Below are 129,407 nucleotides of genomic sequence, written 5' to 3' on the forward strand. Positions count from 1 at the left end.
TCAGCCTTAACCCACACCTTTCTAAGCCTGTCTCATGCGCTCCAAGCCAGCCCATTTACCTCCTCTTTCCACACATCCCTCATCAGCTATTCCATCCACAGTGCTTGCTTTGCTGCTCTGGCCCTCAGGCATTGCTTCTCCTGCATGATTTATTATACTCCCTTGCTGCGATCAACACCCCATTCCTTGTTCCTCCGCTCTCCTCCCAGGTCTCCTGACAATAGGAATGAGTAAACTTCCACTGCTGGGACATCGCTGCACAGTTTGCTGAGAGGGTAAAGCATCCCGCTGTTGACTCTGCTGACGTGAAGGACTTGAACTACATCTCATATGGGCTTTAATGTTAACTTGGCATTTTTAAAAGTTTTGTTTTCCTAATAAATTAACAACTCATAATAATGAAACATTCACTAATTCAGATATTGTTGGGGCTACCCTGGTGAGATTTGACATCAAGTTATTCTTTGAGTGCATGAGAGGATGAGAAAATAGCATAATGTTCCTAGGGAGGGAAGATAAATTAATTAGAGGAGCACCATCCCAGCTCAATAGCTTGGCTTGCCAGCATGTTTAAATCACTAACAATATAATTAGGAAGGAACACAGTGAGGCATGGGAGGGTTCTCCAGAACTAAGGGACGAGAGCAACTCTGCATTTTAACTGTAGAATACACCGGATATGGTCTTTGATGCTACATTGATACTATATGTCCAACAAGAAGATGTTCTCTATACAAGATGCTTTTTTATTTTTATTTTTTTTATTTTTTTTTAAAAAAAGAACAAATGGTTAATAAAACTTTTTTCAGCCCAGTACCTGGCAGGTATGAGTGTTACAAAACATAACTCTCTAATGGATAGTTATTAGTCTTTATCACCGGAAATAAGTAAGTAGTAAAGAAGTAAAACAATATCTCCAATTTTATTGCCGAAATGTGAGAGCATAAAGAGGGAAAGCATGCAAGCAATTAGGCGTCTTGGAAACACCACAAACAGGATAGTCAATATAATTATAGAGGAAAATAAACTTCCGATCCTCAGCGCTACCTGCCACCTGCCTACCTTATACTAATAATGATGAGAGCAAGAAACACATGTCATTGAAGATTCAAGATCAGTGAAATACCTTCTGAATGTTTACTAGATGTGAATGCATTGCGCATTGAAAACAATCCCTATGGCAACCATCATGAGACCATGAGACAAGCCAAGATACACCACAGCAACAGTACTCCTTGAGATGCTTGGCTAGAAGAAAAGCATCAGTATCTTCCATGGACAAATATGTTGGGAGCCAGTATTAAGATATCACAGAGAGAAGTTGCCTGCAGAAAGGTGTAATGAGGAAAGGGAATGGCAGAAGAATGGCAGGCTGTCCATATGCGAGTTCTTGGAGATTGGCAAGCAAACACTAACAGCCCCGGTTACCCGGCTGAAGAGGTACACTTGAGAAGAAGGAGCCAGAAGAATAAATAAGACATTCTCCATGGAGCAGATCTTAAGTGTACTCTTAGTGGTAGGGTAGCAATATGAGAGCAGACCCAGAAAGGAGAAAGAGGAGTAAGAGCAGAAACCATTATAGGAAGACAAACCCCTGGGATCTTCTAAGGGTGTCCTGTGGTGACTTTGTGGTTGAAAGGAGGGGCCTCTATGGATCATCCTGTCACGCCTGCCGATAGGAATTGGACACTCTAATTCAGTCACAAACCAAGAGCCAGTGGTTATGGTGATTAGACCGGTTTATTGTCAAGACAGGTGGGAGCAGATTTGCAGGTAGACGGAGATGGACCAGAACCAGGTTTGTGGGGAATCCAGGAAAAGCATGGGTGAAAACACAGGGAGGAAGGCTGGCGGACTGGTGGAGCTGGGTGAGGATTCCAGGGAGAATACGACAGAGCTGGTGAGTAGATGGATCCAAGAGCTGAAGACAGGTAAGACCAAAATAAGCAAATGCAACAGTAGTATTTACTACTACTTGAGCCACAGCACTATACCACAAAGGTAAGCAGACGATCTGGCGATGAGTGGAGGACTGAAACAGGATTTTATGGACAAGGTGAGTAGATGGCTGATGAGGCTCCATTGCTCGCAGGTGTGAAGGCAGCTCCGCTTAGCACCAGACCAACCTCCAGTGAAGACAAACACAGAGACAGACACACCCAACAAGAAACATACAGGAGATCCTGACACATCCCATAGATACTTAATCTGTTTGAGATCTAGGGAGTTCACACAGCAGACACTGCAAAGCCAGCTGTAGGATGTTTGAAATAAGAAGTCTTCTTTTGGTATTGCACTGCATTCAAAGAACACAGTCTGTCAGAATGCTGCATTCATAACTGTCTGGTGTACAAGGTCGCCAAAGACTTTAGAGCTCAGCACTTGTTATGTTCTCCAGTGTCTTACAGAAAATAATCTCTTCATGTCACCGTTCATACTTTTTGTTGTCAACATTCAGACTAGTCATTCCAAGAGTTTTAGCTTCAGGCTCACTGGTTTATGTCATTAAAATATCCACATTCACTTAAGATAAATTTAATAGTGAGATGCACAAATGTAAAGTAAACAGGTCATGAGGTCTAGAAATTACATATTACATACCTCTATCACCACTCAACCTCTGCCTCTGTACACCACTATACAAATACATTTGAATAATAAGAGTGGGGGACAAAGACATAAAATGGCTCATTGAATTTCCTTTTAATTACACACTTGTACCTCACAGAAGGACATTTTCACAGTGATTGAATTGTTGATTCATTTTCCCAGAAAGCAATTAGAGCAAAATTAAATGTCTCTAATAGGGTAAGGAAAATGTAAATGCTTTTCAATTGTTAGAATGTTAGACTGGGATTTTTGCTGAAAAATCAAAGGCCAGAACTGAGTGTCATGTCCTATGTATTCAGGGGAGCCGTCCTGGCTAAGTACAGGGTACCCATGGCTCACTAAGAAAGCTCATCTGGTTCTAGTTAGTTTTATGGCGGTTGCACTAAAAGAGCTTTCTGTCTTCTTTTAGGTGCCGCCCCCCCACCTCTGCCTCATCTTTGTTTTCTTTTGATCCTCTTTTACCTTTGAGCATAAAATACCTTACACATCCATGCAATATTTTAGCCTAGCACACTTTTACACAGCAGTTTGTGACAAACGGCTCATCCAGGATTCACCGAAGCATTTTGGTAAGATGTTATCAAGTCATGTTGGGGTTTTAGTAGCGTTTTATGTAGCCATGAGATTCGATCAGTCCAGCTGTACTGTCTTGCTGCAATTAAAAAAAATAAAAAATGGTAAAGACATTCTATTAAATAAAGTGTAAAGCTTTGAGTATGAAGCAGCAGCTTTGGTTTGGTTGGTGTTGTGACTGAAATAAGAAGTTGTTTAGTTTGTTCAGTTATGTTTGTGAGTATGTACACAAGTTTGTATGTGCATGTGTATATTGTGTGTACGATTTGATTTCAAGAATTGCAATGAATGTAATTATTCTTATAAATAAATAAAGATATTCAATGCTCTATATGCTGAACATTGTGTGACGGCCACAACACTCAGTCTTTTGATATGAACCTGCTCATATTTCCTGTGTTTTTTTACTTCTGGTGTGCATTTGAGCAGGTTAAACGTACAGACATGTTTATTCACTGTAACTAAGCTGTCCGGAGCTTATTTCCATTCTTATTTTCTCTGTTTGATGTATGTAAAACAACATGGAAGTGTTTGCATATATCAGCATTTGCCGTTAATATATATCTTCTCAACAAGCTATGTCACTGTGATAATGGTACCTTTCTGTGGTTTCTGTAAGCATGATGGAGAAAAATGCAGGCAAACCCCAAATAAGCAATATTCCTACAAGTGGTACAAAATAGTTTAATTATTTTTACCTTCAATATCCATTATTGCCCTGAGGCATCTGTAGACTACTTTCTTCTTTACCGCTTCTTTGAGTGTAGCAATCACAGCTTGCCGTGGAAATAGAGTTATGGAGGCCAGGAAAGGTTCATTGATTGTTACAGGGGACCGCTGCTTCTCCTTCTCTTTCCTGCACGTACTCTTATGCCTCTTTTAACGGTAATGGTACTTGTAATAAATGTAGTTTATTCCTAGCATTGGAGGTGAGGCTCTCTGAATTGGAAGCACAGCTCCGCACCATGGAAAATAAACCAGTAGCTCGCCAGGGCCCTGTGGGAGGTGTGGACCGACTGAGAGTACCTCCTGTTGCCATAGCTCCTGTTAGCTGTCCCCTGGCAGCTCCCGAGCAGCCGGGAAACCATGGCGGCTGGGTGACGGTACGAAGGAAGCATATTCCTACCCGGCCTGTGGATCACCACCAATCTTTCACGTTTCGAACCGATTTTCCCCACTCAGCGACACACCCGCGGAACATGAAGATAGAGAATCCAGCGACCATAGTTAGATGTATTCCAGTTGCCAGAGCGGGCGACACTGAATCTTACCATAAACTGCTGGCTAAGGCTATGGCTAAATATAGGAAAATTGTCATTCATGCTGGCAGTAATGACACCAGGTTACGTCAATCGGAGGTCACTAAACTTAATGTGGAATCAGTGTGTAAGTTTGCCAAAACTATGTTGGACTCCTGCCCAATATGACCAATGGTGTCGTCATTCCATCGCTGGTTATCTAGGTGGTGTCGAGCAAACGATGTGTCCTTCATTGATAATTGGAACACTTTCTGGGGAAAACCTGGTCTGATTAGGCGAGATGGCATCCACCCCACTTTAGCGGGTGCTGCTCTCATCTCTAGGATATGGCCGATTTTATTAACCCCCCGAAACCATGACAACCCAGAGTTCAGACCAGGAGCCAGAGTTGTATATACTTCTCTGCTGCTTCTCTAGGACTGTCTCACACCCAAAATTCTCTAAACTCCATAGATGTTGTGTCAGCTTCCAGATTCTTTCAATCAAAAAACAAAAAAAGACGAGTTATTCATAGGAACCTCATACAAATCAATACAAATTCATTGGTAGAACAGAAGAATAGGAAAATTTAATCTGGTCTTTTAAATGTCAGATCTCTCTCGTCTAAATTTCTTTTAGTGAATGATTTGATAACTGATCATCAGAACGATCTTTCTAGTTTGACTGAAACGTGGCTGCAGGATGATGAACATGCTTGTTTAAATGAGTCTACGCCGGGGCGTGGTCGTGGTCCTTGGGAATGTGCCTAGTTTTAATATAATTTTAAGTTTGTCCACTGTCTGCAACTTCAAGGTGATTGAAGGTTTTTTAAGGAGCCCTGCATCTTGAGAGTCAAAACTACACTAATGTCGAGCTGTCAGGCGAAAAATTAGCCCGCCAAGTCCGGGCGAAACAGGCCGCAACATCAGCCCTCGGAACCCGAGTCACCAGAGAAACCGAGTGCTAATGAAGAGATGCCCCCAACTGGGATGATGAGTCCATTTTCAGACAGGTTTTCCATGTATGATTTAATGTTACGTGGGGACCTTAACTGCTGGATGAATCCTTCCTTGGATCATTCTTCCCCAACCTCAGCTGCTCAGTCCAGATCAACCAAAGTGATTCAAGCCTTTATGAATGAGTTTAATGTTGCTGACCCTTGGCAGTTTTTAAATTCGGATAAAAGGGAATGCTCATTTTTCTCACATATTCACCGTACCTATACACGAATTGACTTCTTTTTAGTGGATAACAAACTGTCATCCTCCATTTCTGGCTGTAAATATGATTTGATTGTTGTGTCGGACCATGCCTCCATTTCTATGAATGTTCATTTTCAGAAGTGTGTTAACACAAGACCACCATGGTGCCTAGATACACATTTGCTGTTAGATTCAGACTTTATTAAATTTGTTTCCAAGCAGTTAGATTTATTTTTTCAGGTTAACAAAACTCCAGAGGGGGAGATTATATTAAGGCTCATCAGAGAAAATCCAGAAGAGAGAAGTCAGCCAAGCTATCTCAACGCATCACACTCTTTGATTCTTTATATGCAGTCTCAAAACTGCCAGACACTTATAAGAAGTAAATGACCTTACAAGCTGAATATGATCTTATCATGTCACAGCACACTACTGAACTTTTGCTACATTCAAGATCCAAATTTTATGATCAGGGCGATAAGACTGATAAGCTCTTGGCCCATTGACTACGTCAAATATCTGCATCTCAACTAATTCCCCAAATTGAGACTGGCTCAGGCGTAACATCTGACCCTTTGGAAATCAATAAAACTTTTATGGAATTCTATAATTGCTATATTCATGTGATTGCTAGAATACCTCTGCGGATATGATTTCTTTCTTTGATAGGTTTGACACTCCCACTCTGAATCGGATTGCAGCTGAGGAACTGGAACATCCTATCACAACAGCTGAACTTGAGGTGGCAGTTAAATCATTACAAAGTGGTAAAAGCCCGGGCCCAGATGGCTATCCAGCCGAGTTTTATAAAACATGCTTTAAACAACTGGCCCCACACCTGTGAGAACTGTTCACTGAGTCTTATAAGTCAGGCACACTTCCCCATACCCTAAACCAGGCTTGCATTTATCTGCTTTTAAAGAAAGGTAAAGACCCACTTACATGCAGTTCATATCGACCCACTAGTTTGTTGAATATCAACTTCAAATTACTGTCCAAGTTGCTAGCCAGACGCTTAGAAGTTGTCCTACCTTCAGTTATATCTTTGGATCAAACTGGGTTTATTCGTAATAGACACTCATTTTTTAATCTGAGAAGGGTGTTTAATGTGGTCTATAATCCTGCTCCAATTGCTCTCCCAAAAGCTCTGATAGCTCTGGATGCCGCGAAGGCGTTTGACAGGGCAGAGTGGGATTATCTTTTTTTATTTTATTTTGGGGAAATTTGGATTTGGGAAGAATTTGTTTCATGGGTTAGGTTATTATATGCTTCTCCTCAGGCCATGGTCAGGACAAATGGCACAAATTCAGAATATTTTCGTTTGCATCGTTCTACTAGGCAGGCTTGCCCTTTAAGCCCGCTCTTATTTTCTCATTTATTGCAGTGCATTCTGATCTTCCTTCCTCTTTCATTTTTCCACAAGGTAGACAGTCTTATTCTAGATTTCTGGGCGGAATGGTGTTACCAAATTTCCTTTACTATTATTGGGCAACAAACATTAGAAACCTGAACTATTGGGTTAATTATGGAGATACTGAGGTCCCTCCGTCATGGCTGATCTTAGAAGCAAATTCTGTTCATCCAGTGTCACTGAAAGCCTCACTGTACTCACCCTTGTCTTTTTCTATCTCTGGTTATACTAACAATGTGATAGAGGCCTCCAGTTTTAAAATATTTGAAATATTCAATTCAGATATCATTTTGGCCTGCAAACACTTTCTACTGGGGCTCCACTTGCAACAAATCCTATTTTATCCCCATCGTTATTGGACAGCACCTTCTCTATATGGGCTAGGCTGGGCATAAAAACGCTCAGAAACCTGTATATTGATTCTATTTTTTTTTTGCTTCTTTTCAGCAATTGGTAAATAATTCTTTTGCTTCCATTCTTTTTAGATATCTTTAAGTTCATTCCCAGAATTCCCTGCTCTTCCCAGGGCTTCAGATTTTGAGATATTTCTGAATCCTCTCTCTTCATTCAAGGGGGCAATCTCTTCTATTTGTTCAAATATTTATAACCTTGGTCCAGGCTCTTCTACTGTACTTAAGACAGTGTGGGAGACAGATCTAGGAGAGGTGATTCTAGATGATGTTTGGGAGGAGATTTTAAGGAGAGGACACAAGTCTTCAATCTGTGCTGGTCACAGCTTTATGCAAAAATAAAGCAAAAATATTCGATCAGTGTCTCTCCTATGCGAACCACAGCAAATTACTCACATATGTTTTGGAGCTGTTCTTCTTTGTTGTAGTGTATCACCCTCCTTACTCTAATTTTTTAGCTGAATTATCTGAGTTTTTATGTGATTTAGTGTTTAGTAGTCAATACAGTAGGTGACTTTAACATCCATGTTGATGTTGTCAGTGACAGCCTTGTGTATAAGTAGAAGAACCATTGTTGACATGGATAAACTGGAATCTGTCTGACAACCGTAAGAAGGTTATGAATTGGTATAATTCACAGTTGCGCAGTTCAAAGCAGGCAGTGCAAAAGCTGTAAAGAATTTGGCATTCCACTAACTCTGAAGAAGCTCACATAGCCTGGAAAGATAGTTTAACAACTTATAAAAAAGCTCTCCGTAATATTAGAACAGCATATTATTCATCATTAATAGAAGAAAACAAGAACAACCCCAGATTTCTTTTCAGCACTATAGCCAGGCTGACAAAGAGCCACAGCTCTGTTGAGCCATCTATTCCTTTAGCCCTCAGTAGTAATGACTTCATGAGCTTCTTTACAAATAAAATTGTTGGCATTAGAGAAAAAATTCAAGGCACGCTTCCAACAGCTGTCAAAGATGTAAGCACAGTGGCGTTAGAAACTTCTGTAAAACCTAATCAATAACTCCCCAATAGATCTTTCTGAGCTCTCTTCAACAATTACAGCATCTAAACCATCAACTTGTCTTCTAGCTCCAATCCCTACTAATTTTCCCAAAGAGGGTTTTTCATTAATTAACACCTCCATATTACACCACATAAATATATATTTATTAACTCAGTCTTTTAAGATTGCTGTAATTAAACCCTTCCTGAAGAAACCCACTCTAGACCCAGGTGTTTTAGCCAACTATAGACTAATTTCCAACCTTCCTTTTGTTTCTAAAATTCTAGAAAAAGTTATTGCTAATCAATTGGGTGACTACTTAAACAAGAATGGTTTGTTTGAAGAATTTCAGTCAGGTTTTAGATGTACAGAAACAGCTCTGGTTAAAGTTACCAATGATCTCCTCATGGCTACAGACAATGGACTTGTCTCTGCTCGATCTTGGTGCTGAATTTGACACTATTAATCACAATGTATTACAACAGAGACTTGAAAGTGTGATCAAGATTAAAAGAACCGTATTAGACTGGTTTGAATCCTATCTGTCAGACAGATTCCAGTTTGTCCATATCAACAATGGTTCTTCTACTTATACAAAAGTAAGTTATGGAGTTCCTCAGGGTTCTGTGCTAGGACCAGTACTCTTCACATTATACATGTTTCCCTTAGGCAATATTATTAGAAAACACGGCATAAACTTCCATTGCCATGTAGATGACACCCAACTATATTCATCCATGAAACCGGAAGAAATTAATCAGCTGGTTAAACTCCAAGCATGCCTTAAAGACATAAAGGCTTGGATGACCTGTAATTTCCTACTCTTAAACTCAGACAAAAATCATTGTATTTTGCCTTAAACATCTCAGATTCACTTAGTTTCTTTGGATGGCATTACCTTGGTTTCCAGCACTACTGTGAAAAACCTTTGTGTTATATTTGACAAGGATATGTCCTTGCACCCAGTATGCATAAACAAATATAAATAAAATAAAATAAAATAATGGTTGTCTGTCTCTGTGTTAGCCCTGCGATGGACTGGCGACCTGTCCAGGGTGTACCCCTGCCTCTTGCCCGATGACAGCTGGGATAGGCTCCAGCAGACCCCCGCGACCCTTAACAGGAATAACCGGGTATAGAAAATGAATGAATGAATGAATGAATAAAATAAAATAATATAGTAAATATGGAAACTCAGCTCTCAAGTAACCAGGACTGCCTTCTTTCACCTTGGTAATATTGTCAAAATTAGGAACATCCTGTCTCAGACTGATGCTGAAAAACTTCATGCATTTGTGTCTTCCAGGCTGGATTGTAATTCATTACTGTCTGGCTGTCCAAATAGCTCTTTAAAAAGCCTCCAATTGATTCAAAATGCCGCAGCAAGAGAATTGGCAGGAATTAGCAAGAGCATTCTACATAGAAGTAGAATGGGAGGTAGAGCCTTCAGCTATCAGGCTCCTCTCCTCTTAAGCTTATAGTTAGGGCTGGACTGAACCATCCCTTAGTTATGCTGCAATAGGCCTAGGCTGCCGGGGGACGATGCACTGAGCACATGTCCTCTACTCTCTTCTCTCTCGCACCGAGCTCCTATCCTCCACTTTCTTTTCTCTGGCACCAAGCGCTTGTCCTCTAATTTCTTATCTATTACTAGTCATGAAATTCCACGCTAACTGTATAGCATGTTAACTGCTGTGTGTCCCTCTCTCCCCTCCCCTCCTCATCCATCTTCTTGTGAGTGACTCTGGCCTGGAGTTGTGTGTTTCCTGTGGAGCTCCACACTACATCTGTTGTCGTGGTCTCATCAACCTGCCCAGTCTTCGTGACCTCCTGCAGTTATCCACTCCTACCTGAATGAACAAGTCTCCAACCTGCCTGTGATTCCTCTTATATTCTCAAACTGTCATGTAACATCATCAGCTATATGTTGTATTTGTATCATCATCAGATTCTTCATGTGCGCTTTAGTCAAATGTATGTATCCATGACAGATGTATGTTTATCTTGTATGTTTATCTGCACTTTATAATTGTCCCAAATTTAGACGATTTTTTCCATAGAGAGCATCAGTTTACTGTTATCAGCTAGGGGAATCCATCTGCTTAAGGTTAGCCAGGTAGAAAGACAGAAACAGAAGAGCGAGATGGATCAGAGAAAAGGGGAGGACAATACAGGATCAAGTATGCCTAGAGCATACATACATGATACAGTATAAACACAGCATGCATCACCTACTGCGTGATATGATGGAACATTAGTAATGGAACAAATAATAAAGAGTGAGAGATGATTGTCTTGTTGCTTTTTGCATTTTCTTTTTTTTTTTTTTTTAATTGACAACTGGCATGAACACATCTCAAGATATCCTTCACATAATACTGCCCATTGTATGTACAGTTCTCTAAGTGATGCTCATCATTTGGTAAAGAACACTGTATTAGCGTCAAACGTAGGAGCATCCTGTCTCAGAGTGGCGCTGAAAAACTAGTTCACGCATTTGTGTCTTCCAGGCTGGATTACTGTTATTCATTACTGTCTGGCTGTCCAAATAGCTCTTTAAAAAGCTAGATTCAAAATGCTGCAGCAACGAAATGTTCTTTCCTTGCCGCTCTTGCCTTGGTGCTTTCTCGTGGGTGTCAAGCTCTGGGTTCTTTGGATTATTACTGACGCTATATCTTCATCTTCTTCTTCTTCTGTAATCGCTTGTCCTGTGAAGGGTTGCGGGAGTTCTGGAGCCTATCCCAATTGTTTGAATATTTGAGCAGTACAAGAGTCTAATGCCAGTTCAACATTTAAAACATATCTGACAAGATTGGAAGAAAAACTGAATAATCTTCAGAGAGCATCTGTTTTATTCAGTTAAAGACTAAAGGTCTTTGCTTGGTAATGGGATCACAGAAATCGGAATGTCATTTTGTGTTTGTATGTGTTTTTTTTCTTTTAGTGTTTTTTGGTTCTTTTTTCTCTCTTCCACACACTCAGCAGAGTTACTACAAATTGGAGTAACTTGGAGGAAGTCACAAACTCACTCTGATGTCTCTTCATTTAGTTACCCTGCGTGAAAGCAATCTAGCGATCCAGCCAGGAAAAGAAGAATGTATATAGACGCGGTGTGTGGTTAGACATCAAAAACCTCATTTTCAGCTATAGTAGATCATCTGTTAGGTCCCAAGGAACAGAGAATCCCACTCTGTAGGTGCAGATTGATTTTTGTGGTTACAGAAAAATTGCAATAGAAATTGTGTTTGTTTTATTCTATTGATGTTTTATGTATTGCTGTTTTTTTTGTAAGGTGACTTTAAGTGCTCAGAAAATAAAATGGATTATTATTATTAAATAACCTCACTGCCATGGTGACATTGTGGTATCTACAGTGATTTTCAAGCAAAATGATTTTGGCCCATTCAGTAAAAACCATCTCCCTCTTATGTAGTTTCATATTTTTTACCTGATCAATCAATAATCTGTTAATTGAATTTGGAAGTGGTTGGTCAGTTGTTCCATCTGTCTCTCTTCAGTCCTTCATATGGCAAATGGCGATGGTATTTTTCTAGTGCTTTTTTACCTGTCAGTACTCAAAGTCCTTTACAGTCACAATGTCACATTTACTCACTTGTTCACACAAGGGCACACATATTCACACACCAGTACACACACAAGGACTGGGAGCATCTTGCTCAAGGACACCCTTAGTCAATGTCATGGGTATCAAACTCGTTAACCTACTAACCCTCTCATTTGTGAACAACCTGCTCTACCTACTGTGGCTCAGTGGGCAGGTGACGGATGGAGCTCGATGGATGATGGATTTCCAAAGTATCTTACAACATACAGTGCCGCTTAAAAGTATTTGGAACCTTAAGAATTTTGGAAAGTAGAGTCCTGACAAAGAGAACCCAATCAAACAATTGAAACAGAAATATTATGCCTTTGTTCGTTCGTTCAAGAAAATGAATCTATTGTACATATCTGTGAGGTGCAAAAGTATGTGAACCTTTGTTGTTGTTTTGTTTTAGTATCTCGTGTGAACAGCTACTAAACGTCTCTGGTATTTTCTTTATCAGTCATCCACAGCAACTTGGAGATATTTTAGCCCATTCCTTAGTACAGAACTGCTTCAGTTCTGAGATGTTGATGGGTTTCCTTGCATGAACTGCTTATTTCAGGTCCTTCCACAATATTTCTATTGGATTAAGGTCAGGACTTTGACTCTGCCATTCCACAATATTCATTTTGTTCTTCTTTAACCATTCTTTTGTAGAATGTGTGCATGGAGCTGTTGTCTTGCTGCATGACCCCATTTTTCTTACGATTCAGCTCACAAAGAGATGTCCTGACCTTTTCTATTAGAATTGGTTGGTCTCATTCAGAATTCATTGCCCCATCAATGATCAAAAGCCGCCCTGGTCCAGATGCAGCAAAACAGGCCCAAACAAGGACATTACCGCCCCCATGTTTCATGGAGGGGACGAGGTTCTGATGCTGGAATGAGAGTTATTTCATCTCCAAACATAAGCCTCTCATTCAAACCAAACCACCAACCAACCAGGAAAGAAAGCCCCAACCTCTTGGGGAAAGCAGTAGAATCAGTTGCCCAAACTGTACACAGTACACACACACTCACTCTCAGCCACAATCATATCATAACCTATATTTAGCCCTTTGCACACATCTTTGCGTCTTTTGCACACACTATGGTGATAACTCATACTCTGTTAGTCTGCTTGTTAGTGAGCGCTGCTCTCTGTTGTTGTGTAGTGTACACAGTTTTTGTATTGCCTGCAAAAACTTGGGTATACTCGTCCATGGTCCTGGAGGAACATCCTATCATCTCATTATGTACTGCACCTGCTATACATAGATCCACCACAACAATATGACCACTGACAGGAGAAGTAAATAACACTGACCATCTTGTGACAATTCAATGTTCTGCTAGGAATCTTTTTGGACCTGGCATTCGTGTGGATGTTACTTACACATGAAGCTGGTCACTGGATCAAGCTGGAACAAAAAATTCCATTTAATCAGTGACTGCATTTTAATGATTAGTGCCAGCTTGCATGACTTCCTGCAACTTCTCAGGAAAGTCCCTCCAAAATTTTAGGAAATCATGTAGAAAGCAGCAAAAAATTTGTTACGCCACCTCATTCAATGGAATGTTTAATATAGGGCAGCTGTGGCTCAAAGGTAGAGTGGCTTGTCCACAAAGCAGAGGGTTAGTGCTTCAATCCCTGGCACTTGGACCACATGCTGACATGTCACTGAGAAATCCACTGAACCCTGAGTTGTGTGAACAAGTGGGTAAATGTGACATTATGACTGTAAAGCGGTATGAGTACTAGGGGTTGTATCGACTGGTCGACTAGTCGATTTTTTTACGCTTCAAGCAGGAAGGCGACTAGTCGCCTATCACGTGACAGTAACAACACGTCGTCTTGGAGAAGACAGGTGAGGAGCCCAGTGGGTTATTGCAGCAAACTAAAGTTATTAGACCTTTAGCTGCTATACACGGCAAATATTTCGGAGATATACTGCTTTTATTTTTTTATCCCGGCTAATTTATCCTATCATACAACACGCTGTGAAGTACTATTAAGCTATTGGCGGCCCTGATTAGGCTTTATCTGCAGTGTACAACATTGATGAGCTCATATGCGAGAGCCACATATTACAAGTGTCTGACGGTGTTTATGATGTTGACGCCAGCTACAGCTGACAGTAGGCCGTGTCGTAGAAAGTCACAGAAAAGCCTAAATAACTTCTTTTGTGTGAGACGCTATAGTATATATTCGTGTCAAGAATATAGATGGCATTGTTGGAAAGCATTACGTTCTACTGTGTTTTTATGTGTGACGTCATCGACCAGTTGACGTCGATTTGACGCTTTTACCGCATTAGTCGACTTCAAAAAATCCAGTCTTTTTGGTGGTAAGTTGTTCAACCCTGAATGAGTACTAATAAAAAAAAAACACTATATAAAATACAAGCATTTACATTCATCATAAGCCATTAGTTGTAACAAATGATAATTGTGATAATGACAAATCATCTTCTATCCATCACTTATAAGTAACAATCACAACTTGTATGTGTAAAACTCTTTCTGGGTAAAGATTAAGGCAAGCCATTTGTAGTTACAGGGTTAGAGTTAGTTATGAAATATTTAATTGGAATTTCTTTATTTTAAGGAGTTTTGTTCTCCCAGGCCACACAACTCCAGACCATGTCAATTTAGACCATTTTTTTTAGTCGTTGTATGTTAATTTTGACATGATTATAAAATAAGCCTTAGTTATTGAAAGGCGTCTTTTGATACCGTTGGACAGAGCAAGGCTAACTGTCTCCAGTTTCCAGTGTTGATGACAAAGAAAGTATTTATTTTAACTATTTTATCATACAGGATGCATGACAGAGTTCGCCTCTCAGCTCCTAAAACCATACATCAGTAGGTAGTTTCAAATAATAAAACAATCTTTTGTTAAGGTGACTGTCTCTAAGATGACTTGAGAATTCTCATGTTGTGCACATAAGACTATGGTGACCTTCTGTATTTGCACTGTAACTGCTCTGCAGGGACAAGTAGGATGCTCTGCAGCATGATTAAGAATTCCTCGCTGGCTGCTGCTTGCTGCATTAGTATGGATGCTGAGTAAGCGAAAGTCCTCTCTTGATGCCGCGACCCTTGGCTGCTGTCAGGTATGCGAGGCGTCTTCATCCAGACAGGGAGTAACTGAAAACACTTAAGGATGATAACAGACAGGAAGCTCAAAAGTAATGAGACCACAGAGAGTCCAGAAGTGCTTCCTCATTGTCTAGACACCTTATAGGGCCTTTGCGCCCACCCCTCCAAATACACATAATCATTCTCCCTCACACACTCTCTTTCAATCACACTATCACTTCATTGGCAAGTTCATTTCCATTCTGAGCGCTCAGTGCTGGTGGGTCAAAGCCCTGATTGTGTGTTTAGAGCTGATGGAGGCTCTCACTTCCCAGTGCCTTTATTATGGAGGAGGAGGCTCCCCTATGGCTCTCTCTTCTTACATCACACCCTCCCGGCTCCCTCAGTAAGGGGATAAACATATTCATAGCAGCCACAGCAGCCCCTGGATTGTTCGAAATGAGCTCCCTAAGGGCGATGCAGATAAACAACTGGTAGATCTGGAAGATGCGGGGGAGTAGGAAGTTTCTGGGTTAGATTCAATTCAGCAAGCTGGGCACATTTGTTTTTGAATGCAAAATCCATTTATCCTGTGGCAAAATGCGAAACAAAATCATGGTTATTTTCCATCCAGTATGTATCACGAGAGCCAAAGAGAGGGAACATTATCACAGCCTCACTACAAATCAATACTCATTCATGTGCTGGCAGTAGAAAATGTGAGGCCTTAGAGGTGCTGAGTTACTTACTAGAAAATAACATAAACTCCCTTTCTGTTTTTTATTGTTATGTAACATTATTCTATCATTTAAATCATCATTGGTGGCTCATTGAGCAGTTTTGAAAGGGTGGCAAGTGCCCTGAGTGAAACAAATCTCTAGAAATAGCATTTGAATGTGTGTGCCATCAAAAAGAAAGGTGGGATTTACACTCACCAAGCACTTCGTTAAGAATACCTGTGTAATATAACACAATGCAATACATGAAAAGGTGTATGTTTATTATTGAGGTTGTGGATGATGATGGTTTGCTAAACTGAATTATATTGGAAATACACAAATCAGGCATAAAATTATGAAAAAAATTATAACCTTTCTAATATTGTGCAGGTCTCCCTTGTGCCTCCAAAACAGTTGTAACTCATCAGACAACAAACCTTCTGTGTCCAGAATGTTGTTAGTGGAGGCCTTTGGGTCCTATGGGTTGAGGGGAGGGGCCTCTGTGGATCATCCCACAGATAATTTATCTGTTTGGGATCTAGTGAATTTGGAGGCCAGGTCAACACATTGTGCTGTTCTTCATGTTTTTTGAGTTGTTCCTGAACTGTTTTTGTGTGTGTGCCTGTGTCAGGCTGCATCCTGCTGGGGATGGCTGCTGCCATCAACGAGTGTCATTGCTATGGGGTGGGGGTGTCTGGTCTGGTCTAGGTGGGTGCTACATGTCTAAGTAACATCCACATAAATGCCAGGTCCAAAGGTGTCCCAGCAGAACACTGAATTGTCACAAGATGGTCAATGTTATTTACTTCTCCTGTCAGTAATTTAAATGTTGGGCTAATCAGTGCAGCATCAGTCAGTACAGTTGTCTACATAAGTTTAACCCAACTACATAATCTTTTTTTAATCAAAGTTCTCAGAGTTTTGAGGGATTTCCAAAGACTCTATGTGATACCCAGATTTTCGCCATTTATGACCTTAAGGTAGCAGATTGATCTTTGTTTTTGACCTTTGAGTGATGGTGATTACAGACCACCAGACCACTGTAAGCTGCTTACAATAGTAAATGCCCTGTTACTGATGAACTCCATAATGCCAGAAGCTTAGTCAGTGTCATCACAAACTCATAGTAATGAGTACACAAGGTAGCATAACATTAACAGAATGTTGTAGTGCTCAACTAGAGCACCTGGCATCCCCTAACAGACTCTTGTCGCCCCTCTGGAGTTCAAGAAACAAACTCAGCCTTTCAGTCTTTGCTCTGATCCTGAAGCTGGTGCTCCATGAACTTCAGATAAGAGCTCTCAATTCCAGTTGTGGGCACCTGGGATGCTGGATCATCATTGCTCAGGGATGCATACACTCTGTCTGATCACACCCTCCGTGGATCATGTGAAGGTTGCAGACGTGACCTGACTCGGAAGCTCGGATTTGTACTGAGACAATGTTTGGCATCACTATGCGTTGACATTTCTGCCAGGGGGAAATAGTGATGAGCAGGTCAGTGATGGAGAATTGTCTTGCTTGTTTGTTTTTCATGGGTTCATGGTAATGTCACTAAATGATAGCGCTGCGGGACGAATGACAAGCCATCTCATTTCTTTTTCTTGTGTAGATGAAATGGAAATGATGTGAGCAATAAGGCAAATGATGGTAGGCATCTGATATTCCGACACAAATGTAACACTGGATTTATATAAAAGCTTCCAGAGTGATGGGGTGACACTGAGGCTCAACCCCTCTTCATCTGTCCCTATTTGTCTGTGTTTCCACCTGCCACCAGCCAGTGCCTCTAATCTCATGTTCTGGTGTCATAGTTTATTTCCATACTACTTGCAGCTTTAGTCAGACATTTAGTCAAATGTTAAAACTATTTAGAATTACTGTTGTATCCTTGAATCAAAACTAATGTTAACTCTCAGATGCACAAGTACTCGTTTTGCAGAATGGTCCCTTTCATTATGTTTTATTACTGTATTAAATTAGTTCAGTGAGCCTGCAAAGTGACAAACACTTCAAAAACCCATTTAGTGTGTGTGTTGCCTGCAGTCATCCTGGCAGCTCCATAAACCTGTACTGAGACTCAGTGGTGCATTCAGTTGAAAGCGAACATCAACATGCCGACGTGCTTGTAATAGCCATGCTAAAATAGTGATGTTTAAAACGTAGTGTTTACATTGATCACCCTCTCAGTTTACTGTTTTAGAATGCAGGATTTTTCTCAACCAAAAATATCAACAGTATTAGGTTACAGCCTATAAATGACTGCCCCATTTTTTGACGTTAAATTGGGAGATGCATTAAGCATTCCTTTTTTTCTTTTCTTTTTTGAAGATTTGCTATGTTATTGTGATTTTTAACACATTTTCAAGAGGGATATTTCACTATCAGGCTTCCCATGAAAGCAACTAAGGTGTGTGTAATAGAACACATCACAGCTTTGAGCATTTCAGGTCAAAAAGTGATAAAGAGGCTCTATGACTAATCATGGATTTCCCTAATCCCTAGATTTCCCCTCTGCCTTTAGCTTTTTTATCCCATTGTTAAGTATCAGCTAGACCTAAAATAGTTCTACCCCAATCCTGATTGATCGTGATCGGCGATCACTTAAACGTTTGTTGAAATCAAATTGAAGAAAAATAACAGCAGAACTCAGGGCTATGTTTAATAGTGAAAGTAAGAGCATTTTCACACGTACAATGCAAAGGGAACACAGGAGATTGGGACTGAACAGCTGTGTAGCCTTAAGAAAACCACTAATCACTGAGGCTAACTGGAATAAAAAAGGCTTCAGTTTGCTAGGAAACATAAAGATTGGACTCTGGAGCAATGGAAGAAGGTCATGCGATCTGATGAGCCCGGATTTACCCTGTTCCAGAGTGATGGGGGCATCAGGGTAAGAAGAGAGGCAGATGAAGTGATGCACCCACCATGCCTAGTGCCCACTGTACAAGCCTGTGGGGGCAGTGCTATGATCTGGGGTTGCTGCAGTTGCTCAGGTCTAGGTTCAGCAACATTATGTGTCCAAAGAATGAGGTCAGCTGACTACCTGAATATACTGAATGACCAGGTTATTCCATCAATGGATTTTTTCTTCCCTGATGGCATGGGCGTATTCCAAGATGACAATGCCAGGATTCATCAGGCTCAAATTCTGAAAGAGTTTTTCAGGGAGCATCATTTTTACACATGGATTGGCCACCACAGAGTCCAGACCTTAAACTCTGTGCTCTGTGCAGTGGTCAGACTCTCCCATCATCAATGCAAGATCTTGGTGAAAAATGAATGTGACATTGCAGAAGCTTATCGAAACAATGGCACAGCGAATGTGTGCTGTAATCAAAGTTAAAGGCGGTCCAATGAAATATTAGTATGTGACCCTTTTCTTGGTGGTAACTTTTTTTTGTTTTTTTTGGGGGGGGGGGGGGCAGGCAGTGCACTTAGAATAGAGAATAGAATAGAATGTCCTTATTGCCATTTTACAGGTGCAGTGAAATTAAAGCGACCCCCTTAGGTGCTGTAGAAGTGTTGGAATAAAAATAAATAAAAAGTAAAAGAAATGTAAAGAACTAGAGGGAAAAAAAAAATGTACAAAACTATAAACACTCACATGCCATAACAAGTCCATTCACACATAATAAGAAGACACATTATTGCACATCACTTGAAGTTATTGCACTTGTTTGTGAGAAAGTATATTGCACATTTGCACATCTGAAATTGAGATTATATGAAACATGTGAAATTATTGCACGGATGTATTGCACATTATGAAAATTATTGTATGAGTTATTGCACAATTCATATTATTTTTCTTTAATGTTCGAGTTGTGATTATGGCTCTTTCATAGAAGCCATTCCTCAGTCTGTTAGTACTGGCCTTTAGTGTTCTGAACTGTCTGCCGGATGGTAACAGTTCAAAAAGTGAGTGTCCAGGGTGGGCTGTGTCCTTGAGTACTACCTGGGCCTTCCTCAGGCAGTGGGAGTTATATAGTTCCTGTAAAGGGAGGATGGGGCAGCCGATGATCCTCTGGGCTGCGGTGACGACCCTCTGGAGCGCCTTGTTGTCTGCTGTGGTGCAGCTGAACAACCACACGCAGATGCAGTAAGTGAGCATGCTCTCTATGGAGCATCGGTAAATGACACCAGCAGCCTCTGAATGTACCATGCGAGAGACGGAAGTTATGGTAGACCTGAGAGTTTGCTGAGCGAGAGCAGCATATTAGTAGTGTCAGACTGACGGTGTTTATGGTGTTGACGTGGGCTACAGCTGTCAGTAGTAGTAGTTCAAGCTTCAGTTACCTTGCAGAAAAGCCTCCATAGCTTCCCTTGTGTGAGATGTTCCAATATGTATTCAGGTCAAGAATATAGATTTCATTGTTGCAAGTCCAGTGTATATATCCTATAGTGTTAATAATGATTTTTGCCAAAAATATGGTTTCCTCATTATACACCTCTTATGACTTTCCCATTTTAAACCAAATGCATTTTGTGCTACCTGGCTATCAGTCAAGAGACAGAGAAGTTAATAGCAGCGTTCTACTGTATATTTATAGCATGCAGAGGCAAGGTGACATTGTAGGATGGTTGCAGCAGCAGTGAGTCTGTTTCACTGGGAATACAATCTTCAAATGTGATATCTCCAAATAAATGTTTCCCTGCACACTAGTTTAGTTTACTATGTCCAGACATCAAATGTGACATCAACAAGCAAATATCCATTTCACGTGGTGCTGTATATATTTTTGTGATTGTGATATCAATCAGATGTATAGTTTTGAAAGCTGAGTTCCACACAGAACATGCCCACCGAGAGTACAGAAACACAGCATGTTGGCTCGGGAATGCTAACACATCACATCAGCTGTCAGTTGCTTCTTCGTATTTATTCCTCTCAGGCACAGTGATGGAACCTCACGAGACAGCTGAACATGTCACGATGACATATAGTAACAACATATAGAATACTGAGTATGCTAGGAGTAGGATAAGAAGTGACGGTGTTTTATGAAACAGTGTCATTTTTGCTTCTTTTTTCCGTCATCTTCTGCCGTGGGGCTCATGCTTGAATGTTTTCTCTTATCTTTTCTCTGTTTGTTCTTACTTGTGCAAGTTATTCTTATTCTTATTGCTGTTGTTATTCATTCATTCATTCATCTTTTTGTCCTGTGAAGTGTCGTCTAATGTCTTTTTGTTTTGTTTTTAGTTGGAAGTGATCAGTGCTATTGATCAGTGTCTTTAATTTTAGGACTACTAACTTAAAGAGACTGCACTATGACGTTTTAATCCAATCTAAAATTTAAATTCAGTAAAACAGCAGCAAAAATCGTGGAGTAGTGGTTAGAGACGCAGCTTTGTACCAAAGGCTCCCAGGTTCACCTCCCTCCCCGTCCACGGCTCAGGTGCCTTGAGCAAGCACCCGACCCCCAAATTGCTCCCCGGGTGCAGCACCTTACAAAGAAATGTAATGATGTGATTAGCCGGCTGACAAAATATCCACTGATAAAATGTTGTTTTCTCCTGGTGCTTTAATATAGGTAATAGAGTAATTAAAGGAGAGAGGACAAAGTCAGAGCATGTATTCAGTTAATGATATATTTACTGTAAACACAAACCGCTGAACCGGAAAGTCACTCAAGTCTCTGTTCTAGTGGGAATTACTACTATTAATACTGAGTATTATACTACCTCTACATTCCACCATCTCTGGAGATTAGATAATTTATACAGTGTGCCTCAAAGGCTATTTAATAGATATCTATTACATTTGCAGATATCCAGAAAGTGAATAGCACTAGGAGTGCATGTTAGGTTAAATGTTGATTTTTAATTGGTAGAGATTTGTGATTTCCCCTCACTTTTCCTCTACAGTACAAGGTTTCCATTTACAGTGTCTCGCTGTATCTTTACAACTAATGGTCCCATGCAGTTGGGTTTATACCTTCATTTGCTCATCAGAATGAGTTGATGGTGCGTCTCAAGTCAATTCCCAAGTTGTAATAAAACTGAGCTGAAGATTGTTGCTTTTGCACCATCTTCGGAAGCTCCTTATTACTTATATACTAATGTCAGGTTTGTGAGTCAAAGCAGAAGTCAAAGATGTACAGAGTGAAGAACAAACAATACTTCTTTGTAGTGTGGTTGCTCCTTGGTATGTCCTACAAGCAGCATAAAAGCCTAAAATATTCACACTTACCAAACATAATGACCTTCAGGCTCAGATGTACTTGAGTATGATATGGAGTTGCATGTGTGGAAGCACCCTTGGTCTGTGGAGTCTATCTAAAGGCAAAATCCAAAAATGGACTCTCCTTGAATCTTAGGTTTGTGAGAAAAAATGGCTAAAAAGAAATCTCTGTGGGATTCATGAAACACGCACGGCCCGTGAATTTTATGCATGCTCCGGGTGTATCAGTTAATCAATGCCAATTCATTCTAAATTCTATACGCCACCAGACCACCTCATAAAAGTTCTTCACAGGCAAACCATGTGCAAAGCATCAGTCATGCTACATTTATAGTAGCCTATGGTGTTGGCAAGAGTCAGTCAACACGTCTGTACAGCCTCTAAAGATGTTCTAACGTTACCGTTGTTCAAGTGATCCAAAAGCCAATTAAATCAAGCCTCAAGCTTAACTTGTTTTCCCGATTGATTTGCTGTAACATGCTATTAGGCTGGTTATTATTATTATTATTAGGCATCTATCAATGATGTATATATTGATGTATGTAAGTATTTGTTATTACAGTAATTGATTTTGCATAAAGAGCTAATGCATTCTAAATCGATATAAACAACAAAGCGACCATACAAGAAGAATTTGAACAAGTTTTGATGATTTTAATTGTAGATAGACTCCCTCCCAGCACAAATGCCCCTCACCATTATGACAGTCATTTTGACAGACTTTTAACCGCTAGGTAATGGAGCAGAAAAAATAAATAGATCGCGTGCTATTTATATATTTATTATCTGATCTGCTCAGGAGAGTGTCCAAATGAAAATACTTCATCTTTTCTGAGTCGTGTCTGCCACCTCATTTCATATTTGATATATGTCATTTGACATCTCACAAATAATGTGCATAAAACAAAACCTGTATATAGTTTACCCAGCATTTGTAGTTGCACACAGGAAAAAATACATACTGTGTTGCATGCATGTAACAACCTGTACAACAAGCATCATGATCTTTTTGGTTTCAACTTGCAAAAAGTTACAAGGTATGGCTGAATCTCAATCTCAAATTGAGACACATTTTGTTTATATACTGTACATACTTACTTTTTTTTTAAATTTTCTTAAATCTTCTGATTTACCAACGTTCCCTTCAGCTACATGGTTTAGTGGGTCTAGCTTGTAATGATTATTCATGCAGGGCTGTAGTCTCAGAAGGGAGCAAATGAGCCTGAAACACACCACAGTTCACACCATGACAGTGATGAGCCGTGCCTGTGCCTGTCTCGTGCAACATGAATAGAACTCATTCTTAATTTAGCTGCATAATTTGTATCTGAAATGCTAATGTTAACTGAGAGTTTGTTTGAAATGCTTTTGAATTCTTTAAAAGGTCAGCAAAAATACAACAGGCGGCGTGAGGCCCCGAACGAAATATGAATTGTGCATTAGTTTGGCTCCCCTGAGGTCTCATTAAGATTAAACTGATTTATTTACAGAGTAGTTTGCACACTTACAAGAGCACGCCAATCTCAATTAGCATCTTACCAGAATGAACCTCTGCTTTTTGTGTGCAGTATATTTCAGTATCGGGCCAGTGATCATTTATTATTACAGACACCGATATCAGAGCAAAGCTAACATACCAGTAGGTCCAGACAGAATTAGCCTCTGCAGTCACCTTACCCCCTGGATACTCGCTCTCTTCAGCAGTGTGCTATGGAACACTCAGAGGGAATGGATCCAGCGCCTGGTTACATCAGCGAAAGCCTCCCTTACCATTGCATCCCCACTAGGAATTTTCATTTTGGCTGTTTGATTTAATATCCTATGAGAAACAGAGCAGTTGCATGTGCGTGAGCCAGATTATGTGATACTGTTCGTTGTAATTACATCCCGTGGGAGCCCTCTTCCCCCAGAGATATTTGCCTCAGTAGAAAACCATAGGCAACCAGGAATTTCATCTAAATCCCATTCATTGCCAGTAATGTTAATCATATTAAATGTATGACTATCCTTGTTTTAGATTAGTGTTAAAATAAAGCACAAGGCCATAAAAAAGAGGTCATGTCCATTAGAGCGGTCTAAAACAAGAACAATGTCATTAATCATCTCAAGGTAAAGCCTTAAGATTTTACCGATCAGTGAATTTGACTTGAATGAGGTTTTATTATCAAAGATAATAAAAGAGTGTTAAGAAAAGATAAAACCAAACTTTCTTTTGTTTCGGCAGTTGCTCTGGAGCCCCAGAGCCCTGCACTGAGTTCTTTTTACTGTAGCATCAAAAAGATCAGCCCTGTATTGTGTTTTTTTTTTTTTGCCTGAATCATGAAGTCGTTCAGTGTACCGCACTAAGAAAAACATTGTGAACTGCAATTTTATTATCATTCATCATAGAATTTTATGAATTGTCATGATGAAAATAGGGCCTCTCCAGTGTCCTGCCAGAAATTGCAGCTGTGATCATCTTTCATCATGGGTGGGGCTCAGCCCTGTCTGCCGCTGTCACTGACAGTTTTAGGGTTCATTGCTTTACAGCTGTTCAGCCATCCCCAACTTCTGCTTCAGGGAAACTTTTCTGTCACAAACTCTGATTTAAAGCACCATGACTGATGCAACAGTTTCTTCCCCCCTTGCAACTCTCTGTGGCGCACCGATCTGTTATCCCTCTTAACAAACGCACACCTCCTCCGTAGCAGTCTTGCACAGTGGATTCAAGTTGCTGCATGAGACATGCTGTGGAGGGACAGGATATGAAACGATGATCATCGCATCTGTTCCTGCTGATATGAGTGGAGAGCACCTGTAGGGATCTCACAGCAGCCCTCACTCACTGCAGCACAAAATACATGTCAAATAAAATCAGATTTATTTGACATATATATATGTCAAATAAATATATATACACTGCGGTGTATATATATATCACATTAAAACCACTGACAGGAGAAGTCAATAACATAGACCATCTTGTGACAATACAATGTTCTGCTGGGAAACTTTTGGATCTGGCTTTCGTGTGGATGTTACTTAGAGATTTACCCCCCACCTAGGCACCGCCACCCCGTACCAATGACACCCCCAGCAGGATGCAAACACAGAAACGGTTTAGGAACAACTCAAAAAAACTGTTAGCCACACTTGAAGAACTAAAGACCACAAAGGACTTTAAACACCCACCAACTAAAGGATAACCCAGAAAAAGAACCGTGCCGTTCCTAAAACATTTGGCTTTTATATGATATTAATTTAAAACCATCTGTAAATTCCAATCTTTAATTGTTAGCACATATGGGGTAAGTTTCAACAACTATAATGACTGGCTTGAGTGCTTTGTATGTCTCTCCAGACTCCAAAAGCAACCCTTGTACACATGGTAAATTAACTTTACACTCTCACGCATGATAATATTGAGCAATTATATTCTATGCATGGAAATGTTTATGCACAAAACAATACTTATGAACAGTTGATGAACGAGGTTCCAAATGGGATATGCTTCATGCCCTTCCTGCTGTCACTTAAGCCACTGTTAGCCTACATCATCGATGATATCCAGTTGTGTTTCATATGAGTTGTGGGGATATTTTACATCTCTAGTTGGGTTTAAAGCTAATAACCACAATACTAGATCATATGAAGGCTTTGCTTTTTTCCCCGTTGTTATTCAGAACATTTCAAAAACATGGTAAAATTCAGTTTGACAACTTCAAGGAATCAAAGCTATATTCCAACAGCACCTCTCAGCTCTAGTTCCATGCCTGCATTTTATTAGAGGCTGAGTGTCACTTGGCCCTGCTCTTTACGTGACAGCAGCCGTAACCAAGTTGGCACTTGAACACTCTACTTTTCAAAGAATTTTTGAAGATTCTCAGTCATCCAGGTTGCAGTACATCCAAACATAAGCTGAAACAGAGGCTACAGGATCAGAGGTGTTTCTTGAAAATGTTTCGGCACTCATCCAAGTAGCTTCTTCAGTTCTAAAAAACTGGTGGGGAGTTGGGGTTTAAATTAAAACAACATCTTAAATAGTAACCCCATAATTGCAGTTGCCCACAAATCTATTTGTTATTCGGTACTTTTCAAAGAGTGTCAGCACCATTGAATTATGAGTGAGTTGTAGAACCTTTTCTGTTAGACATGAAGCAAGAGTCTCATGTGTAATGGATTTTGAATGGCGAATGATAGAACCAATGAACAAGTCTAATGATGTATGACAAAGTAATGAAATGGTGTTTAACTTGCATTAACCCTGTGGGATCCTGAACACACAGGGGGCTTGGTGGTATAATGAGGCTTTATCCCTGTGAAGTCTCAGCTTTTTCAACTTTTTTCTCCCTTTTTGATAAAAAATAAATAAATCAATATGAAATGCACCATTGTAAATGATCAAACGAGAGCGTTAAGTATTCCTGTCTGTCGCATTAGCCTTAAAAATCATCCAATAATGGCAAACCATCATTACTGACAGACAGCGTAGAAAAAAGTGCAGCTTCCTAACCCATGCTTTGATTTTGTCATACAGGGTGACGGCTGGTGCATTTTCACATTAGGTTGTTGCATTCAGATAATTAAATCTGTTGAAAATGTCAGCTCGATAGACTTGAGCAAGAGAGCGGCTCTTTTGGTGAGAAGGCTGAATGTGCCAAATGAACGAATGGAAAATGTCTACCATGATCAGTGAACAAAAGCTAGGATACACTACACACTCAAAGAAACCAGGAAAACAGTCTTTAAATAACTAAATAAATTACTGGCCTCACTGAGAAGGACGTTTGTTTTGTTGTTAGGGATATTTTAATAATTCGTCCAGATGAATCGTTTTTCCCAAGGAGCAGTCGTGTACCCACTGATTGCCAGCAACTCCAGACTCAAGGTGTGAATGAGGGTGGAACATTTTGGGGACAAATTTTAAGACTGTGTTGGAAGTGGCTGACAAGTGGTGTCTTGGTCCATGTCCCTTGTTCAAGTGGAATTCTCCAATTTTTAGATAGATGACCTTTACCCCTGTTACCGACCCTTTGTCTTCTCTGGCTAAAATGCCTGCGTTTTTGTCTTCAACAAAGTGTCCCTTGTCCATTAATGGGGCGTTAGAGTCCAGCTGCCATAGTTTCAGCTATAGTTTTGGATATATCAAATGACTGGGAGCCTTGACAGACTGTCAACAACTGCTCGGAAACTTTTGGACCTGGCATTCATGTGAATGTTACTTAGACGTGTACCACCGACCTAGTCCAGACCAGGCACCCCCACCCCATAGCAATGACACTACTTGATGGTAGCACCCATCCCCAGCAGGATGCAGCCTGACACACACACACACACACACACACACACACACACACACACAGAAAAAAACGGTTTAGGAACAACTCAAAAAGGTGTTGACCTGGACCCAAATTCATTAGATCCCAAACTGATCAAGTATCTGTGGGATGATCCACAAAGGCCCCTTCCGTCAACTCATAGGACCCAAAGGCCCCCACTAACAACATTCTGTTTCCAGACACCATGGGACACCCTCAGAAGGCCCATGTCCAAGGGAGACCTACACAACAGTAGGAAGGTGGTCCTAATGTTATGCTTGATCGGTGTCCGACACAGCAGTTTTGTATGAAAAATGGAAGAAAAAACATATAGGTGTAGAATGATAAGTAATTTCTGAACTAAAATAAGGGAAGATGTATTGGCCTAGTTTCGAGTCTCATATATGTCATTGTGTTCTTCCTGGAACAACCCCACAGGGGAGCTGCCACCAAACCTCAGTATAAAAATAAAAGGGACATTTTTAAGGTGCACTGTTCATTTTGCAGTCCATGTAGTAATGTATGGAAGCAATAGTCAATGGAATTCAGCATTTTTTTTTCTCACAAGGTGAATAGAACGCTTAGTTGTTCATTCAAACCAACATTTCATGTTTTTCTCAAAGCCAGAGTACAATCATATCTATCCAAAGACTCTTTACTTGGACAGAGAGCAGGGCTGAGCATGACGATTTCCAGGGTTAGGGAGCCCTGAGTCCATGCCAGCGAGCATTGGACTCTCAGAGAGAGGCTGCCTGCTGACACCTTTGAAAGCAAGCAAGATACCAAAAGGGCTTGGACATTGAGGTCATCATCACACAACCCAGAGCCAGGAGAAACACTTTTTGGAATCCTCTGCACCTGATTTCACCTGCTAGGAGATTTAACTGTAACCTTATTGAACTGGGAGTAAACTTATAGGAATACATGATTCAGCATGCAATAAAAAGAGACTCTAGAAACAGATTATGAATCAATGTGATGTTCAAGGCTGGGAGTGGGTTGAATAGGGGGTAATGGAGAGTAAAACCCTCCTTGGTGCAAACTCAAGCCCACAGTGATTAGATGTTTTACAGACTTAATTCCAAATTGAATTGGTTGTTTTAAACTAACCAACCCTTCAAGACACAGACAACACCAGGAAAGAAATTTGTAATTAACAATCATTGTTTGTTGAACCATTAGCCCAATCTATTAGTCCGAATGACAAAATCAGGGGCATTACGCCTTATGGTGCAGAACATAAAAGTCATGTGGACGATGTTATTCTGTATTTAAGGAAACCTGATATTAAACTACCAGAAGTGTTGAATCTCTGTAGATACATGGCACCAATCCCTCTGGCATTCCCTCATGGCATTCCCTCTGAAATGGAAAACAAATCTATGAAGTAGTTGTTTGTAACCTTGACCAAAGACCTACACCACTTGAATATTTGAGATTCCTCATACCTTGTAATCTGATGCACAACCTTGGACACATCACCAGCGTTGTTTCCTGGACTCGGGGTGTTTCGGGTCTTGCAACAGACATCCTCCTCCAGGCGACCCGACCGAGGCTGATCAGACCCTGGCCTGTGTCCAAGTGGCATACTACTGCCCCCACTGCTCTCCCTTCTTCAACCAGAGCCATCTGGATGCTTTTTCTGCTGCCTCCACGTTGTTGCTTATGGCCCTTCTTCGGTTGGCACCTGTTATGCTCAGTGTACCGTAGGCATTGCTCAGGGTGTGGCTGGCAAATGCCCGACTGCCCACTTCCACTGGCATACACCTGGTCCTCCACCCATTCGTCCCGACACTGCTACAGCAGCTCCTGATATTTCTCCCTTTTTCTCTCTTGAGCCTCCTCCATCCTCTCCTCCCAGGGCACTGTTAGCTCCAGCAAGATTAGTTGTCTTTTGGCCCCAGAGACCAAGATGATGTCAGGTCTCAGTGTGGACTGGGTGATGTGTGGTGGAATCTTCAGTTGCCTCTCTAGGTCGACTATCATGCCCAGTCTCGGGCCATGGAGAGCAAACCAGCAGAGCAGCTTTTCGATGTTCTCTCTGGCCCTTGTCCTTCCTTGACAAAGTGAATGGCCTTGGCTGTGGCTTGGCGGTATCTGCTGTCCTTGATCCCCTCACCCTTGATACTTTCAACTAAAATCATACTACAACCAAAAAGAAAAAAGAAAAAAAGAAATGCCAGAGAAGACCACACACCTCTCTAAATATTTAGAGGTGCACATAAATACGAAATTAAAAAAGGGGTTATCTCTCGACTATATTGGGCTCTTTACACTTTACACCACCATACCCCAATAAACATAAAGGACAAACAGGAAAGAAAAAGTCAGACAGTCAAAGACAATGGAAAGATGTCTGTATATTTCAATCAAAAACCACAGTTCCAAAATCCCATGCTTGGAAAGACTTCTGCTGGAAAAATATGATAAGACTCTTTATTACTCCTCAGGTGAAATCCCATTATGACAACAACAACCCTCAGTGTTGATGGAATGGTGGCTGTCAAGTTGTTAAACACCACTGTATTTTTTTGAATGCCAAAGAATACATTTTACTGGAAAGAGATGGAGAGTGAAATGCAAACAATTTTTAGTATGCAGTTTCTATTGAATGTCAAAAGCATATACTTAGGCTATATCCCCCTGAAAGAAATTTAAAAAATGGCAACAGTTTAGATTTTTTGGTCCTTAAATCTTGCCTCCCGTGTCTTGCATTTGTCTCCTTTGCATTGAACTGTTGACGACTGCAGGTCGTATTGTTGAGTTTTTATTTACAGATGAGGAGGTTATGTCATTTTATTCTAAAACCTTATTTTCCCATGGTGACAGACAAGTAATGAAATTATTCTTGGAAAGGTTTGGAAGCATTTTTCTGTCATTGGACAAAATATCTAATCTTTCACTTAACTTAATCAAAGTGATTTTCTCACCATTGACTCCAACTGTCTGGGTTGACTTGGGCACTCTGTACTGGCTTCTGCCTCAACCACCTCCTGTGACTCATTTCATAAATGCTGGGCTTGGAACATAATGCCCCCACTGATTATGGTTCATGAAAATATGATTGGAAAAGCCGTTTAGTTGTGTGGTAACATTAATTCTGGGAGATCATGTTGATTGTCTACAAAAATGAATGAATACAGAGTAGAGTGAAATTTTATGATGGGATCCTGGTGGCTGCCAGCTTCTTCCAGAAAACCCTTGAAGTCATCCACTTTCTGCAAGTGCTCTCACATTAATACCTTCTCTTCAAAGGGACTGGATGGCGTAAAACACTTTGTTCGGGCTCCAAAAGTGTTGTCACACCTCAAGAAACAGGTTGTCTATAGTATTATAGAGAAATTCAAGGAACTGTACTGTCAACCAAACTGAAGCCAGAAACTGCACCTTTTATGTCTGCTTCAACTAACCAGGCCATCAACATGGCAGCCACTGTGATCCATTAACCCTACTGCAAACCTATCATGAGCTACAGATGCCCTCCTTCTGACCATTCTTGTACTGCCTATATCAGGAAGAAGAGTTGACAATTTATCTGATTGGATTATGGTCCACCTACTGTACTTGAGCAACACAGGGGATGTAGGTTTGTGTCTCAAAGGTCTAAAGCTTCTGCTCTCTCTACCTGGCAACCTAATCTACAGCATTCCTAACAAATTAATCAGATTGACTTAGACCATTGCTGCAATACAGTAACATTCACCTATTGTGTGTATACAGAAGTGCACCTGGAAACATCTGACCAAACAACAAAACACTTGGAACTTAAATAGAACTATCACACTTTAAGTAGTGTACATATATATATGACGCCTGGTATTCATGCCAAAGAGTTCAATCTGTCTCATCAGATGAGAGAATTTTGTTTCTCATGGTCTGAGAGTCCTTCAGATGCCTTTTGGCAAACTCCAGGTGGGCTGCTATGTGCCTTTTACTAAGGAGTAGCTTCCGTCTGGTAACTCTACCATACAGGGCCGATTGGTAGATTGCTGCAGATGTGGTTGTCCTTCTGGAAGGTTCTCCTCTCTCCACAGAGGAATGCTGGAGCTCTGGCAGAGTGACTCCTCTGATCGCTCAGTTTTGATAGCCGGCCAGCTCTAGAAAGAATTCCTGGTGGTACCGAACTTCTTCCATTTACAGATGAAAAAAAAAAAAAAAACACAAAAAAAAAAATCATGTTATGGTTAGCATTATGGGGGTGAATCTTGAGGAAAAAATGAATTTAATCCAGGCTGTAACATAACAAAATGTGGAAAAAGCGAAGCACTGTGAATATATTCCAGATGCACTGTATACAGTACATATGTGCATTTGTAAGATAATAAATCTTACAAATGTACTCCATCCAGAGTAGTGGCACCATTAAATACAAGTATCATGCGTTATTCATATAAAATTTAGTGCTGCCAGGGTTCAGTCTGGGTATATATTTGATGCTGTTAGTACATTTTTCTGATAAAATAGTTCAGCCAAGTTTTGCACAGTAGCATAGCTACTTTAGCTCAAGAAGAAAACATCAGAGTAATCCCAGCACTGCTTACATTTAGCAACCTTACACACCAATGATATTCTTAAAGTTTTTGTGTGGATTCTGATGATAGGCTGAGCTATTCCAAGAATGAAATGAGGCCAATTTTCACTAAGGCTACTAATAATGAATGAATGAACGAATGAATGAATGAATGAATTAAATCTATGCAAAACTATTGCAAATTTCCTAACATGAAATACAGCTTTTTTAACATATTTAAAGAATAATTAACCAACATAAAATATGTGTTACTATGAATAGTATTATTTGTTTCATCAAAGCAGTTTTTGAAACTAATTAGTGTTGCCTAGGCCAGCTTCAGTTGTATAATGGTTTAATTTCAACTATGGTAAACATTCACATCTTATTAATATTATTAATATTTATATTTGTATTTCTTTACTATCCAACAGCTTCAAAATGTACTACATGCACTCCATGAGCAATATGCATGATAGTTTATTCTGCCTTAACTGGTACAACAAATACAGTCAGTCAGCACATCACATAAAAGTAAAACAAATCATCTACCTGTATGGACCTTTAAAAATCAGCCTCTTCCTCACAGATAACCCCATGTGTTTACACTGCATTTTGAGATACTTCTTCCAGTTGTACAACTATAGAACACTATGTAATTACACTACAGAACTCTATGTGATTACACTACAGCACACTGCACTGTCACACAATAGAACACTATGTAATTACACTACAGAATTCTATGTAATTACACTATAGAACTCTATGTAATTACACTACACTACAACTGTGGCTTCACCTTCTGAGTCCTGATTGAGCTTGGAGTTGATCTTCATCGTTAATAATAATTGGAAACAGGGACAGAATGGATCACTGTATTTTTTTTTTTCTCTTGTGAATGCTGGTGGTAGGTGGCATTAAATATTTTTGCTTTACTTACTGGAGATCTGAGTTCATATTTTGCTTCATTTTTTTCCCATGTATACACTTTTGGATGATTTCAGAAATGTATTCTGAAGGATCCAGGTTATGAACTGGATTTTAATATTGTTATATGATGATGATGATGATGATGATGATGATATTGCATAAGCCTATCATTTAAGGTTTTAAATGACTGTGAAACAATTTAATGAAGAAAAAACATCATGTTATATAGAACACTACGTAATTACAATACAGAATACAGAACTCTATGTAATTACACTACACTATGACTCTATAGAACACTAAGCAATTACAATACAAAATACAGAACTTTATGTAATTACACTACACTGTGACACTATAGAACACTATGTAATTACGCTCCAGAACTCTATGTGATTACACTATAGAACTCTATGTAATTACACTACAGAACACTGTGTAATTACACTACAGTACACTATATTATGACAGTATAGAACACTGTGTAATTACACTACAAAACACTATGTAATTAATCTGTAATACACTAGGGTTTGTACCAACACTTTCGACTAGTTGACTAGTCAACCTTACTGCTGTGCCATGACGCTTTATGCAGGAAGTCAACTAGTCGCCGATCACGTGACAGTAACAACATGGACGCCTTGGAGAAGACAGGTGAAGAGCCCAATGGGTCACTGCAGCAAACTAGCAGTGGTTCTTCAAGTGTGTGAAAATACTTCAATAAAGATGAATCCCATTCTGCCGTGACATGCAGAATATGTGAGTGAGTCCTGAAATACAACAAATGTGCTACTGCAATGCACACTCATCTGAAAAGGCATCCACAAATGCTAGCAGAGGAACGGTTCAAATCTTCTCAACAGCAGTCAATTAACAACTTCACCTGTGCTGGTGAATTTCATTGTCTAACCTTTAGCTGCTATACACGGAAAATGCTTCGGAAGATATACTGCTTTTTTTTTTATCCCAGCTACATTATCCTATTGTAGAACACGCTGTGAAGTACTATTAAATGGTATTAACGGTACCAATTAGGCTATGCATAACTGCAGTGCACAGTATTCATGAGCTTATGTGTTTATGTTCAGATATGTTGTGTTCTATTAGTTGACATTATTGCTGTGGTTGTAGAGCGTGTCTTTTTTTTTGCCGAGCGAGAGCCCCATATTACAAGTGTCTGACTGACAGTGTTTGTGACGTTGACGTCACTACAGCTGACAGTAGCTTGTGTTCTTGCTTTATTATGTTGCAAAAAAGCCTCTCTTTTGTGTGAGATGCTAGAATATGTATTCAGGTCAAGAATATAGATTTCATTGTCGCAAAGCATTACGTTCTACTGTGTTTCTATGTGTGACGTCCACTTGACTTTCACCACATATTAGTCGACTTTAAAAAATCTGAAGTCATTCAACCCTTACTGTGTAATTACACTACAATATACTACACTATGACACTAAAGAACACTATGTAATTAGACTACATATGTAATTAAACTATAGACCTCTATGCAATTAGACTACAGTACACTGCAGTGACGCTCTCTAGTTACGCTACAGAACACTGTGTAATTACAATACAGTACACTACACTGTGACATCATAGAACACTTTGTAATTACACTACAGAATTCTATGTACTTACACTACAGAACTCTGTGTAATTACACTACAGTACACTACACTATGACACTATAGAATACTGTGTAATTACACTACAGAGCTCTATGTAATTACACTAAGTTACGCTGTGACACTATAGAACTCTATGTTATTACACTACAGAACTCTGTAATTACACTACAGTACACTACACTATGACACTATAATGAAAAAATATTTCAACTTTTAATAGCTTAAGTAGCATAGTACATGACATTTAAATCTAATTTAAGGAACAGATTAAACAGTTTGAATGATTGATATGGATTTTAACTTTTGTTTAATACAGTCAGGGATATCTTCAATCCTGACTCAGTCAAAGATGAGTTTAAGGCCAAAATGTTATTTTTGGCCTTTACTGAGTGGCTCTCATAGACTGTATATAAAAGTGGTAGCTCTGGGTTTGCTTAGTGTTATGCAGACATAGTGCATATGGCTGGATAAATATCAATTCAATCACACACAAGGGCCCTAAAAAGAGGCAACAGGAGATAACCAGTGTGTCACTCTTGTGCTGATTCAGGCTGCTGAGATATTCAGTCTATCAGTCCTTGAAAACAGTCCAGTTCAGACTCCGGTCCGCTCGGATCCACTCCTTTTTACACTCCGTCCCTTCTCTGAATACAGTGCTGTGATTGGACGCTGGCTGCTCGTCAGGAAGAAAGAGCTGCTGTGTTGAGGCCGAAAACTCAGACACCACCAGTACCAGGTCCTGGACGATACTAGATTACTCAAGGGTAACGGAATACAAAGTCTACCGGACCCTTGGATGGCATTTTTACGTAGCTGAGCTTCAGCGGACCACCGACGGAGCCTGCGTGCTCTCGCTGTCTTTGGCCGGCGCAGCTGCTTCTCCACATCCGACTGTGCGTCGCTGACTGCTGGTCACAGAAATCCAGACCCGCCGCCGTTTTAATGAGACTGAAGAGGCTGTGTGGCGACGCAGCTACAACCCTGTCACATACTTAAATATTAACCCAGACCGGAGCACATATAACGGCTCAGCTGTTGTTGGTGGTAGCCGGCGCTGACAGCTGAGGCTGCCGGACAGGATTTATCAGGATAAAGCTCCAACTACACGGGACAAGTAAGCGGCGGGCAACCGTTTGCGCCAGAAGAATTGTTGTGACCGATCTGAAGACGCCAGTGTCCCTTTGAAATAGCCCTGCGGGCTCCATTGCTGTGGATTTATTTAAAAAAATACGTCTTGATAGCAGCAGTTTGAAGCCTCTGCATCAGGTGAGTGGAATCCGCAGCTGACTAGCACGTTACCTCACCAGCGTTATTTCTAGTTGCTTTAAACTGCTTTCGCTCGCCATATATTTATATATATATATATTTTGCACGATGCGCGGTTTTCACTTGTTATGATACTCTCAAAAGTGCTTGTTCATGAAGGCCTTTAAATGTGTCTGTGATAATCCAGGGTGCGGGCAACAGCGCAGAATATTTACGGTCTTGCCGTTAAACCTACAGAAAGCAGGGCAGAACGGTCCTTTAATGCCCCTTGAAGACAACACTAAATATAGGAGGGGAGGAGGGGGATTAACGGCACATGCTTTCGGTCTGCTCTCCACTTTTAAATGATGACTGAAGCCGGGATAAACAGCGCAGACAGGCTTTGCCTTATTGTCTTATTTTGAGTACGCTAATTCTTGTCCCTGTCAAGTTCTCGCGCGTTGCTGAGTGTGCTCGCGAATTAATCGACAGACACACGTAACAGCGCGCGAGCCGAGTCGCAACAGTTGTACACAGAAACATGACGACAACCGGGTAACACCGGGACCGTTACTGTGGCAGCGGCAAATGAACAAGGCTATCAGTTATTTTACTAGCAATTAATTCAGTTGTGACTGTTTAACATATTTAAATAATAATTAGTCAACATACATATGTGTTGCTACAAATACTATTGTTGGTTTATCATAACTCTGTTAAAACTGGTTTATTAATAGATTGCTTCGTTATGGGCGTATTTCAACTTATACCATACTATACAATATTTATTTCGAGCTAAAAAAAAAAAAAAAAGCCCAGTTTTTAAGGCTGTGACTCTCAATTTTACCCCTTAGTTTATATGAAACATGCACATTGTTTGTCCTGATTGGGTTCACTTAAATGCCTGCACCTGATAGTCTTGACTTTTGGACATGCAACTGAAGCATGAACAAACTCCAGAATTACTCTGACTTCATCACAGGGCAGCTGTGGTGAGAAAACCTTTAGACACACAACATCAGAAGCAATGAGGTGTATTGATCGCTGCATGCAAGATTAGGGGTTCTACCGATTATTATTTTATTTATTGATATTTTTGGCCAATTCATTGATAAGTGATTTGTTTAGTACCATTTCAGAAAATTGTAAAAATATAACATTACCAGAGCCCAAGGTGACACTGTTTTTGTTCCATAATTTAAATCAAAAGATTTTGATCAGAAATCAGAAGGAATTTTCTACTTCATGTCAGATCACTTTATGTCAGATATCCAACAAAGGTTCAAAAAAGGCAACTGGAAAAACTTGCTCAGGAGGAGTTCCTATTTAAACCTCAGACTTCCCACCAGTCCCCTAGAACTGAAGAAGCTACTCGGATGAGTGGTGAAACGTCTTCTCAAAAAAAACTCTACAAGTCCAGTTGCCTTTTTTGAACCTTTGTTGGATATACCATGACCTGGATGACTGAGAACCTTCACAGACTTTATGTCAGATAACTATTGATTCATTGACTAATCATCCGCAGGGTTCTTATTTTGTAAGTGCAACATTCCAGTTGTTTTTGAAACATAGAAAAATAGTAAAATAATAACATGTTAAATTTGCAAATGTGCTACTAGGTAATATATGGCATTTTTGACAGATCATTTACTTAAAGTTCTTTGATGATTTAGAATAAAAAAAGTTTCATTGTGGTGCCAACACTGACATCGTTTGGAAGTACATGAAAAACATCTAATGCCCAGGTGATTTTGATTCAAACTTTGATTCTTTTATCAGACCATAACAACATGAGGATGCAATCTGTAGCCTACTCTTCAATTTTGACTTCAGTGGAGATGCATAGTTCTCAATGGAGATGTCCCAATCAGTATGGGGAGATCTGTACCGTGGCTCATCCAGACATTTTTAAAATGATCACATCAGTATTGGGCTACAGGACTTCGCTGTTATAAACCCAAACTATGTCCTTGTAGTGTCAGAATGTCCTATTCCTCATCGAGGCAAGCTGACCCAGAAGAAATAATTAAAAAAAAAACGAAGAAGAGAAGGACTTATTTTCTTTTGGTGGTGGTTTGTATTGTCAAGTAAAAGAAGGAGAACCAAAATCACGTGATTAAACCTGTCTCCATGGAAGTACACTTTTCTCTGGAGAATAAAGTGAGTCAGACAGCAATGTGGATGCAAAAAAACTCGGATCAGGACATCCCTATTTCTCACCGGATGGTCCCAATAAATTCCAACCATTCTTCTATCGGTGCTATGCTTACCTGTACAGAGTCTGTTCAGTAAAATCAACCAGAGAGGATCAGACGTTTAGATTTAGACATTTACACCTAATGAGTCAATAACCTTCAGACAATCACAAGACAGTCAATATCTCAGTCTGTCCTTGAACACACAGTGTATCAGTGTTATGCCTGTTTGTCTTCATTAATGAGAGTGGAGGCCAACTCTCAAGGGGATGTATGGTGGAACAGCAAACAAGCCTGTTCTGTCCACTGCTTCATTGATTTCCTTGCTCAGGCCCGGGGGCATTAAACAGCCACATTTCAGGTGATGCTCTCATCACGATGTAATCACTAGAGATGCTCTGGAAGTTAATGCCCCTCTACTTCAAATAACCTCAGAGTCTGAAACTACTGCTCAATGACTGATGATGCTAATAGAAGGATATGATGGCATGTACAAACAAGCAGCCTGCTGGACTTAAATGGGGTATTTGTAGTGAATTACATTTAATTGCATTTGTTACAAGTAACAAATATATTTAATGCTATAGCATTATATATAATACTATTTTCAGTTTGTTATGAGAGACTATGGGAGGCTGCCGTAGTCAAGGCAATTGACGGGAAACACTGGATTGTATCATTGGTTAAAACATTAATTTTCTTTTGGTCTATGTCTTAACAAAAGCCCCTACTTATGATGCCATCCCAACTATTAAAAAATATTTATACAGTATGACACATCAAATAAGAGCATGCATTTTTTAGTCCGTCTTTAAATGATTGCAATAACGCGGATATTGGATTTAGTGACAAATAGCAGCAGTCTGTGCAGTTCATGTACATTAATACTAAACATAAGCTGTTGGAACGTGGCATTCTATAGACAAATATATGTAAGATTAAATAAAGTAGCAGCGTATTTTAAGAAAACTGTTGAATCTCAATCTAACTTTGTAAGGTCGTGCTTATAAAGTTAAGCTAGTTCACGTTATGTTTGGAGTCGTTTCCTCCGGTTTTGACCAACTGTAAATCTCTATGGATTTACAGTTGCAATGTCACATGTGCCCATGTGCCCATATATTAGGGTAGTGCTCATCCGGTTAAAAAGAGGCTTTATTTAAATCTAGATGTACACTTATCAAGAAATCCTTCAAAATTACTTAAAATCCCTCCAGACAACATAGATTGAAGGCAGAGAAAACAACCTATCTGTAAAAAAGGTGAAAGATATTTGTTGGCCAGATGTCTGCAATGTTTGGCTCAAATTTTGGTGGAAAGCTTTATTCTATTGAGACAATGCATATTGTTGAGGGAATTAAATGTTGGCCACACTTATCTAGACTAAGTTAATAAAAAAAAAAGTGGTTCGTTATTTGGTAGAGAGCATGTGCTCACAGGTCCTGACAAGGATGTTTTGTTTGTGCGATGTGGTAAAGAGTTGATTTAAGAGAAGAGAAATCCAGCAATGTGTCACACTGTGCAGTGTTTCCCCGATGCACAGATGCAGCAGGGCGACTGTTCACTGCCATGAAGAGATGCTGCTGAAGTAAACTCTGACATTCAGACTGAACGGAATGGCCCCTTTCTCTCCCACCTCATTCTGCAGTGGTTGGTCATGGAGGAGTGATTCAGAGGCTGGTTACTAGGCTGGTTTCATGCCCGCTTACCACTAACATGCTTCTGTCTCATGCAATAGAAGGTTAGCTGTCCATCAGCCTAGAGCTAAGCTTTTGCTGTAGACAGGCTGAGCTTATGACTTTAGACTGAGGTCTATGTGTGGGTACAGAGATACAAACAAATACATTCTAATATGACTCAGGACTAAATCCCCCTTCTTGTCCGTTATATTGTTCAGTTTATGTTGAAACCACATCAGAAAGGTGGTAATTCAACTCTATAATCATTTTGGAGGATGTTGTTTGTAGTGCTGTTAAAACTGTATTGAATTAAACACAAATGTGTTTCTGTTCTTTAGTCTGGCTCGACTAACTACAGTGGGGTTGTCAAAATGCAAGAAACAACACAATACAATTCAATGTATGTTTTTCTTTTCAACAAATGCTGAATTCTATACGTAACCTTCATGCAGACGAGATTTAGTGCTGGACTTCTGAATGAGAATGCATTTATTTTCACTAGTGTCTGTAATGAACTGGCAAGTGAGTATATTTGTAATAATCCCATTTTAGAGCCATTCATCACATTGGCACTGTTCAAGTTTAAGTTAAACTGACCTGGACTAAAGACACGGGAAACATGCTTCGCCCTCTGATCGTCTGTGTTGCTCTGCCCTGCATGTCAGTCATCTTTCTCTGTTTCTTCTGCGGTTAGATCTGCAGTCATCATTGGACAATACTACACTTGTGAGTCATCGAGCCTGCCATGCTGTTTTCCTGTGTTGGTCTATACACATGTCTATACACAAGGACATGGTTTAAAAATACGGCACATAATTCCATGCCCGGATGTTTTGATGCCGGGTATAAGGGCTGTTGTGCTGGTTTACAAGTGCTGGAGTTTGGCGCTCTGCTTGTCACCCACAGCTCTGGGCCATAGAAATCATAACATTATAATGAAAAACCTATGTATTTCTCAACTCTACAAAAAATATAAAATCTCTAATTTTTTACCTTGTTTTGGTATATTCCAAAAAAACTTTCACCGCTCATCCAAGTAGCCTCCTCAGTTCTTTACCACTGGTTTTATTAGGGACATCTATAACTGGTGCACACCTCAGACTACAGACCAGATACTTTCCTATCATTGAAGAAATCTGTTTCAAACCTGACTTCCTTCTCCGCTGATTGGTACTCTAATGACCCATTTAATGTCCAGAGACCCCAGTCTGTGAGTCAGGTGTGAGCGATGGTGAAACTTTTTGGGGACAGATGTTAAAACTGTGTTGCAAATTGATAGCAGATTGTATTTCAGTCCAATTCCCATGTTCAAAGAGGGGTCTTCCAATTTTACATAGATGGCTTACTTTACTCCTCTTACAATCCGTCTAAAATGTGCAGATACTTTTTGAATAGCAATTCACTAGTTGAGATAGTTATTGAGGGCGTTTGTGTTTGGGATGGAAGCGCTTGGGGAGGGACAGATGAGGAGAGAGAAGAGGGGAGGCATGTAGAGCCAAAGTCTTTGGGCCAGTGGACCGTCAAATAAATTCATAAAGTTTTAAATGGCTCTTTTTGTGTGCTTTGTCCCAGCGGGTAAGTCCAGGGCTGAATTTGTTTCCCTTACACACCTGACTGGAGGTGTTACAGTTGCAGGAAAATACACCCTCACAAAAGGAACAAAGGGGACTCAAACCCGTGAAAGACTAATGGAAAAATTAGCAGTATATGTATTAATGCAACCCATAGTACATTACATTGCATGATTCATTCCACTTCTGTTTCAATTTATTCGCATAGCATCAGTGACAATCAAAATAGTCTCAAAAAAGGTTCTAGTCTCAAATACTAATATACTAGCAAATATGTAAAATCTCAAAAAAAAGGTTAGCAAAAATTGTAGATGCTTTCAATGGTCATGCAAGTCATACAAATTGCTAAATCATATCAGTGTTTGGTGCCTTTGGGTTTAAAACAGAACTAAATTGTCTTTGTTAGCTACATTTTCAAGGTAATTGGCAGGTCGGTTGTTGAGGTTCTTGGGGAACTTGTCACATTTCTTTGGTTGTCTCAGTGTCATCTGTCTGACCAACTCCATAATGTTGAGATTGGGCAGATCAACTATTGCAGGAATCCTTGTTCTTGGAGCTTCTGGCTGGATACTTGGGAGGCAGATGGACACCGACACAGACACTTAAAGGAATCCTGTTAGACTTAGGCTTAGATAGACTTTATTCATCCACAAGGGAAATGTCTTGGTCAAAGTAGCTCAGTTGCACATAAAAAAACACTCTTAAGAACCACAACTAAAAAGAAAGATAAAATAAGATTAAAATAAAATAAAATATAAGTAAAATCTAGTAAAATAAAATAGTATAAGCAAAAAGTTTACAGAATTAGCATATGAACAAGTGTACAAGACATAGGAGAAAATATAAACGTAGCGTAATAGTGAGGTGCAGTAGTGTCCATTAACATGAATAACATGGAGATATTGTGTTGCAGAAAGATGAGTTGTTGTAAAGTTGGATAGAGTAGGGTATGAAAGAAGTCCTGAAGCGTTCACTGTGGGAGCGGAGCTGAATCAGTCTGTTGGAGAACGAGCTCCACTGCCTCTCTATAGTCCGGTGTAGTGGATGAGATGGATTGTCCATGATGGAGAGCAGTTTCATGTGTGTTAATGTGTTTTTTTTAATGACAGCAGTCAATATAACAACAACAGTTATTTTGAAGTGTACATTGAACTAAACGCGACACACTTTTCCACGCGCGGCCTCTGTCCGCTGTAGGGAGTGTGCTCACCTGTGTGTGCGCGCACGTGTCTGTGTGTCCGCACGTGTCTGCGCATCTGGGTGGAAGCCTGCCTTCAGCCTGCTACAGACAGCAGAGGAGAAATGTAAATGTGCGACCATGTAGAGACAGAAATGACATGCCGTTGTGTAAGCAAGATAAATATCAGGCTATTAGTTTGTTTAATAAAAGTACCCTAAATAACTTGCTGTGATCCTGTGCTAAATAGAGAATAAGATTAAATCAAAACAACCTGACCTTCAAGGGTGCACGGGGGTGTACATATACACTGCTATGTATGTTGTGGTTAGAATGACTGCACATCTAATTCACTATATTAAAATTGGGTATTTGGCACTGAACAGTGGCACTGGCTGTGAATCCTCCCATATAAATGTAATGTCCACATATTGATGCATTTAGCAGCATTATGTATATTGCTCAGTGCCTCATAAGATCTTTCACTGGCATATTTACATAACAGCATAATAACAGAGGCTGGGATATTGCATAGACTTTTTTTCTGCCTTAATTAGATTTGGAGATCAACTGTACATCCTCTGAAGGTTTATTGTCCTGTTATTGAGCCAGTATATTGTAAAAAAAAAATGAATAGTTTGTTTTGACACTGCCTTTTTTCCTGAAAACTCACATCACCAACTTAGTAATTACCTTGAAGTCTTCCACTAAAGATAATAGTTCAGTCACAATCTATATTTGATTGTAGATGTAAATGGTTGTTCATTATTTATATATAATTTGATCCATTCTAATTCTCCAAACATTCAATTTTGAGTCTGCTCTGAGATTTCAATTTCATTAGATTAAGACCATGACAGAACTGTCACGCCAAAAAGGAACTGTGGAAATGGTGTAGTTATGACTCTTGTTTCTCAGTCGCATTGTCAGTTACTTGTATAAGTGAACATATGTCGGTCTTTGCCTTTATGTTCCTGACGGATACTAATAGTCTATTTTTCATAGAGGAAAGTCTGGTGTAACAAAGTGACATTTTGGACAGTTTCTTTTCACCTCAAGTGTCTTTCCCAGATCCAGGGTTACTCTGGCATGAAGGCTTTCATTGCCAAAGGCATGTGCTATTGATTTCTGCAGAGGAGGCTTGATATTGACCCGGCCAGACACCTAGAGAAAACCACCATGCCCAGCTGACACCCAGCTGCAGGCCTCCCGAGCTTCCTGCCTATTTCTGATGGACTTGTTCCACTATTTAAGTTTGCAATTCTGCTGCTATGCCACAGACACAGTGGTATGTTCTTCTCTTCTGTGTAGCTCACAGCGTTGGTGAATGCAGTTATTGTGTGCTGTTAAAATCCCCAAACCTTTTTATTTCTGGCAGAGCAACATCTTCAAAGAGCCTTCAGTGGAACATGGCAACACCAGATGCTGGAATTACCAGTGAGAATAAAACAGAATAGTTTATGCCGTGTGCTGTTACAGTAGGAAAACAACAGCAAAAGATCATGTTGCTCTGAAAGCTTTTTCCAGATCACTGGACCCGCAGTGTTAATCTATTAAAGGCAGCGATATCATTAAAGGCTCATTAAGGTTCAGATGAAGTAGTTTATATATCATGTCATCTGATCGCATCTACAAGAAGTGCGTGTATCTCATCTTGACCGCCTTGTTGCTCCATCTCACTGCCTGACGGTTCTGTTACCAAGAATTATTTTGGGTGTCTACATGGCAAAGACACAGTAAATCCTACAAATGTGGATAAGGACACAGGCAAATTCTGAGATTAAGGCCAGGATGGGCACAGATCAAGGACCGCCAGAAGAATCCCATTAAGATTCCCTTATGGGGAGAATGAAGGATCAATAGTGTTTACCAGTGGAGGTCCTGCGGGGTCAGTGATTTGTGGTCTAGTGAAGAGTCCAGTTAGATGTTCTGACAGCTGGGCCATGTGATGTACTGCTGAGATGACGCCATTTTAGTGACAGCCCTGCTGGATTCTCATAATTCAACGGCTTGAGCCCACTGGCAAAGATGCTGCAGTTATAAGATCTTGGCCTGCCTAGATCCATGGGAATCTTTAATATCTTGTTTTTCTACATTTTCATATAATTTTGCTCCAATTAACTGTGGACTAAAACCAAACCGCTACGACTGTCCAGATAAGGACAATCAGACCAAGCCTGTATAAAATAAAGTGTTAAATTCCCACATATATCGTGTATTTTAGTTGTATTGCGTTGAGAATGAAACCCAGACGGAGCGGGATCCTGTTCTTCAAAGACCATAATGTCATTGCGCATTAGAAGTGTGACCCTCCACTCTGACAGCCCTCAGCTTCCATGGGGAAGACACTGATGACACCATTTCTGTTTTTAGTCTGGTGCCCTACTTAACTCCCTATAGTATGCGTTACTCAGTGATAGTTTTAACCTTGTTATTAAAGTACTTACGGCTGACCTAATGAACAAAATCATTTAGAGATATACTGTATGTTTGTTACTGGACAGCCATGGTGATTTACAGTAATGATTCAATAATTTTCAACAAAATGAGAACCTTATGTAGAACAAGGAAGAAGGGAGAAGTGTTTTTGGACATACTTGGACTTACTTATTTTACTTCTACTTCCTCACATTATTAAGCAAACACACCAATATGGGTGCTGAAATACTATCTTTGCCTGGACTGACGGCACTTGTTGGCTCTTCACAGCACAAAAGGAACTTATGGCCAGAGAGAGATGAGGAAGGATAAAAAAAAAAAAAAAACAATAACATGAAGATGAATATTTCAGAAGGGTGTATTCTTTTCTTCTGCTTAACCTTTGGATAATCGCCAGCTATTCCTGCATTGGAGTCTATTTTCATAAAGAGCAGCAGCTGCCATTGAGTTATATCCAATCACTTGACTCAGACAATGGTCTGCCACAACTGTTTTTTTTAAGCAATTAAGGGTAAGCATTTTCTGAGATTTAAGTAGTCATAAAAAATATTTTTGAGTACAGGCATCATGTTGTAGGTGACAGAGGCACCACATTTCCTATATTAAATCTTGAAAGGTGCAGAAGAAAGACACTGACCTAAGACTAACCAATTATGAAAATGAACTCAAAGACCTGAAGAAAGACAAATTCCTAAGAGACAGACAGGCCTACAAGAAGGGATACACCTACCTCTGATGTAAAAACAATAACATCTTAACACCAAAATCTGCCACTGCACTTGAGCAACAGCCAGCACACAACTGACAAAAAGTTTGGTGCAAGGACACAGATTCAAAAATTCAATACAGACATACTGTAGATTGTTGGAATTAAAATTTTAAATTAGTTTTATTCCTTATAAAGCATTGTCTGACCTTGAAAGCCACAATTAAATTGTCATTAAAGCTGCTGACAAAGGGGTGACATTGACAATGAAGTACTCAGTCAACTGCAACGAAAAACTGAAATGTGACCCAACCAAGTTATATTTAATGGAGCTTAGAGTACTACTGGAAGAAGGCTGTCTTGATGATTTACTACATTCATTTTTACCTAAAATTCACAAAGGTAGACACTGTCTGAAATAGGTAGTCTCAGCGTATCAAGTTTTGTGAATCAACACATCAGAGGTTTTGTATCTACTTTAAAGTCATTTATTAAACACTGCTCTCACTTTTTATTTTTTCTTAAGAACTCCCACTAATGAATCCAAAAGTAGTAATGTGCACTTTATCACCAGCAAGGCCTGGACACATTTCTCAACATCAGACCTGTGAGAAAACCTTCTACCACCTCCCTGGTTAAGCTGGCCTCTTTGTACTTCCTTTTCATTTTTTAATGATACACCATACCTCCAGATCTCTTGCATTGCTATGGTCACTGAAATGGCATCCAGTTGTGCTTGTTTGTTGGTTACCTGGAAGAACAACTTCTGTATAAACTAGAAAGGAATCCTTTCCTCCCTTTATTTTGCACAGCCTTGTGCATATTAAATTTCTTGACATATTTATATCTAAAAAAGTACGTCTTTTCTTATTTGAATGCCAAACCCACAATTGTAACACACTTCTCCATGCCAAATGTTTTCATCCCCTTCCTCTTAAGAAAGTCTGTGAAAAGAATATGCAATGCTCCTGAACAATATGATAAAAATAAAGCAGAAATGCTATTAAAATTTAAGGAAAAAAATCCGAAAGACTGGCTGGTAAGTGCAGCACACAAAGTAGATTTAAATAGCAGAGTGGCTTCCCTGACAGTGGCAAAAGCCTCCAAACCTAAGACGAACCTCATTTATTGTACTGCAGTTACCTCTAAAACCAAAAACATCAAAGAAATAATTATGAAACATTGGCACATCCTTCAAAATGACCCACTCTTACAAGAAACCTTCAGAGATCCACCCATGATCACATTCAAAAGAGGGCAAAACACAAGGGACAGAATTGTTAAGGCGTGTCAAGATCTCAAAGTCCCAATTGCTACCAAATCCATTCAAGGCAATTTTAAATGTGGAGCGTGTGTGAACTAAAGAACTTAAATCTTTTATCAGAATATTTGGAGATAAGTTTTCTGTTGGTCAGAATAGACAGCCTTTCCAGATCTATAGTTCTATAGTTGATGCAAATATGATAGGTATATTGAATCCAAGTCTTGGAAGTTCTCCAACTGTCAGTCTCCTTGTATAGAAAATGAACTGGTATTTTGCCCTCACAATGAAGGGACTTCTGAATGGCTATAAACATTTTGCAGCTCTATTGAGACTCTCTTCTGGTTGGCTATAAATAGGATCTTACCGGCTATTACTTCAGGAATGGTGTTTATCATTGGTCTCAATGTTGCTCTAGCTGCCTTCTTGATATTGTGCAACAAATCATAGTGGTAAATAACTGCTTGATCAGTAGCAGCACAGCAAGTAAGGGCAAGGATGCTGGACATTCTGAATAAGAAAGATGCACATCTAACTTTAAGACGGGAAATGTTCATGTCACACCCATAGATAAATATGGGCAATGCGCCCCCACTTCCTTGTATTGGTCAAACTAGAATTCCTGGGATAAGGGCGGTGCCATCTTGCAAGAATGGAGCCTAAGTCTGTGCAGTCTGTGCAGTTTTTATATTTTCCTACTCTTATGATACTACAAGACTGCTTTACGGAGAAGATGATATGGCAACTGGTAGTCATCATGAGGTCACGTTCCGCTTTTATATAGTCAAATAACTAACTAAAATGAAACTTATTAGAAAAATAGAAACTTGAGTATGCATCAGCATCATATAAACTGCCTAAAATGACAGAAACCACCCTTAAATGTATTTTAGTGGTTTAATTCGTCCCAAGTCCCATCCACTATCGTGGTGCTCTTGATACTATATTGCAGCCAGCCACCAGGGGGAGCTCTACTTACTTTGGCTTCACATTTGAGGAGATGTTCCGTTGTCCATCTTTAATATACGGTCTTATGGTCCCACCCAGGGGTCGCGTTAACCGAATATTTTCCGTCATTGACCGTTTTTTTAAAAATGTGACGGAAAAATGTGAAGGCCATCTGTCATTTTGACAGATTGCAATTCACACCCCTGACCACTTGGTGGCGAGTGACCTTATTAATTGGCTCTTGTCTCTCATCGCAGTTTGCGTTCCAAACATCGCGGAAATTTTGTCGGTGCACGATTTCCTGGTACACCGATTACACTGATGCACACGTCAGAGCTCGGCTAACCATATGTCTACGTCTATATACAGTCAGGTCTATGTCTATGCAGCTAATGGCTACCAAAATGGAATTTGCATACCACCGATGCACTTCAACACTACAGTACCGTCTAAGAGCTGTTCACACTAGCAGTCCCGTTCCGAGTACGGACAAGACGTGTCGGCAGCCGAAACCTTTGTTGTCGTTGTTGTTGTTGTTTTTGTTACCATTTAAAGTCAATACTGTTCTGAAAAAAGTACTTAAAGTTAATTCAACTTTAATGAAAATTAAATGCTATTGGAATATGTCTTTATTATCATTTAAAATAATTAAAGTGACGGGTAAAAATAGATTATGATGGGATTTTTATGACCCTGTCAGTCAAAATGACAGACAACTACTGACCTCAGCTCTGTTATAGTTAACTAAATGTAATCATATGATACTCAGATGTAACACTGACGAGGTCTGAGTTGTAACACAGTGGGAACAGCTGCCAGATAGACCTCCTCAGCATGCTAATCTGATTTCTGCAAAAGGCAGCTTTTACCCATTTTACTCTACACCCTGCCGCTGAGTATTTTTGAGCATTCATGTCAGAATTCATGTACATGAGTCTGAAGTCCCTATAACATACATACGTACAGTCTTTATTGTATATATTATATAGCAACACATGCATCCTACTATAACGGAATGCTATTGAGTTCAGCAACATGAAAGCAAAGCAAACTCCCAAAGCAACCTATGTGTCTTCTGTTCTCTGTGGTGACGAGGAAGGAGCCATTTAGTCCACAGCACAGTCCGTGCCCTAATCATGTGGAAGGACTCAGCTAGCCTTCATAGAATAGAGACTGCATTTGTGATGATGCTTGGTAGGTTTTTCTCAACTGTGGTTCTGTTCAACTCAGAAAGCCAATGAAAAGTTGGGGTCCTTCTCTCTCTCCCTCTCATCCAGTCACTTAAGTGGATAGACAGGAGGGTGGAGGGCACATTCTGCCCCCGGTGTCACCACCTCTCAGGTGAGTTACAAGGTGCTTTTGTGGCTCAGTGTTAACGGCGATCTGGGATCAAACCAGAACTGACAGGTTTAATAAACCATTCTCAGCCACAGAGTCTCAGCAGCAGAAAAGATTTCACATGACAAGGGATTTCTCTTTCTAGCCCATAGTATCAATTCATTGTACGACTTTTCAAAAAATCTCCAATCAATAAAAAGAAATGTTGAGAAAGGCTACTGAATATTTTTCATGATTTCTTTATAGGACGGTCAGGTGATCAATTGTAAATCTAAATTGTTAGTTGGGACTTCTACTATGGGTGGAAAGACTGCCCTTCACTATACTGTAGCAGTTAATGCGGTGCAGTTTTAGGGATTCAGGGAAATTAGGAAAGCTCTGATCCAGAGTCAGAAGTAGAAAGACCTTTGATTCTTTGCTGCGGACACTGAAATCAGAATTACTATGAAGGAATAAGAAAGGATATCTAGAGGTACAGTTTTTATCATTCAGTCATCCCCTTCTTATTGTGAATAAACATCAAGTTATTCACAAGTATCTGTTTGGAAATGTTCACATGGACCACTGACATGGCATAGTCTTGTAGCAGAAAAACGACCCAATGCAAACCTTTTCTCCCCATAAATGATGTATACATGAATAATGCAGCTATGAAGAAGGTCTGTGGATTAATGGAATGCATCTTACAACTCAGAGTTTTGAAATGGAATCGACCTGGGGTTAGATTAAACGGTTTTCACGCTAGGTACATTAGTCAATTATAGGTCTCTTGGATGTTTTCATTTGAATGTCCTGACTGTTTTTCACAACAATTCTGTCAGAGTCATTTCTTTTTCTTGCATCCATAAATCTACCGTCTCCGAGCGTTTCCCTGCTTCACTGCCGTTGCCTCCTCCACACACAAGAATTCAATCAGACTCTCTCAGCATGTTTCCCCATGGCCTTTTTCAGCCAATAAACCACTGCTCTCATAATCATCGCTCATCACTTTCAGTGTCAACACGCAGCAATTTACCATTGAGAAGCAGTTATAAAATTCCATTTTCTATTAACTTACTCTTGGGCCATGAGGGGAGGTTTGCCATTGACATCTCTAGCAATAACTATAAATTTGATAGTCTATGGATATCGTACCAGGGAAGATTTGAGAAGATTGATCATTGCTCATCTCTCCTTCATATCATAAATGTTTGTGAGTCTTCGGGAGAACTGGGGCTTTTATGGACCAAGTTAAGTTTTACCGAGGAGTCAAATAAAGGCTGATGCCTCCTTCAGTAGTGCAGTGGACTTTGTGTGGTCTCTAGACCCTCAGTGCAGTTGTACCAACACCTGGAAACTTTGTGTCAAAGCACTGGTGATTTTCACACACACACACCAGCATTATGGAGCCTGAAATAACTAATGTAGAGTTCAAGCATTGCATGGGGAACACGGGCCTAGTGGGCATTTAAACTCTCTAATATAAACTGTGTGAAGATGCAAGACAGATCCAAGGGGATAACAGAAGAGACAGAAGGGTGGGAACAAAGAGAGATGTGAATTACAATGAGTTTTGAATGGGTTTGCTATTCCAGCACCACGGATAGTTCCCTGGATGTATTATTAAACTGTGACCTGCTTTTATTGAAGCAGATAGGCTATTTCAGAACCATGAATTTTACCAATAATTTGCTTAAGCCTCACTCATATAAAGGATAAATAATTGAGGCAGGCTAAACTCGCGGGTAAGGCAGACGAGAACATCAGGCAAATGAATGACAACAAACTACAAATGTGCAAGAATGTCTGGGTGGGGATTCCGCAATGAATGCAATGAAAACTAAATTGTTATATAATATGGACATAGGGAAGTGGCTTCACATGTCTTCCATCACCCAGAAATGGGGCCATCTTGTTGCAGAAAATTACATTACATTAGATGCAATGTTCATGCACGGAAAGTCTGTACTGTGTCCATACACGGATCAGGCATAACATTATGACCATTGACAGAAGAAGTGAATAACATTGACCATCTTGTGACAATGTGTTCTGCTGGGAAACTTTTAGACCTGGCATTCGTGTGGTACCATGTAACACCCACCTAGACCAGACCAGGTATCCCCACCCCATAGCAATGACACTCCTTGATGACAGCAGCCATCACCAGCAGGATGCAGCCTGACACAGGCACACACACAATTCCCAAGTCCCACCACACCACAGCACAGCAAAAAGATACTAAATATTGTTGAAAATTCCTAGCAACCTGGTGAAAATAAAGAACAAAGGACCTGTGTGTTTCCAAAAAGAAGGGCATGATCCTTTTTTTTTTTTGTAGATGGCCCCTGTGCTGTCAAAACAAGTTCACATGAGTTGCACTAACCTGTTGAGTTGCACCCGCCTCAAAAATACATGTCCAGTCAGCAGGTTGGGTCGATGGAGGGCCCCTTTGAAAGAGAGAACTGTGAGTGCAGAGCAGCTGCAGTCTTCGCCCTCCTACACTGCTAGTCTCTGTTACATCTTAGTTATAAATCCAATTCTGTTTTTCACAGTAAGTGTGTCCCAGTCTGCTGTTCCCTGTCTTAGCTACTGCATTTCCCATTGTGCAACACAGTGCCTTCTCTCTGTATATTTCCTAACGATTAGATCTGCTTAATCTGTGCTCTGACACCTCACTTGGATATGGTAATAAATGTCTTCGGTGTAACATTTGCAATGTAAATTACAGTATCTAGTGGAGAGCTAATATCACAGCGCGGTCAAAGGCTAAGGAGCTGGATAAGCTGTTCATAGTGTGCCTATCAACGCTGTGTTCTACTTCAGACACTCGTTTAATCTCCTCCAGCCTCATTTAACCCTGTGTCTCTCTTCACATTGCCAGGGCCACAATAAAAAAAACAAAAAAAAAACAAGACAGATTCACTAGCAAGCTGGAAATACTTGTCATTGTGAAATCTCCACCACATTTCACTGGCTGATACTATGATAATTGGCGTCCTGGCTTTTGTATTTGCCAGCCTCCACAGTGTGTTTCATCCCGGGGCAGTCCCTGATGGAGATTATTGAAAATGTCACCCAGGCAATTGGACAAATCTGGATGTACCAGAAAGAAAATATTGACTAATATCAAATGATAAGACTTCTGTACTCTTTAGCCGGCATCGAACTAGACACTTGATAAATTACTTTAGATCATTAAATCACATTAGCAACTAGGGATGCACCGAAATGAAAATTCTTGGCCGAAAACGAAAATTAAGACCCCCTGCTGTTGTTGCTTGCGTCATCACAACATCCTGTTTCGGCTGTGTTGTTTCGGCTGTGTTGTTTCGGCGATAAAAGTCTTTCGGCCAAGAACCGAAAATGGCCCAAAAGGGCATTTTTGGTTTTCAGTAGCCAAATATTCGGTGCATCCCTATTAGCAACGTGAATTTTACTTTTTTCCCCCCATTATCAGTGTACATTATGCAGTGTCCACATACTTTAAGGAGCAAATGTGAAATTTACTACATTACAAGAGGAAGAGCCCAACGACAACAAAAACAAACTGTGACTAGACTGTGTTCAACAGAAATGGATAGAATCATGTGTTGATACTTTCTTGAAGACTGTCATTGTCTGCAAAACATTACAATTTTATTTATCACTGTGCAAATTTGCTCAGTCACGTTAGAGCTCTTGAAAATAGCTGTAATTCCAAAACTCTTTCCAATCTAGATGTAAATACTCTCACCTTGCGTCCATCAAGGAGTGTCACTGCTATAGGGTGGGGGTGCCTAGTCTGGTCTTGGGGCGGTGCTACATGTCTAAGTACCATTCACATTAATGCCAGGTCCAAAGGTTTCCCAACAGAACATAGAGTTGTTACAAGATGGTCAATGTTCTTTACTCAGTCAGTGGTCATAATGTTATGCCTGATCAATGCATATGGACCTACCTATAGATACAGAGGGTGTCATACCCTACCCAGCCACGCAAACAAGGTCATGTTAAAACATGCTCTAACCCATCCAAGCAATCACCGCTGGTTAGTGTACTTGAAGTTGAATTGCATGCCTTAACTCCCGTTTGTAATTACCTAGAGTGAATAATAATCAGCAGTCCTACAGAACCTTGAGTAAATCATTTACAGTGTTTCTTTGGCTCAGGAGGATCAGATTCATTTTCCTCAGTGCATGGTAGAAAAGGCCATGTGCTCAACTGTAACCGTGTGTACACACAATGTGAAATATCTGCTCCTTTTCTAACCTACTTCCTCTTTCTGTCACCTCTCCTCCAGTGCCATGAATCAGCCTGGACAACAGCTGCTACCCACATAGAGGTCACTCCACCTCTCTTTCCATCAGACTGGTCCAGAGGATGCTGGGAATGTGTCGTGGGCGCAGAAAGTTCCTGGCGGCATCCCTCGCCCTGCTCTTTATCCCAGCACTCACCTGGCTGTACCTGTCAGTTGGGAGCTTTCAAGGTGAGGACATTTGACAATGGCCCCTGACAAAATGGTATATTGTCACCCGCGGTAGGCCCAATATTTACCAAAGTTTTGGTTTGGTTCTGTATTGTCCATGCGCTAGGGCTGGGCGATATGGACCAAAAGTCATATCCCGATAGATTTCGGCTGAATATCGATATACAATATGTATCCCGATATGGAGCTTTTTCGGGTTGTGGATGGCTTGCGACTGGTTTTGCCACTGTTTTAGGTGGTGAAAAAGATTTGTAGTGCTTCCACCCCTGGCTGTAACTTGTTTATGGCGCAACCTACATATAACCAGGGGTCGCGTTAACCGAAAATATTTTCCGTCATTGACCGTTTTTTTAAAACTGTGACAGAAAAGTCTGAAGGCCATCCGTCATTTTGACAGATTGCAATTCACACCCCTGACCACTTGGTGGCTAATGACATTATTAATTAGCTCTTGTCTCTAATCGCAGTTTGCATTCCAAACATTGCAGAACTTTTATCAGTGCATGATTTCCTGGTACACCGATTATACTGATGCACATGTCAGAGCTCAGCTAACCATAGACATATATACAGTATATATGTATATATGTCTATGTCTATGCAGCTAAAGGCTACCAAAATGGAGGAATCGGATGAAAGCACGTTGCTAGGACTGATGAGTTTTTGTGAAAATAAAAGAGTTTGCATACCACCGAAGCACTTCAACCCTATGGTGCCATCTAAGAGCTGTTAGCGCTAGCAGTCCCGGTCCCAGTACGGACAAGATGTGTCGGCAACCCAGACTTTTTTTTTTTTCCCCTACCATTAAAAGTCAATACTGTCAATACTGAAAAAGTACTTAATGAAATTTTAATGAAAATTAAATGCTTCTGAATTGCATTATTATCATTTTAAAAAATTAAAGTGACGGGTAAAAATTTATTATGACGGGATTTTTATGACCCTGTCAGTCAAAATGACAGACAATGAAAAAGTCTAGCGCAACCTCTGCATATAACGTAATTTTGTTGCTCATCTCATACTTTGAATCCGAACCATCTCCAAATTACTGAGCCACTGCTTTTTCTTTTACTAACCAATTTCTCCTCCACACACTCCGCAGACACACTCAGTTGTGTTTGCTTTACACACTGCCTGGCGGGAAAAAAAAAAGGTCACACACTCTTATATTTCGCCTTGAGCTTTCATTACAGCACACATTCGCTGTGGCATTGTTTCGATCAGCTTCTGCAGTGTCAGGAAACTGTGAAATAGAGGTGGAACACACATCAAGTATGACTTGCCCATGACCCTCTTACACTGTCTGGGAAGCTAAACCTTTTCACATTAATTTCAAAATCAGGAGAAACCCATTGCACATCTCAGTTTTTCCTTAATTCATTGTTGATATCCATACACCGTATTGATGTCTGGTAACGTACAGCTGAAAAGGACAACGTTTGACATGTAACTACTCTATAGTAGTCTTAAGAACTATCACAGATATTTGGTTTACTGTAATAATTATGCAAATTAAGAAAGTTTAGATTACAAAAATAAATTAATTATTTTACGTGGTTTGAATTACAAATAGATGGACATTGATGTACTTGGTCAATGCACACCCTGCCCTAATATTAAACACTCAGACTTGTCCCATGAAGTCTGATGGAAGAAATTTCCCGTAGACAAAGTCACCGTGCCCCCTCGTCTTTCATCTGGAGGTGGTATATTAATGAATTACTGAGGCCTGTCCAAAGTTGATTACTTCCTTCAGACAATATAGTCCAGGAGTTCTCGGAGCCATTTTAATGACTTTGAATCACAGGATTGACATGCTGCTGCAGTGCCATTATTAATTACGATTAAATTGACAATTTTGACTCGGGGTCACAGTCACTGAAGACTGCACATGTGAATACACTCCCATAATGCAATAGTCACCAAGGTCTGCAAAGTAATTATTAGATTTGGCAGTAAAGTCCTGGCAGTGGGAAGTAGTTGCTAGGAGTGTGATAAGCTGTGAAAGGACCTGGCTGCAGGGAGCGTCCGCTGTAGGTGAGGCCTGAATGTATGAGACAGGGACAATGTGCTGCTACTGGCTCTGACTCTCACATTCACACTTTCACTCCAGCCCTCCCTTGCTGTCTCTCTCTCTTTCACTGCCTTCCTTTTCAGTTCAGTTCATTTCACATGGCTTCATTGGCATGGCCATATTCAGATCACTGTTATTTTTGACAGCCATTTTTGATTTAGTCTTAGTCTTTGTCACTGTTTTTATCATCATTTATTCTAGTTTTAGTCAGCAGCAAACTGCCTGATATCAGAAAAAAGGCAAACGTCCCTTACCTAAACAAATGACTGGGACGCACATCTTGATAGAAAGTCAGTCCGTATGAGGAGACCATGTATTTTGAATATATTGTTTCAAATAACCTCTTATCATATCAAATAACATTCTTGTCCCGTCTTGTTTTGTTAATAGAAAAAGGCATGTCTTATCTTATCTTATCTTATCTTTCCTTAGTTTTTATCATCTGATATTAGTTTTAGTTCATCAACATCTGGTCTTAGTCACAGAAAAAATGGCCGTTGACAAATGTTTTTCGTCATGGTCTACCTTGTACAAAATTGACTGATTCATCTACAATGTTACCAAGGAACTGCAGGAGGGCTTAAATTACAAGATACCTAGTTACAGAGTGAAAAGAGTAAAAAAGTGGGGGAAAAAAACAACATATTTGACATTTGACAATATTTGGGGAAAGGGGGAAATATTTGTATAGTGTTTGTATAGTAATTCAATTCAGTTCAATTCAGTTTTATTTATATAGCGTCAATAACAATACGAATTGTCTTTGGACGCTTTATACAACCCGGCCTGAAACCCCCAGAGCAAGCCCGAAGGCGATGGTGGCAAGGAAAAACTCCCTTTTAACAGGAAGAAACCTTGAGCAGAACCCAGCTCATATGGAGGGACCCATCTGCCTAAGGCCAGACGGTTAGAGACAGAAAAGAGAGAAGAGAACAGCAGGAGGACTGTGATAAACATACATCTGTCATAGATACATATATCTGACTAAAGCGTACATGTGGAATCTGATGATGATACAAATACAACATATAGCTGATGATACAGCTGGTAAATAAGGATTGAACCCGTCACCGCTTTTCTCAGTAAATATATTTCTAAAGGTGCTACTGATGTGAAATTTTCACCAGATGTCGATTACAGCCACACAAAGCAAACCGCATATGTCCATTCTTTAAGTTATGGCTAATAATGTGAAAGAACGCAGGGAAAAAGTATTGAACACATGAAGAAATCGAGGTAAAAAAGGCATGGAAAGCCTGCTCCTTGTCAGTGCAAATTAATATCAGCTTGTTCAGTCCCAACTGATGGCCTATAAAAAGCTGTCTCATTACCAAGATGTCTCACAAGAAAAATTTCATGATGAGTAAAAGCAGAGCTCTCGCAAGACCTTTGCAACCTTATTGTTGAGAAACATACTGATGGCATTGGTTACAGGATTTCTAAACTTCTGAATGTTCCAGTGAGCACTGTTGGGACCATAATCTGGAAGTGGAAAGAACCTAATTTCACCATAAACCGGCCAAGACCAGGTGCTCTTCGCAAGATCTCTGACAGAAGAGTGAAATAAATGATCAGAAATGTACAAGAGCCAAGGACCACTTGTGGAGAGTTACAGAAAGACCTGGAATTAGCAGGTACAATTGTTTCAAAGAAAACAATAGTAGTTAACCGCCATGGCCTGTATGCAAGCTCACAACGTAAAAAAGAAATGTATGTTGACGCTTGTTTAAAGCTTGCTGCACAACATTTAGACTAGCCTTATTTAGACCATGGAGATTTACAATTATTTAAAGAGAGTTGGTCAAAACCTGGAGGAAAGACATAACGTGAACTAACTTAACTTTATAAGCGCTAGCTAGCAAAGTTAGATTGAAAGCCAAAGATTTACAAATTTTATTCATTTGTCCATGGAATGCAACGTCTCAACAGCATTATGTTTAGTATTCCTGTACATGAACTGATGAATTGCACAGGCTGCTGCTGTTTGTCGCCAAATCCGATATCCGTGTTAGTACCGTAATTTAAAGATGGACTGATACAAAACGCTTGCTCTTATTTTATGTGCAGATATTTCATATACAGTATAAATCGTTTTTAATAATAGCATCATAACTAGTGACTTTTATTGTGGGAAACACTGCCAAGGAAACTCTCAAGTGGTTTCAGAGAAAGCAAATAAAGCTGCTAGAATGGCCTAGCCAATCCCCTGACTTGAATCCAAAAGAAAATCTATGGAAAGAACTAGAGATCAGAGTTCACAGAAGTGGTCCATGGAACCTTCAAGGTTTGAAGACTGTAAAAGAATGGGCCAGTATTACACCTGAACAATGCCTGAGACTAGTTTTTCCATACAGAAGGCGCCTTGAAGCTGTCATTAAGGCATGTTTTCACTATACAATTTTGTATTTTGTTCTTCAGTCATTAAACTGCCAACATTGTGGGTTTGTTTTTGTTTTTTTGGAAAAGAAGGACAGATTTAACATTTGGGTGGTATGTCAGGAAGTGCAGGTCTCCACAGTAATTCTCCACACTGCCGCAGCTTTTTACTGTACTGTGCTTCTTCAGCATGTTTTTGTTGAGGTTGTTAAGCGCTGTGTGATAGAAATATCAGTTAATATCAGTGTGTTCTTAATACCAAATAGAGGTATGATCTGTTGCTCATGTAAGCATATGCAGTACATACAAGGCTGCAGTTTTCCTCAAGTCAGTTTGTAATTTGAAGCACACACAATTTTTTTTTATGTTGAAGTTTGACCAGCTTTTGTCTAACAGCTCCAATATACACCAATCAGCCATAACATTAAAACCACTGACAGGAGAAGTAAATAACACTGACCATCTTGTGTCAATGCAATGTTCTGCTGGGAAACCTTTGGACCTGTCATTCATGTGGATGTTACTTAGACTTGTACCACCCACCTAGACCAGACCAGGCACCCCCACCCCATAGCAATGACACTCCTTGATGGCAGCAGCCATTCCCAGCAGGACATGAAAAACAGTACAAGGTGTTGACATGGCGTCCAATTTCACTAGATCCCAAACTGATCAAGTGTCTGTGGGAGGATCCACAGAGGCCCCTCCCCTCAGGCCCCCACTAACAACATTCTGTTACCAGACACCACAGGCTACCCTCAGAAGGCTCATGTACATTCTCTGATGAGTCACAACTGTTTTGGAGGCATAAGGGAGACATACACAATATTAGGAACCATAATGTTATGCTTGATCGGTGTACACTATAATGTCCAGTTACTGCAATGCTACAAAGTGACAGCCTAATTAAAGCACTCATGTGAAGACATTTAAAGTAGATATAAAGATTTTATGCCAATTTTGTAGTTGTACAATGTAGTTGCGTGAACCAAGAGGCAACAGGGGGCAAGCAGAATATGCTGGAGGCTATTCCAGGTGTTGTCGGGCCAGAGGCGGTCTCCAGTCTATCGCAGGTCTCCAGTCCATCACAGGGCTAACACAGAGAAACAGACAACCATTCACACTGACACCTACGGCCAATTTAGAATCACCAATCAACCAAACGAGCATGTCTTTGGACAGTGGGAGGAAGCCGGAGTACCCGGAGAGAACCCATGCAGACACAAGGAGAACATGCAAACTCCACACAGAAAGTCCTGGATTCGAATCTGGAACCTTCTTGCTGTGAGGCTTTGGTGCTAACCACCACGCCACTGTGCCACCTGAATGAATAAACAAATTATGGAATAAATGAGTATGAGTATGGAATAAATTAGTATGAGCTTGTATTACTTGTGTAATTTTATTAGGTCATTACTTTGACCCTCCTGCCAAATTTCTTTAAGTTCCCTTCAAGGCCAAGTTAAGCCTTCTATATCCTGCGTTTTTAAAATAGACAAAAGTCTTTCAAATTCATCATACCCTCTAGTCCGGACTACAGAGAACTCCTTCCTGAAACAAACAAAATACTGTATGTATGTTTCAGCAAGCTATGTATTGGTTCTGTGGTGAAAACGCATTCACCAACCTTCATAACTTCTTAAACACCACAAAACGTAATGGTTTGCATTTGCTGAAATGTTGCAAATGCTGTGTGTGTTAGAATGTGTGCAGTTGATTTGACAGTGATTGTTAATGTCAGATGTAATTGAGAAACTGGCTCACAGATCATGGGAGGATGTCTGGTGTTGTTCACTACCGCTGGCAAAGATTTCAGCACAAGCCTGTGATTAGTTTCTTGGTGATGATCAGAGCTGCAGCTAAGCTGAGATTAAGTATGAAATGATGTTGGTTGGTTGATTTATTCATTCATAGTATTATGTGCGGAATATTTGATTTAGACAGGGTTCAGCACATATGACAGTAACAACCGCAGAGCTTTCACACATCCTGATGTTTTCTTGTTTCGATTTTTTTATCAGACCTTGTACTTGTTCCACTTCTCCCATAACTTAATCACCTTCTTTGGAGGTGTAAGCGCACTTCACAGCACTGTAATTTGAGTCATACGGAACATGACAGTTTCAGGTCTTTGTAACTTGATTTAGCTCTGTATCAACAGGCAGAGACATATAGCCCTGTGCCTCACCATGAGGCTTCACCCTCCAGCAGAAGCACTGACTGTAGAATTCATTTTTCAGCAGGAAGGATGCTACTTAATACAAGTGACACCTTTAGTATTGGCTGTCAAAATCCAGTATGCTTCAGTATGCTATTATAAATAATTTGTACCTCTTATCAACAGTTAAAATGGTAATTTAGTAGCATCAAGAAGAACACCCACTGAAATTTATCTTTCATCTTTTATGCAGGCCCTCAGCTTAGCCTGTGTTTGAACGCCTTTCTTCCTGTGATCCCACTCTATTCTGATTGATGTGCTTTCTGGAAGAAAAAAAAAGCAATATTATTTCATTATAACTGTGTGTTTTAGTCACAGACCGGACTAGAATCTATGGCTTTACGTGCAGTCAAGCACAATTATGGTTTGAGATTATATTCCCAAGGAAGTACTGCGCTGTAGGATTTCTTAACACTTTCCACCCACACTATAGTGCTAGTGTCAATCATCGGCAGCATTTTAGAACAGTATTCTAGCTTCAGTCATTCTTTTTTTTTTCATTAACACTGGTCATTTGTTCTTTTGTTCATTTTTTCTTTCAACCTTTTAAAAAAAAAAATAAAAAATAGATAAAAACTTAACCATGCACAAATCCTTGCATTTTGGTACTCACAATACTGTTATACTGTTCTGGCTTTAAAACATTAAAGACAGGCAACTGGGCATGTAGAGTTTCTTGACGATGTTTCACCACTCATCCAAGTAGCTTCTTCTGTTTTAAAGGACTGGTGGGAAGGTTTTTGGATATAATGTTTTTGGATATACCAGTGCTTGACAAAATAGCATCTAAAACTTTTCTGTAGTTTTTTTTCTCACGCACAACCACACCATGCATTTCCTTGTGGAGAGACTTTCTGAAAGTGTGCATAATTATGCTTGTTTTTATGCCCATCATGTCGAGATTACAAAAGCACACAGAGAACACACTATCTGGTGCAGCTAGGAGGCTATAATATCCTGCACCTTCTTGAAAATCATATCTTGCTGCCGTTTCATGAGACTGGTTCGCATGACAAACCTTGCGATATATATATATATATATATAGCAAGTAATAGCTTCAAAACTGAAATAACTCAAAACTGAAATAACTCAAAATAAATTGACATCAGAACGATTCAGGAAATCAGTAGTGATACCCAGTCGATTTAAGCATACACAAGTCCTTACACCTCCATGTGCACTGATTTGAGTCTGGAAAGTTCTCTTATCTTTGACTGCCATTTTACCCACGTCTTGACTTTGCTCTTGGGCATATTCTGTGTTATTTTTAATTCAGTAACACAATTTTTATTTTGTGCCTTCATTATCTCCTTTTTCTCAAGATTATGGGACTATTTCTAAAATTACATTAATAGGTGGTAATTCTCCATTGGGTAAACAAAGAAAAAAGAAAAGAAAAGAACAAAATTTATTTATAAAATCAAGGTTCCCTTCTATTCTTTCTTTTTTTTGTTTTAGCTCCTTTACCTCCAATCCAGGCTTATGTTTATGGCAGGGTTAGGGCTAACCAGGGATAGCCTACTGTCTGTTGATCCTATTCCCTCCATCCTCTTTATCCAAGCGATTAGACAAAATGGCAGCTGGCTGGTGTACTTACTTGGAGGTGTTTTACGCTGTCTGCTAGGCGAGCAGATGCCACAGTATGATGGATGTGTTGCTAGCACCTGCAGACATCTGCCTGAGAGCAGGAGGCAGAGGAAGTGGCTGTGTAGCTGATAAGAATGAAATCTGATCAACATGAATGTGACAAGGTATGAATTGTACAGAAAGTGCTACAAGTGTCTTTGTCAACAGACTCAGACTCGACCAGCATGCACCTCGCCCCATGTCTCAAATGTTGTGTCAGCCATGATGACTCAAGTATGATTGTGCGATCTTGATTATTTGCAGCAGAATACTATAAACCTGTGGAATTAATAATGTAGGCTTCTCTCTAATGCAATCTTATTTCAGAACAACAGTCTGATGAGGTAAATAAAGGCTTATTTGAGAATTACATATAACATATAACATTTATATTCCGGGGGTTTCCCATACAGTGCATCTTCAGGCGTATATTTAATCTTACATACATTTGTCCACAGAAAGCCACGTCTCAACATTACACTGCGTGCACAATTATTAGGCAAGCTGCACTTTTGAGGATTAGTTTTATTATTTAACAACCGTGCTCAACAGTCTCAGGGGGGTTGGAGCCTGTCCCAGCTGTCATCGGGCGAGAGGCGGGGTACACCCTGGCCTGGACAGATCGCCACTCTATCGCAGGACTACGCAACACCCAAGAAAAACAAAAATATTCCCATCTCACTTCTTTATTTTCATCTTTTAAACTCAGAATAATAAACAGCTCAGACTTTACAAATAAACATTTTCTGACATTTCAAAAAATAAATCAGTGACCAATATAGCCACCCTTCTTTTCAGTAACACTGAAAAGTCTTCCATCCATGGAGTCTGTCAGTCTCTTGATCACTTGACCATCAACGTTTTGTGCACAGCCTCCCAGACACGGTTCAGAGTACTGTTTTCCTTCACTGTACATTTCACATTTAAGAAGGGCCCACAAGTTCTCAATAGGGTTAAGGTCAGGTGAAGAAGGGGGCCATATCATTATTCTTTCATCTTTAAGGCCTTTACTGGCTAGCCACGTAGTGGAGTACTTTGGTGCATGAGATGGAGCATTGTCCTGCTTTAAAATCATGGTCTTCTTGAAAGATGGCAGTAGGTATGGGAGTGGAGTGTGAGTCTATCTTCAACCCGAAAAGGTCACCTACACATCACCTAGTATGCTTAAATCCAATAGGCATTCAAGTTCATTCAGCTAGGAGTTGGAAAGTATACATAAAAATGGTGATATGGTCAAAATACTCAAATGCCTAATAATTGTGCATGCAGTGTATGTTTAGTATTCATGTATATACTACATAGGCTGCTGCTAATTGTCGCTAAATCCTGTATTATTACGGTAATTTAATGATGGACTGATATAAAATGCATGCTCTTATTCTTCGTGCAAACATTTCATATATTGTATGAATTGTTTGTAACAGGTAGGATCTAATCATAATTGGAGTATTTTATTAAGACAATATACAAAGCCCTGCAAAAAATAACAAAAAAAAGAAACCTCAGTGTCTCGTGAAAACTTGTGGGAAACACTGTTTTCTGTACTTTGCTTTGGGTGAGAAAAACCAAGAAAAACATTCAGTACTTGGCTCATTTCTTACATAAGCTGCAAATGGAACAGATAACGCCCACATGACAACATTTTCCAAAATCAAATGTTACATGGTTGATGAATTTTTATTTTTTTTATTTATTTTGTGACCCATCATTAACCTGATCAGTGTGAAAACAAATGACCTGCTGGTATATTACTTTGATCTGTAGGACGGCAGATTGTACTCTGCTAACATATTGTCATTTCCCTCCTCTGCTGCGAAAATTGGATTCATGTGCTTCGCTGAGGCTTTTGTTTGCATGTAGATGATATGACAAATACCTAAAAGCCAAATGAGTTGGCTTGGCCACATAAAGACCAGGTGCATCTGCTGCCCTGGAAGGGCCATATGCAATCTCTGTGTAGCACAAACAAATGGTCACTGAGTCCAGTTCAGTGGGATTAGACCCAGAAAATCCACTCTGCAAATTAATTACAGCTTGGAAAAAATGGAGTCCAGAAGGCGCTTTTGTTCTCAGGGAGAAGGCTTAGTGGTCCCCTATGGTTGAGAGGGTCTGTCTATATATTGTCTTGCTTTAAGGTTTATGGCCAGTTGGGACTGTATATCAGAGTAACATTACTTTACATCATTGGTAGCTGGGTTGACATTAGAGGTCTTTACATCAAATCGGAAAAACAACTGAACCTTTACATGTTGGAGTTTACTGGTAATTTTGTTATAGGCCTAACCAGTAGCCCACATCAAAAGGAGATCAGGAGTCTCTCAGACCCTGTTCTTACCTGGCATTTTCATGTGTCCCAGTTGATCTGATCACAAGTGATGTATGTTCACACCTGGAATGAGAATGCGTCTCGACTCCGGTCCCCTGTGACCGCTTGTGATCGGATCTCAGTACCACGCTTCATAGACATCTACATCATTTGGTAAGTGCAGAGGGTTCTAGTACAGTGGGAATATTGTGCAAATTGTTGTTGTCTCACAACGCTGGGTCACTAATACCTTTGTTATAGATGCAGAGTGTGTACACAGTGCAAACATGGAGTGTCAAGTGGAAAGCTGTTTGTATGCGCATAGTGCATATGTGTAGTTCTTCAAGGCTGACGGTTTTCCCTAGTGTACGCGTGAATGGAGAACCTATTGTAGCCTTTAATGATCTTGAACCAAGACCCCTCCTTTTCTCCTGTGGGACCTGAGGTTTCTAAGATATAGTGAAAAGAGAGTGACAGCTTTCTCTTCTTTCAAAGACGAGTCTCTGTGCGAGTCAAGGCCACTTTTTCATATTTGAAGCAGTCAGAAAACAGAAGAGGAAATTGTTGTTGACTTGGATTAGAGAGATACATGAAGCAGTAGCTCTCCTGCCGTTGCAATAACAGAACTGGTAGAAAGATATCCGTATACCCCTTGTCCTAAAATGAGTCAACATTCTGATATACAGTAAAACACTAGCTTCTCTTTGAAATTTACATTGTCAGATAAAACAGGATGCAATTGAAGTGTAGGCTTTCAGTTTCAGCTTGAGGGTTTAAACAAAAATACGATGTGGAAAAATTAGATATTGCAACCGCTTTTATACAAAGACTGCTGCTTTCAGGGGCTCAAGTGGAATTTGATAAATTAACCTAATCACAACTAACATGTTCATTTTAATGGTTTACCAAGAATGTTTTTCTGGGAATAACCGAAGTGTGGAACCCATGGACATCATGAAATGTTAGGATCCGTACTTTGTGATGCTTTGCCAAGCCTTTACTGCAGCTATCTTCTCTTGTTGTTTGTACTGTATGTGTGTTCTGCCTTTGGTTTTGACTTCAGCAGTCCACTGTTGATCAGGTTGAAATCAGAAGGCTGACATGGTCATCGGGGAATATCCAGCTTCTTTACCTTCAAAAACTGGGTTATTTCACAGTAGGCTTTGGGTCATTGTCCATCTGTACAGTGAAGTGCCATCTGCTTCCCTTGGCCGTCTCTGAGCAGAAAGTATATCCCAGTACACTTCAGAATTCATCAGGCTGCTTCTGTCTTCTGTCACATCATTAACAAGCACTCGTGACCCAATATCATTTGAAGCCCTTGCCTTGATTCTGGTACAGCTTGATCTTAGTTTCCACTATCTAAAAAATGCTGTTCCATAACCGGTTTGGAAAATACAGTTTTTTCAGCATGGCCTTTCTATTCCTGAGCCTTATGAATGGATAATGATCCGCCAGCCCCAGGGAGTGTTCCTCAGGTTTCTCACACTGTGAAGGTTTATTATTTATTTAAATAAAATTTTTATGAGTATGGAAAGAATGCTGCCATTACCACCGTTCACCAGGGTGTTGCTTTTTCCCTAAGAATGTACCAATCTGTATTTAGCCTAATTTTCACTCACACTGGGAGCTCACAGCAAGCTTCCAAATGCAAATGAGATATCCAGCCACAGTCATCTTCACTTGTTTGACAGTTTGAGCCCTGACTATGCACCAATCAGCCACAACATTAAAACCACTGACAGGAAAAATAAATCACATTGACATTGAATACAATGTTCTGCTGGGAAACTGTTGGACCTGGCATTCGTGTGGATGTTAATTAGACATATACCACCCACCTAGACCGGACCAGACCACCCCAGGCACCCCCACCCCACTCCTTGATGGCCATTCCCAGCAGGATGCAACCTGATGCAGACACATACACAAAAACACTTTAGGAACAACTTAAAAAACATGACGAACGGCACAAGATGTTGACCTGACCTCCAAATTCACTAGATCCCAAACTGATCAAGTATCTGTGGGATAATCCACAGAGGCCTTTACCCTCAACCCATAGGACCCAAAAGACCCCCCACTAACAACATTCTGTTGCCAGACATCATGTTGTTAAACCATTATATTGTTTTGTATTGTCACAACTCACAAATTAATTTACTGAAAGTTAAAGTTGCAACTTTTTATTTATTTCTGACTTATTTTGTCAATATTCATTCCGCTTGACACATTTCACTGTACTGCTAGCAATCACTACTATAAGCCAAGGAGCTTCTTATGTATACTCCTGAAGCATTTCACACGTAGTCTACAGCAAGTATGAAGTACAGACCTGTCTTCAGTATGTTTACACAATTTAAATTTTGATCAGAGAAAAGGCTAACTTACTGTTCTGAAAGACATGTCTTCATCATGTAATGTGTATGTGCAGTACAAGAAAAAATCCACTCCACTGGTATCTAAATTCAAGATTTAGTTTAATATTGAAAAGTGATAAACAGTTTGGCGTTTGTCCTCGTATTAATTCAGTTTCTCTCCATCCCAACCCCACAGTGAAGCCCCTCCCCCTGTCTCCATTGGAAGCCCAGTCATTAACGCCGGTGGGAGGAGCTGGCGAGCGGCAGGCCTTAGAGCTGAGGGTCCGGGCAGTGGAGGAGGAGAACCGGGCACTGCGCCGAGAGCTCAGCCGGCCACACAGGAGCCCGTCTGCGCGCCTTCCAAGCGGCGGTCACCGTGGCAACCAAAGCCGAACCCATTCAGAGGAAGGCACTGGCGACAATGAGGGCCAGAAAGCTGCCGCAGTGGGAAACAGCTCGGACTGTGTGCAGCAGCCAGTGGTGGATAAGTGTGAGGTGAGACATGTTTTATGTACATTTCTGAAAGGAGTTTTTAAACTTACAAAGAAGCCCAGTTTTGCAATTGTTCGAAGCCTTTTTGTTGAGCAATGCGGTATGACCTTGAAGATAGTTCCCAGGAAGTAAAGTACTATCAGAACATAGTGAAGCCACGTTATAGCTTGCCTTCAGGCAGCAGTGATAGAGTTGGTCTGCTGTTGGGATATCGCTCACTGTCAGAAGGCTGGATAATATGAGAGCCTTACCACAGCCAAGCTGCTATCCACACAATGCTAGTACCTCACAGCACCACAGCTCATCACCTTTATTGTGTATGTGACAATAAAGTTTGCGCTCCAATTGTCCATCTACAGCCTTTTCCGCTTCCCTGTTGTTTTAAGCAGGTTGTTATTTTCGTTTTGCATATGTTAGTGGGATCTTGCTTCAGTGTCTCATATGTGTGGCAGTTTTCCCACATGAGTTATATATTTAAATAATAATGTTATGTGTCATTAATAAATAGACACATTTTTAATCAAATGTTTTCATTTTGCCCTTATTTACTACTTACAGCACTTATTTTTTTTATATTGATAGATTGGATAAAATTATTGTAAGTGCACATCACAAATTTTACTGCAGATGCATTTGAATACACTCTAGGCACTGGTTGGAAAAGATAACTTAAGCTGATTTTTCTTCAGCACGCAAGCACACCTGGTGCTTTCTGGCTGGCAGCTGTGTGATTTGTGTATAACACTCCTAGAAAGGATATCCCCCCGGATCGTTTCTTATCACCACCTTCCACTTTCCTCCCACATCAGCTGGCACATGCAATTCTTAGCCTGGTACAGTTGAAGGAGCTTGCAGGGGAAGCAGAGCTCCTTTGGGGTTGGAACGGGAAAAATCTAGAACGGAAAGTGAGAGTTTAGCACAGCTTCCAGCAGTGCTTGAACATGACCCCTGTTCATTTGGAGGGTTAGCCCAGCTGCCTTGAGCTTTGCAGGAAGATTAGTATAAATGCTATTGAGAAGGAGGAAAAAAAAAAAAGTCCGCATGGAGTTTTGACATGTCGGTTGACATCAGGGAGAGACATTTTGAGCTGTAATTGGAGCCATAGCCTAGAACTGTGAGGGAAAAAGCCAACGTAATGTTAAAAATAGACTTCTCCATCCACCATTTTAGCAGTTATACATAGTGACAGGGAGACCGACAACTTTTACTTCCAATTCCTGTTTGAATTGCTGCAACAAGGCATTTTTAAAATAATTAAATATAAATATCTTAATAAAAATAAGCAATTAATCCTCAAAGTGTATTGGAACAATGCCATCAACATAACTTCCTCAAACAATGAGTCCTAGAATCAATAAAAGAAATTTGTTTCCACCATCAATTCCATAGCAACTTCCTCTTTTTAAAGTTGACTAATATGTGGTGAATTTCGGGTCAATGTTGACTAGTCAGTGTCGTCACACGTAAAAACTCAGTAGAAAGTAATGCTTTGCAACCATGAAATCTGTATTCTTGACCTGAATACATATTGTAAAAAGAAGCTACAGAGGCTTTTCTGTAAGGTAACTGAGGCTTGAACGTGGGCTATTGTCAGCTGTAGCCCATGCCAACACCATACACACAGTCAGCCTGACACCTCTAATATGCAAAATCAAAGTTTGATGCAGGCAGAGTTTATTCTTAATAATATAATAATATACCCGAGTCTAATTCTGGGTGCCATGCGAGTTCAAACTGATTTCATGGTGTCATACATCTGTTTTTATATTGCGTGGTACTTCATTACAATATGAGGCTGGTCACAGCCTTTTACCAAAAAATACGGTACTTTTGCCCAGGAAACAATCGTGTCTTCCTGTATCAAGTTTGCTCTCCCTACTGACAATAATTGTGTCCAAACATAGACCTTAATCCCATTAGTAGAATACAGTTCATCCATCACTTGTCACAATTATATCCACTCCTAATCGACTGTGTCCATTTCCCTATTATATGAATAAATGTTCAAACCTTACTAATGTTTCTAATAGAAAACATCCATTGATGGAATAACCTGGTCATTCAGTATATTCAGGTAGTCAGCTGACCTCATTCTTTGGGCACATAATGTTGCTGAACCTAGACCTGAGCAACTGCAGCAACCCCAGATCATAGCACTGCCCCCACAGGCTTGTACAGTAGGCACTAGGCATGATGGGTGCATCACTTCATCTGCCTCTCTTCTTACCTTGATGCCCCCATCACTCTGGAACAGGGTAAATCTGGACTCATCAGACCACATCACACCTTCTTTCATTGCTCCAGAGTCCAGTCCTTATCCTCCCTGAGGAATTGAAGCCTTTTTTCCGGTTAGCCTCACTGATTAGTGGTTTTCTTAAGGAAATGCTCTTACTTATACTGTTGATTTTCTTTGATTTGATTTCACTAAATGATCACCGATCATTTTTTTTCCTACCACATTTCTTCCTCCCCACAATTCTTCCAGTATTTTTAATAATGTGTTGGACAGTTCTTAACCCAAATTTTGTAGTTTCTACAATCTCCTTAGATGTCAATGATTTGACCCTTCTCAAACAGACCAACATCTTTTCCACTACCACTGGATGTGGAAACCTTTGGACCTGGCATTCATGTGGATGTTACTTACACATTTACCACCCACCTAGACCAGACCAGGCACCCCCACCCCATAGCAATGACGCTCTTTGATGGTAGCAGCCATCCCCAGCAGGATGCAGCCTGACACAGACAAAACGGTTTAGGAGCAACTAAAAATAAACATGATAACAAGCACTGTCCTCCAAATTCACTAGATCCCAAACTGATCAAGTATCTGTGGGATGATCCACAGAGGCCCCTACCCTCAACCCATAGGACCCAAAGGCCCCCACTAACAACATTCTGTTGCCAGACACCACAGGACACCCTCAGAAGGCCCATGTCCATTCTCTGATGAGGCACAACTGTTTTGGAGGCACAAGGGAGACCTACACAATATTAGGCAGGTGGTTTTAATGTTGTGGCTGATCGTTGTATATTAGAGATTAGATATCTATTAGATATCTATATATCTAGATAGATTAATAGATATCTATCTATCCTGAGTTGCTTTCACAGAATGTTTAATAGATATCTATTAATCTATCGATATGAGCGATATCCATTTACCTATTTTATTGAATAGATAACTAATATCTAATATTAGATATCTTTAAATATAAAGAAGCATATTCCATTTTGCCAAAAATTCCTGAGTTGCTTTCACAGAATGTTTTAGGTCATGTCTATCTGTACCAGCTGCTTCTTCCTTCTGTTACATTTCCAGGGCATAAAGCCATATATTCTTATGCCATCCACTGGGTTTTACAGATGATGTTGTAAGCGCTGGCTCGTCAGCTATAAGCCTCCTCCATATTCTTCCTTCTTGCCTTTATAGTAAAGGCTAATTTTTGTTGGAACTTTTCCAAGGAATGCTCTACCATCTCATTGATCATCTTATTTGTTTTTGTCAAATCTAATTGCACCTTGTGGTGAATCCTCTGTATTTGCTCTTATAAATGATTCTCTTTATGCTAAAAGTCTGAACTGGAGAGTGTTTCTTTGCTTGGCTTGATGTTGTGAAGGAATTTTTCTTTACTAGGGAAAGGATCGTGAGCTCATTCACCACTGTCTGTCTTCAGTGGATGCCCAGGCATTTTTAAAGCAACCAGTGTGTTCTTTTTTTTCTTTGAATATACCAAATTCTTGATGCAGCCATTCCTTGTGTTCCTGCTATCTCCTTACAGATTTGTGTTTTTCTTTTTTACAGACTAAGGACAGTGTGTTTCATCTCAGTGGAGTCTTTCTTGTAAAAGACACCACTGAGATGTGTAATGAGAAATGTAGTATCTATTTTTCTTCCAGACTTTAAGGAAGTGCGATATTTAATTATTTGTGATAGTCCAACAGTTTCACCAACAGTGAGTAGCTTCTTGGAGTTATAATTCGGTGAAAACCGAACAAACAGTCAGAATGGAATTTTGATGAAATTCAGTTGTGGTTTTATTTGAAGAAAACACCTTTAGAAATGCAAAGTAGGTGGGTCCAACACTGAGGCAACACCCAGTAGGAGCATTTGTTCCGATAAATTGACATATGACAAGCAAATGTTGACTTTGGTTCCTATCACCGACTTCCCCATGCTGCTAGCAGGCTTGGAGCATTGGGTGGGACCCATATGGATTGGCGGCATTTTCTTTTCAAAAAGGGAGCAGTGAAGAAGAACTACCTCTGTCCATACAATAGACCATTTCAGTGTTCTCCTTGTTTCACTCAAAAATGTGAAAAACATACAAGACAGTTATCCAGGCAACCATAACTTTAATGCCCACTAGAGACCAACTGTCAGCTACAAAGGTGTGGCCCAAGAGAAACTCGCTTTATATGGGGATGGACCTTGAAGGTGCCCCAGACTCTTGACAAGCCTACGTCACAGCAGTTAACTGTCCAGTGTTTGAGTGACACCCAAGGCTGAAATCTCAATTTAAGTATTTAAGTAGATTTAAGTATTTTTTATATTGTTAAAAAAACTCTAATTACTTGAACTTATTCAATATATCGAGACCTACTTTCTTAAGAATCTTCTTGTTTTCTACTTTTCTTCAGTATCAGTCATCCGATGACAGTTTTTTTTACATGCACAGGTACACTGCAAAGAGATGATGACAATTTAACCTTCTTGAATATAATTCTGTACCTCCTTTTTACAGTCATTAAGCTCATAAGTCATATTAAAGTAAATTAAATAATTCAAATAATAACAGAGGAGCTCATAAACAAAAGGATGTTTGCCAAGGCTACAGATGTTTGTGCAGATTACTGTCTCAGCTCCTGGTTACAGTTGGTGTGTTCCCTTTAGCAGTGTCGTTTTTATTGACAAGTCCAACCTCTTTTGGGAACATGAATCATTTTTTAGCTGAGATGGCTTTTAACCTACCTGTTAAGTAACGTGTGTGTGGGCTGCAAACATATCTTGTGCAGTTTTACCACTACGAGTGTGTGACTGACCTACTCTAACCTCACCCCTCAGAACACAAGGGCCGCCACCTCTTAAAGCTTATTAAATCATGTCTAATATTCCAGTAATTATAAACCACAGGCCTGTCAATAGTAATGAAACAAATGAAAGTCAGAGAAATGTCAATAATTTACTGAAGATTAGAACAAATTAACCATTTTTGGCTGCGATCAGAAACGTTTAACTGTGAATATCATCAGCATTGCCCCACACTACAGTTTTATTTTTTATGTCCTTAATGTACTAATTTCTTACCTACCATTGCCTACTTTCGACCACTCCCACACAAATAAGCTCACTCATCAGTTCAGCTCGATCTATGTGTCTGTCTGTCTCTAAACGCCAATGTGACGCTTAAGGTCAGGTCCAGGTCGGCAGTCAAAGACCAGCCTTGGATAAATGATTAAATCTACAATTGCAAAAGAGAATGTTGGAAAGCAGAACGCAGCTGCAAGAAATCTGGTCTGGTTGTTAATTTCAGTGTCATGGAGGACATCACAATATAGCGATATGACTAAGGGAGCAAGATCACATTATTTCTCCCACCTAATCTCAGTTCGTCAATGCAACCCACGTGTCGTGTTTAAAGCGACTATTATGCTGGTAAATCCCACTCCTCCAAGTTCCCAAATCTGCAAATAATGAAGATCTTGAAGTCTTTTCATCTTATTTTACTGATGAAGTGATATCATAACAAAGTCTGTTACCGGACTGTATCTACCTGACCTCACATCCACAACAGCACACTCTGGATCGGTTTTACCCCATTACTGTGGTTGAAAGGTTGTCACATAAGAGAGGGACTTAAATCCAAAGATTTTATATGTTGTGCCCTCATAGTCCAGTTTTAACAGTCTTCTGTATACTGGTTGTGTCCGACATAACAAAGCCGGTCCAATCATGTTTTTATCATCACAGAAACCTTTCCAAAATCAAGCCTCTTTCATCTTTTAAAGACACAGAGACTATTTTACAGGCTTTTATTTTGTCATGTGTGGATTATTGTAATAGCCTTTTTACTCTGAACAATAAATCTCTCGACTTCAGACTGTACAGAATCCAGCTGCAAAGGCTTTTAACCAGAACCAGCAAAAAGGGATCACATCACTCCGGGTCAAACAGCGCATTATTGGCTCCCAGAATGTTATAGAAATAAAGAGAAAGCGCTTATGATTACTTTTAAAGCTCTTCACGGCCTTGCCTCCAGCTATGTTACTGACCTTTTAGCACCACATGTGCCAGTGCCATGGCAGAGGTCTGATGTCTATTCCAGCCTCGGCTGAAAACAAAAGGGGACAGAGTATTGGTGGCTTGGGCCAACAGCTGTGGAATAATCTGCCAGGGGATGTCAGCTCACCTGAGTCAGTGATCTCTTTTAAATCTATCCTTAAACAATATTGTACTGTAGAGCTTTTCTTGAGCCTAACTTTGTGTTTTATTATTTTCATCATTGCTATTATTCTTATTTGGACGTGTTTTGAAACTTCCAATTTTAACAGAACTCGTCAGAACAGAAGAAAGCAGGTATAAAGGCTTGTTTAGACCATATGAGAAGACCTTCACAAGTAGCAGGGTCTGATTCTTCCACTTCCCCTTTTACTGCTACCTCCTGTGTCCATTATAATATTTATTTCAGGCCTTCAGGATCACAATTTCCTAACATGGTTTTTATACTGTAACTGTGACACTCATATACTGTTGTTATCCATATTTGTTGTGCCCCGGTTAAACAACACACACAAGCATATGTGACTGATCAGAATTCTTCTGTGTGAATTATTTGATGTCCCATGGTATGATGTGCTGTAAACACTGTTCTTTTTGCTGAAAACAATACTTTTGTCACCCTTTTCTGTGAAATCCCATTCATGACCATTTTTCAATCCTTCGTTCTCTTTTTTTCGTTTTCTCCACAGACAATCCATGTGGCCATCGTGTGTGCAGGTTACAACGCAAGTCGAGACGTAGTGACGCTGGTTAAGTCTGTGCTCTTCCACAGGTACATATTTTCTACTTCTAAGAATAATGGACTTTTCTATGTTTATCGATTCAAGGAGGAACTGTTAAGAAATTGTTGTTCAAAATACATGGTATTGGGTTGGGAATGTTTCATTCAGGCTCCTCTGATTGCTGGAGAAACTTTGGTTCTCATGAAGCCGATCATCACATATTTTGGGCATTAATAGTTTCTTTCTGTACCCACACGGAATGCCAAATCATATTTGGCACTAAAATTACTTTTAATTGGATGGAACTGTTACTGGATTTCTAAATTCACAAAGCATTAGTATAAAAGCAAAATACCTATTTGGTATACTGAGTGTAGCTGCTAAAAAAGCCATTACCATGAAGTGGCTTAACCCAGACCTACCCTCTCTGCATGATTGGCTCAAAATAATCCATGAAATTTTCATAATGGAAAGAATCACTGTCTGAGTGCGCACATCCATCCCATTCTCAGAAACGCAATGTCTCAGAAATGCTGTGAAGAGATTTGGCACAAACATCTACTTGGACTCAAGGATGGAGGCGTTGGATTTTGGTGAACAAAGGTGACTGTGATGAAACAGGATGTGAATGAGATATTGTAAGAATTTCTCCTGATCAGGCACAAATTTCCACTTGGACTATACAATGATGGGATTAGAATTTGGTGGTCAAACCAAACGGCCATAGCTTCTTTTTGTCCATGTATAATGCCGTACCAACTGTTATCAATTTGTTCCTGATGATAATTCTTTATGACTCTGGCTCAGAGTGCTGCTGCTGAATGGATCTGTAACAGTCACAGGCATACTGATGGATGGCTACATGATGGATGGATGGATGGATCTAAATATCTAAAATAATAAACTATATCATGGTAGCAAATGAAAGAAAGATCAAAAATGTAGAAGAGACACAGAATGGTATGTAACCTCAGATGGATTTTTTTAATTTCTTTGATGGTGTCTTAGATGTGACAGTCTTTGACGTGACAGGCATATTGAGTCATTTTTTAGATTCTAGTGTTTCCCCTTAGTCTTCATATTACCTCACCAAGTTACAGTTATTATATAAATGCTTTTTCTTGGATATTTTCTGTTTGTGAGGATCATGAGTAATCCCATGGATTTATCTAATTCCTCAAACCAAGTGATTGAAAAAATCATCTTAAAACTCCACTATAATTAAAGCTCAATTTTAACTTGAAATGTCCCACAATTTATATAATCCTTCAGTGTTACTATATTTTAGGTTTTATCCAAATGACAGAACAACTTCTGTGTTTTTCTACAGTCTCAAGTTAGCCAAAGTACTCCATATGAGAACAACCTGGAGACTATGGCAAAACCTAACCACCATGATACAGAAAATCTCCAGTGAGAAGTGAAGAGTGGGAAAGACAAGTCAGGACTCCCAGTAATTGGACACTTAATACGTGTATAGCATAATCTATTGCATATTATGTTTTGGAGACGGAGGATTCATTAGTAATCAGTCCATGTGAATTCAGTATTATGCCTTCTAAGATGTTATTTGATATTCAGCTCCAGAACTGTTCTTAAGATTAAATTGTATGCCCGCACAAAATATAATATAAATGTAACATCCTTCTTTCATACATACTTTCAGGACGTGCATTTTATCGAGTTAGTTAGCTCAGCAGCTCTCTATCGTAAAATTTATCTGAATTAAAATGTTTTTAGTAGGTGAAATATTTTCCCTGATAGCACCATGGGGAGCCATAACAAAAGCACAAGCAGTAATATTTCTGAACCTCGCAACTATCTCCGGATTACAATTTACCACTCTGTGTTTATACCCGGTAGAGATTACATTAGAGAGTTCCTTTGCATTTTTTTTCTGCAAAGGTCGCCTCAGGCACTCAGCTCGTACTCATCAGTGTGTCAAGAAAAAAAATGAAGGCAGAGAGGCCTATAAACAATGCAGTGTCGCTTTAAAGAATTGGCGCCTTTCAGAATTTTCCACATTTCTGTATAAAAATAACTCAGAACATCAGCGGATTTTCAAACAAATCCTGAATAGTTAGACAAATGAAAGGAAATATTATGCTTTGTACATACTGAAATGAGCCAATATTACATATCTGTGCACTAACTTTTGCACCTTTAGAATTCCAACTTAGTTTCAAGGCCAAATTTGACTGATCTGTCCAGAAGTGTTTCCAAGCATTGTATTGAAAGTCAGGTGTTGTTCAGTGTGTCGTTTTGTTTGGAAAAAAATTGGAGATTTGTCATAGTCTGATGTTCACAACACATGTTTGTAGAAGTGTATGAATGATCTCAAATGGTAAATGGCCTTGCTTTTATATAGCGCTTTTCTACCTATTGGTACTCAAAGCGCTTTACAGTCATAGACACATCTACCCATTCGCTCACACAAGCACACACACATTCACACACCAGTGCCACACACTGAGAGCAACTGGGGGTTCAGTGTCTTGATCAAGGACACTTCGGCATGTGGCACATCTGGTTCGAGGACAACCCACTGTACCTAATGTTACTTCATGTTGCTACAATGATGTAAATGTTCATGAATCCACCATCAGGAAAGCACTGAACGACCGCGGTAATGATTAACGATTAATTCTTCAATAATCTTTGAATAAACAAACAAGATTGCGTTCTTGTTGTCTGCTTTCAGTAGTGACAGTTTGGGGGCGTAACATCAGTGTTCTCATCAGTGTTCTGCCCAAATTAGAGTTCACAGATTCACTTCAGTTCATGTGAAGATTTGGATGGTCCCCAGCAGCATTTGTTAACTCAAAGGGGGTGTTTATTCACTGTTGTTTTGCCACTGAGTGACAAATATGCGAGCGGACAGGTGCCTGAGAGGTCAGCGTGTTGCACTGTCGTTTGATAGTGTGCTCTATCTTGCTGAATGACTCAAAAGGTGGAACAGGACATGGGACATCGATCGGGACAAACGCACTCTGACAAACACAGTCTGGCCCTGCAACAAGCTGACTGCAGTCTTTATCAAATGGCTTCTCCTGCTGTATATCATCTCTGTATGGTCGATTTCTAATGAAAAATTGCACATGCTATAAATTCCCCATGAAACGAGACTAAAAAGATAAATGCCATTTCATTCACTGTAGTTACAATTCTGTCATTTAATTTCATCAGTGGTATTCTGTTTAGCCACCGCTGTAAATCAAATATTTGCTACCAGCACATCTCTGTCCACAGTGATGGAGAGCCCTGTATATTAGCCCTCACTGTGTGACAAATGCTGAACCACCTGAGAGATGGCCTCTTTCTGCTGCATTCAGTCAGACAGCGGGGCTTTTCATCAGTCTGATCTGTCCAGCAACAACTTTGCTGTGTCCTATCAGGATCATATGACTGGCAAAAAAACCCAAAACACCATTCATCTGTTTAAAAGCTTTCAGTGACCTCTTTTGGTTGCATAAATGATAACTGTTGTTATTATAATCAACTTTCTCCCTCCCCGGCCTTCATCTCCCACAGTGCCAGCATCTGGTGCCATTGTCAGAGAACACAGCAACCAATGATTGTATGTTGCCTTGGTTGTAATATGTTGTGTTATAGTTGGTAACTTAGTTCACAATAACTGCTACATTTTGTAAGACGCGAACCCCCTTCATGTGATTTTAGATGGTTTAGCCCATAGACTGTTAAACGAATAAATAAATATGGACAGTCTCTGTGCAGTACGGTCCAAGAGTGGAGCCACGCAGAGCCACGTTATCAGTGACCAGCCCACGCTTCAGCCAGACTCACCACTAGTTACAAAGAAATGTTGGATAAACACTGTACTTATTTATTTTTGTTTCATTTTTCAACTCTCATGGTTATTACATATACTGCAGCCAGCCACCAGGGGGAGCTCTACTTGCTTTTGCTTCACTTTTGAGGAACTGTTCCATTGACCATCTTTATACAGTCTATAGCCTGGCATGGTGTAACCTGGTGTTAGTTATTGCAGACTGCAGTGCAGTGTAGTGGATGTAATGTTATATTCCACAGAAAAATACACTGTTGATCCATGGGTAATTTTTTATTTTATATATCCTCAGATGAAGAATTAGAATTTTTTATTTATTTATTTTTTATGTATGTATGCAAAGAATGGCTGCTAGACAAATAAAACTGTTTGCTAAACTGACTAAATCAGTTTTGTAATTTATTTGGGAAAGTTATACATTTAGCTGTTTCTAAGTTAAGGTTTATGCATCAGCTTCTGAAGTTGTCACCAGTCATGATATTCTTAATGTTCATAGAATATAGTCAACTTAACATGCAATTAATGCAAATTAATCACACATTTTTATCTGCTTTAAATGCTCCTTAAAGGGATTATTTTTTTCAAAATCTTGCAACAATCTGAATAATCACAAATACTGTTCAGAATATTGCTCTCTAGTCATCTTTGTTGTAATGTATCCAGCTGTTTGATTACGGATCCTAAATAACAGAATGTGCGCGGGTTAATCCCACGTCCAAAATATTGTTTATTATTTTTAGTAGAGTAGAGTAGTATTATATATGTAGATAGATCCTCAGTAGTTCAGTTTTATTCAAATATGTTTTTCACTCTGTTTGTGTGTTCAGATGGTCCTCAGTCTGCCTGAAGAGAGGGTGGAGAAAAGTGCTTTTCCAGGGTGGGTGGGGGGTCTCTGAGGATGCTTTTGGCTCATCTCTGGAGCCAGATTGAGTGGATATCCTCTAACCTGGGGAAGAAGAGATCTAATGATCCGCTCTGCTGTTTTAATTACTCGCTGCAGGTTCTTCCTGTCTGCAGCAGTGCAGTTGGAGTACCACACTGTACAGCAATATGTCAATGTCATCTCAGTGGTTCAGCACTGAAAGTTCATCAGAAGTCCGCTTTTGCCGTCGGGTCCTCGGAAAAAAAACAAACTGCCTTTTTGATGAGGTGTGAAACACCAGGTGAGATCTTCTGAGATGTGGACCCACAGAAATGTGAAGCTGATAACCCTTCTTACATCCTGGACGGCATTTTCTGAACTAAAGGATGGTTAGGTTTACTGAGGAGAAAGATTGAGCAGCACACACCCCTCTTGGTTATGTGCAGAAATGCTCAAGCATATAATTATAATATGACCTTCTACTGTAGTGTAGTAGAGCATGTGAAGAATACTGAATGGGCTTCTTGGCCAGAGCCTGTGTTTGAGGTGACTGCAAACATTTCTTATTAATGCATCTAGAAATGCATAAACATCTACCGGATAAACAAAGTGTCTCAGGGAATGTAATACAAAAATACCCAAACCAGCTAAAAGGAGGTGTATACAGAGAGACCAAAAATAACTTCTGGAACTTAAAATGACAACAAAAAAAAACAAACAAAAAATACTACATAGAGCCCAAAAGTAATATATACAGATTAAAGATTACAAGATAAAAACAGAAACAACTATATAGAAGCTGGAACACATCATGTAAAACCACTGATGGATGCCATGTGTGCATTTGAAACCGTCCAATACACATCTGATTCTACAAAAGAAACAGTTGGTGTGGTGTGTCTGCACTGGGGTAGGGGATATGGTAAAAACAGATATTGTCTGCAGGATAAAGGCAGTAATAGTAGCCTGACTTTGGATATTGGAATCTATATTGGGACGTACAATCTGATTGTGGCTTCCCTAGTCTAAACATACGCTATGATCAGATAATAGCACAACAAATCTGAATCTTCGTCAGTTTGAAAGTCTTCAGTGGAACGGGAAAATATCGGATTATGAAGATTAGAGGATTAGTTCATCGCGGGCCATTCTGATAGTCAGGATGCACTTGACATATTGCTTCCTTATTGGCATTAGCCCAATCATCCTGTCAACGGCTTGTTGCTGTTTGTCCAGAAGATGTCAAAACCCTTTCTATTGGCACTGCTGTGGCTGACAGCTTTTCCAGTGCTCCGAGTTCCAATACATTTTGACAGTTCTCAGCCTCCAGTACTTAATTGAGCAAGTGCAGCTGACACATTCAGTCCCACAGCCATTCAGCACAAGACACCCCAGGGTGCTCACATCCTCTGCTCAACGTCACTTTCTCTTGACCTAGTTCGGAAGTTCTGAATATCTGTTTTATACTCCGCCCTTGCTCTGTGTGTGAGTTGATGTAAGATACTGACTGTACGGTTATCTCTCTGGATGAAGCTTTGGTTGTCCTATTATATGAATCATCTACCTCATCATGCTGTAACTGTCTCTTCAAATCTCAGGAATGCACACCTATCCCCAAATATGTCATTTTAATGTAGACTAACCACTCTCCTCCACTCATGGAGTTACTTCTGGACTACCACATTTTGGTAAATGGAAGACAGGAGCACACTGCGGCCTGATTCTCATCCCTTATCAGAATCAGTTTACTTGTATACATAATAACTGTACAGGACTAATATGGCCCAGAAGGAGCTTTGTCAAGTTTCAGAAAATCACTTATGCTACAGTCCAGGACATTAACATATAAATGAATGTTTATTACATCCAAGCCCTAGACAAAATGGGTTTGCAGAAAGTTGATTAAGCCTATCATATGCACAAGAAAAGAAATCTGTTTTGTATTCTGTATTCAGTATTGGATGTTTGACTTTGGTGTCAGTCTCGAAACCAATAATACATTAGCCTGTGTCTCGATATTCCTCATGTCCTTACCCTTGCCATGACTCGGCTCCAACCATAGGTCTACTAAACCGCCTTTCAAGGGGATCGTACAATGGTAGGTCACATGGAGTTGCTCTAACAGAAGGACATAGTGTTTTTTCATTACATCGGTATAGTGAAAAGACACAGGTGCAGCAGAAGTCTAGTTTCTTTTTGCAGCTTGCAGGTCTTGGGCAAATGTGTTTTTCCACTTAATCCAAACATTGTTGAACTCTACTTCACACTGTTGCAATCGGCAGGGTGCACTATTTGCATTTATGTAATATGAAGCAAGCTGTTTCTGTAGAATAACATATTCAACCATGGACATGTGTGTTTGTATGTGCCTGCAGGCGGAACCCTCTTCACTTCCATTTCATCACAGACTCCATTGCTCAGCAGATCCTGTCCTCTCTGTTCCATACCTGGATGGTTCCTGCTGTCAGGGTGGACTTCTACGATGCAGATGAGCTGAAGGTGAGGAACACAGACTTTTCCTCACTCACTAACTCAGAGCTTCCCTCAGACACTCTGCGGCAGTCATGTAAACCCCAACCCTTCTTCACTGTGGTGTTTCAGTCTGAAGTGTCATGGATCCCCAACAAACATTACTCTGGGATCTACGGGCTGATGAAGCTTGTACTCACCAAGACACTGCCATCAGATCTGCAGAGGGTCATCGTTCTGGATACAGACATCACCTTTGCCACTGACATTGCTGAACTCTGGGCCGTCTTCCATAAGTTCAAAGGTAATCCATCTCATTTTATGTCGCATACTGTTTGTGCAGGTATATTTGTAATGTTTGGGCTTGTAATGCATGAAATAATTGATGCTCTGTGAGGGGTTTAGCTGTGCCTTTCTGCCCAGCTGATGGCAGTTTTATCTATTTTCTTCCAGATCTTGTCTTGAATGTACCAAAGGAAGGACTTGTTATTAGAATGTGTTACTAAACCTTTATTAGGTTCTCCCAATTTACTCCATGTCCAATTTTGGTGTGGTGCAATTGACAAGCACACCTTATTGGTCATGCTGACAGTTCTAACTGTCTGGTGCATTCCTCTCTAGTATGCAGGCTGCTTAGTGGGATATGTTTTAAGATAATAGTTTGTGGTAAATAAACTATGGTGTATATTTATAGATTAGTATTTGTATGTATGCGTATTAAGGTTCTAAAGCTGATTTAGTTAATAGGCTGTCACCATCGTCATCAGAAGCTGATACCTGCTTGAGTATAACTGGGTATTATTTGTTGCTCACTGCTTCACACACATCCCAACTCTTGATTTATTGACTTGTTCCAGAATATGTAATCAGCAGTCTGAAGTTATCTATTTGAGGTCTGGCCATTTTTTCATGTTTTCTGTTTGTGTGTGTGTTATTTTATGTAGCCAATGTAAAGTATAGTATGCAGTTCTTAGTGATATGTTTCAGAAAGCGTCCCCCATCACTGCCAAGTGACAGCAGCCTAGTCCGACTAATGGTCTGTTGTTTGTCCAGAGGTTTTCCCATCCATCTTTGTTATTTGCACAATTCATTCACTTCAACAGATTTTTCACTCATGACTCACCACATAGGATTGTCCTTGTTGAATCTATGTGTTTGGCATCAGCTGGAGAGAAGCTGTGTGTTACACAGGTGGTGTTTCTGTGATGAGCCCGCAGGAGTATTTCTCATTGTTGTGTCTGCACTGAAAAAAAAATACATTTCTGAAAATACGCCTGAAGCTGTTCATTATTGCAGTTAGAAACATTGATCCTACCGAGATTTATTTTTGATCAAGTATTTTAAATGCCCACACATCGGTATCAGCATTTAGGAAGCACTGTAACGTTTCAAGAAATACACTGACATGACACTGATATATACCGATCAGGCTTAACATTATGACCACCTGCCTGATGTTGTGTAGGTCTCCCTTGTGCCTCCAAAACAGCTGTGACTCATCAGAGAATGGACATGGGCCTTCTGAGGGTGTCCTGTGGTGTCAGAAACAGAATGTTGTTAGTGGGGGCCCTTGGGTCCTTTGAGCCACAGATACTTGATCAGTTTGGGATCTAGTGAATTTGGAGGACAGGTCAACACCTTGTGCTGTTCTTCATGTTTTTTTTAGTTATTCCTAAAGCATTGTTGCATGTGTGCCTGTGTCAGGCTGCATCCTGCTGGGGATGACTGCTGCCATCAAGGAGTGTCATTGCTATGGGGTGGGGGTGCCTGGTCTGGTCTAGGTGGGTGCTACATGTCTAAGTAACATCCACATGAATGCCAGGTCCAAATGTTTCCTAGCAGAACACTGGATCGTCAGAAGATATCATATTGTTGTGCCTGATCGTTATATGTCACCAATATATTTGTTTTTCTTTGCTGATGCCTGTAGTGTCATAAAGACACAAAAGAGATACAGAGAATATGAAGGAATGGGTATTTGAAACCAGATCCAAAACAGAGCCTGCTGTTTGAAACCATTCCTCGCATGATAGTTACCACATTGTGATGACAAGACGCCATGTAATATAGTAGAATTATATCACAAAAATAAGCTAACAGCACTAACATGCTGTTCACAGTTAGTCTAGCTCCCTCAGTCCCTCAGTCAAATTACAGCAGTCAGCATTTATCATGAACAAATGCGAATGTTCAATATTTATGATCCAGATGACACAGCGTTGCCAAAGAGTTATGGAGTGTGATACTAGAGAGTGCAGTGAGAGAGAAGGCTTTAAAGGCTTGGAGATTAGGTTGTATGGCATGTCATCCAGGCTGAAAGTGTTCTGTGTGGCCACAGTAAGACTGTGAAAAATCTTTCGTCAGTGCAAAATCCTTCCTACTTTTGACACAACCTATTACGATTGGAAAGTGGCTTTCAGACCGTGCATAGTCAGACATATAGTTTAGATAGATAACAGAAGAGAGTCGTGGAAGCAACAAGACAGAAAGCCCCGTGAGTACATTCTTGGGAAGTAGGGAACAGAGAAGAGAGTAAAGCTTGGCCAAAGCACACAGGCAGAAAAAGAGAAGGATGCTGTGGTGAGTCTCATCTAAGATTTATGGCTCATGATGTCCCATTGCCAGCGTTTGGATCTATCTTAAGGGAGGAGGACTCGCTGCTCTAAGCTGTGTGCTTGACCAGTAACCTTTGAAACTGAACTTGCTGTTTAAGCCTTTAAAAGCTCTTTCTTTATTGTTTTTTTGCATGTTTGTTTGTGCTTCATTCTTCATTTGGGATTTTTGGCGGTTTTGACACTAGAAGGCGTATTACTGCCCTACACAGGGTACAATCAAACTTCAGACTCTGCTTGCTCTCCACAGTTTTACTGCTGCTTTGATCACTACTTAATTTCACAAAGCTTGGGCTGTGCGATTACAACATTCGCTAAGACACATAAATCTTACTCACAGGATTCAGATTTCTTGAAACTTCCCAACTGATAAGCACGCTTATAGTATATAATTAAGAGAGCTCATATTTTATCTGGACATCAACTTAATTAAGCTCTTATAAGACACTAGTATATGAGGGATGATAAAATGTTAGATTATTAAAAAATTCAAAAATAGACATCTATCAAGACATACGATCAAGATGTCGATGTCCACACCTCCTTACTCAAAACGTGAACTAAAATCTATTGATTAGGCTATTTGTTATTATAATTAAATGTAACAGGTTGCTGCTACCATTACAAAAATACATTTTCTGCAGCTTCTCACCATAACAAGCAACATTTCTCGTGTTTACAATATGCTTTTCATACCATTTCCAGTTCTTATGAGGAAACTTTTTCTTATGACTACATAAAGGTGTTATTTTACAAAACCAAGGCACAAACCAAGTTTGTACTCTGTGTGGCTAAAACTGTTATGCCATGCTGTCCTGAGCAGCTGCTGCTCTTTTATGAAACGAACAAATCAAGAGCCGTAGCTAAAATGTTTTGCTGAAATATCCAATCTAAGGCACTCACTGCCTTTATGGTGTATTACGTTGAATTAAACTCACATTTTAGCAAGGTATACCTTCTAATTTAAATGTGAGCATAAATGATGATAAAAACAACTGGTAAACGCTGACAAGAAGATTTTTGACTCTGGTCTCTGCCATCGCTGCCATTTAAATTAGAATGGATTCATAGCATGGTAATGCTAACAGTCATTAACAGTGGTAGTTGGCATTGGTTTATAAAGTGCTGCAGTGATATGCTGATGTTTTGTGTCTGAGTGGGATTTTCTGTAAATAAACTGTTGGCAACTTCTCCAGTCTGCAGACAGCAGTCTGTGTTGATTGTTTTTGCTCAGGTAATAGTGCTGCCATTACAGCCTCCTGTTCTCCTGTCTCGCTTTGTCTTTCATGTACTAACATTACTTCCTCAATCTTTAATCATCCTTATCATCAAGTCTCCATCACCCCATTCTTCAGTTTCATGTTTTGATTAAATTCACTCTGTTAGGTTATCTTTCAAACAGATTTGCTCTGGCCTTGAGTATATTTGTCACAACTCCCCTATTAAGCCTTAAAATTATCTTCTCATTTGAATACTACCCATTTTGATCAGAAATCCCAGACTGTTCATGTTATTACAAGGAACAGCTGTGTTGCCATAAAGACATAAAGACATGTGACAATGATGTGAAATAATGCAAATTTTATGCATGAAATATGATCAAGTCCATTGATCTTGGATAAAGACGTTGACAAAGATTGTTTTATATCTCCAGTGTTCACCATAGAGTTTGCAGAGCTGTTATCATGTGATGATGTCTTCTATAGCAATAGGTTCTGAATAGCTTTTGGTCACCATGTGCATCCTGCTGTTTCCTTTTAGTAAGCGTTATCTGTACTGGTCTTAAGCCATGATGGGATCCTTATCATCCTGTCTATTGCAGCACATGTGAGGTTTGCAGTATGCATGTACAATCCTTTTTGTCATAAATGTGTCCTCACTCGTAGCTATGAGTAGCGTAATAGTTCATAGTTATGATCACAGAGTTCTGTTACTTTTCACCTTATACATTTTTGTCTGTGGAGATAATATCCATTGCTATGCTGATAACACTTACTTAAAAATGACTGTAATTGGCCCTAAACCGATGAGAAATGTGCTATCCAAATCTAACTAGTGTATTGACTAGATCATCAAAGTGGCTCCATCATTACAGTTTTACTGTTGTTGCAAATGAATGGAGAAAGCAGTGGATTTGCAGCAATGGCAAATTAAAAAGGTTTTTCACCAAAGGCCTTGGTTTGAAGTTAACAGAAATTACAGTTTGAGAAGTTCATACAGCCTTAGATCTTGGGGTGTCTTTGGAACATGGTTTGTTGCTTTCATAATATCTGAATTCTTCTTCTGGGAGTTAACTTTCAGTGGATATTGACCTTGTTTATATTGGGTGGAATTATTGTGGAAATGCTAGATGTGGTACTACACAGCTATACATGCTGAACATGTTTGTTAAATATTGTGTAATTGCTGGTAGAAGGGACTACATATTTCTCAGCCAGATTGAACACACTGCCAATTAATTGCTATGTCTATTTTATGGATTATTTCCCTTGCTTGTCTTTTCTTTCAGTCTTTCTCCTGTGTACTGTGATCCCGGCAGCTCTCAAGAATGTGAAACATTGAATGTTCACCACTTCTCCTCAATCATTTTTGTTTGTTGGGTCTTGCGGGTTGGTTCCAGGACCACTTGGAAATTGTAGCAGTACCCATATATCCATCCATTGTCAGGAATCACTGATGTCTGTCTGGAATTTATCAGAATTAACCCCCAGTTGTAATCAGTCGATTTTCTGGTATTAGGTGCGAAGCCCCTGGGAAATTAGAGCTCCATTCAAGACCTCATATTTCTTTTTATCCTCAGTCCCCTATACCGTGCCCTCCAGGGAAGAACGATCTATGACCTTTGCCACTTTGACAAATTTGAGACATGCAAGGGCCTGTACCAAGGGGGCGGGTGTAAGCACATTGAGGTCAGGTGTTTAAAGTGGAGCTGGTGAGTAGACTGAACAGTGTGTTGCAATGCATTTAAACATCAATTCTTAAACATCTCTAAGGAGTTGTGTGTAGAAACCATTTCTGTGTAGGTATGGGACATTTTTCTACAAGATTATGTAATACTTGCGTTAAAGATGGAGTTAACGATTCTAATTCAGTACACAGCAAATGTCTTTCACTGGCTGTCCTTTCTGTGTGTGTGTGTTGTAAAAGAATCTGATGTCCAACAACCAGGGGCATTCATGCTCATGCAAATGACACAGAGGATGGGGTGATTTGTAATATTGGTTGGACCAAACTAGCGTTGGAATGATTCACTTTAGATTCTTGGTAACTGTGGCAGCATTTCTTTTTCACAGCACTTTCTTTTTATTTTATATTGAAATGGCAAAAACTGAACAAATATGATCAAATTAAATACACATCCTTCTCAATCTGCAGTCCCACCATGCCCACAGTTATACTGAAAATACTGATACTGAAAAAATAGATTAATCTCATCCTACTTCAATACAATAGCAACATGCTGATTAACTTTACATGATTTCTGACTATTTCCTGAATTATTATTATGAAGCAAACAATCAATTAATGGAGAAAATAGCTTACCTGGTGCATTGACTAGATCATTAACTATTGACCAAGCAATCAAACATGGGCCTAACAATCATAAATAGGCCTATTTGAAACAGGTCAATTGCACTCATCCAAACAACCCACAAAAAAATGAATGGGCTGCAGCCTATTTGGAACAAGCCAGTTGAAGCTTTAGTTCTATATAATGCTTTACCTCTCTGTCAGTCAAGGTAAACAATCAGTCCATGAAGCCAGTTCTAAGTAAGAACTCTGAACCTTTCCCAGAAACTAGTTGCCATTTTTTCCATTCTTTGCTGAGAGTGACCTATTTTTAGCATCCAAAGCATCAAATAAGCAACATGCCATCATGAAGCACTTGAAGTTGCACTTTGTGGATTAGTAGGGCAACGTAAGTGGGGCAAATGTACACGCTCCACTGGGAGTATGACATAGCAATGAAGTGGTGAGTGATCTTAATGAGCTCCTCATACTGAAGACTCAGCGGATAGAGTGGGTTAACAGACGTGTGCAGTACTTTGAAAAAGTTAAAAATAGTCTCGTCCTATGACACCATAGACTGTATAAAGATGGATGGCGAACAGCTCCTCAAATGTGAAGCCAAAGCAGGTAGAGCTCCCCCTGGTGACTGGCTGCAGTATAGGTCATAAGCTCCATTTCCTCTGTTATGCCATGCAGAGGTAGTTAATATAATGCTGATACATACTCAAGTGTCTAGGAAGTGTGGGTTGATCATCGACAACGCAGCTCCACGTAGCTCCACTCTGGGACCGTACTGTGCAGACTCTGGCTCCAAACTCGCAAGATGCCGCTGCCTGTATCCCCCGGAAAAGTAGTGTCAGTTTGGCCAATGCCAAAGTGGGGGTGTGTTGTCCATATTTATATACAGTCTATGTTAGACACAGGTATTAGTTAAAAGCTGCACACACTCCACACATGCCAACATATGGTACCATTCACAGGTGAAGCAAGTAACACTGAATATATTGTAACTGTTGCAAATGTCAGGGATATGTTAGTTTACAGTCACAGATCGATGAGGTATAAAATCTGCACCTACACTCAAGATATCTTAGTTGTCTGTATAGGAAACCAATCTATCAAACTGTTGCAAGACAGCTCTGTCTCTAGTCATGTACAGTTTTACAGTGGGAAGAAAATTAGGTCCTTATGTCAAATTGGCAACCACATCAGCATGTTGCGAATAATTCGATATTACTTAGCAAGTTGCGGCACTGGCAGTTCAGTCCGTCCTTTCTGCTGCCACAGAGGCTTCTGCTGTTTTTCATCACCAAGCCTCCTGAAGAGAAAGAATGCTAGGCACTTCTCTTGATAAAATTTTTTTGTGGTATCACAGTTAAATATCTGCCTTTTAGAGCTGATTACACTTTGTCAGTCCTGTCAAAGAAACTAATTTCCCAGGATTCGTACAGATTTATTTTCATTGTTTTATGTTTTTTGTTATCTACCATTTACCGCTAATTTTGTGTGCTGATATGAGAAACAACATAAATGGAGGCAGCAATAGAGGAATTACAGACAGGCAAAGGGAAAGAGAACCTTATCAGTGGACAGGGACCGGGCTATCATTTTGATTGACATTAGCAATAATTGCCCATCACCGGTGCAATGAAGTCTTTCCACAAAGCTGGTGAGGTGGAACGAGCACAGTACACTGACACTGGAATTGTAACCCATTTGCTGGCTCATCTTAAGTACCCCTGCAAACAGGATCTTTTTCTTCCCCTGGTGGCAGAACTCATTTGAGAGTGGTCAGTTAGATAGTTCGGTACCATGCAATCTACCAAATGATTCATGGTTTTGTTCATAAAGAAAACATTCCAATAACTTCAGTGTATTCTTTAACTACGTACTCTCTTAGTACCCATCTGCTGCAGACATCGTCTAACTCTTAAAGATGGATTTGCTGATGTGCCTAGCTCCTCAAAAACCTTGCATCCTTGGATGCCATTGGACACTGATTAAGTGTTTTTAGATGACTGTGTTGAGTACCTGAGAGGTCAGCTTTAAACTACTATCATCTTACGTCGTTATAGTCCTATTAATTGCTTACAAGTCTTTTGGGGGGTTCATTGAAATACAGAATTGTAAGCACCCACATCAAATATGTAGGCGCCCAGAGTCACTCCCTTTTCTTTACTCTGATCAGGCAGGGTAGGATAGATCATGAACCAACCACTGGGCCATTCAAGAAGATGGAGATCAAAACCCCTCTAGACCTTTGACACTAGAAAGACTGAGGCACCATTAAGCAACTGCTGTTTCAAACTGTAGCATTTTTGGCTTTTCCAAAACTAACTTTCTATATACATTCTTTACACATACACTAATCAGCCACAACATTAAAACCACTGACAGGAGAAGTAAATAATATTGACCGTTGACAATTCAATGTTCTGCTGGGAAACCTTTAGACCTGGCATTCATGTGGATGTTATTTAGACATGTAGCACCCACTCAGGTACCACCAGCCCATAGTATTGACACTCCTTGATGGCAGCCATCCCCAGCATTATGCAGCCTGACACAGACACACACACAAAAACTCTTTAGGAACAACATGAAAAACAGCACAAGGTGCTGACCTGGCCTCCAAATTCACTAGATCCCAAACTGATCAAGTCTAATCCAAGTGTAAGCATTTAGTTGTCCTAATCTGGATGGAGACCTATACATGAAGGTCTTTGCAGAGTGCTGTCATCATTTGAAAAAATGATTAGGAATACGACTAAATCAAACCTGTCCTGCTCGTGCAGTTAATATGCAAAATAGTATGGGCTCTAATGATACCAGTGGGGCACCATGACCGCGGTCTGCACTACATTATGACATCATGCCACCCTTCAATTCCCTGCCATATGTGACCAGCAGAACTAATTGCAGATGAGCTATGACAGTGTAACCCACCTGTCCTTGAATTAGGAACACTTAAGTATATTGCAGTTTTCTAAGTGCATGGGGCACCATTGCTCTGTTATTCAGTGGTTCAAACCTTATGTGACAGAAATGCTTTTTAGCTGATCACTTGGCGTTCAAGGACACTGTGAAAGAGACGGTGACTTGTCCTGTCTTGTTTAACCTGTTGATTTTATTAAGTGGGTTTCTTTTTTTTTTTTACTGTTTTTTGTCGCCCTACCTTTTGTGTGGATGCCATACAGAACAAATAAAAGAAATTGCTTCTTGTGAGTACATATCATTCACACAGTTTTGTGAAATTAAGTTAAGAAACAAGACAACAACAGCTGCACCCTGTTTATGCCTTAACAAGTCAGAATTTGTTTGATTCTGTTAATTGTTCATGTCTCCATGTGTTGTTTCGATCAAGGGTGTTTGATTCAGTTCAGTGTGTGCCTTTTTTTTTTATTTTCATCCTTTTCTCCACTTTCACCTGCTCAGTTAGTTCCATGCATGATTTTGGTTAGTTGGGTTCTATGAACTCTTATATTTACCCAGCTGCAGTATTATAGGAATTACAATCCGCATTCTATTGTGGACATTAAATAGTACTCAGTTGATTTAAAACTATTTCAAAACCCTTAATTTAGTTTGGACTTGAAAATCCTTAGAAATAGAAAATAATTTAGTTTTCAGTGAAAATAATCATACACTGAGGTGAAGTACTCTGAGATCATCATCTTGAAATTGTCCATTAAATCAGTTCAGTTTAGATTATTTACATAGAATTAAAAACAATCCAAGCTGTCTCAAGATGCTTTACAAGACTCAGGGTCTGAAACCCCCAGAGCAAGCACCACAGCAATGGTGGGAAGGAAAAATCCCTCATTCCACAGGAATAAACCATGAGCAGAACCCAGCTCATATGAGGAGAGTTATCTGCTCGAGGCCGGACAGGGAGGGACGGAGGGAGAGAGTGAGAGAGAGAGGATTGTTGATGAAAGGAGAAGAGGGTAACAGAAAGAGTGAGATGAATTCATACAGTACATCTGGATAAAGCGTGCATGTGGCATATAAACATGATACGAAGAAGGGTACAAGATATGTCTTGCATGTTACATGAGGGATTAATAATGAATAAAAAGAATGGATTAAGCTTGTATTTAAAATATTCATTGTAGAAACACTTAGTGGGAATACAGAGTGCTCATAAATTCACTGTTGTAAGAATAAACAGGAGCAGAGGGGGCATCTAACTGTCAGTGACAATATTAGTTTTAATACAGATGAGTTAGCTGGTATAATGTTGGAATATAACTTATCATTATCAGGTTGGAGAATTACGATATTTAGATATTAATAAATAACTGTAAATAATTACTACTGGGTGGGTTGATGGGGCCAGGACCACAGGTAAAAACATGAAGCTCTGCAGATCAGTGCCACAGTATGTCATATGGGGGAGTTCAGTATCCCCATCCCATGAAGCTATTTGTCTCATGAAAACACTTCCATTCCCAATGTATTAAACTTAATTTCAATCTTTTTACAAAACCAAGAGTGTTTCTGCTGAAAACCATGAACAATATAGTATTACAAACACATTTCCAAAGACAGTTTTAGAAAAATACAGTGTTCTTATTTGGGCCTGTATTGTACATGTAGTGTTTTGCACTATGCAAACCAATCCATAAAATGATCAGATAAATAGTAACTGCAATGTAGTATATAGGAGGAGGAGTAAAACAAACTAAACGTATACAGTAGTAACAAGTCCTATCATATCATCACAAATACATACAAATTCTCAGTCCTACTACAGGCCATGCCAACCACTTGATGAGGTGAAGAACAGTTCTTACATGATTACTTTAAGTGGTTGCTCAGCTGCTGTACTTTGTTCACTGCGTCTCCTGATGATGTTGTTAATCAGTTCTCCTGCGTGAGGTGCAGTAGGAGGACGAGAGGGTCGAGTGAAGCGTGGATGTTGGCCATGCTGACCTTGGCATTCATCTTTACTTGTATCAGCACTACTGACTCAGCAGTGAGAACTCCCACTGATCTCCTGGTACCGCTTCACAGCTAATTTAAGAACTGCTCCCTCCTCCGTCAGCTGCCTCCATGCTGAGAAATAGATTGTGGATGGCCTCAGGTTTGGTGCATTAAAACTTTGCTTTGTGCGGCACTGTAGCACACAAACCAGAAAGCCAGTTATAAAATGATAAGATCAACAGCAAGTAAACAGCGATTAAGTTGTGCATTCATTTTCTGTGAAGATTTAAAAATTTGATGCTACGGCTAACAACTTTGTCGAAATTTGGAGAACAGGAGTGAAGGATTGTAGTGATGTTGCATTTTCTTTAAGATGTTGCTCTAAAGCAGGGGCTTTTCTTTCTGATAAAACAAACTGGTGCTGTATTGATTTGGTTTCTGTTTTTCTTGCCTGTCATGGCTCTCTGACTTGGAAACCCAATATCTGACTGTTTTCGCGAAAGCGGGTGGTAAAGACTTCATGGTCGGCTGCACATCGCTTTTTCTCATTTTGAATGCTTGGATTTAGACAAAAGATTTTTGTAAGAAGGGCAGACTTGTCGAAGTCGGTCTCATTTTGCCGGTCTGGAACATAAACTATGCTATGGAGAATGGTGGTTCAAAGAGAGTTTAAAGCTGCACTAATCAATAAAGCTTGAAATGAAATATAACAAAACAAGGGAAAAGTAAAACACTCACAACTCAGTACTCCCAAAAAAGTTTGCAAAATGCTGCTGTGCTCTAATGAGCATCAGCTAGTTAAAACTCTGTTCTGTGCCTCCTGCTTTCTTTTTTTTTTTTTTTTCATTTTTGGTGACAGACAAAAGTAAACAGAAGAAAACTCTTGTTTTTTAAACGCATAAAATGTCAAATTCCTGGTAAAAGAAAATTAACTAACAGTATTTTAAAAATTAAACATTATTATTTCCATCTGGAATATATATCCCCTCCAATGAATGAAAACGAAAAGGTTTTAATTAACTCCCAAAGTTGCAAATTGTTGAGTCTTATACACATAGGGTCTCCATTGACCTGCTCTACTTAGTAGTGTTACTGTTGTATACTTGAGTTCACAGGGGGTGTTACAGGTGTGCTCATTTTCATTTAATCGGTTGTATAATCTAGAAAAGCTGTTGGTTTACAGCTTGTTTGTTTTTCTCATGTTTCTTGTCCTATTTGACTTTGTTGTGGTGAAGTCATTGTTTCCGCATCCCAGCATTAATACTGTATTATCATAACTGTACCAATCATAGACTGTATATAAATATGGCAGAAGCATTTCCACTTCCTTGCATTGGCCAAACTGACGCTAGTTTCCCGAGGACACGGGCGGTGGCATCATGCGAGTCTGGAGCCAGAGTCTGCGCAGTATGATCCAACGTTATCGATGACCTGCCCACACTTCTGCCAGACTCACCTGCGTTTTGTTTAATTAATACTGCTAAAACTAACTAAAACTAAACTTATCAGAAAATGTGACACCTCTGTATTATATTAACCACCTAAAATGACAGAAAGAGGGAAAAAAAAACATAATTTGACCCATCAACCCACCCAGTAGTGGCCCAAGTTCCATCCACTAACATGGAGGGGGTGGAGCTTATCACCTGTACTGCAACCAGCCACCAGGGGCAGCCCTATTTGCGTTGGCTTCACTTTTGAGGAGCTGTTCCATCATCCGTCTTTGGTACCAAAGCTTAATGCTTGTTTTGACTTACTGTAATATTAATAACATACATTTGCATAAAGCTGGCATACTTGTCCTCTTCTATGTTGATACCATCAATAAAAACCTGACATCCCTTCAAGGCACACTTAAAACAGATCAAATAAATGTGTGATTGTGTGATTTGCATTAATCACATATTAACTATGGAAACCATGCGATTAATCCCAGTTAGATATTAGATTCTGTTGACAGCCCTGATTTTCATGCATGGAATTGGCAAGTATGCCTGGGCACTATGAACGTTTGGAACATCGTGTAATAGCAGGGGTTGGTGGTATATCCACTTTTTAAAGGTACTCGGACGAGATACTGAATGACACAATCCCATTTATATCAATACAGTTTGACAGTTTGTTACATAACCCTTGCTTCCATAATGCTCTGCCAGTGTTTTCCTGTCTCCTCTCCTCTGCGTGCACCTCTGTCCCTACGTTCCCTCTGTGTCTGCAAGAGAACCTGTTCCTACTTACTCACAAGTTCTCCTGCAAAAAAAACGGGATTTGTCTGCAGAACATTATAGGAATTGTATAGTAATTGTACTCTATTTTATTCAGTTCAGTACAACCACAAAGGAATATGTCTCTTCCCTTTCTAACCAATAACAGTTAATTAACAGTCAACAATTGATATTGTAGGTGTGCTTTTACATGTTCTATCATTTACCTTTGTAAAATATGATCTAAGTAAAAGGAGCATCATTTTGCCTTTGAGCTCCAACTATACTGCCCAGTCGTCACCTTGATGGCAGATTTGTGTTCTTTGTTTTGCAGCCTTTCCAAAGGCGCTGCCCGCTCTCTGCTGCTTGCTCCAATAAGCTCTCATTAATCTTCCTTACAGCCTTCATTAAAGCTGCCACCGCTACACCCATGCCCTTCTCTCCAGGCTCCTATCTCCTCCATAATGCCTATCTCCTCGACCTTTATCTCTGCCCAGCTTGCCTTCCATAATCTCTCGCCCAAAAGCCCAAGTACCTCCTTTTCTCTTCATCTTCTCGGCCTCTCCTCTTTATTTCCTTCCCTCTCTTTTCTTGTCCTCTTCACACCTTCTATCTAATGGCTCAAAAACTTTAAATTCCTATGAGGTTATTACTGAATTCAGTTTTCACTACCTCATATAGCAGTGGTGTGCCATTTACAAGGTGGCTGGTAAAGTTCTCTGGCTGTTTGTCACTGGCAGACTTTATGAAGGGATTATATTTCTGCTAGCTCCGTGTTGAACTAGTTGACCCTGAAGTATTTGCCACTGACCCAGTCCAACCTCTATTTCTGTCCAAAATGTAGGAAAGCCTAGAACAGCCAGAGATTATAACTTGGTTATCTCCTGTTCCTTAACCAAATACAACAAATGATGCAGCTCATATGTTTACTGATCTAGTTTTTAGAGGTAATTACTGTGATTTTCCAAATGTTTGTGTAACCTGAATCAAGATCAGCTGCGGAGAGAGCTGCTAAAAGGTTTCAGTTGATATTTCTGTCCATTTCTTCCCTCAGTTTTATTTCACTGTTGCAATATTTCATACCAATGTCCATCTGATATCTTGATAAACAGTGTATTTTGTACAGTTCTACAGCACTAATTCCATCAGTACAGTAGGAAGAGACATGACATGTTCACGCTCTGAGAATGTGTTTTTCCTTCTTTCTGACTATTTCTATTTTCTTTTAGTAGTGGTGGCTACTGCTGTTAGTTTTAGCGGTCAAAACTCAACACGGATTTAAAAAACGTAATGTGTCTTCTTTCTTACTCATAATATGTGAGTCTATTGGAAAATCAATGAGATGGAGACACCTTTTCCAACCCAGAATAGCTTTGGGATTGCGGTTCTTCAGTTAATTATGTGGAAAAATATATGTCAATAAGTGTGATAAGCTTATTATCAACTGATATATGGGTTGTGGAGTGTGAAATTGCTCTGCTGTTGTACTAATGTTGTTCACTGCAAATGTAGACTGGAATTTAGCATAGCCCATATATACCTGGTATTAAAATGTGATCTGTATCTTCCCATGTCTCAATACAGATATTCAATACTGACAAGTTTCAATTTTAGTACATTTTTTAATCCACATGACAATATAAATGTAACACTTTAAGAGAGCAGTTGACTTCTCCTGAATATCCAAGTATTTAAGAAACATTTAAGGAAATTTCGCAGTGGAAACTCAAGGGAAGACATTTTATTCATACAGGTAAATACAAAATATCATTCTCTTTCAGTGAGGACAGTTTATACCTACGCAATTATAGAAAAATCAATATATAACATATTTATGGCCTTTTCAACAGCACTAACAATCATTATCAGACTGTCAAAAGACTAACGTCGACTAAAATCGAACATCGGAGTGAATGTCCTTTCGCTGAAAATCAGGTTTTACAAGCTCTCAACATTTTAACTGTTAAATGTGCAATCATATCAGTAGAAGACCTCAGTTCTAACCTCATAACCATTTTTCATCTCCTGACACCAGACCAAACAGTGGCATATTATTTGATTCCAAATAAGCATAAAGCTTAACGGACCATTTATACACATTTAGTTCAGCCTTTCATCAAATCATTTTTCATATTCAGTCGGCATAGTTGTAGTAGTTTAATATTATATAGTTGACTATATATTGTTGGTGCTGTTTTACAATAAATGAGCCCAGTGTCAGTGGTCTTATTTTTATATAGTGCTTTTCTACCTACTGGTTCTCAAAGCACTTTCACAGTCACAGACACATCTACCCATTCACACATTTTTCATTCTCACATTCACACACCAGTGCCAAGCACTGGCAGCAACTTGGCTCCGGTGTTCTTGCTAAAGTACACTTTAGCATGTGGCATGTTCTGGGGACAAACCGTGGACAACACGGCCATCCATACTATCCAGTGCGATACAAGTTAATCTAAGCCTTCCCCGTTTTTGCTGGCGACCCAGTGACTATTATATATGAATGAGTAGTTGAATACACGTTTGATGTGTGAGTTTGCTTACTTTATTTCTACTTTATTTGCTTATTTACCTTTTCCCAAACCTGACAGGAATGATCATTGACCAACTTTAATATACTTAATTTTTAAATAACGTTTAATTTTCACCATTTTTTACAGATTTTAAATGATTCTGAACTTGTTTAAAAAAAAATGACTGAAATAAAAGATTGTTTTATGAAATAAAGTACCTCTCAGGAAATGAAAAACATGTATTACAAATTCAGTAATGGTTTTGCACTACATCAACCAGAATCTGGACACAGTGCATCAGTGCACCATAATAAATACAGGGAAGTAATGATGACAAACTGTATATCAGTGACAGATAAATAACAGAATAATTAAACTGGCTTTGTTGTGTTCAGGTCAGCAGGTTCTGGGTCTCGTGGAGAACCAGAGTGACTGGTACCTGGGAAACCTGTGGAAGAACCATCGACCTTGGCCGGCTCTGGGCAGAGGCTTCAACACTGGTGAGTTGTTTATAAAATGCTGTTAGGAAATGCAATATAATTATATCAAACCAAATCCTTGCTTGGATCACCAAACACTCCGCTGAATTGATTGTCTGAAACAGATTGGGACAAATAAACCTACTCTTTCGGACCTATGTGAGCTAACTTATTTGTAGCTTACGTGCTTTCACTACACTTGAGATTTGAAGACAAAATGCTGAAAAGACTTGAAATGGTGACATATACTTACTGCAGTTGCTCTGCTGAATTTTGTTTTTTGGGGACTGTCATGAATAGTTAATCACATAACCACATACAGCATCTTTATAACGAAACTCACACTTTCAGTTGCAGCAAGTGGTCCCAGAAGAAAAACAGAAGTGTAGATAGACATAGAATAGACATTCATTTTCCTAAATGACTAAGTCTGTTTCTTCAAACTACCCTATATAGGATAAGATGTCAGTCTGAGCAGCGGTCTTTGGTCTGAGACTAATTCCCAAGTTTTTTTTGTCCATCATAACACAAGCATATGTGTTCCTTGCTCTATCTAACCAAGAGTCTGATATTACTTTAAGTCTTTTAGAAATATGCAGCCTTTTGACAGTTAACATGAAAAACACCAGTTCTCTTGTGTACATTCATCACTGCATCGTGACCGTGTGGGCAGTATAGCAGATTGCAATAATAGAAATTCAGACATTCCTGAGAAATTATAGCTTTCTCAAATGATTTTCCACAAATGACATACACCGATCAAGCATAACATTATGACCACTGACAAGAGGAGTAAATAACACTGACCATCTTGTGACAATTCAGTTTCCTGCTGGGAAACTTTTGGACCTGGCATTCATGTGGATGTTACTTAGACATGTAGCACCCACCTAGACCAGACCAGGCACCCTCACCCCATAGCAATGACACTCCTTGATGGCAGCAGCCATCCCCAGCAGGATGCAGCCTGACACAGGAACACACACAAAAACACTTTAGGAACAACTAAAAAAACATGAAGAACAGCACAAGGTGTTGACCTGGTCTCCAAATTTGCAAGATCCCAAACTGATCAGGTATCTGTGGGATGATCCCCAGAGGCCCCTCCGATCAATTCATAGGACCCAAAGGCCCCCACTAACAATATTCTGTTGCCAGACAACACAGGACGCCCTCAGAAGGACCATATCCATTCTCTGATGAGTCCCAACTGTTTTGGAAGCAGGGAGACCTACACAATATTAGGAAGGTGGCCATAATGTTATGCCTGATCAGTATATAGCAGATGCTGTTGCTGTGTAATATAAAATTTAACAATATTCTCAATATGATCATATTTGATGCTCCATTCCATTTTCATTTAATGTTGGTCTATAATAGGAAAACCTTTTTCAGAGATTTTTCCGTTATTCTTTAGTGTGTGTGTGTGTGTCCAGCAGTGACGCAGTTTCCATCCTTTCAGGATAAGGTGCATTTGCACAGGCATTCATGAAATATGCAGGCATCCAAGGCCTGTTTAAGTTGTACTCAAGAACATTTTCAGAAAGGTGTGGAGTATAATTTCACAAGGCTTCAGTACAGCTGATAGGGAAATTGATTGGATTCCATTACACAGTGTTATTATTTTTCCCAAGCCTGCATATATACTGTATATGCCCCACCATTTTCCTCCAGGAGGCATATAGCTTTCTGTGTGATGTTTGGAGCAGGAGGATAATCTTCTATTGACTGCATAGGAAAACAAACATCATGGCCCACTGCAGCGGCTCTGTGAAAATCTAACAATGCATTTCAATGGGAGCAGTGAAAAAATCGGAACACATCTGCGTGTAGCACCTCAGTGTGCTGCTCTTTAACACTCTGTCAGTGTGACTAAATGGCAGATCTCAGAAATAGAAATGCATGTGTTGCATTTACACAGAACAGCAATTGACAGAAAGCCTCCAGTTCAGCTGCAGTTGGTCGGCTTTGTGGAGATGGCTGTGGCAACAGATGGAGCACAGCGGGTGTGAGAGATGGTCTGCTTGCCATGAACTAAAAAAATTATTCACCATGTCTCTCCTTCTAAAAATTGTCTGCTTCGTTTTGTTTGTGGCAGTCAGGAAGCTTTCTTTTACTAGCCAGGGAATCAAAGTGAAGGTTTTGTGTTTCCTATTTGTTGGGAGAGAAAGTTAAGGGAAGAGAAAAACAGCTTGTGTGTGATTTGTGTTTCCAGAGGGATTTTTTTTTACACGTTTTCTTCATCCAGTTTCAGTTCGTCTTTAAGCTTAAAGTCCCAGGCTTTATCGCAGAAAACACAAGGCCTGGTTCAGAACCTCATGATGGGAATTTATCACCTTTTACCAGGTAGCTAGATACGAATCTCTCTTAAGCTACAATATCTCTGTCTGTACCTGTGTGTCTGTGTTGTGTGTGTGCGTGTTTACTTTCCAGGAGTGATTTTGCTGCTCCTGGATCGGCTGCGGAAGCTCAGATGGGAGCAGATGTGGAGGTTGACTGCAGAAAGAGAACTAATGAGCATGCTGTCCACCTCCCTTGCAGACCAGGTAACACGCACACATCTTTGTGCTTCAGCTCCTAAAATGTGTTACCTCTTGGCAACATTTGTAATTCTACATCAGCAAATCACAAAACATATGTTCTTGAAACAGCCTACATGACCATAAATCTTGGACTCGTGGTTTTCACTCCCTGCCACAACTAAACTTTCAGTTAACATAAGATTAAAGACTTTAAAAGCACTATTTCTTACTATGTGCTGTCCATTAATATATATTTTTTCCACATATGCTGTAATACTCCCAACACCTTGAAACACACATTACATTATATGTAAAATTCTAACCCTCCATCCGACCATGAAATTTCGTGGTATGATTCGTTGTATAATGACAAATACAGCACTTTACTTTACTTTACTTTACTTGAAAATTTGTTCCCTGTTAAGGTAAATAATCATAATAATTTAATTTAATAAAAATGTCAACGTCATCACACATTTGTAATGCCTACCAAGCTTGATTTTAATTCTTAGTTACATTAGGGGCTGAGTACATCCCGCATTGACATCTACTGCACTTACATCTACGTAAATTGTAGGCATTTGAGATATGTAAGTGTAGTCAAAGTGGCATCTGGCCAGTTCTAAATACATTCAGTAGCAAGACAACAAGCCCAAACAGAGTCAACAGAATCAAAAGGAACCATTCAGCCACAAGAAACACAAGCAATAGATGACCTGATCTCGATATCATGGAGTCGGCCTGGAATTGTAGTCAATTCAATTCAATTCAATTCAATTCAATACCGAAGGGATGGTTTAGAGCCAGCCCTAGCTATGAGCTTTACATAAGACAGAGAAGAGCTGTCACAAGTTCTCCAAGATGCTGAATAATCTGCTCAATAAATACCTAAAAAGAAATCTCTGTGCAAACTGTTGTTTTGAAAATATGTTATCAAATGATAATCACAGAAATTATTCATTTGATTTTGGCATTTTCTCATTTTGCACTATACCAATGTACTTCTGAATGAACTTGTGCAAGTACAAGAAGTGGTAGTGGTAACTGCACCACAGAGCAGCGACAAAAGACAAAAGAAATAATGCACTTACAGTGAAACTGCAAAGTATGTTTGCTGCAGGCTGTGTAATGGTTGTAATTTTATCTTTAGAATCTCAGAGTGCACTGGAACCATTCATCCCATTTTCTAAGTTGTGCACTGGTTTGGTCCCGGGTCCAACATCTTTTGCAGCTCATTTGCTTGTACATGTGTGCTTAAGGTCATAAATAAGTGTAATCTTACCCTGTGTGGTGCTCTGTATCGCACACTGTATGAGCAAACGGTGGGACCTTGGTGAGTGGTCTCTCCTTCACCTCAGAGCTATTCAGAGCTCATCTAGATAAGAAGTACGTTTATGAGATTTTAATTAAACCTCCATTAAACAAAGTCCCGCAAGGTATGCATTTTGGAAAATTAACAAGCTTTGGAAATTGTTTCAGCATTCCATCCGCCTTCTACTGTACAGGCTCCTCCAATGAACTGTCAGACGTCTTTATCACAGCATTTATTACGTGCCTATAGAGTTTTTATGCCTCCCATTAGAAAGCTCGACTTTGTAACTAAGGGTTATGTCTTGTGAACTTGCAAGTACCTCTCAGTCAGTCTCTCAGATGTAACCAGAATGCACTTCCTCACAGCAATTTGAAGTAGTATGCACCTTTACGAGTGTGGTATCACATAAAAGCCTGAACATGTTGGGGATGCACAAAACACTAAGAAGATGAGGGAAGTGTCAAGGCTGTTAAAGTGGCCCCAAAGCAGTAACAATTGGAGAAAATATTTTGCAGTAGTACTTTATTTAAATTGAAATCAGTCGGGTGATGATAATCTCACATCGTAAAGACAGAACTTTTACTGTGAGAGAACACTATTCAAACCCATGTGTTTTCAGATCGTGTGAAGATCTCAGTTTGCAAAGTTACTTTCTTACCTTACTCTGTATGGCTAATAGTTGGAAATATGCCTTGAAACACATGTGTTTGGATCTACATTATTCCTAGGCCTATTAACCGTTCTATGCTGTAGCTTCCATGGAGTCCTGAACATCACAATGTAATCAATGTGAGGACTTTATTAAGGATATGTGCTTATTTATATACTGTATTATCCAATCTGTCAGTCCAGCAGCATTAGTACGGTGTTCCTAGTAAAGTACTGAGTGGGTGTAGATGATACTTTCAAGGAGTACACTTATTTTAACAATCAGAATGCCCTCAAACTTAAAAATATTTTTTAAATAATGCGTAATGATTGTATCTGGCATACAAATGTAATGCAGAGTCTAGTGTTGCCCGGTGCTGATAGGTATTCCAGCAGTTTGGCCTCATCTGACTTTATCCAGCCCATTTTCCTCTTTATGCAGGCAATTTATGTTTTATTTTATGAGTTCAAAGGTTGACATTAATGTCAAATTTCATACAACTCAAACTTACTCTGCACGGGATTGTCTTAGCCAAGCCAGGCCTTGCTGCTGCTCGCCTGGTGTCTGCAAGGTGCAATTAGCAGGCAGAAGAACGTGTCACTTTTGACCCTCCCGTCTCCGTCTGTGAATACCATCATCTATCAAACTAAGACCGTTATGTAATTATGCACTGTCATCCACAAATGTGGCACTCCATTTTCTGACTTAATCGAAAATAGTGCATTAAAATAAATTATATTTAGCATCAATGTTAATAAATAATGAAGTAGACATGTTTGTCATGTCATTTAAGGGTGCTAAAATATGCAAAATATAAATAACATAAGCAAACAAGGACCACTACTACAAAAATAGCAATGGTAACTAACATGCATGTAAAGACAAAACTTTACAAGTCATAAAAAAAGCATCAACCCATAACTTAGGAAGTTATCACATCCTTCAAATTCTCACTCCTGTGGCACTTTTTCTATGATTTCAAATGATCAAAAATGGAATGGCCTGCAAACTGAAGTAAAATGTCAGCTATCCCTCTGGAGCTGATAAAACATAAAGCAAATCATAAGATGTGTTGTGTCTGCAGGACATCTTCAACGCCGTGATCAAACAGAACCCGTTCCTGGTTCACCAGCTGCCTTGCTTCTGGAATGTCCAGCTATCCGACCACACCCGCTCCGAGAAGTGCTACAAAGATGTGTCAGATCTCAAGGTGAGGCCCTGCTGTCCCTACTGTACACACAGTCAGTTTCAGACATACAAGACCTGACCTGCATTAATATTAATCTGAAGCGAGACTAACACTCAGTGACACGTGCTCTACTTTGAGGTCGTGTAAAATCATATGGATTTTGTTAATTTTCAAGACATTTTCCTATTACTGTGTTGGTCCCCCTTTTGCTGCCAAAACAGCCCTGCCCCATCGAGACATGAACTCTACTAGACCCCTAAAGATGTTAGCATCAGATCCTTTAAATCCTGTAAGTTGCCAGGTGGGGACATCCATAGATCGAACTTGTTTGTCCAGAACATCCCACAGATGCTCAGTTAAATTGAGATCTGGGAAATTTGGAGGCCAAGTCAATTATTCAAACTCATCCTTGTGCTTCTCAAACCATTCCTGAACCATTTTTGCTTTGTGGCATGGAGCATTATCCTGCTGAAAGAGCACCCGGTCATCTAGGTGATGTAAAAGAAAACGTGATTCATCACACTGGGCTACCTTCTTCCATTACTCCATGGTCCAGTTCTGATGCTCACATGACAATTGTTGCCGCGTTCTGTGGTGGACCAGGGTCAGCATGGGCACCCTAGCTCGTCCGTTGAACCGGCCCGCACGGGCCAGCCTTACCTCCCCACGTGCATCAGTGAGCCTTGGCCACCCATGACCATGTCACCGGTTCACCACTGTTCCTTCCTTGGACCAGTTTTGATGGATACTGACCACTGCAGCCCGAACGCTCCACAAGAGCTGCAGTTTTGAAGATGCTCTGGCCCATTTTTCCTGCTTCTAACACATCAACTTTAAAGGACAAAATGTTCACGTACTGCCTATTATATCCACCCACTAACAAGAGATAATCAGTGTTATTCACTTCATCCATCAGTGGCCGTAATGTTATGCCTGATCGGTGTATGTATCAATCTATCATCCATCCATAACCGTTATGGATGGATGATGTTTAACTACTGACCCGATGCACAGGCACAGACAATTTCAAAAAGACATACAGTTTCACATGTAATGCAGAAGAATATCTTATAACAAGAAATTAATAGCACGGGAGGTGAAGTCATGAGGCGGCACTTAACACTTTCATCACACAGCTGATTACCTTCGGTGGAAACTGATTAGAGAGGCAGATATGGGCGTGGATCCCATTTAATGTCCATCTGTTTCTTTTTGTCCTGCAATAAAATAACTGCACCATACTATAAGACTTGATGTCAGGGTGTGTTCACTGTGGGAAATAATGGACATAATCAAAAAGTCTGAATTCAAACTTGGCCCCTCCTCATCAGCTTAACTGAAATAGAGAGTAGTGGTGGTGGAGCGAGTGTCTCACCCCTCAACCCTACACCTCTTATTTCATTCATGATAGCTGGAGATTGGCTGGGGGCTAGATACCCAATTCCTAAAAGTTGTAGCCCAGAAACACAGCAAAATAGAAGAAAAAGGGGCAATAACTTCAGTTGGAATGACAATCAAATAACTGATAAATCTGAACATGGTATAATACATCAATGATCACTTGTTCCTTTCTGGTTCTGAATAGGTCATCCATTGGAACTCTCCCAAGAAGCTGCGAGTTAAGAACAAGCATGTGGAGTTTTTCCGGAATCTGTATCTTACCTTTCTGGAGTATGATGGCAACCTGCTACGACGAGAGCTGTTCGGCTGTCCCAGTGAAGCCGACCACAACAGTGAGAACGTAGGTGGAACTGCTTCTGTGTATGTGTCTGCCCTCATGTTAGTGATAAACATAATTAGTGTGTTGCTAAGCAATTGTTTAAAAGCCTGTGGCATTCACTTATAAGCTCCTGGCTGCCTCCCTCTTTTAATTTCAAATGTTACCAGTACAATGAGGATAAATGCAAGTTGGTTTGAGATTGTGTCTTTTTGTTGATTCGTTAGACTGCACAATCACGATTCCAGCCCAACTGCATGTATCCGGGAACATGATTTATACCCTGAACAGCAATCATGACCATTCAGCTGTTTAATGGATGTATTTATTATATTAATTCGGTTATTGAACTTTCACATCATTCTGTTGTAGAAACACTCACTTTTAATTTGGGGTTGTGTTATGGCTAATCTGGCATGATATGAAGAAAATTCATGATGTGCAATAACTGTGTTCAATATTGCTATGAAAATGTGACTTGACTTAGTGCACATGAACAAACACTGAAGTGTGCTCGCTAACTGGAGCTTCATCTGACTGGCCAAATGGTAAAAAGACTTTGCCCATGTATCCAGGGCTCCGTCTGATAGACTACATTTTTAAATGTGAAGCGTGGATGAATGCACCCTGGAAACAAATATATTCCTATATTCCTTTGAATTGAAGTTTTCTCAGGATCAGTGATCTTGTCCTCCATTGGTCTTCCTTCTGCTGTTGCAGGCCATTGCTGCCTACAGGTATTGCTGCTAGAGTAAGGGGCCAACTGCTGTTACATACATGGCAAACTAACAAGCCAGTTTTCTTTCCACACTGAAATTTCCAAACAACTGAAGATTGACCAATTCACCGTGTCCATGTGTTTCCTTTAAATAGATGCTATCAAACAACAAAATTGTGCTTTAAAGCTATTATAAGGTGAGAAGTGGGATTGGTTGTGGATCACAGTCACAGCCTATTATTATGCTTGGTCTCAGCAGGTACACAGCTTTGTTGTTTCACCTTCAACTCTGCCTGCGAATGTCTATTTTGGGTTCCACTACATCTTCACAATACTGTTGCTGCCACTGGCTTCTTTTATTTCACAGCCGCACGGGTTATTTATACAGCTCTTAACTTTACTGATTGTTGACTATATGAGAATTTGCAATCGTTCTTGTACGTGCCCCCCAGGATCTGTAGTAGGACCTTGAATCATGCATGGCCAGTTTGAGTTTGCTAGTTGTAGGTATTTATGATTATGTGAATTTCTCAGATTACATATGAGGCCCTGAAAATAGGGCTGTGTATAAAAAATGGTTTGAATTCCATTCCTGCTCCTTCACCTTCCACGTGTTTTATTGCTGCCTTTTCCTTCTTCCTTTTCTATGTGTATTACATGAGACTAGACTTGAATTATTACTGGTACCTTGTTGGTTACAAGATGCAGTACCTATGACAGCTATGGTACTTTTAGTACACAAAGATACCAAGTTCTGTGACATTTTAGAATTTTAGTGTAAACTTCTTGTGACAGCCCTTGCCATGGTCAAAACATCTCAGTTGCGACAAGAGTGGTCAGCTGAATAACGGACCTGCATTTCCATCCCGAGAGTCACAGCAGTACTTGGTGATAGTGAGGACAGTTTAGCTGGCCTTTGTTCTTTCCATGCAGCTGAAAAAACAGCTGGTTTTTGACCCCACACTGTCACTGTGGGCTGAACAGATGGGTACAACAGTTGCTCATATATATTACTGACATCTGTTGGTATAAATTTGGATTGAGTGAAATTCTATGAATGTCATGTCTGAAAGCATGCAGTGTATTTACAATTCATCATGTCAATAGTACAGAGAAACAAAAGAGAAAAGATCAGTGAGTCTGTGGGAAGCAGCCAGTGGGAGTCTATAGCAGCCTAAAACAAACTTTAAATGTGATTTAATCACAAATTATAATTATTTATATAATTATGAATTCTAATAAATTGGGCGCACTTCTTGACATACTCCTATAAGTGTCCAGCTTACTATATAGACTCTCTGTTGGTGGGTTGTCATTCAGGCAGTCACACTGCCACAGCTTCTAACCTAACCATTGATTTTCACAGGACCAGCCACTATAGCCGGTAGAATTGTTTTATTTTAAGTGTCAGCTCCGTGGTCACTTAATCACATTATAATTTTCTGTTACGGTGTGCCAAAGACCTTTTTTTTTGCCTACAGTCAATTTTGAAGAGTCCTTAACTCAGGAAATAGTTTGCTCACTCAATTTTTCAGTTTGAGTAGTGATTTAAATCCCATTAAAGTGATGATTAGCCTAATGAAGTCACTGGGGGATTGGCTCCAGCAGCAGCTCCTTCAGGGCCACAGTACCACTGCACGCCAGTCACTCACCGCAGCTCCGCCAATCACACTGTTCAAAGCAGAGCACGCTGACAGCCGTTCATCTGCTTCTTTTGCAAAAACATTGACATCAAACTGATGCAGCTATGCTGCTGAAAACAAGAAGGAATCATGGCAGAGAGGAAAAACGATCCAATGTCATGAAGAAAGACAATAGCAGTGATAGGTAATACTGTCTGTAAAATGCTGGCTTCGAGACCGTATCAATTCATTTAAATGCCTAAATGTGATGGTGTTAAAATTTAACTGGCCAACACAAGGATTTGGAATCTCTGAGGAGGGTTAACGTATTGGATTTTAGTTTAACTCTGTAAACGTCATAGGAAGAATCATCCAATTCTAAAAACTGCTTTATTTTTACCACAACCACACACAAGGTTTCCCAGCTTCAAAGTCTCTGTCCACTCAAAACACCTACTGGCTTTTTTACCTTTGCTATAAAGAATTCAGTGAGTGACACTGTTCTCACATTTATCTGCTAAAGTTTCTCTTGCTAAGTTTAAGGTGTGCACCTGCAGCACTTTACATTCATTTTTTTAAACCTTATCCACAGGTCAGGAATCTGTGATATATGAATGTTGCTGTGCAAGTTACTTGAAAATGTTAAACGGTTACTTGTTACACATTACTCACTTAATGGGTAATTACTTTAGTCCGAAAACTCTTTAAAAGCGCACTTTCCAAGTGCTGATGCAGCAGCTTAAGCTTAGCACTCTCAATGGTTACTGGTCCATAAACCATCGTACTAATGTTGTTCTTTCTCTTGGCCTGCAGCTCCAGAAGACTCTGTCAGAGCTGGATGAAGATGATCCGTGCTACGAGTTTCGTCGAGAGCGATTCACCGTGCATCGAACACACCTCTATTTCCTCCACTATGAGTTTGAACCCAGCTCTGACAACACTGATGTCACTCTAGTCGCCCAGCTTTCTATGGACAGGTACTGTTCTACATCAACTCTCATAGAGCTCCATCTGCTCAATTGGTCTGTTTTTAAATCAATCAACCCATCCTTGAATTAAGAATGTAAATGGGAAGCTCATCATAAGCTTTTTTTTTAAAAAAAACCTTGTTGTGCTGCTATTACACTGGTGTTTATAGCCAGCTCTGCAGTTTGTGTTTAGGACTAATGCGGTCCATGCTTCCATGTGCTATACATATTTTCAGTATAAATTAGAGGACCTCAAAGGCTTAGATCAACATCAAACCCTTCCAGTTAATATTTTAGGACAAAACAGAAACAACTGTGTGTGTTGGGTCTGATTCCTGATAGAACATCAAAGGTACAAGCAGATAAAACTGAAGAGGGCTTTTCATCTACAACTTTTATGCAGCCATTGCAACCTTTGCTTCAACATCACAGAAATGTGTCTCTCCTGCTACCAGAACAATGAAGTCAAAGATAATGCTTGGTGGAAACTATGTCACTTTCAGAAACTGAGGTGTGGGATTTGTCCACAATCATTTATGAATTTGCTCATGGTAGGCTCATGGGTTGTATTTATAATCATGCTGAACCACAAACTTATCCAGGACACGTCACTGTAAAAAAAAAACACTAATGAAAGTCATTAGAGGAAAAACTTTGAAACAGGAGCAAACTTAAAGTGGAGAAAAGTGCTCCCTATGCCCGTGGTTTCTTGGAGTTTTCAATTCTGTTCTGTCACAGATACTTCCAGCACCTTTGAAGGTGACTGCTCAACCAATTACCGTAAGTAGTAGTAGGAGGGAAAAGTGTGAAAGTGCACTCTTTTATCAACGAATCCATTACTCATCACTTTGCTATTGTTAGGGGCTGAGGAGGAAGAGATGCAGTTAAATTGGAACCGGTTTGCTTTTCATTGGGCTATATTGAATGTTTTCTTTGCATCCGCGTATACATTCCCTATTCAGGGTCTTTTCCGTATGCATGGAAGTAGCCTGTCTTCGAGCATACATGGCCAACTAATCAGGTTGACATTTTATGTGAGTCATTACACGCAGTGGAGCAGAATGATTGTCACTGTTCCGCTAACACCATGCTGAGATACAATGGAGCATATTGATATAGTATCGGATGAACCAGACAGTGCTCAGCTTTTAGTGGATTTGAAACACCCTACTGTCAGATTTAATACAGATTGTTATGTTAGCTCTCGAGACACACCAAAAACACAAAGAGCATGCTATCAAACATTGTCAGTCTGCCACTTATATGCTAATTATGCTGTTTGTTTCATTGTTAACAGTTAGTGTGGGGATAATTGTATTAGGGGGAAAAAAAATAGTAATGAGCAGCATGTTTATGCTAACATTCAGTTTGTCCTGTATATGAAAAGCACATTTCAGTCGTGGCATGCAACTTTTACCAGGTGCTCTTGTAGACCACTCAAATCAAGAGGATACACAGCTGGATGGGAATAGCTTGGAGGTATTTATTTTTGCCTAAGGCACTGCAGAGCTTTTCAGCTCACAAGCATATTGGCCTATATTGTAAGGGTGCTCTGATCTATTGACCATTGATCATTTGCAGTTGATATTCCTCCTATAGTTTGCTGATTTGGTCATTGTTCCGTACACATTTTACTTCTATTTTTAATTCATAAATACACCGACCAGTCATAACATTAAAACCACTGACAGGAGAAGTAAATGACATTGACCTTCTTTTGGAACTGACATTCATGTGGATGCTACTTAGACATGTAGCACCCACCTAGACCAGACCAGGCACCCCCACCCTATATTAATGACACTCCTTGATGGCAGCAGCCATCCCCAGCAGGATGCAGCTTGACACAGGAACACACACAGAAACGGTTTAGGAACAACTCAAAAAACATGAAGAACAGCACAAGGTGTTGACCTGGCCTCCAAATTCACCAGATCCCTAACTGATCAAGTATCTGTGGGATGATCCACAGAGGCCCCTTCCCTCAACCCATAGGACCCAAAGGCCCCCACTAACAACATTCTGTTACCAGACACCACAGGACACCCTCTGAAGCCCCATGTCCATTCTCTGATGAGTCACAACTGTGTTGGAGGCACAAGGGAGACCTACACAACATTAGGACGGTGGTCATAATGCTATGCTTGATCGGTGTATGTTATTTTATTCCATAGGACAACAGGACTGCTTTCATGTGTTACAAATCCGTACACTGTACTATTTTCCATCAACTATCCAGGTTCAGTTATCTTGAGTAGCTGAAAAAACATTGTCTACCCCTTCTTCAAGTCTCACTATGTGCATACAAATGGATCACAATAAATGGAGCCACTTCATTTGAAGTGGCTTCAGACAGACACTGTGATTCTTGTTGACCAGTAGTGCTTCCCACGATCTGCCGCTTTTTTTTCTCAGTCATACCTAGACTTGAATATTACCGCTGATGGCTTCCTCCATATGGTTGTATTTTAGGAAGTACACCATCAATGTTTTTGTTTCCACCTTGGTTTGTGTCTATTTTGTCTTGAGTTCTTGCTGGTTTCAAGTACAGTAAAACAGGCATAATGAAGCCTGGATTTGTGGAGGATTTCCACAAACAAGGCTGTGTGGCAGACATCGTATTTAGTAAGCTTGGGATTTGAGAGTAGAGTGATGAATAACTGCAAACACACTGAAAAGTACCACTAATACCATCACAGTAATGCAGGCTGCTTGTTCCTTCAAATAAGTTTTCTTATTATGGTCATTTAGATGTAATTCTGTAAATCTTGTCTTCACTGACCTTTTTTCTATTATGTCGCCAGGTATTTTATTCTGTTTATTCTGGGCCACAATCCAATTTCCCCTTCCCAAGCTCTTTATTTGTAAGCTGTACAAAAAAAGGTGGTAGATTGTTGCTGATGTCACTGAGACTTAAGACCTCCTCATAGTGGGACACAGGGCCTGTTCAGACCTTGCATTAAGATCCGATTCCGGCTACGCGATCTCAAGTGACCAGCTTTAGGTACGTGTGTTTGGACCTGGCATTAACATGTGTCTCCAAATGCATTTAAAGATCTGATCTCAGTTTCTGAACGCAAATAGATCCCAACATTATCTGCAGCGCTGTAGAATATTGTAACAACTATTGTCTCTAATGAATCTCTACTACCGCTCCCTAACCAAGAACAGGGCAGTTTTATGTGTGTGCGTCATGACTTTGGCACACATGTTAAGTTATTGTTTATTCGTCTCCACCCTGACGTTAATTAGACTTGCACAAAACTAAAAAGTAAAAAGATTATTACTCTAACTCTGGAAGTTACCAAGGGAAATCGAGACAATGGTAAATGAGGAAATGTGTAACTTAACATCACGTACAGTGCTTTTTCCTTGTCAAGCAGCCATATGTTTTGTTCTGAATGAATGAGGCAAAACTCCTCTGACACAGGAGTACCCCTGTTGAGTATAGGGGGTCTTTAATGTGACTCAAGACACACTGCGTTCACACAACCTAGGAATACAGACACAAATGTGGCCAGAGATCGGGGATCTCTCAAATGCAGGCTCACTGTGTCGAAGGGGTGTTCACACCTGTCTTTTACGTGATTGGATCGCCCAGATCGGATCTTAATGTCTCTCCATTTTTATGGGTCTGTTCAGACCTTGCATTAAGGGCGTCTTCATTCACGCCTTCAGTTTGAGCATCAATAAAATGTGTGAGGAAAAACTATAGATTGAAGAAAACAATTTAATTTGACAAAGGAGGATAAATAATGTAATGTAAGCAAGCTTAGTGAATAAATTATAGTACATGACTGAAATATATTACACATTTATTTCAGCCTTCCCCTTCTCTTCATTTATTGCTCTCTCCACGTTGGTTCTGAATGAATGAGACTCAGGGAAACGAGGAGTTGCGTGAAATGAGCGCATATTGGGGCAAAATGTTCCCTGCAGCTTTACAACCAGTTTCTACATAAATGATTTCAAACACTTACTGAATGTAAATAAATACATGCCAGTGTTCTTAAAGCCCAATTACTCAAATAAAGGCCAGGTCTCCAACTAAGGCATGGACTTAAATAATTACTTTCTCGGACGTCATTTGCATATAACGTCCAATGCTAAGTTACTCATTATTCCATATCTTAACAAAAAGCAATTAAAGCTGTGAGACACAGTGGCTAATTGTAATGGTTAGGATGTTTCATGTCTCACTTATTAAGTCACAAAGAAACAAAAACAGTTGGAAACAGCTGCAAGGCTTAATGCTTAATACTCCTTTAAATCCCTCCCATCTGCCAAACGAATAAACTGCAGTCAGCAGAGCATGATCATCACCAGCTAATAGGGATAATGATCTTGCCCTTATCTGTAACTTTTTTTTAATAAAAAGAAATACAAAAAATTCAAAGAAAAAAACAAAACATTGACAACACAAAAGGGCCTGTTCAGACCTTGCATTAAGATCCATTCTGGGCGATCCAGTCACATAAAAGGAACCACTGAGATTTGAGAGATTTGGAGGTGGTCTGGTTTGGCCTCATTCATTGAGAAATAAACACATGACCGCTATAATAAGTGATCACCTGAAGGAAAACACATTCTATGTAATGTTTGTTCATTAGTAATGAGAGCCTTTGAAAATATTTTGTAGCTGTCAGTTAACTAAAAAAATATAAATAAATCTCAGGAAGAATTAGAATCACACTCGTGTGCTCATATTAAATACTTTCATCCTGTGTTATTTATTGATGCAGTCATGTTTGATGTATGAGGAGCCATGTGTAGCTAACTATTTCATGATGCCTGTGGAAACTTCCAGGGTTGGAGTTATAATCTTGGAGTTTTGCGCAGGTCTAACTAACGTCAGGGTGGAGATCAATGAATAATAACTTAACGCGTGTGCCAAAGTCATGACGCACACACATAAAACAGCACTTTCCTCAGTTCTGGAACAGCTGTAGAGATCCATTAAAGATAACCACTGTTACAGTATTCTACTGTGCCCCAGATGGTGTCAGGGTTTATTTGCATACAGAGCGCGAATCTGAGATCAGATCTGGGGACCCGTTTGGAGATGCATGTTAATACCAGATCTGAACACATACACCCAAGCCGTAGCTGGCCACTTGCGATCGGATATTGAATTGAATATTGAAATGGAATAACTTGTGGAATAATGCAGACAAAATATGTCTTTTGTACTTTTGTATCTAAAATTGTCACCTAAGTTATTTCCATTTATAATCACAAGATATCATCAGGCAGTTATTCTATTTCTCATCTCTAAAGTCATTGTTTTGATGTCCTGTATTGTTTAGTAATGTCACCTATTGCTGTGCTCTGCCCGCTGCAGGCTTCAGATGTTGGAGGCCATCTGTAAGCACTGGGAAGGCCCCATCAGCCTTGCCCTGTATCTGTCAGACGCTGAAGCCCAGCAGTTCCTGCGCTATGCTCAGGGCTCCGAGGTCCTGATGAGTCGTGGAAATGTAGGTTACCACATCGTCTACAAAGAGGGGCAGTTCTATCCAGTCAACCTGCTTCGTAATGTGGCCATGCGGCAGGTCAACACACCCTACATGTTCTTATCAGATATTGACTTCCTACCCATGTATGGCCTCTACGAGTATCTCAGGTAAGAAAATACCACCTATGCTGGCTGTGTTTTTTTTTTTACAGGAATTTTTAATCTCTTTCTACGTGCAGTGACACTGTGTGTAATGACTTACTGTGTGGGTTTGCAGGAGGTCAGTAGTACAGCTGGACCTGGCCAACACCAAGAAAGCGCTGGTGGTTCCAGCCTTTGAGACGTTACGATATCGCCTGTCCTACCCCAAATCTAAGGCTGAGCTTCTGTCTCAGCTAGACATGGGCACGCTCTTCACCTTTAGGTAAACCATCTTATTTCATTTGGCGCTACAGCATTATGTAAATCAGCTCTTTTTGATTCATCTTTTGTTTCCTTTTGATTCGCTAACTTTAGCCTCTAATCCTCACATTTACATTTGGGGTTAACTAGCAGCAAATTCATTGGAGAATGCAATGTAACAGTTACAATAATGGGCAGTGACATCAGGATGTATAGTTAGATAGTAGGAGACATAATGCAAAAACCTTAGAGACTTGGTATTTCCTTACAGACAACTTAATCAAGGGCAAAACTAAGCAGAGGAGCTCTCTTAGCATGAAATCGTGGCTAGACTGAAGGTTTCCAACAGTAGAAATTATTTATTAATCGCCGCCCTAACGTTAGTAAGACCTGCACAAAACGCAGATTATAACTCCAGCCCTGGAAGTTTCCATACGCACCATTATCTCTGGTAATAAAGATAGATAAAGACATCAGTGATTGAGGAAATATGTAACTTAACCACACATGGCTGATCATACATCAGCATGACCGCATCAATAATTAACACAGAATCACACTCATGTACTCATATTAAATATTTTCATTTGTAAATTTTTACTTAGGTTTAGTTAATGGCTACAAGGACAGAATATTTTAAAAGGCTCTCATTACTAATGAACAGACATCACTTGCAGTGCTTTTTCCTTTTCAGGTGATCATTTATAATAGCGGTGTATTTTTTTTTCTGAATGAATGAGGCAAAACTCTGCTGTTGCAGGAGCACCCCTGTTGAGTATAGTTGGTCTTTGAAGTAACTCGGACACATGCGACCCAGACCACCTCCAAATGTGGTCAGAGATCCGATCTCTTAAATGCGATTTCAGTGCGTCCTGGAGGTGTTCACACCTCGGGTCAACCACATCTGATCTTAATGCAAGAGCTGAACTGGCCCTTAGAGACGGAAAGACAACATCATCACACATGCAGAATTTACTAAATAAAAACCACAATCAAAATGTGTCAAGCATGAGTCACAGCGGTCTCAGACGAGTAGCATGTCTAAACAACTTCTCAGGAGGGGAAGCACGACCCAACACTTGGGGTGGGCTAAGACATGTCAAAATGTCTCTGTGAAGGATGGAAATAAGTGATGAATTACGGTTGACTTTCCAGGATTTCTAGCAGTAACAAAAGGATGTATGTAAGGAGACAATCTAAAGAAAAAAGAAATCTTGTTATACACTTACAGCACAGTTGTTGTTTTATTGCCCATTTTTCGTCCGTACACTTTGGCCTTTATGCAGCAACAGAACTTTAAGGTTTTTCTGTATGATTCTTAAAATTGGGTGTTCATTTTTCTCCTGTGTGCAGCCCTTACGAATGGTCACACCTCCTTCAGTCACACTCACTTGGCTTCACCCAGTGTGAAGCTGCACTCAGTAAATACCTCTTTTATGCTGACGGTTGGTGGAGACAAAAAGTGTTGTGATTGTACAGACAGAAGAAGAGACAGCACGACGTTTTGCAATCAGCAATGATTTTGTCTACAGATTGAAGTAAACATCATATTACCAAGGACTCAGTGGTCAGACCATTTGTGATAGAAAAATAGGTTTTTGATCAAAAATCACAATGTATTGTACCTTCTTCCAGAAAGAGCGATTATAGGAGCATAGTCCATATTCCCTCCAACAACAGCTTGACGAAAGCGTTTCTTTTCTGTCTGATTACAGGTACCATGTGTGGACTAAAGGCCATGCACCAACTAACTTTGCCAAATGGCGGACAGCCACCACGCCCTACAGGGTGCAGTGGGAGGCCGACTTTGAGCCCTACGTCATGGTGAGGAGGGACAGTCCTGAGTATGATCGCCGCTTTGTGGGCTTTGGCTGGAACAAGGTGGCTCACATCATGGAGCTGGATGCACAGGTAAATGAGTCACCTTCACTTTCTTACGTGATGTACCCTAATTTTGATTGACTGAATCTGGCTATGCCAGTTTAAGCAGTATAATCATGCAGTTGAAACTAAAAGTTGTTCTTGCATTTGTCTCTCTGCAGGAGTACGAGTTTGTGGTTCTGCCCAATGCCTACATGATCCACATGCCTCATGCACCAAGCTTCGACATCACCAAGTTCCGTTCCAATAAGCAGTATCGGGTCTGCCTCAAGACCCTGAAGGAGGAGTTCCAACAGAACATGTCGCGGCGCTATGGCTTTGCCGCCCTTAAATACATGACAGCTGAGAACAATAGCTAGCCACCACTGCAGGCCCTCATACCCCTGGACATGAACTACTGATATGATGACAAAGGGGGCGGCACGGGAAACAAACGGCCCTTGTGGGGCCATTGGGATACTTTGAGACTTGAGTCCCTCAGATTTTGTTAGAACATTTGACCATCTGTGTGGGACTGAAAGGGGCCTTTACGTCCATACTTTGTCCTCTGCTGTGGTTAAAAGGAGTTTCTTCTGCTGAGATGTTGAAGCTCTGAAAGAAAATGGGTGTGACTGCTGGGCCTGGACCCTGGCTGTGTGGGCTATTTGACAGACAGCAGGGCCAGGATATGCCCTGCCATATTTGTAAGACCTGTGACAGAGTTGTGGGTTACATGTAACATTATGTCTGTACTGTATGTGTGTGTGAGTGTACGTGCAGGTAAACGAAAGGCGTGACTGTGTCAAGGCGCTTTACAAAATCCTTAAGAGAGCCGACGATGGGAGGCATTGTGGGCTGATAGTGTGTTTGAGCGCTGCAAAGGGAAAAGCTTACCAAGTGCCACGAAGTGACAAAAAGCAGCCATAGTTTGACTGACAGCACACCCAGACCCAAATGCAAATTGTTAGCCGGCAGTGAAATAAGACAAAGCGGTAAACATGTCCACACAGATTCTGAAAATCTCATTGTGACGAGTGACACACACTCAGATACCGAGGCGAGCAGCCAGCCAGCCGACCATCTGCTGCCGCTTAATTTGTTTCATAGCCGATACAAATCAGAATAAATCCTCCTCCTCGTATGACAAGCGAAGTTAAGTGCAAGGATGACTGGAGGTCGTCCACTCAGTTGATATTCAGGGTATCTCTGCATCAGCTTGAGCGTGCTGTTAGAGTGTTTCCACTGTTTTACACCTACAGAATCTGACAGCAGCTGGTACAGTGTGCTTTTTTTGGTGTATTTTAAATTCGACGCCAGCACTGTCTGCGCAAACACCTGCTGGAAACCCCTTCACTTAGTGCGGATGCCCCTGATTGCACTGAGCAGCAAACGGCCAAAGCACCAATCACTGAGCTCACTGTCTACTTTTTCTTTCCAACAATCCATATTATCTTATCAGTGTGTTCACACATCAGCCAGTTACTGTTAGGAGAGAGATCCAGACACTTTTCTTTTCTTCCTTTCCCTGGCCTCTAGTTTGACAATGTTAGAGCAGCCATCTTGTTATCCAGCTCCTTACCACTTGAACTAAAACAGTCCCATCATATCTACCAGCACATATCAGCGTTCTACTGTATTAAAGGGTCTCCTCCCTTTTAGTTATTTTTGCATGGCCCTCAAACTTCATGTGATACATAGACTCGAGTTTTCTACACTTGTCTGGTGTCACCCAAGTTGACAGATTGTCTACGAAACAAACTCAGTCCAAACACTTCATACGGTTTCAAGCTATGTGCCACCTCAACTTGGCAGCTCACAACATAAGTCTTGGGGTGTGTCTGCAGGCCTGTTGAATGCTGAATGAAACTTGCTCTTGTCAGAATGTCATTTAAGCAGAGTTGGACTGCACAGTTTCCATTTATATCTGCTAATCTTCTGGATCACCTGCTCAACAAATGCCCTCATTTCATTTGTTTTTACCACGGATTTAATTACTATCCAGAAGCTACCATATGGACAGAATCCATGGAAGAACTACAAGCAAGACAAAAGTTTGATCAGATAGGTTTCCCTCACACTTCACTCTCACAGGTTAACTGATCACAGATCAGACTGCAAATACAGCAGCTGGCTGAGCCAACTCTGTGGTCACATGTGTTGAAAGTCCCGAAAGCTGCTTTGTTCCTTTTAACTGATATAGTTGGAAGGAGATGCTTAATGTCAATGCGATGTCAGCGGCTGTTATCACAGGGAACAGATCCTTTAGAGTCCACTTCCACAAATTCATTACTAATTACATTACAAAGAGTTGGTTAGACTCAATCTCTAGTACGTCCTCCAAAAGTGGTTTAGACAATGAAGTCTCATATCACTGTGTTCAATGAACACTGTTTGTTTAGCTGATGTTTCTGACAATGAGGACTTCATACCTTTTCACACAGAACAGCCAAGTCCTTAAAACTCCCATGTCAACAAAATCATCACCATGACAACTGATCCAAACCTATCAGGCAAACAGAGGGTCCCTAGTGACTCAGGCGGCCCCTGTTCAAGAGCAGGGTTAAGTTAAAGATGTCAGTCTAAAACTGCTGGCTTTCAGGCAGCACATAGTGTTGTGAAACTAAAGGCTGCTCTCTCTCTCTCTCTCTCTCTCTCTCTCTCTCTCTCTCTCTCTCTCTCTCTCTCTCTCTCTCTCTCTCTCTGTCTGTCTCTCTCTCTCGGGTTGGTTCAGGTGTGTGTGAGTGAACAGGCTGCATGTGTGATTGATGTCGGATGTTCTGTGTGCAGGTGTGTGTGTGTGAGAGAGAGACGTTTGTGCTGAATGTTTGTGGCTTTGCAAGGCTGGGAAAGGCTGCCGTGTGTAAGTAGGACAGTGCTGACTGATGCTGCTACTTGAATAAAGACAAAAAGTCAAACGCTCTGCTGTTCCTTTGTTTCATCATTGCTGTCTCCGTGAGTATCAATTTGTCCTCTTGAACCCAGACTAAAGGCACACACACACACACACACATAAGCCCAATATACCCGTGGGTATTGGTACATAGATGACTTCTCACCTTCTCAGGTTAAAAGGACGTTCCTCTGATTTCACCTGTTAAAGTCAGTTTATTTCAAAGAGAATTCTTCTTAGCTTGTCTCACTACATAAAACCAGTTTTAGACGACTTGCGCTTTGTACAATTCTGCCCTATTTTATAACCAACATTATACATCCTTCCCTAATGTCTGGCCATGTTCCATCATCTCTCAAAACTGCTCCAATTACCCCAATACTCAAAAAACCTGGTGCTGACCCAAATAGCAACTCAGATCTATGACTATTTAAGTACACCCAACTTGTTTGAAGAATTTCAGTCTAGTTTGCGCCCATCCCACAGCACAGAAAAAGCTCTTATAAAAATCACTAACAACCTCCTCGTCCACAGCTGACTGTGGACTTCTGACAATTTAGATCTTCCTCGACCTAAGTACAGCCTTTGATACCATCTCCCACAATATCCTCCTTGAACGGCTCGCCTCTATTGGTATCACCAGAACCTGTCACGACTGGTTTACATCATATCTCACCCACCGCAATGAGTTTGTCCAACTCAAACACTTCAGATCTCACAGATTACTGTTATAAAAGGAGTCCCCTAGGGCTTCGTACTGGGCCCACTACTGATCATCATTTACCTTCTTCCTCTTGCCAATATTTTCTGTATACAAGGTACATTTTCACTCCTATGCAGATGACACCCAGTCCTACTTGTCTGCAAAGCTGACCTCTACTATTCCACCCCTGCCCCACCTGTCTAACAGAAATTAAATCCTGCAACTTCTTACAAATGAACAGCAGTAAAATAGAAGTACTCCTCGTCGGCTTTTTGCGCTAAGCATGAATAACTCCACTGTACTTCCCTTTAGGAAGTAGGAGTCTGGATGTCATCTTCAACAGCACTTGATCACTAGAAGCCCACATCAACTGCCTCACTCGCTCCGCTTACTTTCACCTCTGCAACATCGATCAGCTTCACCCATCCCTGACACAGAACACTACCGCCATTCTTGTCCACTCCATCGTCACCTCATGCATTGACTACTGCAACTCTGCCCTCCGAATGTCTCCATAACGCTGCAGCTCGTATCATCACCTGAACTCCCTCCGTGAACCACATCACCCCAGTTCTTCAGCAGCTCCACTGGCTTCCAAAAAAAGCACTTATTGAATACAAGATCCTGCTACTTACCTTCAAGGACCTTCACAACCAGGCCCCATCATATCTCTGATCTTCTCCAATTATACAATCAGCCTCAAAACTCATCTTTTTAAAATAGCTTGCTCCATTTAACTAATTTCTATATAGTTTTTGCTATTATTATTAGTATTTCTGTTCTTGTTGGAACTCTTTGTGTCACTTTTGCCATGAAAGTGTTTCCCTCCCCAAAACTGCTGCTCCCTGGATCGTTTTAGCTTTTCCACATTCTGAGCAACCGTGACAGCCTGTAGTAAAGAAACATTCAAACCAGTCCATGAGATCATGTTTTTTCTTCATTCTGATGTGTGATGGAATATTAACTGAAAGTTTTGACCAGTAACTGTAGGATCCATGCCACTGCTGCCAAATAACTGACTGACTCAGTAAGTGGAGTTCTCACTGAGAAAATATACACACAATCAGTAATAAGTAAATCTGAAAAGTGAAATGGAAGGTAAAGACTGTTGGTTCTTGCAGTCTTAGGCAGTAAATGAGGCCTATTGTAGTTTGTTTTTATGTGTGTGATTTATTATTGTCCTCTGGTGTCAAACACATACATACAATATCCTTTGCCAGGCTTTATGCAGATTTGTGACCTATTATTTTTCATCACAGCCATCTGCCAAATGAATACACATAATTGCAATCATCAAAGCGATTATGTCGAAAGGAAACTGACTTTTACACTGGCCCTCCTCCTGGTGATCCTTTGTGATTAGATTTTATTGCTATTTTGTTTTTGTCTGATGCCAAAACATTCTGCTCCGCCTGAATTGCTGGCTGTGGTTTATTTGTGGAACGAAGGGCTGACCTGACTCTGCATGAAATGAGAGCAGGGAGGGCAAGAGCACCCAGTTTATCAGCTCCCTGGTGTCTGCCTGTCCCCGGTAGAGTCATTCCTTCACTTCCCTTTAATGTCCCATGGTGTCATTTATCTTATTGGATGGTCTATTAAAAGTTTTAGAGGAGCCACTCATTAATGCGATTTAAAATTTAATGCATGAATTTCAGCTGACTTTCAGATAATAAATTCAGAGGAGTGGAAGAATTAAGCTTGCAATGATGTACTGTGGCCTCTGATACTAAAAGCGGAGTTTTTAGCTATACTTCCAACTACGTTTAGTAGAACACTGCACATGGACAAGCTAACTGGAACGTTTAAAGGAAACCTATAATGGCCCGCAATGGTACGCTGTGTGAAATTTATCTAATTAATCTTTTTATGTCTCACCACAGCCATGTAAACTGATCTGGCACAGAGAATGTGTCTTTGGTGTTGGAAAAAAAGAAATGGTGTCACTGTCAGCACCTCATTCGGCCATAACAGTGTGGGCCCTGTCATTCAGGTTTTTTTAAATTCTTTTACATGCAACGCACTGACTATATTCACTTTTGACTATATTCCAAACACTGACATGTGTAGCTGTCACAAGATAATCAACAGACAACAATGGACTTTATCTTTGAAAGTTTTGGCCAGGAAACTTGGCCAGCAAGTGTCAAATGTTGGCAAAAAAATATTGAAAATATATAAAATGTTGCTGTTCGTCACACTGCAAGAACTCTTTCTGTGTAGAGTTTGTATGTTCTCCCTGAGCCTGCGTGGGTTTTCTGGCTCCCTCCTACTTTCCAGAGACATGGTTGCTAGGTTAACTGATGATTCCAGATTCACTGTGGGTGTAGCATGTGAGTGTGAATGATTGTTTGTTTCTCTGTGTTTGCCATGTGATAGACTAGCGAGCTGTCCACCTCTGGCCCAATGCCAGCTATGATAGGCTCCAGCTCTCCATGATGCTTTACACAATAACTAGTTTTGATGATGGATGGATGGATAGATGGATAAGATAAGATAATTCTTTATTTATCCCACAGTGGGGACATTTGCAGTGTTGCAGCAGCACACAGTCTGAAGGACGGTAAACGCAAGAGATAAAAAATAGTACCCAACACCAAATAAATAGACCAGACCAAGCACCACCACCCCATAGCAATGACACTCCTTGATGGCAGCAGCCATCCCCAGCAGGATGCAGCCTGACACAGACAAACACACACAAACGATTTAGGAACAACTCAAAAAACATGAAAAACATCACAAGGTGTTGACCTGGCCTCCAAATTCACTAGATCCCAAACTGATCGAATATCTGTGGGATGATCCACGGAGACCCCTCTCCTCAACCCATAGGACCCAAAGGCTCCCACTAACAACATTCTGTTACCAGACACCACAGGACACCCTCAGAAGGCCCATGTCCATTCTCTGATGAGTCACAACTGTTTTGGAGGCACAAAGGAGACCTACACAATATTATGTTATGCCAGATCAGTGTATGTGGTCTACTGAGCATGTGGAGCAAAACAAATGCTCTGACAGCCTATTCTCTTTGTCTGGACATCACAAGGCATCCAAAAAGTGACGCTGGTTGTCAGAAACAAGGATAAAATGAATAAACTTTTGAGTCTGATTTTAAGTTCAGGATATTTTCATGCTGATAAACTGTAGTTTTTGCAATTGCTCACCGGGAAAGGTGTGGGAGACAAACAGGAAAGGTGCCATTTATTATCTGGGATGGCAGCCACAGCTTAGCATAAGCAGTTTTATTCCTGCTGAGAACATCAAAGCGTGAAGTCAGAAATAAGGTAAAATACAACGTGTGAGCACATCAAGTTTTTGAAGTTGCCATTTTTTCCTTGAGTGCTTTCGTAAAACAGTACAAATTGGGTAAGATTACTGTAATCTCTAAGCTTGGGGAAAGAGACTGACCCTGAAGGACACTGACGTGGAGGGCTCTCTGGCTGGCAGACTCTCAGGTCACTGCAGCCTCAGTCCAGCTTTCATTTGAAGGATGACTCTTCAGCGACACACACTGTGGCTTTAGGATATCAGCTGATATCCATAGAAGTATGACTCTGAATTTGTGGTGATTATTTGAAATACTTCCTAGAAGAAGAAAGAAGTCTTTCAGGCTCCCTGTGTAAACTAATTTCAGTCTTGATGCCATTTATGAATATCGTAGAAGTGCTTCTTATAATTGCCACAGTGTTGATTGATACTGTGATTTATATGCTACAATGTTGTAGTCGTGAATGAGAAAATGGCATGGTTTCCGCTCTCACGCCAAATCATGGTTCCATTCTGACACCAAGTGGCCATTTATTTAAGGTTCTGTATTCTTAAAGCGGATCAAAATTCTGTCAGTGAAACAAAAAGAAATAAACGCATAAATTGTGCTATATGATGCGGCGTAATGTCTGCATCATTTTTGCAGAAATGGCATTGTGTTCATTACTACATGTAATCTAATAGACATAATAAACTAAGCTTTGTAACGGTGCAACAGCAAAGGGTTGTAATACTAGACTGAATCACAGTAACGCAAAGTATTCAGTTAACCTATGATTTTGTTTACGCCTGTCTAATAATCTGAGTTCTTTGTAGTGATGTCATCAGGTTCTTTCGTCTCAGCTATTAATTTGAAGCATATAAGTACAAACACCAGACCAAAACCTTTCCCAGAATCCTCCAGAAGATGGACAATAATTAGTAAGGAGTCAGGGGGCAGTCAGAGAAGTAAATCTTGGATGTCAGACACTCATATCTGGTACCAGAGACAAACTCTGAAATTGTGGTTACCATCTTCTCCCATCTACAACCACTGTTCATATGGCTCGACTTCCATGGTTCACAGAAGCTGTAATCAGCCTAAAAGTAGAACATGAAACAATTACAGGGAGGCAGGGTACACCCTGGACAGGTTGCCAGTTTATCTCAGGGCTAACACAGAGAGACAGACAACCATTCACACTCACATGCACACCTACGGCCAATTTAGAATCACCAGGGAACCTAACGAGCATGTCTGGTGGGAGGAAGCCGGAGTACCCGGAGAGAACCCACGCAGACACAGGGAGAACATGCAAACTCCACACAGAAAGACCCAGTCGGTCGATGGATTCAAACCCATCACACCACTGTGCTGTCCTTGCTTTTTTAATGGGTTTTCATTAAATTAGGTTTTTCAGTTATGCGATTACTCCTTTATAGAGCACTCATTGTAGCTCACTGTGAGGCATGGGGACGCAATTTAAATTGTGTGTGGAAGTTACCCAATGTGGTTCCTTGCCCCATAAACGGTTAAGGCTAAATAATGGTAGACCCAAAGACTTCAAACTATTAGCCCCAACTCTGAAATGATTCTCAATAAATGACAATGAGCCTTTGAGAATGTGGGCATATCTTATCTTAGTAAGATATAGAGATCTTGTACAGTATGAAGTTAGAATTGCAAGATATTGAAGTAAGTATTAGGAACAAATTGGTAATACTACACCACTAATGTTACAGATAATGAATTAAAACGTTCTATGGTAGAGACATTAGGCCTGTAGAATGGGAAAGATCCACTGGAGGAGAGCAGAGAGCCAGAGTATGAACAGCACACAATGAGCAGCTCCGAGACCAACAGCTGAGGGTTCAGCACCAGCGGCCATCATCACCGCCCCTCCCTGCCTCTCACTTGACAAATTCTTACTGATGGCCACGACAGAAATAGGTAGGTGGCTGCAGCATTAAGCTGGGCAATGTCTCCCAGAGAGCTTCACACAGTCTCCTCACGTAGAACTTTAAGGGAGATTGTCTGGAGCGGTCCGATTGAAGCAATCAATCACAGTCTGCAGGCCTTCCCTCATGGACAGCACAGCTAACAACAACATTCAGTTTATTACCAAAGCCAACTACATCACATCTCCAGGTACCATAGGTTCCATTGCTCCTACTGAAGCACTGATCTGTAATAATTCAATTCATGTCACTTCAATTTTATTTATATGGTGTCAATAAATACAAATTGTTTGGAGACGCTCCCTTTTAACAGGAAGAAGCAGAAGAAGCAAAGACATTCTTTGAGCAGAGTCCAGCTCATATGGAAGGACCTATCTGCTTGAGGCCAGCTGCGTAGAGACAGAAAAGCAGAGAGAAGAGAGCAGCAGGAGGAACAAGATATACACCTGTCATATATACATACATGTGACTAAAACATACATGTAGAATCTATTACGCAGGTGAAAGAAGGCAGTCCTGGTCACTTGCTTTATGTGTGAATTAAAGGACATATCCTTGTCAAATATAACACCAAGGTTTTTCACAGTAGTACTGGAGGCCAAGGAAACCAAGTGATTAGATAATGAATCTCTGAGATGTTTAGGCCCAAATACAATGACTTCTGTTTTGTCTGAGTTTAAGAATGTTGAAGGTCATCAAAGCCTTTAAGTCTTTAAAGTATGCTTGGAGTTTAACCAACTGATTAGTTTCATCTGGTTTCATGGATAAATATAGCTGGGTGTCATCTGCATAGCAATGGAAGTTTATGCAGTGTTTCCTAATAATATTGCCTAAAGGAAACATGTATAATGTGAAGAATATTGGTCCTAGCACAGAACCCTGAGGAACTCCATAACTTACTTTTGTATAAATAGAAGAATCATTGTTGATATGGACAAACTGGAATCTGTCTGACAATCTGTCTAATAAGTGCCTGAATGATTTTAATGCAACACTGTTTTTTATAACTAGAGAAGTAAAAACTGTGTCAATAAACTCAGCACAAGTCTACTCACATTTATCAGAACATACTGTATTTGAGAAATTGCTTTGACATTTTTGGAATAGCTGTGACATTTCATAAATAGCTTTCAGAGCACAGAGGCAGTTTTTATTTGGTACACACTATGAACAGAAATTCCAAATTTGAGGCCCAGGAACAAATGGTCCAGATGCAAAAATATACACACCTGATTCCTGTCCCTGTTCAGTCACTTTAGGTGGTCAGTTGTGGTGTTTGACAGTATAGTCAGAAATCTCAATATGTTAGTGGATACAGCTCTTAAATCTAACTCATAGCGAGGTGAGTTGACTTACCTGTACATACGTAGATTGGGTTGTCCAAGAACGAGAGGGTTTGGCATGCCACATGCCAAAGTTACTCCCAGTGCATGCCACTAGTGTGAGCACATGAGTATAAAGAGTTAAAAACAAGAACACTGAAACCATGAAACACAATCTTTTCATGACGTGAGTGAATTTTCATCTTACTTTGCTTAAACTGGTTTATCATCATCATCATCACAATCTTCTGCTGTACTAAATGAATATATCTTAATATATTTATATATATATATATATATAGTTACCAATAGATAACTTTTACATCATGTATATTAATGGCCGCTTTTGCTTACTGTAGAAATATAGTGTTGCGATACAATACGATCGATACGATACGATACGATACGATACTAATCCCACAGTATTTTATAAAAAAACGAATCTTCACTTATCCAAAAAAGGTTCAAAAAAGGCAACTGGACTCCTTTTTTGGATATACCATGACCTGGGTGACTGAGAACCTTCACAGACGAATCTTCACTTATTTTACATTTTACATATTTTAAAATTTAAAATCAATTTCCACTATTCTTATCTCATTTGCAAACATGTATTTGGAAAGAAAACTTAATTTTCTTGTTTTTGTGACATTAACAGTGACTGACAGGAATTCTGGGTCTTGAAAGAAAATGTCAACGGCCTTTCATGTCCACTTGATGCACCTTCTTCTAATGAGATTAGAACATGTGTTTATTCTTTCAAAAACAGCTGCACTGATGGTCAATGTTATTTCCTTCTATACAGTTCCTGTATAATTGAATAGCTTCGTTTGCTAACAATTGATGTCAGGCAGTACAAATGGCCACTAGATTTTGATATGTACTTGGGAAATTAGGATGCAGAAAACGTCTTTCTCTGTGAATAATGAGTATCCACAGGAAATGTCACTGCAGTTTTTGTTCTGGAGCAAATAGCTGCGCTCTGAGATGTCGCTGTCCACAAAATAATATTTTACTCATGCAAATATCACTGTAGGCCTTTTTTTTTTTTTTTTGAGTAAATCTATTTCATTCAATGCAGGGACTATTCATTCGGTACTTTCGTGATTACACCATTCTATTACCAAGGCAACAGACCTCTCAGCATCACCACACACCCAGAGCTTGATGCAAATAGCCATGAGACCATCACACTCTTCACTTTCCACATTGAATTTTTTCTGAAAAGAGATGAACAGAATGCTCTTGTAACGTCTCGTTTTAATTTGGCTTCTCAGCACACACTGTAGGACAGTTTGTGTGTGCACGCAGACTTACACAAACTCTCACACACAGAAACACAAACCAACTCTCTCACACACACATGTTTGTATGGCCAGCTTTGTGAGGATATTCATTGACATAATGCATTCCCTAGCCCCTTACCCTTAGCCTAACCATCTCAGCTAAGTCACAATACATCCATTCTAACCCTAACCTTTACTCTAAAACTTAACCCTCAAACAGCCTCATAAAGAAGTGACGACTGGCCAAAATGTCCTCACTTTGCACAAATGTCCTCTCTCCGATAATATAAAACTCATAATGGTCCTCAGAAAGATAGCTGTACAAGAGCACATACACACACACTCATTCAAACCTCTGCACCTCAATGAGGAATCAATACTGGAGGAAAACAACATCTGACAAATGTAGTTTCTTTATCTCTCCCTGGCTGTTCACATCTATTGCAATATTCATCTAGAGATGTTTGCCACAGAGACTTGTTTCTCCTCCTCACACTGGCTTTTGAAAAATCCCCTCCAAAAAGTTTTCAATGGATACAGTGTGTATGCATGACATAGGTATACATGTAATATTTGTGTAAATAAAGAATGTCGATCCATCTGAGAAACGTATTGCACTGAAAGATAATTCAAAAAGTCACGAGCCATTTTCATGTTACTGAAACAACTCACAGAATTGATGGAGGTGAGTCTACAGTGCAGTCATTACCTATGCACCTTCCACTGTGACACTTTTTACATTCTACAACATTTTTAATTATATTTTTATATTCTATTTTATTGTTTCGTCTCGTTTTGTTTTGTCTTCTGTTTTTTTTTTTGTTTTTGTTTTTTTAAGTGCCACCAAAATTTCGTTGTAGAAATACAATGACAATAAAAAATCTTGAATCTTGAATCTTGAATCTTGAATTACGTGCAATCATTATTAATTTTTGAATTTATTCCTACTTCTCTCTTCAGCTGAGAAGAATCATCAATGTCCCTGTGGGACAGAGAATTAATTCATACACTGGGAATCATACTGAATGTCGAACATCCCAATATAAGGTAAGATAATCCTTTATTTATATAAATAAACCTTTAGTCAGAACCTCTAATCCTTGGCAGCCATGCATGCAAAGGAACTCAACTGGTGAACAGCCATACCAGGTGCTAAGGACCAATTCAGGCTGAGCAGGTTTGGAAGTAAAGAGATGTATTCAAATAACTTGGCTTCACCACTTTGACTCCGGTGTTTGTTGGAGGGGGTTCATATGACTTGTGAACTTGCTTGTACATACACTGCTGTCACTGATCCATATACATGTGCACCCTCTAGTGGTTTATATGTTGAACTTACAAACAGACAGAGCAAATAATCAGATTCATTCCGTTCAGCCCCACAGTTGAGACTGGAACACTGCAGGTTCAAACAATTTAGAGAAAAATTGGTTTGGGGAAAATGTCTCTGAAATCCAACAGGCATTCTGTTTGTTGCATGTCCCTCAGCCTTCTTTACCTTAAAAAAATTATCTTAGGGCCTGTTCAGACCTTGCATTAAGACCCGATCTGGATTATCCAATCGCAAGTGGCCAACTTTAGGTATGTGAGTTCATACCTTCCACATGCTTCTCCAAATGCGTCTCCAGCTACAAGATATACTACTGTATTTTAAACGACTCTCATTACCAATGGACAGACATCACTTACGGTGTTTTTTCTGAATGAATGAGGCAAAACTCCACTGATGCAGGAGCGTCCTGGGGGTGTTCACACCTGTCTTTCACGTGATTGGATCGCCCAGATCGGATCTTAATGCAAGGCCTGAACAGGCCCTTTGTTGTTACTGACGCACAACAGCATTTGAACAGAAACTTTGAAAGAATCTGCAGCCAGATAACCACCTGGGAGATGATTATTATTTCTTTCGAAACTAAACCTGTAAACCACGCCAAAGTACAAATACAAGCTTTAAATGAAAACAACCAGTTTCCCAGTGCTCATATACAATTTAGATACATAGCATTTCCAGGCACTCCTTAATCTACATTTTTTTTAAAGTGAACCTATAAATATTGCTAATTCTGTGTAAAAGTCAAAGACACAGCAGGCTCTCAACATCTCTCACCTTATCTTCTCTCTCCCTTCCTGCAATAAAGACATTAAAGATACTTAATGCATCCAGTCTCTGTGTTTCTCACCAGAATCCACCTCTCTACTGAAGGAAGCTGAAGATTCAGAAGTTTCCACAATCATTTGGTATCAGAAGTGAGATTCGGTAGTGAGGCTGTCAAGGAGGATACATCGGACAGAAAAAAAAAAGAAAAAAGATTATGAGTAATTTATTTCTGGTTTGAAAGGGAGGATTTGGGGC

At 40.0% G+C, this 129,407-nt stretch overlaps 1 protein-coding gene across 1 annotated transcript; it reads left to right on the forward strand.

Annotated features, from left to right (window-relative positions):
- Nucleotides 1-35,553: 35,553 nt before the first annotated feature.
- Nucleotides 35,554-119,995, forward strand: large1 (LARGE xylosyl- and glucuronyltransferase 1). Its single transcript, XM_084573578.1, has 15 exons — nucleotides 35,554-35,654; nucleotides 53,206-53,391; nucleotides 66,548-66,846; nucleotides 73,816-73,898; nucleotides 80,894-81,017; nucleotides 81,120-81,291; nucleotides 97,151-97,255; nucleotides 99,668-99,780; nucleotides 102,802-102,927; nucleotides 104,492-104,647; nucleotides 107,777-107,940; nucleotides 113,273-113,551; nucleotides 113,661-113,807; nucleotides 115,501-115,696; nucleotides 115,828-119,995. Exons 2-15 carry the CDS (start codon nucleotides 53,286-53,288, stop codon nucleotides 116,023-116,025), a joined length of 2,268 nt encoding a protein of 755 aa, XP_084429704.1. The 5' UTR covers nucleotides 35,554-35,654; nucleotides 53,206-53,285; the 3' UTR covers nucleotides 116,026-119,995.
- Nucleotides 119,996-129,407: the final 9,412 nt, after the last annotated feature.

This window comes from Chelon labrosus (genome assembly GCF_963514085.1).
Source record: "Chelon labrosus genome assembly, chromosome: 23".
NCBI classification, from domain to species: Eukaryota; Metazoa; Chordata; class Actinopteri; order Mugiliformes; family Mugilidae; genus Chelon; species Chelon labrosus.

What these genes read in the sequence shown, in the direction of transcription:
- large1 (XM_084573578.1), top strand. Translation starts at nt 53,286, where the DNA reads ATGCTGGGAATGTGTCGTGGGCGCAGAAAGTTCCTGGCGGCATCCCTC. An exon ending in AAGTCTGTGCTCTTCCACAG is followed by an intron (nt 73,899 to 80,893) that starts GTACATATTTTC and finishes ATGTGCCTGCAG; the next exon opens with GCGGAACCCTCTTCACTTCC. An exon ending in GCCCAGCTTTCTATGGACAG is followed by an intron (nt 107,941 to 113,272) that starts GTACTGTTCTAC and finishes TGCCCGCTGCAG; the next exon opens with GCTTCAGATGTTGGAGGCCA.